General features: G+C 38.7%; 3 protein-coding genes and 1 pseudogene across 7 annotated transcripts; 1 reads left to right on the top strand and 3 right to left on the bottom strand.

Annotated features, from left to right (window-relative positions):
* Positions 1 to 21,735: 21,735 nt before the first annotated feature.
* On the bottom strand, positions 21,736 to 22,929 carry C8H11orf97 (chromosome 8 C11orf97 homolog). Its single transcript, XM_073808300.1, has 3 exons — positions 22,906 to 22,929; positions 22,495 to 22,697; positions 21,736 to 21,949 (listed from the first exon to the last, which is right to left on the bottom strand). Exons 2-3 carry the CDS (start codon positions 22,634 to 22,636, stop codon positions 21,828 to 21,830), a joined length of 264 nt encoding a protein of 87 aa, XP_073664401.1. The 5' UTR covers positions 22,637 to 22,697; positions 22,906 to 22,929; the 3' UTR covers positions 21,736 to 21,827.
* A 5,506-nt stretch (positions 22,930 to 28,435) lies between these two features.
* ANKRD49 (ankyrin repeat domain 49) lies at positions 28,436 to 34,298 on the bottom strand. 2 transcript variants are annotated; one of them, XM_004319918.4, is made up of 3 exons: positions 34,161 to 34,298; positions 31,330 to 31,684; positions 28,436 to 29,946 (listed from the first exon to the last, which is right to left on the bottom strand). In XM_004319918.4, exons 2-3 carry the CDS (start codon positions 31,585 to 31,587, stop codon positions 29,485 to 29,487), a joined length of 720 nt encoding a protein of 239 aa, XP_004319966.1. In that variant the 5' UTR covers positions 31,588 to 31,684; positions 34,161 to 34,298; the 3' UTR covers positions 28,436 to 29,484. The 2 variants fall into 2 exon arrangements, with proteins under 2 accessions (XP_004319966.1, XP_019779324.1); XM_019923765.3 differs by lacking the exon at positions 34,161 to 34,298 and adding an exon at positions 33,559 to 34,118.
* Positions 34,299 to 34,331: 33 nt separating this feature from the next.
* On the top strand, positions 34,332 to 99,110 carry MRE11 (MRE11 homolog, double strand break repair nuclease). Of its 4 annotated transcripts, XM_019923763.3 has the most exons (20): positions 34,332 to 34,444; positions 35,176 to 35,293; positions 37,773 to 37,905; positions 42,838 to 42,998; positions 49,750 to 49,837; positions 51,158 to 51,299; positions 53,938 to 54,052; positions 58,029 to 58,214; positions 58,702 to 58,873; positions 60,485 to 60,565; positions 63,755 to 63,881; positions 66,453 to 66,553; positions 67,762 to 67,935; positions 73,661 to 73,717; positions 81,203 to 81,422; positions 82,337 to 82,420; positions 89,879 to 89,937; positions 91,776 to 91,843; positions 96,138 to 96,216; positions 98,334 to 99,110. In XM_019923763.3, the coding sequence occupies exons 2-20, from the start codon at positions 35,274 to 35,276 to the stop codon at positions 98,388 to 98,390; spliced, it is 2,124 nt and encodes a 707-aa protein (XP_019779322.1). In that variant the 5' UTR covers positions 34,332 to 34,444; positions 35,176 to 35,273; the 3' UTR covers positions 98,391 to 99,110. The 4 variants fall into 4 exon arrangements, with proteins under 4 accessions (XP_019779322.1, XP_019779323.1, XP_073664402.1 ...); XM_019923764.3 differs by lacking the exon at positions 60,485 to 60,565; XM_073808301.1 differs by lacking the exons at positions 49,750 to 49,837; positions 51,158 to 51,299 and having other exon boundaries at positions 42,838 to 42,994.
* A 9,927-nt stretch (positions 99,111 to 109,037) lies between these two features.
* On the bottom strand, positions 109,038 to 109,971 carry LOC101325703 (nucleoside diphosphate kinase 6 pseudogene; annotated as a pseudogene).
* Between the last annotated feature and the right edge of the window lie 10,876 nt (positions 109,972 to 120,847).

Consider the following 120,847-nt stretch of genomic DNA (forward strand, 5'->3'; position numbering starts at 1 on the left):
ATTGCCCTATTCATTCCTTGATAGAAAAAGAAAACTAACACCAGCTTTTAAGGTCATTTCTTTTTATCTAAGTGCAAAAATGTACTGCCCCTAAAAGATATTGTTATGAATAGTCAATATGAGAATTTATTACGTTTATTTTAGGGTTTTACTCGTATGCACTCAAGTTCTTCCTGTATTCTTACTTGACTGAACAGGTAGTGCAAGAATTTTGGATGTTCAGGAAAAGGTACATTGTGAAATTCTGGTTAAAGTCAGAAATATTCGCACCATATTTAAAATATTTATAGGGCTTACTTCTGCATTCTTCTTGTTAAACTACTCTTTCCTAAAATAGAGTTTATTTGCAGTCACATGTAGAAGTTATGGAATACAAGACTTACACAAAAGAAAATTATTTTGACATTGCAATAAACATGTTAATATCACACAGTGCAATGCCTGGCACATACGAGGTGTTTAATAAGTGTTTGTTAAATAAATGATAGATGAGTGAATCAATGAACACCACTGTTAATTTTACTTTTCATGAGGCACTTATGAAACAGTTCACTTTCTTCATTCATGGAGAGTATGCAAAAGATTTTGGACTAAAAAGTAATGACTAAGATAAATAATATAGCACAAGTGTAGGGTGAAAATGGTAAGTATCATACTGGCCTCCCCAAATCCTCTTCAGGTTCACCAGCATTATCTCTGCACCTCACCTGAAGTCTACTTGGGTCCTCAGTCAAATGAGTTAGCTCAAATTCCATACGGCACTGCAGGAACTACGTCTATCCTGGAAGCACCACTGGACTCTGCAAAAAAAGGGAACTTCTTTGAGTGAGCTCACTGTTCAAAGACTTAATTTCCAGGATCATCTAAGACAGGAGGGGAATAACAGCCCCTCTTGAGGTCAGAGAAGAGAAATTAGATGCGAATAAAAGCCGTAGATGCTGCCTGACCACCATTCACACATTCTCACCGTTTGTCACTGGAAATCTGCTGTGCCTCTTTCGTTCCCTTGAAACTCTCAAGGGCCCATTTCCCTGTCCACAGTTTGAGAAAGAACTTTGGGGATTGTTGTTAGAAGATGTTGATATGATGACCCCAGGATTGGCTGTGTTCCTTTAAAAGGTAAAATACTGCAGTTTTTCTTTATTTGGATTTATTATGACGACTCCTTTGTCATTATCAGCTTGCAGAGCTATTTTTCAAGTGTATTCCAGGAAATACAGGACAGAGAATTGTTCTGTATTGACATTTGAAGGGCTCCATTAGGGTCAAACCTTGTTTGGGCTTAAAAACTTGCAAAGGCTGTAACTTCATGTAGTAACACTTATTGGATGTCAATTATGTGCCAGACACATGAGGTATATTTGAACAAACAGACAAAAATTTCTTCCCTTGTGGGACATGTAGCTATCACACTCAACCCACCCACGTAAATTATAGCTTTAGAGAAATTCCAGATCTGAAGAATCCAAAGGTAGACTTCAGAAGCTGTGATGTGTTAGGCCTTTAGTAACCCTGCCTATTTGCTTCTTGAGGCAACATTTCCTTGATTGCCTTGTCACTCTGTCATTTGTCACTTCTGAACTGATCAAGTGTCATTATCAGAGTGGAAAGGTCTTTCAGACACCTATCTTTGCAACTTTCTCATATCCATTTATAAATAGTTAAGCAAGGTTTGTTCATATTATCAAAGACGTTTTTGAAGTTAAAGCGAAGCAATGTTTTTTTGAGGGGTGGGGTGTACACCTGGGTCTCTCCACCCAAAAGTTTCCACTCTAACCCCTTTAGTTATAGAGACCTGGAATTATGAACCGGAAGGAAGCTATTTAGCCCACACACGTGCTCCAAGCAGGTATTATAACTAAGCCAGATAAAACTAAAGGCAGTTGTACCACTAAGGATTCTTTTTGTTGCCATTACAGTGACTTACTAGAGACAGCTTTATGATGACTGTTTCTTTTTTTTTTTGGCCACACCGTGCAGCATGCAGTATCTTAGTTCCCTGACCAGGGATCAAACCCGTGCCCCCTGCAGTGGAAGTGCAGAGTCTTAACCACTGGACTGCCAGGGAAGTCCCAGCTTTAGACCAAAAAATAAAAGGGTAGGGTTGGGGACAAAATTTACTGTCATGTAAGAAGTGGGTCTCATAGAGACCCACCTGTTTTTTTTTTAATAGTTGAAGAGTTTTATTAAAAATAGTAAGAAAAAAAAGCTAATGTAATTAAGTTAAAGAGTCATTAGGCAGAAATTTCCTTAAATGATGAGAGACTTAACCCTTCCATGAGTCCAAAGGCCCCTCCACCGAGGAACAGTCTCCAGTGATGCCCTACATGTCCACTGGTTCCCAGGCTCTCATCTGACCAACTCACTGGTAGGTAAGGCCTTGGTGTCCTGCACCCAAGGCTAGTCTGTGACGGAGAGCTCCCTTGAACAAAATTTACTATCTTGTGAGAAGGGGTTCTTACAAAGCCCAGGAGGAGGACTACAGGGCAGAGAAAGCTGGCAGAATGCTACATCTGCTTCTTTCCCTCCGCCCTGCCACCCCTATCAGCTTTCTGTGTTTCTCCAGTTCACTGGGCAGAATATAGTTCTCCCTAACTCCATAGTTCTCCAACAGCAGAGCCTGACAAGCAGATTTTGAATCTCAGTTTTAAGTCTTTGGCAGCAAAAATCTGACTGGACTACCTTGGGCCTGGTGTCCCTCTAGTGAAATTAGCTATGGTCTGGCACTGGGTCCAGAGCAGTGGTGGTCAGTAGGTGGTTTGGGGCAGGGAGTGGGCATACTAGTTCTCAGAGAAATGAACACCTTTGTGAGCTGAACAGTTCTGGAGAGGTGTCTGTCTCTTGTGTTTGTTCTGATTTTGAACAGATGACCGAGGAAGGAACTTTCTCAGTCTTTCTATTATTTCCATAAACAAATGCTCCCTTATGTCTAAAATAAATACCTGCAAACAACTTATTATGAAAAACTATAAACACAAAAGTAGAAAGAAAAGGGTGATGAACCCCCAATTCCCTTTATCAAGATTCAGCGATTATTAAGATTGCCCACTTACGTGCCACCTAACCATTTTTCTTTTATTTCTATGTTTTCAAATAAATCCCATATATCATCTTTCATTCCTTCATGATTAAGTATGTCACCTGCAAAGTCTACTTACCAAAAGAGCTGAACCTGAATCCAATCAAGCCACAGGTAACTTCACACCAGGCGGCACTTGGTGTCCAATTGTTGCACTTGTGTGATGTTAAGATTGATCACAGGTTCTTGTGGTGCCCAGCCTTCTCTCCCAATGAGGAATCTCCCATCAACATTTGTCTAGGGCTTCCCTGGTGGCGCAGTGGTTAAGAATCCACCTGCCAATGCAGGACACACAGGTTTGAGCCCTGGTCCGGGAAGATCCCACATGCCGTGGAGCAACTAAGCCCATGTGCCACAACTACTGAGCCTGTGCTCTAGAGACTGCGAGCCAACTCAATGAGAAGCCAGCACGCCGCAACTACAGAAAAGCCCGCACGTAGCAACAAAGACCCAGCACAGCCAAAAATAAAAACAAATAAATTAAAAAAGACGAAAAAACCACATTCGTCCAATGGCTTCACCCATTGATGAGCAGAGTCAGTTAATGTTTTGGGGATTATAAAATGGTAGCTTCACTAATCTATCATTCTTTCCACACTTATTAACTGAAATTCTGTAAAGAGGACTTCCCTTAATCTACCAGGGCTATTTGGTACCTAAATTACCAAATTGTTCAGAAAAGGTAGGATAATAGATAATTCTTTCTTTTCAGTTGCTGCCTTTGTAAGTAAGAATTAATGCCTTTGCAATCTCGATTGGTGTTTAGTGAAGCTGGGTTTGTTTTTGTTGTCGCTGTTTGCCTTATTCTCTCTCATTTAAAAAATATCCTTATGAACTCATGGCTTTTTATATATTCAGTGAGTGCCAATTTTTTTATGCTAAAATTTCCCCATCTTTGGCCAGAGGATTCGTGGTAGCTCCTAAGTCCTTTGGATATGACCTATTAATTTTGGAAACTTCCCTGTTTTCCGTACGAGATGTTCCAAATTCATCCTGGAGATTTCCTGCCTCAGATCTGGAATCAGACATTCCTCCAAGAAGCCATGACTTCTTTTTTAATCTAAGTGATTTTTTTTTTCTTTGGGGCTACGTGGGCCTCTCACCGTTGCGTCCTCTCCCCTTGCGGAGCACAGGCTCCGGACGCGCAGGCTCAGCGGCCGTGGCTCACGGGCCCAGCCACTCCGCGGCATGTGGGATCCTCCCGGACCGGGACACGAACCCGTGTCCCCTGCAACGCCAAGCGGACTCTCAACCACTGCGCCACCAGGGAAGCCCAATCTAAGTGTTCTTAAAAATCAACTTTATTGAGGTACTAGGGGTTAGGATTTCCATATAAGAATTTTGGGGAGACATAATTCAACCTATATTCAACATGGGGAATTTTTTAAAATGTTATGAACAATATGAATTGTTTAACTTACCAGGTTTTCCTTTCAATATTGGCTACCAGAATCAAACTTGATAAACTTTAAATTAGAATTTAAATGAAAGAATATAGTGAAGTAAAGATCAGGATCAGGGGGAAAAGACACAGCTTAACGATCTAGGCACACTTACAATAGAAGGACCACAAATCTCATTGTTAAAGAATCTGAAGCCGTAAATCTTTTTACGCGCAGGCTCAGCGGCCATGGCTCACGGGCCCAGCCACTCCGCGGCATGTGGGATCTTCCCGGACCGGGGCACGAACCCGTGTCCCCTGCATCGGCAGGCGGACTCTCAACCACTGCGCCACTAGGGAAGCCCCGAAACCACGATTTTTCATAGTTAAATTTATCATTTTTATTGTTTCTGACTTTCATATCATACTTAGAAAATCATACTTCTCCACCCCAATATTTTCTTTAAAATCTGCCCATATTGTCTTGTTACTTTTATTGTTTTATTTTATTTATTTTTAAATTGAAGTATAGTTGATTTACAATGTTTCAGTTGTACAGCAAAGTGATTCAGTTATACAGATATGTGTATATATATGTATGTATGTATATATATATATATATATATATATATATATATATATATACACACACACACACATATATATGTATTCTTTTTCAGGTTCTTCGGAAGCTACTATTTTGACTTCTGTCTCTATAGGTTAGTTTTACCTGTTTTTCAAAATCTGTACATGGATTCCTCCAGTATGTTCTCTTTTGTGCCTGGCTTCTTTTTGTCATCATAATGACTGTGAGAGTCACTGGTTTCATATGGTTTATTCTTTTTTGTTTTCTTGTATCTTTCCACTGTATAAATATATTACAATTTATCTAGTCTCCTGTTGATAGACATTTGGGTTGTTTCCATTTTTAGGCTATTTTGAATAAAGCCGTCATAAACATTTTTTCACTGTCCTTTTAAGTGGCCTCATCTATTGTACAGGCACCATAAAAAAATATGGGTTTGTATTTAAGAGATATCATTACCATTTACCATCAAAAGGGTATCTAAAAAGAAAGAAAACAAAGCTAAAAGTAACTGAGACATGGCAAGAAATAAAATATATAAAATTACCTTGGTGCAGTCAGGGAAGATTATTTCATAGCATTTATTGTGTTTGTCTCATATATACAGCACATATTTACTATATAAAAATTTTTTTAATATAGAAAATATAAAGAAGAAGATAAAGAAAATATTGCTCCTCCCCCAACTCCATCCCCAGATAACCACTGTTAGTATTTGGGTATTTAACGCATATACAGTATAATATAGTTTATATACATATGTAGTTTATATATATTGTGTATTGGGCAGAAGTAGAGTGGAAATGAGGAAGGAAATCCTTGAGCACGTGTTTGTAAAGTAACCCTGAAAGCCCAAGTGCAAACAGGGCATCGTTTCTAATGGGTGAATAAAAGTCAATACTCCCCAGCCACTGCTCCTTTTGTGTGGCATCCTAATATACATGCAGAAAGGTTGATTGTAAGAATCTGGGGGAGGTTAAGCGTTTAGATTCGTAAGCATTGTAAATGTTTTACCCCATTTTCAGGTAGTTTGGGGTGTTATATTTCTTGACTAATTGAAGATGTAATCTCTCCAATTTTAGCCACTGGCTCACAACACTGTTTTTTAAGTAGCCAATGATGAGAGAGTTCCATTAACATGGTGATGGCTGGAACTGGCTTACATGTAGGATCTCTTAATGTGTATTAACTAAATGGAAGTTTTTGTATTAAATCTGGAAAAGTTTGGATTTTGACTCAAGAGATTATTGACTGTTTCACAGTGTAAATATTTTTAAGTAGGGAAGAGATATACCCAGTCAACAAATTTTTGTTGAGCTGACTTGATTTATTTCATTAAATCTGAGAAATCAACTTGAGAACCACGAATTGGAGGAAGTTTTCAGATGAGCTTAAGAGAGGAAGGAGAATGAAACGTGTATAACCAGAATACTAGGAAAAAGAACTTTTTAAGTGGGCGAGGGGGTGTAATTAAATCACAACAGTTATGTATAAAATGAAAAATCTGAAAAATCCAAAGGTCCAAAACATAGAGTAATAAATGCAAAAATAAATAGTGCAAACATATAAACATTTTTAATATAATTATTCAGTTATATTTTAATGAGTGGGAAATTATATGTTGTGTTACATATACCATACAATGTGATTCAAATATTTCCTATGCATGTAAAGTAAAACATGCATACGAAAAAAGAATAAAAATATATCAGCATGTTATCAGTGGTTATTTCTGGGAATTGAATTACAGATGGGTTTTTTTCCTTTATTTTTCTTTATTTGCCAATTTTTCTATACAGTACCTATGTTACTTTTGACAATTGGGGGGAAAGGAAGGTTAGGGGTTTTTTCTCCTTTTTAACCTCTTTTTACCCCAGTAGTATTATAGTATTTTTAAAATGGCCCCCTCCCTTTAAAATCTCTTCATAAATTTCCTGGCTCCTTACTATTTAGTGGACAAATTCTAGAGAAAGGATGAGCTCTACCAAGGCTAGCATTAAAATGGTTGTCTCGGGCTTCCCTGGTGGCGCAGTGGTTGAGAGTCCGCCTGCTGATGCAGGGGACACGGGTTCGTGCCCCGGTCCGGGAAGATCCCACATGCCGCAGAGCGGCTGGGCCCGTGAGCCATGGCCGCTGAGCCTGCGCGTCCAGAGCCTGTGCTCCGCAACGGGAGAGGCCACGACAGTGAGAGGCCTGCATACCGCAAAAAAAAAAAAAAAAAAATGGTTGTGTCTGAGTCAGAGACTTTTCATCTCTGCCATTCATTTACTAACCTTTACTATACCTGTAATTTTTTTTAATGGATGACCATAATTATATTACAGTGAAAGGTTAACATCTATAAAGTTTTCCTTGAAGTAGACTCAATAAACATGCCTTTGTTTTATCATATTTGACATACTTAATAAAATAAGCTGAAATAGAAGCCCAGTGTATCCTACCTGTGACAACTAAAAATATTTTCCTCCATTGTTTTCAGGTGCTTAGCAAACTTTACCAATAGTCTTTCATTGCTTTGGATTAATTTATAGATAGGAATTAATACCAATAATAGGAATTACAGGCTAATATAAATGTTTTTAAATACATCTAAACCATGAAACAAGCGTGGGTTTCTTCTGTTTTTTCAGACCTCAGGAGAAAGAGGTTTCTTCTCAATGGAAAAATTGTTCATCTTATCCTAGAGTAAAGAAATGAGTGAACAAACAAGTTTTTACTTTGGGGAAATGCTTTTTAATTCCAACCCCGTTTTCATCTAAAATTGCTTTAATTTTCTTAACAGTGCTTCATTTGGTAGAGCAGAATATAAAAGCCATACCCCTGTGATTCAAGTAACTGGAGAAACCTCGGTCTTCTAGACCCTCATTACTCAGAGTATAGTGTCTGAACGTGCAGAATCAGCATCACCAGGGAGCTGGTTAGAAATGCAAAATCTCAAATCCCAGCCCAGATCGACTGTATCAGAAACTGCTTTTTGATCAGATACCTATGTGATTTGTAGTCACATTAAAGCCTGAGAAGTGCTGGGCTGGACAACTTTATTATTATTATTTTGTTGTTGTTACATGCCACAGAATAAGAAGAAAATGATCAAAGTAAATGACTCAATCTTGTTAGTATGATGAAAGCAGGAGAGGCTTCCTAGTCTCTAACCAAAAACTGTTTTAGAATTTAGAACTACAATTAGATGATCATGATTCTAAATTTAAATTTTAAATGACGTGTATTAAATGTTGGAGGAGTTACAACTACAATGATCGTGTTGTTCATGAGAAAAAGGAAAAAAAGCACAAGTGAATAGGAAAAAGATGACAGTGAGGATTGCCCAAATTATCTACCTAAAGTACACTTTATAGGAGAGGTTTCTGGAAATATTGTATTCCAAGGAAAACCTCTCTTTGAAAGCATCAGTGTGTATATAAGATATGCACAACTTTTCATGACTCACACACTAAAGTCAATGGGTTCCCTTGCTTTTCCTTCTATTGTTTACATTGTTTCATTTAGCATTTCAAAGAGGGAAAACCATATACTTTGTGGAGGGGGAGACGTGTGGGGTAGCAGCAAGAAGGTTCCGAACATACAGGAGGCATTCAACATGTATGTATTTCCTGTTCCATCATTCGCGCGGTCATTCTTGTGACTGATAGTGATTGAGCACCTACCGTGCCAGGTACCGTGCTAAGTGCCAGACAAACAGTGGTGAGTGAAAGAGACATGGGTCCTGCCTTCATTGGGTTTCTGACAGTGTTTGAATTAATACCGACCAACTTTTGAGAGTTATCTGTGGGTTTTGTTCATCTGTGCTATTGCTGTCTTGCGTCTAACTTTCCTAATTGATAATGAGAAATATCTAATTCTCAGTTATCAGCTAATCCTTATGGATTCATCAGTTGTGATTTGTATAGCAGATAGTAGCAGTTTAAATGCCAAAATGCAGCTGGTAACTTACAGAGATGAAGCTAAAACATACAACAATGTCAGTTACATACTATAACATGACCACTGTAAGGGCTTGATGCGGGCTGGAGATAGAGGGCTGAGGGCCGCTAGGAAGGTCGTGTGGATGAGTATCAATGAGCGGGAGCTGTGAATAAGTTTCTCCTAAACCGTATGGGTGAAAGTAATGTAATTATGGTCAAAATCAAACATGTATTTTTTATTACATGCCCCCAATTGATAAATCGGGTAATCTGTTGCACTTCTGTGTCTTCAAATGAAGGTAACTTGTTCTTCAAACCAGTCTTATATTACAGCATTTAGAAAATCATCTCTAAAATAAATTGCTTTGTGAGTTTTCTTGGAATGATGTATTTGCCCACTAGAGTTGGGACCTGACAAATTGGGTGGAAAGCTGAAATAAACAGCCCCCACTGGGCAAGTGTCCCAGACTTGGGTGGAACAACCATTACTTCAGGTCACATCTCTGTGGATTTTGCATGTAGTTGACTCCCAGGTTCCTAACCCTGAATTCCCATGGCCCTGACATTTGTGCCTGTTTAACCACTACTATTCCACCCTTGTTTTCTGATGAGCAAATTCTCTGCCATGATGGCCCAAAGGTTGAAGCATAGTCTTGGAGTCAGATGGAAACAGGTCTGTAGTTCTGGCCTCACTACCCCCTAGACATAGTATCTTGGGTAATGTAATGTCTCCAAGCCTCAGTTTTCTCATGTGAAAAATGAAGATTGAAACTCTCATCTCATGTGACCCTGTGGATTACATAACTATAAAAGACTGCCATGCCTGGCACATGATAAATGGTGGCTACTACTTTATTATTAAACCCAGGTCTCTATTACTGGTTCCCTTTTGCTACACGAATCCCCTTAAGTAACAAGTTTTTTGTTTGTTTATTTTTTCACCTTGTGTCCCAGTCTTTAGTGGCTGTATTTTCCTCCTATTGAATCCATATTCTGGAGGCTTCCTCCCCGGGGACCCCCCTCTTTTGTGGCACTTGGGCTGAGCCCTCACGCCATTCCAGATTCACCAGACAGCCCAGTTCCTGTGTACCGTTGGCTCACAGAGTTGGTGGTGCCTCATGACTTCTACTCACTAGCTGAGCGACTTGGGTAAATTATTCAAACCTTTTTGTGCCTCAGTTTCCTCATCTGTGAAATGAACTGTACTTGTTTCATGTGATTGTTGAAAAGATTTAATATATAATTATATATGAAGAATCTAGAATATGAAGTGCTATATAGCATTTGCCAGTATGACTCATATCTTGGTTAAGAGGACCCAAGCTTGGCACTTACCCACTTCTTTCCTCTCAGCCCAGGGTTCCCTCCCAATTGTAGAGCTGTTTTCAGGACTTATAGACCCAGTTGTATGTCCGTACACTACCTGGACACTGCTTGTGCTTCCATGTCAGAACCCCTGCCTTCTCCACATCCTGCCACAAATATCGCTGGCAGACATCGGCTGGGACAGTGAGGAATGAGTAATAGCTTTTCCCCAAACATAATGTCTGTGAGGAACAGTCTACTGGGGCCAGCCTTGGTGGCCTCCTACCTAAAATAGGGTAAAACTAATGGAACCTAGCAAAGCAGTTGCCTTATTCTTCCTGAATTCCCTCGTCTCCCTTTCCTTATTTCCACTAGTAAACGCAGATCATCTGTCTAGAAGACAGGACAGTGCAAGATTCCTTCCCACTGAGCCTGTGTGCTGGAAGGTCTTCTGTGGATAAAAAGGAAAGGAAAGAGTCAGGAGTATAACTCAAGAGTGTGAACTTCTATTGTATCCGTGGGGTAAATTGGTTACTTAAACTATTACTATTTAGGTTCCACAATGAGGCAATGTAGCTAAACTACAAGTAACCTGAGAGAAGCAAATCAAAAGAAGATTGGCTTTTGACTGAGAGCTGTAACTAAAGCATATCCCACTGGTTTATAAACCGCTCAGTATCCTCCATGCTTGGGGTGGAAGTCAAGGGTATCCAGGTCTTACTTCATAGCCCTCCGTGCCTCGAATAGTACTTGGCTTGTGGCAGTAAACTGTTTCTGCTCGGCAGTCCTGGCTTCAAGCCTCCCACAGGGAGATTCCTTTCAATGCTCCAAATCCCTTCCAGGGCCACTGTCAATATTTTCAAAAGCAAGATAATGATTATTAGCTCCTTCTCTTTTCAGCACAAAATGTTCGTAAAGTATTTACTTGGTGACTATTTTCTTTAGCCATTTGGGTGGAGGTTTATTTGGTTTGATTGATTAAACCACCCAAGGTCTTTAGCCTTTGTTTAATCTGTAATTCTAGCTCATTTATTGAATTATTCCCTATGCAATTTAACCTCTACAGTGTTATTAATTTAACCTGCCCCTAAAGAAATAGATGAAAAGTCAATTAAGAAATACAAATAGCAAGATGCAGAGAAATCAGGAATAAATAATCATTAATATATGGACTTCATCAGGCAATCTTATCTGATTCTGCTTTAACTCCTAGAAGCACAAATATTTCCAAAGATAACATAGCCCAAAGTTACCAGAGTAATTCATCCAATAGATCCAATAATCTTCTAAACTAGAGGTTGTTTAATCTCCTCCTTGAAAGAAACAGTAAACTCATTGGAAAACAGCATAACAAAATATTTGTAACGTGATGTCTATGCACTGTACGAGGCAAATTATAGTCCTAACTCCTGATACCATCAATAAGTATTGGTTTAGTAATGATTTGCACTGGGCTTTTCTCCATATCCTAAAATCACATGTTTAGATTCTGGGAATCAGTTAACAAGCATTTAGTGAAAATCTACTGTGTAGAAAACTGTGACCCAAGTCAAACAAAGAAGTGAATTCAGGTAAATGCCATAAGTTGTTTTTCCCATTTCTGAAGCTGCAAATGTCAATGCCCAATATTCTCCACAGATCCAAGTCTGCCCACTGGCATACACACTGACATGATCCCTCCCTAAAGGAGTCTGTACCATGCAATGGGTAGGGGCACAGCCTTTGAGTTCAGAGGAGATCTGGGTTTCAGTCTCTGCTCTACCACCTACCAATTCTATGACTTTGGGCAAGTTATTTAATCCACGATGTCTCAGTTCCCTCATGGGGATGACAATAATATCTACCTTGAAGGATTATTATAGCATTTGGATGAAATGAAATGCTTTGTACTCAATAAATAGTAGCTTTTTTTTTTTTTACAGGGACGATGATTTTCCTGTACAAGCATGGACTCAGATTCTATTTCCAGAGGCACAGTCACTGAGCTGACTCACCAGGCTGAATGTCAGTCCTTTCCCCTCCTTCCTGGCTCCTGAACGGAGCGGCTGGAGCTATCTGTCAAGATTCGTTTCCTCCCTCTTCTTCAAAGACCTTCAAGGAAGACTCCAAGACTCCTTCTGCCAAGACCTTACAAAGTTCAAGCTTTTCCTTATATCTAACCCAAATCTTCCCTTACTGATCAAGCCAGTTTCCTTTCCTGCCCCGTCTAGAGATAGAAAAGGGTAACAAACTCTCAGATGTAGGAGTCCACGAACACTTATTCAATACCCCCCGTGACACCCTGTGAGAAACCAAGAAAATAGATTTAGCTTTGTTCCGCATTGTGGGAAGGTCTGATAAATGGAAAATGGTTAAAAATCCAGAGGTAGAACTCTGTAGAAAACCCACATCAAATTAAGTAGAATTGTACTAGTCTAATCCAGTTGGCTCTTTCAGATGCAATCACATTTATGGCTTAATAGAGAAAATACCTGAAATGTAAATGCATATGCCTAGAAATGCATGGGAAAAAAACCCTCAAAGCAAAATGTTGTTATACGTTAAGTGTTTACTGTACTTGGGGATAGAGGGTGCTGGGAAAAGTAGCATGACTTTGCTTTGATAGGATATTTGGATGAAGACATTACGGAAAGTGATATATTCAACTGGAGGAAAAGAGGACCAAAAAGAAGTGTGAATATCCTTTGAAGCAGAGGCTTCTTTAAAGGGAAATTCAACTCTCTCAGCTCTGGGCAAATGCTTTCCAGGAGGAGGAAAGAAGACAAAGGGGGGGTGTGCAGAAAGGGGCCAGAGAGACCTCAATGTTGGCGGCCTAACCTGAAAAGGAAAAGGGCAGTAGGCATAAGAGAGACGCTAAGAGAAAGGAATCAAATCCTTTCTTTTTTTTTTTTTTTAAAAAAATTTATTTATTTATTTATGGCTGTGTTGGCTCTTCATTTCTGTGCGAGGCTTTCTCCAGTTGCGGCAAGTGGGGGCCACTCCACTCCAGACACACAGGCTCAGTAATTATGGCTCACGGGGCCAGTTGCTCCACGGTATGTGGGATCTTCCCAGACCAGGGCCCGAACCCGTGTCCCCTGCATCGGCAGGCAGACTCTCAACCACTGCGCCACCAGGGAAGCCCTCAAATCCTTTTTTGAAGCTCGGAATCTTAGAGATTCTTCTTCTCTCTCCTCTTCTCATGCCCCCAAACCTCTTCTACTCAAACACCTTTTTAGATGTGTCTTTATCCTGAATTTTAAAGTTACAAAACCAAGTCTTTACGCTGAAAATTTTAGCCAATGGGATCTGACCTGGTCTATCAGAAGGTCGCCCTTTAAAAATATTTTTGTTTCCCCAGCTGTCTCAGGACTGTGAATAAGGAACATGGGAGCTTGAAAAGCCAGTTTAGAAACATATTGTCTATGCTTCCTTTGTATAAACATGGTCAGAGGAAGAAAATTTTAAGTAATTAAAATTTATGTTTGGTGACTTCTAAGCTCAGTAATTATCTTTTTTGGGGGAATTATCTTGACATGTCTTTGGTGTCTAGCAAGTTCCTTGTATATTGTAGGTACAAAAACATTTTTGTTGAATGAATTAATGAATAGCAAAAATATCGACACTTGCTGGGAAATATTTCACATTTCTTAAATTTGTACTAAACATAATAAACAAACCAGACTCAACATTAAGTGTGCATGCATTCAGGCACATACAGACACAAATGAATGCATCTGAGAGTACACTCTTGAAATTCATTGGGAAAGGAAACGTATAAGAGAACACTAGTGAGCTTCATTAATCAAATTTTTCATGACTACTATAAACTCTGCAGGTTTTAGCCTGAAAAATACAAAAGCCCTTGCAATTTGAAAACATTAAAGTAGTACATTAATGTATTTCCACATGGTCCTCTATAGAAAATTTTCCAAATGTAGAAATAGCTTTAAAATAAATGGCAAAATGAATGCAATAGTCCCATAATGCATGTCTCATAAACCTACCTCTTCTTTTTAAAAAAGTCGTAAGGAGGGGGAAATCTTCAGGGAACCACTAAGAATGTATGAATTGTGAGGTTAGCTAAATTCTTACTTATCCAGAAGGCTCCACAGGTGGCCCAGATTCCATTTACACCTGGCAGCAGATCTGATCAGAAAATTGCATTTTTTCCTTTCATCATTTCAGGATGATGAGACCCTGTAGATCCAGGCCCCTGTGCTTGGGGCAGGAATGTGTAAAGCCTCTGAAACCTCTTCTACCTCAAGTTTGAACTTAAACCTGGGGAAGATCGTGACAACTTTGTTGTTACTGAAGAGAATACTACTTGCTACCAGTACAGTTTCAAATCTTTTTTCCTCTAAGAAAACATAATCTTATATTTTAAAGTATATCCCAATGGCTAAGAGCAAAGACATCAGCTTCTGATGAGCCTACATTCAAGTATCAGTTATTCCACTGTGTGACAACAGGCAAGTCGTTGTACCTCCCCCAAGCCTCAGCTTCCAGAGCTGCAAAATGGGAATAATAATGACAGGGACAGAGTACAGGGACAAAGTAGGTGATTAAATAGTTAATCCCACGAAGGGATCATAAGTAAAAAAAAATGTATGGGAGACCCCTCTAAGTTAAATGATCACGCAAGAAAGCAGGCTTGCTTAACAACAAAACCAAGTGGGCTTGCTTAGCTCCAAAACCATGCAACAGAAGCATTAGACGTGTCCCCAAACAATAAAACAGTGGTGGAATGAGACCCACATCCTGTCCAGTGAGGTCAGTAAGTTAATGATTCCTAGGACATGCTTCTCTGTGCATACTAAAGACAAAAATACAAGGAAAAGGTGACATTAAACTGAAACCTGAGATGATTTACCATATTTTAGTCTATGTAACTGCCTTTTCACTTATTTCCATTGCTGCACGATAGTCCCTGTTTGACCATGTAGGGACAAGAAAACTCCTGCCCAATGTGGAGGAGGAACTGACGATGGAAGCTTGATGTCTACCCTCCCCACTTTTCCTTTGATTATAAAACTGCAGCCCACTAAGTTCTTGGCGTGCCACCCCTCTTGCCCACCCACTTGTAAATCTCACAAGTGTCCTATACTAATAAACTCTTTCCTTGCCTGTCACTCTGTCTCTCACTGAATTCTTTCTGCACGGAGACAGAAGCTCTACCAAGCTCTATGCTCTACTAAGTCCCAAAACACATTCTGCAGTTTCAATAAGAGCACGGGGTTGTTGCAAAGATTGAAAGAGGTAATTTGTAAAAACTTTCATGTCCAGGAGACACACTGTGAATGATGGCCAATATAATAAGTAAATAAATAAAATTATTAATGATTACCTCCATCATCATCATCATCATCATCATTAGAGAGACTCCCTTCACCCACCTACCCCTCCCCTTCTCACTGAACCCATATAGCTCTACGTCAGGAGCCTGGAAGGACTCAAAAACCCATAGAAGGGAAGGCTTAGAGGCCTGGCAGTCCATTTTTCTTGTTGTCACTGATGCCATTCCCCAGACCCAAGTATGGGGCGCACAGTAACAATCACCTGGGACATGTTGGCCATTGCAAGGTCTTCACAGCTCTTATTAACTGTTGTCATACACGACCACAAGAACAGGTGGGAGAGCTCAATCACCTGAGGGTCCCTCACTGAACGGCTTTTTCCTGAGTCCCTTCTTGCTACCCAAATAACAATATTCTAAAATAAATGTAATGTTCACTGTTAAACATCCTTAAAACCTAACTTCTGGATCTTTTGACATTTGGTTGATATTGTTCAACCCAGAGAGAAGAAACTTTCGACCTTTTACCAATTTCATTCAACCAAAGGAGAAGAAAAAGGACAGAAATAACTTAAGTCCACTGCTCTGGGGTACTTCCATTATTGTCATCATTAGCTCCATCGGAAGTAAAACATGCTATCTTTTAAGTTGCTTAACTTCAGAACAAATGCCCCTCAATAGACGGTACGATTGAAACCAGGAGATTGAATTTGACCTTCAAGATCACTGCATTTGACCTTCAAGAAAAAGGTCATTTGCAATCCGGAAAAGAACAATTTCCCTGCACTCATGGAAGCAAAAGCCTATTTGGGATGGGTGAAGGAGCAAACGATAAGTAAAGAAGTGAAGACAATGAATGGGTCAAGCATACTTCCTCCTAACATCTGGGAATAGCTACTATATAAGTCATACAAGCCCCTCAGAGTTTTATGCAGAATTATGGGTGTATGTGACAAGGTGTGTTTTCCAGCAAGAGAGGCCATAGCTTTCTTCTGATATTTAAAAGACTGTGTCACTGAAAACCTCCTTCTAGAAGGTCCAGTGGCTGACCCGAGCTGCCAGCCCCTGGGCTAGGCTGGAAGAGTGTGGCACTCTCCTTGGGTGCTAGTTTCCTATTCTGGCCAAGGACGTGGGGATTCCAGCCATTAAAAGAAAGAGAAGAAGAAAATGAAAAGAAAAAATAGAGTAGGTTTTTGTTTTTCATCAATAGAGCCCTTTAAGACTTAACCTTACAGAATCAATCCTCAGCTCTGAAAGATTTTTCTAGGCTAAAATAGCACCTCCGTGCGACCTCTGGTGGATGTTATTAAAAATGCAGCCCCCCATGCCCCCCAAGCATTCTCCATTTTATATGAAGAATATTTGAAAACACTGCTTAGAAAAATGAATTTTTATAAGCCGAATGATTTTTCCTAATCATTTAGACAGTGTCATAATCAAATGTATCCATTAAGAATAATACAACATCCAGCTAGTGTATAAATCAGCTTTTATGTAATCTCTGAAAACAATGAAGGTGACCCAAAATATAATAGTATTAACTTAAATTTTTTTTTTAATCACCAGTGAAGTAGTATATGTAGATTGTGGTTCAGAGAAGTAATTTAGTAGGTTATTTTGCATCCATCCATAAAGTTCAAACGCTAAGACTTTAAACTTTCCTTCAAGACACTATATGATCATATGTATATGTATAACTGATTCACTTTGTTATAAAGCAGAAACTAACACACCATTGTAAAGCAATTATATTCTAATAAAGATGTAAAAAAAAAAAGGCACTATATGAACAGAATGAGCCGTTTTGTTGGTCTCTCTTTCCGTGAGAATGGGTGACACAAGAAGCCCTAAAAGGTGTTTCTATGCTGGTTTTAAAACATAAAGCGGGAAAACATTTTTTAAAAAAGAAAAAAAAGACTTATTATAAAGCTATAGTAACAAAGACAATGTGGCACTGGTATTGAGATCAATAAATAGATCAAGAAGACCAAATGAAGAGTGAAGAAATATGAAAAAAAAAAAGTGGGAAAATACACCATGGAGTCTGAAAAGATGTACCTCTGGGCCTGCAGCATCTTCTCTAAGGAATCCTTAGTGAATTGGGGTCCCACCAGACTGTTGTACAACAGTCCTCCTCAGAAAATGTCAACTTCTCTGAGTATAGGAATTGTGCCTTACAGTTCTTTTATATCTTCAAGCAACTGCTGGTACCCAAGAGGGTTGCAGTAAAAACCTGATGGTTTGAAAAGCATGAAATATGCACCTAGCAATCAGAGAAGGAACTATAAAAATGAGGGGCTCCAGCAGTTTCAAAATAACATCTATGAGGGATTCTTGAGAGCACATCTTTTTTCAAATGAACCATCAGTGCAAGCTATCAACGCCCAGGCCATGTAACTCATATACCATGTGTATGTGGGATAAAATCCTTGGCTGCTTTGACCAATTTAAATGACTTCGATTCTTCTGGGTCAGTGATTTGCAAAGTGGGGTCCCTGGACCAGCATCTTCAACGTCTCCCGGGAACCTGGTAGAAATGCAAATTCTTGGACCCCACCCCAGACTTTTTTTTTCTCTTTTTAAAAATTTATTTATTTATGTTTGGCTGCATTGGGTCTTTGCTGCTGCGCGCAGGTGAGAGAGGGCTACTCTTCATTGTGGTGCGCAGGCTTCCCATGGCAGTGGCTTCTCTTGCGGAGCACGGGCTCTAGGCGTGTGGGCTTCAGTAGTTGTGGCACGCGGGCTCAGTAGTTGTGGCTCACGGGCTCTAGAGCGCAGGCTCAGTAGTTGTGGCGCACGGGCTTAGTTGCTCCGTGGTATGTGGGATCTTCCCGGACCAGGGATTGAACCCGTGTCCCCTGCATTGGCAGGTGGACTCTCAACCACTGCACCACCAGGGAAGTCCCTCGTCATCTTTTAAAGAATAAACCTGAATTGTAGTAGTGAGCCACTAATGGACATAGGACTTTTTCCTGTCCTCTAAACCTGCCCCCACAAGACAACACTGCTATAGTTGAGGATGGATTATTTGTTCTGAGTACTTTAGCTACATTTCTTCTGCTCACCCCGGGGAGCGCTGCATCATTTGAGCCCTTCCATCTCTCTAATCTGTCCTGTCAGCTTCTCTCTCTTGCTCTCTGAGCTCCAGCCACATGGCCCTTCTGTCCATCCCCACATGGAAGCCTTTGAACATTCTATTTTCTCTGCCTGAACTGCCTGTCTCCTAATTTTTTTTCCCCGGGTAACTTCTACCTGAATTTCAGGTCTATGCTGAAATGTCAGTTCTTTAAGGAAACCTTCCTTGGCTCCACAATCTTGAAACGCCCCTGGTTACTTTTTCTCATAGTACTCTCCTCTTTTCTTTCATTTGATTTATTGCAATGTGTGTGCAGCCTCATTTCCTTTATACACAATTATTTGTGTAACTATTAGTTTACCATATGTCTCCCTTACCAGGCCATAAATACCATAAGAGCAGGGATGTTGTCTGTTCAGTTCATTCGAGTCCTAGAACAGAGTTTGACATAATAATGGATGCTCAAAAAATGTGTGTTCAAGTGGAACTAAGCATTGTTCAATTAGTGAAAGATTCTTCTATAGGCATGTCTGCGCACACAGCCTTGTGAACAACAGGGAACCAGTATTTCTAGTCCTAGTGCCCAAAAGCCCAATCCAAGGAGCCATGGAAAACCTAACTAACCAACACAAAGATATGGCAGGTGTCATCTTTTCCTGACTAACCGATAGGGAACACAAGTAAATAAATTTGACTTGTGTGCAGACTGACCCAAATAGGGCAAAAGACCTGCTGCGTATGGCTGTGGGGCTGGTTCATTCCTGGTCATGAGACCCAAACACACCCTCAGACATGAACAAGGCAGAGTTAGATACTTCCTGCATCTTGTTTCCCCTAAATTAGGAGTCATATGAATAAGAGATGAATGAGGGTCAGAATTACTCTAGCTTAACTTTGGTTTACACTTTTTTGGTTAAATCATGATCTTCAGGCAGAAAAAGGGTTTAAGAAATGTGGCTAAGAAAGAAGAAAAGGCTGTAATAGTTCAGAAGAGAGGAAGAGATCACTTGCTCTAAGTTCAAGTCTCTTGACAAATTTCAGCCCTTCTGTTATGAGAATTTACAGAGGAAATCACCAAAGGTTTTGAGGAACTACGAAAAATGAGACAGTAGTAAAGAGCTAGTATAGGCAAATATTCCCTGCTCCAAGAAAGACAGAAAGAAAGAAAGAAAGCAAACAAGCTGGCTAATAACAATTGCTACAATTTATCGAATGCTACCATGCCCTAGGCATCTTACATATATTATCTCTCTTCCTGACAATCAACCTATGGGCAGGTATAATTATTCCTATTTTATAAACGAAAAAGTAACTTCCAGAAATCATAAAAATTAAAAGCATGCCTACCTAACTCTCTCAAATCAAGTTACTGAACTAGACAGATTAGGGAGACGCTGTAGCCACAGCGTAGTACGTGCATTTCAGCAAGGCATTTGATAAAGTGCATTTCTCTTTGGCAGAGAGTGCCCATGCCAAAGATGCTGACTGACAGATCAGGGGCTTCTAGAGACTCTACTTGGAACTGTTGGGATCACCATTTAATTTGTTAATTTGAATATAGGAACTTTCAGCAAACTCACCAAATGTGAGAATGGCACAAACCTGGTGAATGGTTTATGTGCTGAATGGCAAACTCAGGACTCAAAGGGCCTTCTACATCTAGAATGAAGTGCTAAAATTCATAGGACGGTATTGTTGGGGATACATATAATGACCTGTATTTAGGACCAAACAAAGGAATTGCATAAGCATAGGACAGAAAAGGCCTGGGTCAAATGTTTTCAGTTGGACAGGGGGGGAAAGAGAAACTAAGGATGTCATAGACTGCTTTTGTTATGTGTGTTAATAATATAATGTGTCTGTCTAAACAGCTCATGTAATTTTAGATCCACCTAATAGAAGTATAATTTTCAGATCAAGGGAGGTTATAGTCCCACCACATACACTAACCTGATTGTACTGGATTCAGTGATTTAATAAAATGGAGAATACTGGGATAGTTCAGCCAGTGTGGTGAAAGCACTACAAATTATTTTAAAGGTAACACTGAGAAAAGAAAAAAAGAAAGGTAACACGGAGTCTATGAAAGATTTGGTGGGTGCTCAAATAGCCACCACTATATAATTCAAAAATGTTTCGGTGGGAAAACACCACATTTTATCTGTGTATATTTGGGAGCAGATGTGTGATTAGGGGGTAGAAGCTGTACAGAGACTGGGGACCTTTCCAAAAACTAGAGATTGAAGACCTTTCAAAAAAAAAATTGAAAATTGAATGGATACTTTGTGCAGGTGTAAATATTCTGTCTCTATTTCAGCTGAGGCCAGGAACTCAGGAAGGCTGAGGCAGGAACTCTTTATATGCCCCCCACCCTGACTTTGTGAGCTCCTGAAAGTCTGGAGACCAGCCTTAATTCATTACTCATTTCCCAGCAACCAGCCCAATGCCTGACATGCAAAAAGGACTCCACAGCTGTCAAATTGGTGAGTGAATGGTTAAGTCCACCTTTTACTCCTACAGTCACAGGGAATACAGAACCTTTCAATTATAGCACCTTTAACAGGAAAATTCCCAGGTAGACAGAATTTTAAGTCGGCGTAAGGAATTACTTAAGTATACTGAATACTTATATACAGTGAATTTAGCTGCTCTAGACAAGGTCTCTGCGTGCTGTTGACAAGAACAGGAACGAGGTATCATAATCAGGCACATTGTGGCTGATGCTGAGGGAAGAGGTCCTTTTACCAGGTGGCAACAGTTCTGTGGCTCCTCGGGGGGTCTCCGTCTCCCAGGAGGAGGGTGCGTGGTCGCTCGAGGAGCGGAAGCTGAGCGGCTTCAGAACAACCCTCGCTCCTCTGTTGTCCTGGCACAGAGGGAGCCACGGTGCTCTAGAGAGGCAATCAGGGAGGTGCTGCAAAAGGGCTGGGAACGCTTGCCTTCCTCTTTGGCCTATTATTTTCATCTTCATCATTCCTTACCACCTACTGAAGACATGTGGGGCACAAAGGGCTGTGAAATATCTGTAAATTTATGGAAGAGCACTTGGACCTAGCGTGGACTCAACCATGTTGGCTGTGACTGTGAACCAGAACTGCTTTTACTTATTTGAATGTTGTTTGTGTGTTTGGCAGGGCAGGGAGGAGACAACAGCAGTGTGTTAAAACGTGGCCCATAATTGTGAGATTCTAAAAGGATCAGGTAATCATAATTTATGAACTGATAATCCCAGAGATGGGGGTTTAAGTGTTTGAAGGATTTCTCCAGCACTGAGTGACGGTAGGCAAGTCACTTCCTTTCCTCTAGTGTAGACCTCAGTTTCCTGGTCTGTAAAATGAAGGAATTGACAAAAATGATCTGCATATTTCCGTGTGTGTATATAATTTATGTATTTAAAATATAAACTTCATAGTTTTATTATGTGTAAAATTTAAATGTATATATTACATTTTACACATTTTTATAATTTAAACATATTTTTAAATATATTTAAAACTTAAATATATATTATATTTTACACATTTTTATAATTAAGATATATTTTATAATTTAATATTTTTAATATCATATGTATGTATATATACACACACACAATTTTTTTCAATACCTTCCAGGCCAATGCCACTACCAATTAAGTTGGAGGATACCTGGACTCAGGTAGCCTTTTATGAAGGAGGGCTTGGGGAAATGGACCAGATGCCTTCGGCCACAAAACCATCACCCCTGCCTTTGCCAAAACAGCAGCTCCGCCCCCTCCCTCCAAAACCTTTGCGGCTTCAGCTAGTCTTAGTGCGGTTTGCCCCAGTTCACCTTTCACCGCTTCTCCTCGCCCACGTACCTCCCGCGGGGTCCGAGGCTGAAAGAGAACTCACACTGCTTCCGGGACTCCTGGGGGCCGCGGCCTCCGGTCTCCCCGCGCGCCCCGCATCCCAGGCCTGCGGGCGGCAGAGGCTGCTCGCCGTCGCGGCCCGCCTCGGGCATCGCCACCGCGGTCACCGCCTCCTCCCCCCTCATGCCGCGGGGGTCTTCTTCGCGGCGCGCGGCCGGCTGGCCTTCTCTGCTCCGCCGCAGGCTGCTGGAGAACGCGAGGCGTCTCCGGTTGCCATGGTGACTGTGGATCCTCCCCGCCCCCAGCCGCCCCCAGCCGCCCCCAGCCGCCCCCAGCCGCCCCCAGCCGCCCCCAGCCGCCCCCAGCCGCCCCCAGCCGCCCCCAGTGGGCTTGTGCAGGTGACCCGCGCGCCCAGGAAGGCGCTGGAGTTGGGGAGCTGCAATTACTTACTGACCAAAGCAAAGGACTTTCTTTCCATTTATCTCTCGTTTGTTTGTGACACCAGTTTCGCAAGAGGGGGTTTACTATTCCTTGGTAGGGAAACTGAGATTAAGAAAAGCAGAGGATATTGTCCGAGGTTACACAACTAGAAGTGCCACAGCCGGAATCCGAATTCCGAAAAGTTTGGCCCCAAAGGCTAAAGAATAAATCACCACCTGGAACAAGTAGGGGCGGGAGGAGGGACTGGACAGTGAGTTCAAGGAAAGGTCTCTGGTTTCACGCAGTGCTTTGCTTGTCGTGTCCCGCTCCCTGCTACACTCACATGATCGAATAAATCAATGTTGAGGATTCCCAACTTTTGGATTGTAAGTTGTTGCTGTTGTTATTATTAATAAACAACTCCTGTAGTGTCTAAGCACTTTTGTATTCACAATCTATTTGAATCCATATAAAAACTAATTTTACACATGAGAAAATCAAACTCAGAAAAGTTTAATTTGAATAGCAAATGGGAAAATCTAGGGCTTTATTTGGAGCAAGAGGTTGCTTTTCTTTTGTTTTTGCAGTCTCTTTTTTTGTATAACACTTTGGCCTTATACCATGGATGCAATATCTTATCTGTCTAAGGATATTAATGATACACTTCATTTCCAATGTTACTGTCTTCTTGTATAATTGTTGCTTCCCCCAAGTTACCAGTTCTGGTTTGTTTTGTTCTCTTAGTAGCTTTCCTCTACCTTCAGGTGATCTTTGACTGTTTTGCCCTATCTCGTAGTGGACATATGACTCTGTGCACACAGGTGGGCTTATCAACTGGGGGTTTCACTGATGGGTGATCTGTCTCGGCTGTTCAGTTGGGGAAGCCCTCATGTTGGTATTTTAAGGTCTTATCTCGTGAACTGCTCTGATTCTCCATGGAGTGACTCCTCCGGTCTCCCTGCTGGAGGGAATCAGTCTGGTACCAGCACCCTGGGAAGTGAGGGGGAGAGGAGAACTGAAGGCTTAATATGTAGAATGTAAGTATTCATGAAATTCCTGTTTCAGTATGGTGGTTCTGCCTTCAACTGTGCTTTGTACCTTCCATCCAGAGAGCCTGTTTGACTTCCTTCAGTGAATTACCTCCAATCTTCTGCTGGAGTGGAGGGGGGGGGGGTCATCCATCTAGCTGCTAAGAATGGGGGATCTGAAGGTATAACTGCTTTATTTTTATTGTGATAAAATGTACATAAAATTTACTCTTTTAACCATTTTTAAGTATACAATTCAGTGACATTAAGTACATTCATAGTGTTGTACAGCCATCACCACTATCCATTTCCAGAATTTTTTCATTATTCCAAACAGAAATTGTACCCATTAAACAATAATTCTCAATTTCCCCCTCTCTCTGCCCTCTGGTAACCTCTGTTCTATCTTCTGTCTCTGTGAATTTGACTACTTTAGTACTTAATATAAGTGGAATCATACAATCTTTTCCTTTTGTGTCTGGGTTATTTCATTTAGCATAATGTTTTTAAAGTTCATCCATGTTGTAGCATGAATCAGAATTGCATTCCTTTTTTAAGATTGAATAATATTCCATTGTATGTACATACAGCATTGTGTATATCTGTTCATCTGTTGATGGACGTTTGGGTTGTTTCCACCTTTAGGCAGTTGCAAGTAATGCTGCAATGAACACTGGTGTACAAGTATCAGTTTTGAGTTCCTGCTTTCAGTTCTTTTGAGTATATACCTAGAAATGGAATTACTGGATCATATGGTAGTTCTGTGTTTAATTTTGTGGGGAACCATTAAACTTTTTCAAGTGGCTGCACCACTTTACATTCCCACCAGCAATGCACAAAGGTTCCAATTTCTCTATATCCTTGTCAACACTTGTTACTTTCCTTTTTAAAAATATAACAGCTAGCTATCCTAATGAATGTGAAGTGGTATCTCTTCGTGATTTTGCTTTGCATTTTCCTACTGACTAGTGATTTGAGTATCTTTTCATGTGTTTACGGGTTGTTTGTATATCTTCTTTGGAGAAATGTTTATTCAAGTATTTTATCCATTTTTGAATTGGGTTTTTTGTTGAGTTTTAAGAGTTCTTTGTATATTCTGGATATTAATCCCTTATCAGATATATGATTTATAAATATTTGCTCCCATTTAATGAGTTGCCTTTTCACTTTGTTGATAGTGTCCTTTGATTTTAAAAAAGTTTTAATTTTGATGTAGTCCCATTTATCTATATTTTTCCTTTAATGAGGTGTTTTTTGTGACATATCCAAGAAATCATTGCCAGATCTAATATCATGAAGATTTTTTCCATTTGTTTTCTTCTAAAAGTTTTATAGTTTTAACTCTTACATTTAAGTATTTGATCATTTTAATTTTTGTATTAACATTATAGTGTGATGTAGGAGTCCAACTTCATTCTTTTGCACGTGGATACCCAGTTTTCCCAGAACCATTTATTGAAAAAGGCTATTTTTTCCTCCATTGAATTTTCTTGACACTATTGTCAAAAGTATTCAGTGCTCCATAAATGTGAGGGTTTATTTCTGGATTCAAAATTCTGTTCCATTGATATATATGTTTATCCTTATGCCAGTACCACAAGCTTTCTAGTAAGTTTTGAAATAAAAAAGTGTGAGTTCTCCAACTTTGTTTTTTTTTTTTTCGAGATTGTTTGGCGCTTCTGGCTTCTTTGCATTTCCATATGAATTTTAGGATCAGCTTGTCAATTTTTGTGAAGCAGCTAGCTGGAATTTTGATAGAATTGCATTGAATCTATAGATCAATGTGGGGGGTAGTGCCATCTTAACAATAATAAGTGTTTTGATCCATGAAAATGGGATGTCATTCTGTTTATTTTGTGCTTCTTTAGTTTCTTTCAACAATCTTTTATAGTTCGCAGAGCAAAAGTTTTGTACTTCTTTTGTTAAGTTTATTCCAAAGTACGTTTTTTCTTGTCAATGCTATTATAAATGAAATTGTTTTCTTAATTTAATTTTCAGTTTGCTCATTGATACTATATAAAACTAAAGTTGATTTTTGTATATTGATCTGGTATCCTGGAGCATTGCTGAACTCATTTATTAGTTCTTATAGTTTTTTCCCAGTGGATTCCTTATGATTTCTCATATACAAGATCATATCACCTGCATATAGAGATACTTTTAGTTCTTTTCCAATCTGGATGTCTTTTCTTTTCTTTTCTTGCCTAATTGCCCTGACTAGAATCTGCAGTAAAATGTTTAATAGAAGTGGTGAGAGCAGACATCCTTGTCTTCTTATTATTTTTTTTTTAAAATGTGACCTGTTTTATTTACTAGGGGAGCATTTGAAACTTTGAAAGAGAACATCCATTTTTTTAAAATTAATTTTTATTGGAGTATTGTTGCTTTACAATGTTGTGTTAGCCTCCACTGCACAACAAAATAAATCAGCCATACACATAGAGATATCCCCTCCCTTTTGGACTTCCCTCCCATTTAGGTTACCACAGAGAATTAGGTAGAGTCCCCTGTGCTATACAGTACGTTCCCATCAGTTGTCTATTTTGTACATAGTATCAATACACAGTATATGTGTCAATCCCAGTCTCCCAATTCCTCCCACTCCACCGCTTTCCCCCTTGGTATCCATACATTTGTCCTCTATGTCTGTATTTCTATTTCTGCTTCGCAAATAAGATCATCTACACCATTTTTCTAGATTCCACGTATATGTGTTATTATACAATATTTGCTTTTCTCTTTCTGACTTACTTCACTCTGTATGACACTCTCTAGGTCCATCCACCTCTCTACAAATGACCCAATTTCATTCCTTTTCATGGCTGAGTAATATCCCATTGTATATATGTACCACAGCTCCTTTATCCATTCCTCTGTTGGTGGATCCTTGTCTTATTCTTAACCTTAGAGTGAAAGCACTCAGTCTTTCACCACTAAGTATGATGTTAAGTTTTGGGGTTTTTTTAGATGTCCTTTATCAGGCTGAGGAACTTCCTTTCTATTCCTAGTCTGTTGAGAGTTTTTATCATGAAGTTTAGCTGTAACTCTTTGCTTTGTTATTTTAGTGGTTGCATTAGTGTTTATGGTATACAACTTTAACTTTTCATGGGCTACCTTCAAGAGATATTATACCACTTTAGGCATATTTTAAGAGCATTCCAAGGACTTCCCTGGTGGCACAGTGGTTAAGAATCTGCCTGCCAATGCAGGGGACACGGGTACGATCCCTGGTCCCAGAAGATCCCATGTGCCGTGGAGCAACTAAGCCCATGTGCCACAACTACTGAGCCTGCACACCACAACTACTGAAGCCTGCATGCCTAGAGCCCGTGCTCCACAACAAGAGAAGCCACTGCAGTGAGAAGCCTATGCACTGCAATGAAGAGCAGTCCCCGCTCACCGCAACTAGAGAAAGCCCTCACGCAGCAACAAAGACTCAATGCAGCCAAAAAAAGAAATTCCATTTCTCTCCTTCCAGCCATTATATAACTGTTGACATATATTTTACTTTTAGATATGTTATAAACTCTGTAAAAATTGTTAATATTTTTCTTTAAACAGTCAATTATCTTTTAAAGATAATTTTCCAAATCTGTATCATAATATTTACTTGTAAAATTAATGAGACCATTTAACGTACTTTGACAATCACAAACATTTGCAATTATCTTTTCTATATGACTAATAGTTTTTTTAAACCATCTTAACCATTTTAAAGTGTTGAGTATATTTACATTGCTGTGTAATGGATCTCTAGAACTTTTCATCTTGCAAAACAGAAACTCTATACCCATGGAACACCAGCTCCCTATTTCTCCCTTCCCCCAGACCCTGGCAACAACCATTCTGCTTTCTGTTTCTATGAATTTGAATATTTATTTATTTTTATTATTATTTTTTAATAAATTTATTTATTTTTGGCTGTGTTGGGTCTTCACTGCTGCACACGAGCTTTCTGTAGTTGTGGCGAGCGGGGGCTACTCTTCGTTGCAGTGCATGGGCTTCCCGTTGCAGTGGCTTCTCTTGTTATGGAGCATGGGCTCTAGGCGCGTGGGCTTCAGTAGTTGTGGCACATGGGCTCAGTAGTTGTGGCTCACAGGCTCTAGAGTGCAGGCTCAGTAGTTGTGGTGCACGGGCTTAGTTGCTCCGTGGTATGTGGGATCTTCCCCGGACCAGGGCTTGAACCCGTGTCCCCTGCATTGGCAGGCGGATTCTTAAACCACTGCGCCACCAGGGAAGTCCCTATGAATTTAAATATTTTAGATGTCTCATATGAGTGGACTCATACATAATTTGTCTTTTTGTGATTGGCTTATTTTATTTAGCATAATGTTCTCAAGGTTAATTCCTGTTGTAGCATGTGGTAGGATTTCCTTCTTTTTTAAGGCTTAATAATATTCAATTTTCTGTATATACTACATTTTCTCTATTCATTCATCTGTCAGTGGGCTTTTGGGTTGCTTCCATCTCTTAGCTGGAATGAATAAACATGTTATGGATCCAAGGAAGATACACAGGTAAAAAAAGAATTCATGCTTTTTTTTTGGTTGTTCAAAACTTTTATTTTTTTTTGGAATATTTATATTTATGCTTTTGTCACTATCCACAATGTGGCTTTTAAAAAAGGCCTGAGCCACTTTGCGGTTCTCACCCCAATATAATCATCATCCCCTCATTCTTAGAATTCCTTTTCCCTGTCACTTTGTCTTTGTGTGGCTTGTATAAAATGAGGACCCTGGAAAAGAACACCTCCTGTGAACTTGAGAGTCTAGATGAGCAGTGCCCAGCTCAGTAGGACCAGGGAGGTAAAACTAGCTGGAGAGCAGATAGATACGTTATGATTTGAACCAAGGTATAGTTGTGCGCATGTCTGAAGGGTCGTGCTGACTCACCAGCAGCATAAGGAATATGCAGGTTGACCAGGGTGAGGTAGGATGGTCCACAGGATTGTGTGGATTGTGGGAGGGGGCAGTATATAAAATTCGTGGATTAAACACCTAGCTACTTCCTGAAAATGGCCTAGGTTCTAGAAAACAAAGATCTAGGTGTCTTGATTTTTTTTTAATTTACGGAGATTCAAGACACTAATATGTTCATTCTTACGGTTTACAATGAAAGCAAATGGCTATGGTGATGCAGAGAAGACAGCTGAACTGCACCAGTATATTAAGAGTTTTAAATGAAATTCTGAGTTACCTGACCTTATAAAAATACACATTAATATACTAAATACTGCACAAAGATCTAGGATGGGGGAATATTTAAAAATACATTTCTCTTGGATCAGCACCAAAAATATCATTAGTTTTCTGTACAGCTTGTGACAAGTTTTTCAGTATAGGTAAGTTAAAATGATTTGATAAAAATCACAAACACCACGGAAATCATTAAAGATATATCCAATCAACTTCCAAATACATTTTGACATCAAGGTCAGGCAATTCACTTGGAAGGATATTATCGTGATATTACCACTGAATTACTGTCCTAAGACTTTTGATGTCAACTTTGTATGATGGGGACATTTCACATCTCACACAAAGGAGGCACTGGGACTTAGAAACTTAAGAAAATTATTAGAACCATTAAGACTGAGGTGAAGAATTTGTGCAGCCTTCCACAATTTCAAAGAGGTAGTGATACATGCTTGTCCTCCTGGCGATGTCAAATGCAGTTTCCTCCAGGTTGTTCTTCAGACCTGCTTTGATGTAGCGGTTCATCAGGAGGAGTTCAAGGGTATCTTTGCTGTCTCTGTTCCCAGCAGCTAGATGTAAGGGGGTCAAGAGGCCTTTTGTCTGGGCGTTGATATCTGCATCATGCTGCAGTAAGAAAGAAGCCACTCTGGTGTTATTCCACTTACAGGCACTGTGCAGGGGTGTCCAGCCATCCACAGTCACCGCGTGAACATCTGCCCTGTGTGCAATCAACTCCCGGACCACGTCTAAGTGTCCGCTGTAGGCTGCTCGATGGAGCGGGGTGTACCCATCTTCATCTCGAGTGTTCACGTGGGTGGCCTTTTCTGAAAGCAGTCTTCGCACTGTGGTCAGCTGAGAAGAAAATAGATCTTTTACAATCCCAACTTGAAATGAAACAATAAGCAAAGAAAATTAAACCATCTAGTGTTCGATTTAATTAAGTTAAATAAAAACTTCTTTGTTAGCAGATGACTGTAAAATAAAAAATACGATTTTTTTGGGGGGGGGTGGGGAACTGATTTAACAATGAACAAGTCAGTGTTAACTATAAACTGTTGATTCTAAGAGCATGATTCTCTGAATACCAAACCATACATTTATTCCTGGTCCAATGAAGGCTTATTGTATAAAAGCTATAGTCCTAGATGAATAATACAGGCTAGAATTGTATTATTATTTTATATTTCATCTGCGAAGAAAACATAGTAATGGAACAGACTGATCTTTCTGTAGTAGGATTACCACACCAATATACATACTGTATAAAACTTTAAAAAATACCTACTGTATAGCACAGGGAACTCTACTCAATATTCTGTGATAACCTAAATGAGAAAAGAATCTAAAAAAGAATATATGTGTAACTGAATCACTCTGCTGTACATCTGAAACCAACACAACGTTGTAAATCAACTACACTCCAATTAAAAAAAAAACTTCTTTTAACAGTAGAATACAATGGTAACAAGGAAGTCGAGATTAAGGAGCGCAATTCCTTCTAACTAAAACAACCTCAGATACATGTTTTCAGGAAGTGATTTTCAGTTTGGTCTGAGGACCTCTGGTGGGATGCAGTCTGCTCTTGGCTTAAAAAGTTATCCAAAAATATAAGACCATTTATTAGTTTATTAACACAGACATGGGGGAACTTAGTAAAACAAGATACAAACGGCTAAGTGGGAAGAACAGACTTTGGCTGTTAAGCAGGGTCATCCTACTTGGACGATTCTGGGCAAATTAATGTTCCTGAATCTCAACTTCTTAATCTGTAAAAGGGAAGAATATGACGTATCTTATAGGGATATATGACGATTAAATCAATAACGTAGTAAGGCACATGGTATAGTTGGTATTTAATAAATGTTAATTCCCATCCTCTCTTTACTAAATACTTGTCTTTAGGATGACCCTAATGACTTAATATAAATGATTTAAAGATACAGATGATTGCTTGCTCTCTTTATAATTATTCTTAAAGCTCCCCAAAATACCCATGTGACACTTTGTAGCTTACTATGTGTTTTCACATACATTGCCTCTGTATAAAACCCCGTATGAAAGAGGCAGGTATTATGGTGGCCATTTTTACAGATAAGAAAATAGAGGTTCAGAAACAGTAGGCTTTGCCCAAAGTTACAGACTAAAGCAAGATTCAGTACAGGTCTTCTGGCTTCCAATCTAATACGTTTCCTACTAAATTAAGGTTTCCTCTTTAACTGTTCTTTTTATTTTTACCCGATTTTTTTCAGCAGCCCAAAGAAGCAATTTGCTTGGATCTTTTTCCATTTTTTTTTCTTGCAATTGATACCACTCTTCAGTTTTTTCATCTTGCTCTTCATCTTCATCAGAATTCCCTACCCAGAGACTTTGGGTGCCAGTGGGAATAAGGTGTCCGTGTGTTTCTAATAATTCAAGTTGGTTAAAGTGTTCAGAAAAGTCCAAGGAGTTCTCTGGGTCTGGTTTTCCATCATCATTTACTTTCTCTTTTTCCATTTTTACTACTATTCTAAATACAAAGCATTTCAAATGCCAGAGTATAAATAATCTTTCCAGAGATGAATTATGTCTGCTTTATTTTATTCATCAAGATCTGAAACACAAACACAAAAATTAGGAGCAAAATGGTTATTGAGGCTTTATCAATAGCATAGATAAGTCTTGCAAATATACACAAATAAACCCTGTCTAAACTTTTTTGGTGTTTATTAATACCCTTCACATTCATTAAATATTGGAACTGATAGATTTCAGTTATCTTTATTTTTAATATTGTTTTTCTACTAAGTCAGTGGTTATAACACTATTTTGAATCTATTGGTTCACATACTACATTGTATTATGCTAACAGTGATTAATGCTTGAAGCTTTTAAATTATAACTAATAAAGATAACCACATTCACGATTTTTATAGACTAGACACACAGAAGTTATAAAGCAGGAGCAAAAATTTTTAGTTCCTAAAAAATTACTTCCAAGAATCAGAGATTCTTAGAGATGGAATAGCCCCCAAAGGACATGTGTCCCAATCTCTCATCAATGCAGATATCTTTATCATGACATCTGTAATAATCAACCTACTTCTACTTTAACAATTTCAGGCTTAGGAAAATTCACTGCTTTAAAAAGTAGTCCTATTCATTGACAGATAACTATAGTTCTTAGTTGGGTTCTTGTTTTGAAACCGAACTTTGGTTGTCATTTACTCCTTCATTCAACAAAGATGAATAGAATGCCTGGTATGTGCCAGTCTCTGGGTACTGGGATTCAATAATGAACAAGATCCACGTCTTAACCTCAAGAAGCTTCCTGTCTCGTCAGGGAGATTGGCAAAGACAGTGTTTAAGTGCTATAATAAGACCATATCTAGATATGATGAATATACAGGAAGGTCATAATTAACCCAGTCCTCAGGGAGTAGAGAAGGCTTCCTGAAGGAAATGATATTTATTCTGCTAGGCTGCCATAACAATTTATAAACCAATATCAGCTTAAAGAGTTATGCAGCAGATTAAACTTTAACCAATTAAACAAAATGAGAATAATAGATATTTAAAAAATATTTCTCAGCTTCCCAACTATATTTGTCGAAATCTTATCAGTCTTTCATGACTCTTCTCAGATGTTGCGTCCTTCATTGTCTTTCTTGAGCCTCCAAATTACATCTCTCTCTAGTTTCTACTTTTTTTTTGTGCTACATACTGTTTTATTTCACCACTAATTTTGTTCTTGTTTTAGTCTCTTAAAAGACTGTAAGCTTAAGGATAGGGACTATATTTAACTTACATTTATGTCCCACTTATATAAAGCAAACATTAAGAAATATTTGTAGAATTAAACAGAATTAAAGCCCTATCACTTGATTTTGCTTGGAATGGATTCCGAGAAATTTGAGAGTTAGTCGTGTACCCCTAAGATACTGATTTCTTTCTACCTAATTTTCACGAGCTTTAATTGATACAATCCTAATGCATCAGTAGATTTTATTACTACTGCCAAGTGCATTAAAGTCAAGTTTAAATTTATCACGCATGACCAGTACCTTCTCTGGACCTGTTACTTTGTTGCACAATGAAAGGACTGTACTAAAGGATTTCCAAAGACTGTCCAACTTTACAGAGTCAATCGAGAGACCCTATCAGAAAGGCTGTATGTTCTAATATTTTCACTTTCCTCAAACTATTCTCTGAACCTTGCAATACAAAAGTGATCACAAATCTACTCATTAAACACTTTATTAAATACCTTACTGTATAGTTCACTTGTCATTTGTATCAACCACAGTAACATTATAGCACAGATCTTATACCCCCCTTTCCTTTTCATAAAAACTTTCTATAATTTAAATTTACTGTTCCAGGTACAATAAATTACATATAAAAATTTCTTAATGGATTTAATTTAAAAAGTCAACCCCAGGTGCATCTCCCTGATTCAGGGCTTAAAAAGCCGATCAAGATACCTACTTGATGATACTCCACCAAGAAGAACTAGGGTATGTTTTTTAAAGATCACATTCCATAAGAGATCTAAACTATGTTAACTCTTAACAATTCAGTGACAGGTGGGGCCGTAAACCCCATTTTACAAGTGAAGGCGCTGAGGTTCTGATAGATTAATACAACTTTCAATAGAACTAAAAGCCCAAATTTTCTAATTCAAAAGTTTCACATTGTTTTTTAATGTACTCTATTTTACTGCTGTCAGCACAAAGCAATGCAGATGTGCTGAACCCGAGATCCAGGCAGACAATAAGGGGACGCAGGGAAAGTCTTGTAAACTGGAGTCCGAATGCTCAATCTCTGGGGAGTGGAGGTGAGGGAGAAGACCACCAGTCCCGGCCCTCCAGCACAGGCTGGTCACTTCACAGGCCCAGGAGTCGCGTCTGCGGCCTTCCGAACTTCTACGAGCGAAGAAGCCGCTCCAGCCCTACTTAGGACCCACGACACGGCCCGATTTGCAGGGCTCGTCAGGGGTCGACAGGGGACCCGCCCCTTTGGGCCCAGGAGTTCTTAGGTGGCGCCAGGCGACCAGGAAGCGTGGCCCCGGACGAGAAAGACCTACCCACCTTAGAGAGGGGAAAATCGCCGCCGGAAAGCTCGCTTCCGGGGTTCGTCCCCCGGGCTACTCAGGATTGGCTCCTGTATGAGGGCGGGTCCTCGCTGCAACTTTTCCTGCTACCTTACGGCAGTCGGCAGCCAATGAGAGGAGTTGAAGCGCCTACGTCATTTATGAGGTATCGCGAGAGAAGGAGGTGCTTTTTCTCTCCCGCTTAATTCAGGTTTATGGCCAAGCTGCTTCTCAGGCGGTGCTGTTGCTTTTCTTCTCAAGAATCTCCCTCCTTCTTACCGGGTAAAAGACAGCCTCGGGTTCCAGGGTGGGGCTTTGGAGAGTCCAGATGTGGGGTAGTTTAGGAGTCGCTTTCTGTATCTGCAGGATCGCGAGCGGAAGCCCAGAGAGGATTGACTCTGGGCCGGGTAGGCTCGGGAGGAGCCTGGGAGGTTTCCGCGTTCTGGTTTCTGAGGGTTCGGTGGTGCGGGGCTGCTGAGGCTTAGAATCCCCACCGAACCAGGAATCCGGACGTGGGAGGGGTCGTTCCGCGGTGGCAGCCGCTCCTCCCAAAAGATCCTGGCCATTTTCCTTAAACCACGTGTTTCTGCTTATTTACACTAGCTTTAAACGTGGACCCCCTATCTTTTCAAAACAAGCCCATTCCTTAAAAAAAAAATTTGTGTTTAAGCAGGAAATACGGGGTCGCCTCATGCTCCAGAGTAGCCCATGCATGCAACTTAAACATTTCTGCACATCCAGAGTTCGTGTGCTAAACCAGAACTATTGGGTGTGACCCTTTTTGCCCATTCATTTAACAAGCATTAGCTTCCCATGGGGCATAGAAAGGGAAACAGGAGAGGAGCGTAATCATAATGGTGTAAGTAGAGTGTCACTGGAGATATGTTTTTCTGTTTTGTTTTGTAAGCTCTGAAAATAAAAGTATAGTAGGTGCTTAATTGAAAATGAGACACTTCCAAAATTGCCAGTCTGCTTTTTAAAAATGTGTTTTAAATAATATAATTTTGTTTTAGAATTTGGAATCGAGTGAGTTTTCTGACGTGTTTGAGCACAGGACCCAGGGGTACTTCGAGAGAGAAGTGGTCCTGGAGGAGCTGGACTGATCATAGAAATGAGTCCTGCAGATGCTCTGTAAGCACCTGTCTTCCGAAGTCGTCTTTGTTGCTTTGGGTTTCTACAGTCTATCAACTATGATCACCATAAAAGAAAACTTATTTAATAAATTATGAGTAAATAAAGACCTTGCCTCTGAATACAAGTGTTAGTCATCAAAATGAATATTTGGAATGGTTAACATTTCATGCTATATGTTTATTAACTAAAGATAATATGCAGCTATAGATTGGGGTTTTGCAGTAGGTTGGCATATTGCTATATAAGTTTATGTTCTTATGTTTTGTCTTAAACTATTGAAGCTATAAATATGCTTGAACTAAGTCTTACTAGCTAATGCAAGTCTTTTTTTTTTCTTAATTTAGTTTTGGCTGCGTTGGGTCTTCATTGTTGCGGCGGGCTTTCTCTACCTGCGGCGAGCGGGGTTGCGGTGTGCAGGCTTCTCATTGCGGTGGCTTCTCTTGTTGCAGAGCTCGGGGCTCTAGGCGCACGGGCTTAGTTGCTCCGCAGCATGTGGGACCTTCCCGGACCAGGGATCAAACCCGTGTTCCCTGCATTGGCAGGGGGATTCTTAATCACTGAGCCACCAGGGAGGTCCTACTGCAAGTCTTTTAAAGCAGATTTTTAAAGAAGTAAATTGCTTTAGTACTGAGTAAATTGCAAATGAATCTGACTAAAATGAAAATAAATAAAAGGACTAGAAAAAGTTATGTGGAAAAAGCTTCAAACTTGGAATATTTCACCCTTGTTTTAATTTCTTTTTATCTATCTGTCTGTCTATCTGTCTATCTATCTATCTAATCTATCTAGGCTGCACTGGGTCTTCGTGGCAGCGCGCCGGGTCTTCCTTGCAGTGCACGGGCTTCTCTAGTTGCGGGCTCTAGAGCGCGTGGGTTTAGTAGTTCCGGTATGCGGGCTTAGTTGCGGCATGTGAGGTCTTAGTTCCCCAACCAGGGATTGAAGCCGGGCCCCCTGCATTGGAAGCGTAGAGTCTTAACGACTGGACTACCAGAGAAGTCCCCTTAATTTCTTAATTAGCATTGTGTAACCTTGGACAAGTTAGCAAGCCTCTAAACTTTGTCTCCATTTCTTCATTTGTATAATTGGATTACAAATGACTCTCAGGGCTTCCCTGGTGGTGGCGCAGTGGTTAGGAATCCGCCTGCCAATGCAAGGGACACGGGTTCGAGCCCTGGTTGGGGAAGATCCCACATGCCACCGAGCAACTAAGCCCGTGCGCCACAACTACTGAGCCTGTGCTCTAGAGCCCGTGAGCCACAACTCCTGAGTGCACGTGCCACAACTACTGAAGCCCACGCGCCCGTGCACCGCAACAAAGAGTAGTCCCTGCTCTCCGCAACTAGAGAAAGCTGGCGCACAGCAACGAAGACCCAACGTAGCCAAAAAAAAAAAAAAGACTCTCAGATTAATTCTCATATTTAAGTGAGAGACCTCAAGGGAAAATACCTTACAAATTGCTATGGAAGTCTGGGTAGTAATGTGATCCGAAAGTATTCTGACTTACCTGTATGTATATAGCAATCAGAACTGTTCATATCATTTTGAAGTTTATGAAGAGAAATCTTTTCTGGAAAATTCTCTTATGTATAAAGATTTGAATTTTGGAGATATATATATAAATTTTTTTGAAGTTCGTATGGTTTAGTGAAAACAGCCTGAGTGTTAATAACGGGTTTTAGTTCCATTTCTACCATTTTGTTTCATGATAAATCAGTTAATTTCTCTGTATATAGCTTTCTAGTTTTTCAGAGATAACAATACTTAACCTGTTTACGTGTGGGAGTTGAGATGAGATCAGGGATACCAAAATATTTTAAAGACAATTAAAAGTTATATTAAGTTTAAGAGAGAATTAATAACTATCACATTACTGCTTCACATGAAAGTACTTTTGAATACTACCAAATTTAAATGGCATTGTAAATTAGTTTTGTTACTTGGCTAAAGTCATTAGTGAAAAACTAACTTTGTATGGAGAGCAAACCTCTTCAGGGGCCTGGATGTAAGTTACTAGTTTATTAGGATAAAAATCTACTTATAAAGTAAGGAGAAGGGCTTTTAAAATTAACCAGTTAATTCTAATTTTCCTGGGAAAATGCAAAGTAGATAAATAGCAAGTTTAGATACTGAGATCAAATCCTCTTGGATTTTTGCTGTAGAACAGAGCAGGAAAACAACCAAGCTTTCAAATTCAGGTTACATATCAGTTTATGAAACTGGTTGTAATGAGGTTATACATTTCTAAAGCAGTTACAGAACCTTTTAAAAATGTGTGTACATTTGTTCTGCTTTGTATTAGTGGTAAGAAAACTGTGACATTAATGGTCTGTTGAATGCTTCAAATTTTTGGACCTCGTTTAGGGCTAGAAAAATGATTTTACGTCATAACTGCTATTATTTTATAGATTTAGGTTTCAGTTTGCTTGAACATCCTTTTAATGAATTATATTGACATGTTTCTTCTTTTTAAATACAGCGATGATGAAAATACATTTAAAATCTTAGTTGCAACAGATATTCATCTGGGATTTATGGAAAAAGATGCCGTCAGAGGAAATGATACGTTTGTAACACTTGATGAAATTTTAAGACTTGCCCAGGAAAATGATGTGAGTTTAGTTTGCATTTTTGCGATTTCTACCAAGTTCCCTTACTCAACTTGCTCTTTTTTTTTTTTTTTTTTTTTGCGGTACGCGGGCCTCTCACTGCTGTGGCCTCTCCCGTTGCGGAGCACAGGCTCAGCGGCCATGGCTCACGGGCCCAGCCGCTCCGCGGCATGTGGGATCCTCCCGTACCGGGGCACGAACGCGTGTGCCCTGCATCGGCAGGCAGACTCTCAACCACTGCGCCACCAGGGAAGCCCCACTCAACTTGCTCTTTTTCCTTTTAAAGATAGAGGTTTGTTTTATAGGCCCATGTCTTCACACTGCCTGCTTAAATATCTGTATACTGAAAGCCCAAAGCAGAATTTGTGTGCTTTATTCCCTGAATTCAAGTAGGAGCTACTTTTGTAAATAGTCTGTAAAAATTTACAAATATTTACCGTGTTTACTGAGTGCAGTATCCTGTGGCAGTTTCTATTTGAAATGTAAAGATGACTGTCATAGTTTCTGCTTTCAAAGAACATGCAGCAAGCAAGTCAGTATGTGAGATACGATAAATGTCAAAGATGCTCAGATGCAAGAGCCGTAAGAGTATAAACAGCATTTCCTGGGAGTTTGGAGGTAGAAGAGATCACATTTAGATGAGGATAGCAAGATGAGGTGAATGAAGTGGCATTTAACTTGGGCTTAGAAGGATGGTAGGCTTTTAATGAGTGAAGAGCAAAGAGAGTGTACACCTCCCGTGAAGCAGTAGGAAGGGCACAAAGGCGAGATGATTGGTCCATTAGGGGTACAGCAGCTGTTTGGCTCACTGGTAGGTCGCGAGTTAGAAAGCGCGCTGAAAGACTAGAAATGTGGTTTGAGCTGCATCAAGAGCTTCAAATACCAGATTGAGGAGTTTGTACCCCATTTAACAGAAAGTCTTCTGCCAACAGAGTACAGCATGAAGGCAAGATAAGTTGGAGGCTTTTTAAAAGTGGCGCCATGGGATGGAAAAGAGGAAATGAATGCAGGAGATAAAGAGAGGATTTGGATACTTTGATTGGTTAGTCAGTCGTAGGGGGTGGGGATGAGGGAGAAGGGGATGACGGTGACTCTGGAGTGTATTATGTTTGGGTGGATGGTGGTACCAATAATAGAAGTAGGTTTTAAATAAGGAAGATTTCTTCCTTATTTTCATACTTCCTTATAACATCCTTCCTAATGTGGGAAGGTGATGAATTCTGATTGAGACCATTTGAGTTGGAGATTCCAATAGGACATTCAAGGAAACATTCCAGCAGACAGTTGAAATGTCCATCTCGAGCCCAAAAGACAGCTGGGGAATAAACATAAATTCTGGGGACTTGCAAACTTCAACCTTGACTTTTCCTCAGAGTTCTCTTCAGTTTTTCTGCAAGTCCTTTGGTTCTTATTCCCAAATGGATACAAGTGGAACCTCTCTACTATTTTCTACCTTCATGTCTGTAAACTTAGTCCAAAACTTGTCATATTTTGCTGGACTGCAGTAGCTCCCCTTAGGTTTTTTTACTTCCATTCTTTCCTACAGTATTCAGCATAGCAGCCAAAGTGAACTTCCAAAAACCATGTCAGATCATGTCACTCTGCTGCTTATAATCTAAGTGGCCTTCCACTGAATCTAGAATAAAAATTAAACTACAAGGTTCAGTGTGATCTGGCCCCTGCCAGGAGACTTCATCTCCTTCCACTCTGCCTGGTTGGTTTGTGCTTCATCCATACAGAGATGTTTGTTCTACTCTGGTACCTCTGCATGTGTGGTTCTCTTCCTGCTCAGAGCACCTTGATCTTGCCAGGGTTGACTTCTCAGTTCTCAATTCAAGTTTTACCTTTTTTGGGGAGGTCTTACCTGATGTCTCAACACTCTTATCACATTACTCATTTATTTTTTTTATAGCACCATCTGAAATAATTTATTGAATTATTTACGTATGTATTATCTTCTCCACTAGAAGGTGAACTCCATGAGAATGAAAAATCTTTTTTGTTTGCTCATGTGTATCCTAGTACCTAGAAAGGATCTGGCAAGCAGTAGGTACTCTTTTTTTTTTTTTTTTTTTGCGGTACGCGGGCCTCTCACTGTTGCGGCCTCTCCCGTAGCGGAGCACAGGCTCCGGACGCGCAGGCTCAGCGGCCATGGTTCACGGGCCCAGCCGCTCCGCGGCATGTGGGATCATCACGGACCGGGGCACGAACCCGTGTCCCCTGCATTGACAGGCGGACTCTCCACCACTGAGCCACCAGGGCAGCCCAGTAAGCACTCTTATAAATGTGTCTCCTTTTACCCTGAGGGCAGAGAAATTTGGAGTCAAAGAATGTCTGTTTCCTGCCAGAGAATCCTCTGTCCTTTCTTTTCCAACTCTTAGGTGCTGAAGTATTTCTTTCCCTGAGCAGGAGCTTTTTTTTTTCTTCTTTACCTTGTCCTTTCCTTCCCTTGCATTTCCTCCTGTTTCCCCTCCCTGCATCCTTTAATCTTAACTGCCCCCTCCCACCTACAGCCCCATACTGGTACTTCCAAATGCATGTTTACTTCCCCCCATCATTTGTGTTTATTATTTCTTCTTATTGAAATCTAAGTTCTTCCGGATTTTTAAGTCCTCTATTTTGTGGGTCTGTGCCATCTAACCAGCCTTATTTCTACTCTCTAGTTCTTTGGAATCTTTTTTTTTTTTTTTAACTTTTATGTTGAAACAATATCAATCTTACATAAACATTACAAGAATAGTACAAATAATTCCTTACCCTTCACCGAGATTTTCCTACACTTTACTACATTTGATTTATCCTCTCTCTTCATAAACACACACACACACTTTTTCTGAACCATTTGAGAGTAAATTACATATGTAACCACAGTGCACTTATCAAAACCGGGGAGTTATGTTGATTCAGTACGATCATGTAATTCTAAGATGCCAGTTGTCTCGACAAAGTCTGTCATAGCAGTTTGGGGGCAGGTCAGTGGTGTCCAGTTGCCAATCCAGGATTACATTTTGCATTTAGTTGTCACGTCTCTTTAGTCTCTTGTAATCTGGGATGTTTCCTCTGTCTGCCTTGTCTTTCATGAACCTGACATTTTTGAAGAGTCCAGGGTAGTTACTTTTGCAGAATATTCCTCAGTTGGAGATGTCTGACGTTTCCTCATGAGTAGATTCACTTTGGGCAGAAATACCAGAGAAGCAAGTTGTGTTCTCAGTGATCCCTGGAGTCACAAACCAGTTTTTAAAAACATTAAAAAAATTTTTTTGTTGTTTGTGGTAAAATACACATACCATAAAACTTACCATCCTAACCATTTTTAAGGGTACAGTTGAGTAGTGTTAAGCACATTTGCATGGTTGAGTGACCAACCGCCAGAACTCTTCTCGTCTGGTAAAAGTGAAACTATATCATTGAAACAACTATTTCTCTTTCCCCTCCCCTGTAAAAATGTTTGTTTGCTTTGTTGTTTTTTCTATGCCTTGGATTATGATCATTTTCTCCCTTTACTCAAATCATGTTTAGTTTTGAAGACCTGGCTTAAATCCCACATTTTTATTGAAGTCTCTCTGACTGTTGTCAGGGCAGAAATCTTTTCCTTATTTCCTTCTAAGTTCCCTGGCTGGTCTAATAATTAAGTTGACGTAAGACAGATTAACAGGGTAAAAATAAATTTCATATGTATGGGAGCCCCACAAAAGTATGAGACTCCTCAGCAGTGAAGTAATTGAGGCTTATCTGCCATCCTGAGCTAAGGAGAAGGGGAAAGGAGTCTGGGGCTTTAAAGGGGAGGAAGGCAATGCACAGGAAGATGAGACGAGCACATGTTTGGTAAAAAGGTGTTTGCCATGCCATGCGATGTCTTTCTGATATCAGAAATTGTCTCTGGTAATAGCTCTCTTCCTGGTACATGCCCCCATCCAGATTCTTTTAGGCAGTTTAGAGAGAGGTAAAAAAGCTTTTCCTGACTCTGCTGGGTCTTAATTGCCTTCAGCTCAAAACAGTCCACATTGCCACAGTGGGTCCATTTTGTGGTGACATATCCTGCTGCCCTCACTACTGTAGCCCATGACGATCTGTATTGCTGGGTTCTTTTGTATAATTAAGAACTTAATCAACTTTCTTTAAGTAGATTGTACACTTTTGAAAGTGTGTTGGACTTTCTTTCTGTGTGATTTCCCTTCTCTCTGGTTGTTCCTGAATGTTCTTCCTCGAAATCTCATTTATCCTTCATGGTGCAACTCAGATGCCACCATGTTAGCCCATTCTTCCCAGACGTTGTCCTCAGGTGAATTTCCTCCTCTCAGTTGGAATGAATTGTAATGTCATCTCTACTCCTGGTTTGTTTATATATCTGTTCTAGTGCGTGTCAGAGTCTGACTTACGTTTAGATGCTTAGCAGTTTGTCTCTCCCGTTAGATTTTGAACATACTTAGGACAGGGATCGTATTTTATTTATCACACTCAGTATAGGGTATGGCACGCTGTCTGTATTTAATGAGGGCAAGGACATGATATATTTTGTAGATTGCTATTTCCTTAGCTGCCAGTGCCTGTAGGGACTCTAAATAATTGTTGAATGAATCAAGTGAATAATTTGGATTGAATCTGCTATCCCTTCCATAGGTTTTATTAAAGTGCTAAGTTTATGTTTGATTTGGATAACTTTAAAAAAAGAAGTATGATCACTTTGGGTAGTGTGAATTAGAAACTTGGTGTAGTAATCTGAAGATGGCCTTTTTGAAGGTGGTCTAGGAACCTAAGCTGAAGTCATATTAATAACCAGATTGAAAGGCCCTTTAACTAAACAAAATATGAAGCTTTAAATCTCCACACATAATTGTATCTTTTACAAGATTTTTTTTCTATCTCTTTGCGCTATAGTTTTAAAAATTTTATCTATAAAGCATACTAATTTTCATACTATTTTCTGTTGATTAGGTGGATTTCATTTTGTTAGGGGGTGATCTTTTTCATGAAAATAAACCCTCAAGAAAAACAATACATAACTGCCTCGAGTTATTAAGAAAATATTGCATGGGGGATCGTCCTGTACAGTTTGAAATTATCAGCGATCAGTCAGTCAACTTCGGTTTTAGTAAGTAAGTATATTTAAATGCTTAAATGAATGTTTCCTTATGATATTTAATATTACATGTATGTATAATATAATATTTTCTGTATAAGACACATGAACATGGTAATAATTGGCCATTTTACCTTCACTATAAGCTATTTCCTTGGTAAATGTAGTTCTTTGAATTTTCTGTACATTGTTGTATTAAATTCTATTTCCCTAATTAATAGTGAGATGAGTAACTTTCAAATTTTTTTTGTACATTTGGTATCTCTTCTGTTCATATCCTTTGTCCATTTTAAAAATTGGGATATTTTTGTCTTTTCCTGTTGAATTTGCAGGAGTTATTTCTAGATATTAAGCCTTTGCTAGGCATGTATTTTTTCTCAATCAGTGGATTGAGACTTTGTTTACAGGGCCTTTTGATGACAGAAATATTTAATTTTGATGTTCATAGTCAAACACGTTATTTTTTTTCTTTAATATTTGTGCTTTGGGGACTTATTTACAATATCCACCTAGAACCCCATGTCATAAAGGTACTCTGTTTTTTCTTAAACATTGTACAGGATACCACATTGCATTTAGTTGAAATGGTCTCAAAATCTCCTTTCGCCTATGCCAGACTTTTCCAGGCAGACACTGACACTTTTGAAGTGTACTGGTCAGATATTTTGTAGAATGTCTCTCAACTTGGGTTCTTCTCATGATTAGACTAGGGTTATTGGTTTGGGGGAAAGAATACTCTTTATAGGTGAAGTGCCCTTCTCAGTATGTAAGGAGTACATGCTATCAACATGGCCTGCACTGGTGAGGTTAACCTTGGTCACTTGGTTAAGATGGTGTCTTACAGGTTTCTCCACTGTCAAGTTACTATTTTTCCCTTTCCATATACTGTTTGTTAGAAGAGAGTAGCTAAGTCCAGCCCACACTGAAGAGAGGGTGTTACGTTTCACTTCCTGGAGAGAGCAAAGAGTATCAAAGAATTTATGGGCGTGTTAAAACCACTACAGTAATTAGTAAATATTTTAGGGGAGGCTATGCAACTATTCTGTTTCTCTTTAAAGTTTGTCCAATCATTTTAGCATTCGTCAGTGGCTCTTGCCTACAGCAGTTTTAACTGTGGTGTCCTAATGGTGATTTTCTAAACATTTCCCACATACTTTCCGCATTTATTAATTGGAATAGTTCTGTAAAGATTTGTCCCTTGTCCCCCATTTGTTTATTTATTCAGTCGTCTACATCAACAGGAATTTATTCAATTGTTTATATAAGTATGAACTCATTTTTTTTCCTTTGGATTGTAATTTAATACTATTATAATCTATTTTGTTGCTCAAATAAATTGTTCCAGCTTTAGCCTTCGGGCACTCTTTCAGACCACCTCTTGGGTCCTTTCAACATGGCGTCATCTTTTCTCCCCCCTTTTTGGCTCTGTAAGATGCTCCAGGCTAATTTTGTATTTTCTTTTCCCTAGCTTTTTAGACTCATCCATTTCTTCAAGGAGTCTTGGTTCCTTTTGGAAGCTAGAATCTGGATGCTAGGCATGCACATGGCTATTGTCTTGTCACTGCTTCTAGGCTCTCTCAGTGCACAGAGCTTAAATACACACACACACACACACACACACACACACACACACACGTATACATGGAAATATGGAAAAAAAATATATATATATAAAGTAACCCCTGAAAACAGACATAGCTATATTTATTTCTTACCTATTTGTATATATATATTTTAAAAATGAGTTTATATTGGGAGGTAAATTTTTGGGGATTTTTTTATGTAAGAAAATGGCTATTTTTAACTTCGGATTGATAATTTGGCTGAGTATAGAATTGGATTTTAAAAGATTCTTGTAATTTTTAACATATGTCCTTGTTTTTAAGAATTCTGATCAGTCTTTACCCGTCTTCTATTCAAATCTAAAACTTTATTATTTTTAAACTGCTTCACCCACCCCATAGATGTGTTTACCTATTTCTTTACTTACTATTGCTGTTTCTTATGTTTCATTCCTTTTGTCTAGATTCAGTTTCCTTTCCGAAGTACAGTTTTTAGTAGTTTTTCACTGCCTGTCAGTAAACTTTTATTTTTTGGTGCTTTTGAGGAGTCTTGCTATCATTTTAGTTGCTGGAAAAGCAGTATAACATAGTGCTTAAAAGCATGGATTCTGATATAAGACTGTCTGAGGTCAAATCCTGGATCTGCCCTACCTTAGTTTCATTATTATAAGATGGGAAAAGAATAGTGCTAATCTTACAGAAATGTTGTTAGGAATAGTTGAGTTAATAAGAAAATTGCTTAGAATAGTAGCTGGCATAAAGAAAACACTCAGGTAACAATTAAGTTTTTCTCATTGCCCTTAGCATTTTGCAGTCTTACTGTGACATATTTAGTTGTGGATTTAGTTCTATTTATACTGTTTGGGCTACATGCGTTTCAAACTAAGAATTTTTTTTGCAGCAATTTTGGAAAATTCTTATCCAGTATGTTTTCTGTTTCCTATTCTTTTTCTTCCTGAAAATTATTTATATTTTACCCACTTTTTAATATTCCCTATAACTTTATCTCTTTGTACTATATTTTGGATAATTTTCCCTCTGGTTTACTAGTTCATGTAAAAAATAGACCAAAAAAAAAAAAAAAGATAGGGGAACTCTGAGAAAAGAAGACTACTAAGTAGTGACTAGCTCAATTCAATCCCTATCAAAATTCCAATGGCATTTTTCACAAAAATAGAACAACCAACAGGTACATGAAAAGGTGCTCAACATCACTAATCATCAGGGAAATGCATATCAAAACCACAATGAGATATCAACTCACACCTGTTAGGATGTCTGTCATCAAAAAGATAAGGGAGAACAAGTGTTGGAGAGGGTGTGGAGAAAAGGGAACCCTTGTGCACTGTTGGCGGGAATGTAAATTTGTGCAGCCACTATGGAGAACACTGTGGAGGTTCCCCCCCAAATTAAAGATAGAATTATTACGTGATCCAGCAATCCTACCTCTGGGTGTATATCCAAAGGAAGTGAAAGTGGGATCTCAAAGAGATAATCTGCACTCCCACATTCATTGCAGCATTATTCACAGTGGCCAAGATATGGCAACAACAGAAGTGTCCATCAGTGGAAGAAGGGATAAAGTTGTGATATATGTGTGTGTGTGTGTGTGTGTGTGTGCGCAGATATCTGCACACACACACAGCCGTGTATATATATATATATTCAGCCATGAGAAAGGACATCCTTTCATTTGCGACAACATGGATGGACCTTGAGGGCTTTATGCTAAGTAAAATAAGTCAGACAAAGAGACAAATACTGTGTGATATCACTTATACAGTATATGGAATCTGAAAAAGCTGAACTCATATAAATGGAGACTAGAATGGTGGTTACCAGGAGCAGGGAGTTGGGGGAAAGGGGAGATGTTGATCAAAAAAATATATAATTTTCAGTTTAAAAATGAATAAGTTCTCAGGATCTAATGTACAGCATAGTGGTTATAGTTAGTAATATTGTATTTTATACTTGAAAGTTTCTAAGAGAGTAGATCTTAAATATTCTCATTACGAAAAAGAAATGGCAGTTACGTGACATGATGCAGCTGTTAAGCTAGGTGTGTGTGAAGCTTAAAGTGGTGAGTAAGCTATAGTGGTTATCATTTTGCAAAATATGAGTGTATCAAATCAACACATTGTATACCTTAAAGTTATACAATGTTACATGTCAATTATATCACAATAAAGCTGGAAAAAAGAAAGTATATTATAATGCTACAATAATTTAAAAAGCGGTGTGACTCATGAATTGATAGGCAGATAAGTGGAAGAGTATAGAAATTCCAGAAATAGCCACAATACATGTGGGAATTTAGTATTTGATAAAGGTGGTATCTCATATCTCCACAAAAAATATAGCTTATTCAATAAAAGAACTAGAAGAAACTGTTAGACATTTTAAAAAAAGATCTGGATGTGAAAAAGACTTTTCTAAGTGTTAACACAAACCCAGAATCCATAAAAAAAAAGATGGATATGTTTGTCCTTGTAAAAGTAAATTTCTGCATGGCAAGAGCCTCCCAAAGCGAAGTCAAAAGTCTGGGTTCAACCCCAGGAAGAATATTTGCAACTCATGGCAAATTACGGTCTAATTTTCCCAATAGTTAATAGTTAAGTAGTTCTTTCAAGTCAATTAAAAAAAAAATCCATGACTTAATAAAAAATAGGTAAAGAATATGGACATAGTTCATAGAAAAGGAAATAAAGTAGCATTTTAACATATTAAAAGAATATGAAAGATGCAAAATGAAGTATACTGATATATTTTTCTCCTATAAGATTGATATAGATCAGTAATTCTCAGTCCTGGGTGCACATTATCATTACCTAAGAATCTTAAAAAATACTGATGCCCAGTCTCCAGGTCATTTAATCTCTCTGAGAGTGTCTTGGACATTGGTGGATCTTCAAAGATTCCTAGAAAATTCTAACATGCAGCTAGGGTTTAGAACCACTGGCATAGATTGAAAAAGCTTGATAATGTATTGGGTTGGCCAAAAAATGCCTTCGGTTTTTAAGTAAAAATAAAAGACACATTTTTCATTTTCACCAAGAACTTTATTGAACAATGTGTTCACCCTTTTGTTCCACTACCTTCTGCCATTTTTCAGGCAACTTCATAATTCCATCTTCCCAAAACTTTATCTTTTTGAGCAAAGAACTGTTCCAGGTGCCTTTTGCAGTCTCCAGGGAATTGAAATTTTTTCCATTAAGAGAATTTTGTAAAGATCTAAGTAAATAGAAATCCAAATGTGCAATGTCTGGTGAATATGGCAGATGAATCAGAACTTCCAGCCAAGCTGTAACAGTTTTTGCCTGGTCATCAAAGCAACATGCAATCTTGTGTTATCCTGATGGAAGAGTATGCGTTTTCTCTTGACTAATTCTGGATGCTTTTCGTCCAGTGCTGCTTTCAGTTGGTCCAGTTGGGAGTAGTACTTGTTGGAATTAATCGTTTGGTTTTCCAGAAGGAGCTCATAATAGAGGACTCCCTTCCAATCCCACCATACACACAACATCACCTTTGGATGAAGACCGGCCTTTGGTTTGGTTGGTGGTGGTTCATTTCGCTTGCCCCACAATTTCTTCCCTACCACATTATTGTACATATCCACTTGTCATTGCCCGTCACAATTTGTTTTAAAAATGGAACTTTTCATTACATTTAAGTAGAGAATCACATGCGGAAATACAGTCAAGAAGGTTTTTTTCGCTTAACTTACGTGGAACCCAAACATCAAAGCGATGAACATAACCAAGCTGGTGCAAATGATTTTCAATGCTTGTTTTGGATATTTTGAGTATGTCGGCTATCTCCCACGTGGTATAACGTTGATTGTTCCCAGTTAATGTCTCTATTTAATCGCTCTCAACTTCAACTGGTCTGCCTGACCAGGGAGCATCGTCCAGTGAGAAATCTCCAGCATGAAACATCTCAAACCACTTTTGACATGTTCGATCAGTCACAGCACCTTCTCCACACACTGCACAAATCTTTTTTTTGCATTTCGGTTGCGTTTTTACCTTTCTTGAAATAATAAAGCATAACATGCCAAAAATGTTGCTTTTTTCCTTCCATCTTCAGTATTAAAATGACTACACAAACCTTCATCAATTTTCATAAGTCTTTTTTTTTAAATGCCCGCTGATATGACAGCTGTCACATACAATCTAACAAAATTGTTTCAAATGGAATTAAAGACAACTGTGCACTACTAGAGCCATCTTAAGGAAAAAACTGAATGAACCTTTTGGCCCACCCAGTATCTTGGTGGAGTAGGGGGAATTAGTCTCATGGATTGCCATTGTACTATGAGTAAATCATACAACCTCTGTGGAGGGAAATTGGCAGTAGTTATCAAATTTACAGATGCACGCGTTCCTTTTGACCTGACAGTTTCCTTCTAGATATTTTCCTATACTCTCGCAAGGGCAACTTTGTACAAGATTACTCACTGTAACAATATTTGTAAAACAAAAGGCTGGAAATAGTCTAAATGTCCATTGATAGGTAACTACTTAAACACATTATAATAATCCATGCAGTGTCCAGCTAAAAAAATCACAAGGAAGCTCTTTATGTACTGATATGGAATGATTTATAAAGTATGTAAAGTGATAAAGGCAGGGGGCAGAAATCTGTATTGTGCTACCATTTGTTTAAGAAGGAAGATGTATTTATTTGCTTTAGAGGTATAAGATATTTTTGCACAGATACACTAGAAATTCCTAATGTTATTTGCCTCTGAGAAGAGAACCTTGGTGACTAGGGGCAACAGTGGGTGGGAAACTTTAAGTCATCCAAGCAGTAAGTGATAGAGCTGGAGTTTTCAATCTAGGTCTTTTGGATTCCAGAGTAGGTGTATTTCCCCTCTCGCTTCTACAAATAAAAACCTTTTATAAAGGCTCTCAAAATTTTGAAAGCCTATTTCCTATTAATCAGATATTCAAATCTCATACAATTCATAAGCATCATATATTTGTATGGTTTTCTTTTAAAGTGTAGTACTTTGAGAACTTTTGAAACTTGAATTAAAATGAACTGCTGCCTAGGATTTTATCTTTTTAAATCTCCAAACTAGTGGTCATTTGCCAGCTTAGATCATCCAGTTTGCCTATAACTGTATTAATTTTTTGGAGGAGGATAACGGGGAAACAGCTTTTGTCTCTTACAGAAACTTTTCTTTCTTTCTTTTCTTTTAAGGTTTCCATGGGTGAACTACGAAGATAGCAATCTCAACATTTCAATTCCTGTGTTTAGTATTCATGGCAATCATGATGATCCTACGGGGGTAATTATTGGGTTCTTAGTTTGTTGAAATTTTAGGAACGATCAGTTTAGTTTGTCTTTGGAAAGCATTCTTTCACTTCTTCCCAGCAATTTGTAGTCAAATTGAGTCAGAAGTTCAAATTGACTTTTTATCATTCATAGAAGCTTTTATACTGCTTTTTTGATAATTTTTAAAAATCTGGAATAATAAATGGCATGTGGCATACACATTTATTTCATAAGTGCCAAGGTTAACAATAAGAACCAGGAGGAGGAATAAACACCTAACATTTGTATAATGCTTTACAGTTTACCAAGGGCTTTTGTATCTCTTATCACATAAATCTCACCTGTAGGAAATGAGGGTTTCATGAACAGTTTTAAATCTAAATTAGAACATCTTATTTTCTGTTTGATATGAAAGTACAGACTGTCCCTAGTTTATGAGGGTTCGACCTTAGATTTTTCAACTCTACAGTGGTGCGAAATGGATATACATTCAGTAGAAGCTGCACTTTGAAGTTTGAATTTTGAATATCTTTTTTGCGCTAACGATACGTGGGAAGATACTTTCCTGTGATGCTGGGCAAAGGCAGCGAGGCACAGCTCCCGATCAGCCACAAGGTCACGAGGGTAAACAGCTGCTACACTTACAGCCATTCTGTACTCATACAGCCATTCTGTTTTTCACTTACAGTACATTATTCAGTATATTACACAAGATACTCCATACTTTATTGTGAAGGTATTTATACCTTTGCCCAACTGTAGGCTAATGTACGTGTTCTGCGCATGTTTAAAGTAAGCTAGGCTAAGCTATCATTTCCGGTAGGTTAGGTGCTTTAACTGCATTTTTGACTTAACGGTATTTTCAGTTCACAATGGATTTATTGGGACCTAAACCCATTGTAAGTCGAGGAAGATCTTTAATAATAGGGCTCCTAAAATAATCTCAAAATACCTTTTTGTTTTATCTGGTCATTAATGTATTATAAATCACTACTTAGCTAGTCTTTTTTTTCTCACCTCTTAAGAGGTCTGCTTAATATGACAAGGCACTGATTTCATGGCTGTTTGTTATTTTTTAGTGGACAAGACATCATAAGTTTTGATGAAATGTTAACTTTGCATTTAGCATGTGATTCCAGTCGCAGTGGGTCACTTGTAATAGAAAAACGATAGCGAATACTTTTACTATTGTAATTTTGTTTTGAGAAGACATTATCCTAATCTAGGTTTTTGTAACTACTATATAAAATATACTTTTAATAAGTAATAATATGATATGCAGATTACTTATTTTTAGATATACATTTATATTATTTGAAAATACTGTCCATAGGCGGACTTACTCTGCGCCCTGGATATTTTAAGTTGTGCTGGATTTGTAAATCACTTTGGACGTTCAATGTCTGTGGAGAAGATAGACATTAGTCCGGTTTTGCTTCAAAAAGGAAGCACAAAAATTGCTCTATATGGCTTAGGTAAGATGGTTTTATTTTACTATTTATGTCAATAAATGTTTAAGCAGCTAGGAAACCAAATTCTGGAGTTAACTTTGCTGCTGTTTGGGGAGAAGTGAGGCAAATCTAATTATTCCTTATGGGTGACTTAAAAAAATGATAGAAGGTTTTGGTAGAAATTTTTTAGTATTTTATAAGCACCAATAGTCCTTGATACTTATTTTTAATAGCAGTTTTGGTGAAAAAATATTTCTCCTTTAGTATCTATTGTTTATTTTTTCTTTCCTTTAGACTCCAATAAAAATCCTGAACATTAGCATTTATCGAGTAATTAGAAAAACTGCATTTTGATATCTTGGAAGTCTTTGAAAGTTCTAAAGTTTCACTGCCCAATACAGTAATCATGTAGATACTGGGCACTTGAAATGTGGCTAGTCTGAATTGAGATATGCTATAAGTATAAAATACACATCAGAGTTCAAAGACTTAGGAAAAAATGTAAAATACCTTTGGTATTTTGGGTTAAATAAAATATCTTAAAATTAATTTCACCTGTTTCTTTTACTTGTTTTAATATGGCTACTAAAAAATTTAAAATTACATATTTAGCCTGTTTTAGTAGCTCACATGATATTTTTATTAGACAGTGCTAATCTAGAGCTATCATTTACAATGCTCAGAAAATTTCCTTTACCAGCTTCACTATCTTCAACTTATTTAGTGTCCAGTAGGTAAAAGCTTGTTTTTGCTAGGCTTTATTCCATATGAATGGAAAACTATTTTTAGAGTGCATTCAAAGGCTATTTTTTGTGTTTTCCTTGGATTAAGTTCAGTTTGATTTGTTTTATGGATGCAATAGTTTTATTGATTTTGTAGTGTATAGAGTATTATAAAAATTATACTTCATGTTAAACCAACCTTAAAGTACCGCAAGAGAAATTGAGAAAAAAATTCACACTGCAGCTTCTACATAGTTTTTATTAGTTTTTGAGTGACTAGTATAATAGAAGCCTTAGAAAAATCTTATTTACTTCTTTTCTCTTTGTGTATGTTTTTTAAAGAATAATTATGATGGATGGTTTATTTAAATACTTTCTCTAGGAAGCTTCTCTAGGAAGCTTATAGTCTTTGCCCAATTTTCATGATTTCGCCAACAAGTAGAAAAGCATCGTGGTTATCTATATTTTAGAGATATGGAAAATGCGATCAAGGAATTATGTCTGATTTTGCAAGTGATAGAGCAGGAAGTGGAATATGCTTTTTTTAAAAACTACTAACAGATATTTTAATCACTGTAACGTTAGGGATCATATCTGCAGAAAATGGTTGATCCTCCTACTTTCAGACTAAGGACAGATCCCATTATGCCTCAGTCACTGCCAGAAGCAAAGTGCTTCAGTCATCCATTTTCTCCCAAACTCTCATCTCATCCTGTTCTGTTTTCCTTAACTGGACTCTGTCTCTACGCTCCACCCACTCCTCTCACCCCAGCTCTGTATACTCTAGAGCTCTTTTTAGTTAGCAAATTCCCTCATTTCATCAGTCTCTGAATGCTGCCTGTACTCTCTAACCCTCAGTGAAACTGAGTGGCCCCTGAGGTTACTGTGTCCCACGTAGTTCTCTCGTAGCCTCTTATGGGCTTTAGGGCAGAAGGGGTGGAGGGCAAGTCACTGTTCTCCTTGCTTCCTACTGACACCTCCTTTCCTGCCTGCAAACACCCTTGAAGCTAATTGCCAACTGGCTAAACTGGCTTCTCCATTCCCTCAATTTTCTTACTTGCCTACCTTCCAATTTTGTCTGTTCTCAGTGCTTCGACACCCAAGTAGATCAACCTTCTAATGCCCTGGATTTTTTTATGTCTTGACTTTTTTGTTCCAGTTATATGTTCTGCATGCCACCATCTATTTCATTGGCCACACTAGGAATTCTTTTTAGAAGCTAGACCTCTTCTAGCTCTTATACTTACGTGGTGTTGACCTTTCTTCCCAGCCCTTCCCTAATCACTCCATAAAGTAGCAACCTTGTCCTCCCAGTGATAATCCCCATCTTAGCATCCTGACTTTTTTCCCTTTTATAATATTTAAAATTGCAATTTTCATGTTTAATTGTTTTTGTTGGTCTCCTTCGCTAGACTAAGGTGATCCTTTAGGGAATAGGAAGAGTTATTTAAAAGTCATTAAATTATTAAAAAGCACAGTATTTTTATTTAAAAGCATAATATACATAAGACGATTATTTTTAAATACATTTTTAATCTCATCCCCTGTAATATCTCTTCCTGTGTATTTTACAACGTATATGTTAAATCAAAAGTACATATATACTTAGAATAAATAAAGGGAGAGTGGAAAACAATATTATTAAAAATTTTAATAAGAATTTGAGCATAGAAAACTCAAATTTTTATTCCACATTTTCCAGATCTTGAAAGTATATATGCTTGACCTGGAAAACATTCTTCAAATGCAACTAACTGCTTAGCAGCTGTCAGGCATGAACCTGGAACATGTTTATTCGTAACTAATGACATCACATTTCGAATATCTCTCTAATAGGAAAGTGAAATACTCAGAGAAGCACATAATTTAGAAGCAAAACATATTCGTTTTTTAAAACCGAGTAAGAAACCACTTTTAAAATAATGTAATATCCATTTCAGGATCCATTCCAGATGAAAGGCTCTATCGAATGTTCGTCAACAAAAAAGTGACAATGTTGAGACCAAAAGAAGATGGGAACTCTTGGTTTAACTTATTTGTGATTCATCAGAACAGGTAAAAGTAGTCTCTGAAAATTTTTGAGTCAAGTATTGAGGTTCCCCAAATCTCTGTTTCCAAGCTTACCTATTTCAGTAAAATGCTCCTGATGCTTTGAAAGTTGTCAGTGCAGGATCAGGCAAGACTTCGATATGCACTGTGTGACTGCATCTTGAAATTGTTTTCAGTATATATTCATACTTACAAAGAATATTTCTAGCATATGGATAAGAAGAACCATAAAATGAATAATCCTAAATTCAGAAAGAAGTGGAACATTACCAGTACCCTACCCCATGGGCCCTTCCCTGATCACACGTTTTTCCTCAAACTCCAGAGGAAGCACTATCTTCAATTTTTATTTCATCTGTCCATAGCTTTTCTTTATTGTTTAATCACATACACATTCATTATGAGTATTTTTTATTTAGTTTTGGTATAACTGGAACACCATACTTTATATTTTGCAGTTGGCTTATTTTCTTCAACATTATGTTACTAAGATTCATCCATTTTGATGCTTAAAAGGGTAATTCATTTTCACTGATGTATACAGTTCAGCTTTCTCTCCTCTTAGTGAGTGTTTTGTGTTATTTCCAGATTTTTGCTTTTTTAAACCTTTTTGTTAGGAACATTCTTAGAGATTTTTCCTGGTACATATATACAAGTGTTTTTCCAGAATATTAAATATAGCTAGATCAACTTTCTTTTGTTAGTAGTTTTAAGAAATTTAATCTGTTGGCAGGGTGTAGGTTTGATTGAAAGGAATAGAGATTTGAAGAAGCAAGATTTATTATGTGATCATTATAGTAAAAAATAGTGTGAGATGGTAACAGTGATGGTAGTGAGAATGATATGTAAGGGACAAAGCTGAGAAGTTAATTAAGGAAGAATCTAAAGGGATTTGGGGCCTGATTATATAATTTATTATTTATTGAACAGATATTTATGGACAGCAGAATACTGTGGTACTTACCCATCACTGGTACTCGGTGAAAGAAAGGCTTTAGGGGGCAGTCTTATGTTGCCTTATGTATATTCTTGAATAAACAGTGTAGTTAAAGGAGGAGCAGTCCAGAGTTTTGATATGTGTGGTCTCCATATAACAAACTGGGAGTTTGTTCCTTCTCTTGCTGAGGGCTTTCCAGTTCTGCTACACTTTGTACTTTCCCAAGGTAGGGATAAGTCAGAAGGAACAATTATCAGCGATTCCAAGCCAGAATGAAAGTTTGGAATGGCAGCATTGGTTAGGGGAATGGGTAGTATAATGTTGGTATGGCTGGTTACTGGTGATGTTAATAATCTTGATCATTCAATTAAGGTGGTGTAGACCAGGTTTCTCTGCTGTAGAGGTCCCATTTTCTACTTTGTAATTAATAAATATTTGGGGAAAAATACATTGAGACTATGTGAACATCCTGTTTCAACGTAAACTTTTGCCCACAAATTTTAGCATCCATTGGTGGATCTTGTTTCCAGCAATTAATACTGTGGTGGTGTTTCTGATTTTTTTTTTTTCCCTCATTCTTTTTATAATTATTAATTGAAATTCTTCTGTTAGGAAAATTTGTCCCTTCTCATTTATGTACTTATTCATTCATTCATTTATTTATGTTACTGTGGACTCAGGGATGTTTATTTAATTCTTTGAGTTATAATCCAATCCTTTAATTTTTTGATGTTGTTTTTGTTGCTCAGGTTGTTTCAACTCTGACCATTGGGAGCTTTTTTACATTGGCTTCTATGTCCTTTCAACATGCCCTCTTCCTTTTTGTTTTTTGAGCATGTCCTTAACCTAGTACCACAAGATGCTCCTGGCTCATCTTGTATTTTTCTCCTCAAGCCCTGGAATCAACCACTTCTCCAAGGAGTCCTAATTGCTTTTATTGGAGAGTGGTATTTTGAAACCCAGATATGGCCACTAAATGTGCTTATTGCTACTGTGGGTCTCTTAGCCCTCATGACTAGAGTTAAAGAAATATATGTATATTCACTAATCCATGCATACATGTCTGTATGTATACATGTGTTAAAAAAACACAAACAAGCACGAGTTCATACTGATTCGAATCCAGCCCTACAGGATTCATTTTTGTCTTTACATATTTGTGACTTCTTTCTCTAACAGTTAGAAACCTTGATTGTATTATCTATGGTATGTTTACTTATTTTTTTCAGTACTGGTTGACATAACAAAGTAATTTCAAAATTGCTGACCCATAGCTCTGTGAGAAACAAATTTGCCAGCTAGGCTACAGTGTTTGTATGTTATTTTAGTCCTTAGCCTTACTATATCTAGTCAAAAACACCACTTTCTAAAGTTACTTTGGTCGGTTCCTTTTCCCTTACCCCTTCATTGTGGTTATAATAGTTTTTTTGTAATTCTGTTAGGTTCATTTGTCATCCTCTGCATTCTTAGGTACTTCTTTTGTTACTGTTTTCAGGGTATTATAAAAAACAGGTTTTCTCATATTAAGTGAGAATTCTTGAGCCTTTTACATTTTACTTTATTTTCCATTTGTTTCTATATGTGGACCATTCTCTTGCAGCAAAAGAAGGTAAACCCTGAGCAATTTTGTCATGCAAAATATTTCCACAAAGATGTTTTGATCAGCTTCTAGGTCACAAATCAGAGTCAGCCCACCAGCATAATCTTCCCTTTACCAGTGCTCCATTAAAGCATAGTTACATCATGTCGTATTTGAGTTATTCTGCATTTCTTCAGTAATTGTGATAGGATCATAACGTTTTTTACATAAAAAATGTTTTTTACATAAATATTCCTAGATACATGAGCTTCTCTGATTTCACTTCCTGCTCTTCCTTGCATTCATTCTGCTTAGCCACGCTGGTCTCCTTGCTGTTCTTGAACTCACTGAATACATTCCCACGTCAGCGCCTCTGCCATCAGCTCATCCCTCTGCCTAGGACTTTCTTCCCATGCACACCTGATCCCTTTTCTAAGTTCTCTGCTCATTTGTCTCCTGTCAGAGATGCCTTCCCTGACCACCCTTTGTATAGTAGCCTCCGTTTTCCATGTAATTTTTCCCTTTATTTTTCTTTATAGCACCTGTCACTACCTGACAAATTATATATGTGTGTGTGTGTGTGTGTGTGCGCGCGTGTGTGTGTGTGTATGCATAAACATATTGTATTATTGCTAATTTCCCCCACAATGAGCAAGGACTTTGTTCATTGCTATGTCTTCAGTATCTAGAAGAGACCTGGGAAACCTGACACATAGTAGACACACAGTAAATATTTGTTCAATGAATGAATGTCAGTTTGCCTTAAGTGAATGCTGGTTGAAGTATTTGAACACTTTTACTTAAATTCTCAGTGATATAAATCAGTATTAGGGAAAACTTTTTTTTTTGGTCTTCTCTCTTTGGGTTTTCACATATCTTTTAATAATAGCAGCTAATCTAGGTATAAAATGAGAGTTTGAAAATCACATATTCATACAATATTTTATTTAATATTGAAAACTCTTATCTCTGTGTAAGACTGACATTCTCATTATTTTTATAGTCAGTAAAAGAAACATATTATTAAAAAAAGGATGGAACATATTTAGAGTTTTGACTTTATTTTACAAAGCTTAGACTAAACTCACTTCCCATTTTCTGTACTCTGGTATACACTCAGACCAATTTATAGGTTTTTACCATTTTTAGAGCTCACGCTTTTCTGACTTTCCCATAGGGGGAATTATTCCTCTCTAAAGCCTTTCGTGATCTGCCTCTTTATGTAGAATCGACTGCTTTCTCCTTTGAGGCTTCTACTTGTCTGTGTCCTGCAAGTTTGTAAACCCTTTGAGGGCAGGAATTAGATACTTTCTTTGCATCCCCAATCCCTTGAAAGTTTCTGGCATATAGAAGGGATGTAATAAATCTTTAGTTAATGGAGAAAGAAAGATCTATACAGACTTATTATGAAGTTTTTCTGTATCTCTGGACATTTATAATATTTATTTTTAAAAATCTTGGCATAGGAGTAAACACGGAAGTACTAACTTCATTCCAGAACAGTTTTTGGATGACTTCATTGATCTTGTTATCTGGGGCCATGAACATGAGTGTAAAATAGCTCCAACCAAAAATGAACAACAGCTCTTTTACGTATCACAACCTGGAAGCTCAGTGGTCACTTCTCTTTCCCCAGGAGAAGCTGTAAAGAAGTGAGTAATTATTATAGTTTTTAAATCAATTTAAGAAAAATTTGCTATGATAGTCTAACCATCTCATAGGCTCAAGGTACTGATGATGCTGTTATTTATATGATAGATTTATTCATAAAGATTGATCATTCAATACAGTCTTACTGTTTGCCCAGATTTTAAGCTGTTTTCAACAGGAGAAGATCCCAATGGTATTAATGATTTTGCTGCTCATTAGGCCAATTCAAGGCTAATGTTTTTATTAATTAAATTTTAAGTTAGAGTGCTGTAGGAAAAATGATGTATGAATGGATTTTATTTTGGGGAAGAAGAATGTTTAAGTTTTTTCCTGTGATACAACTTTAAGATTAAATTACTAAAAATACTTTTGAAGGGTGTGATTTTATAAATAATTTGTAGAAATTTAGAAATATGATAGTTTTGATGTGCATATTTTCCTGAGGAAGTTTGCAATGTGACTATGCTTTCATTCCTCTCCTCATTTCAGACACGTTGGTTTGCTGCGTATTAAAGGAAGGAAGATGAACATGCAGAAAATTCCTCTCCGCACAGTGCGGCAGTTTTTCATGGAGGATGTCGTTCTGGCTAAGCATCCAGACATTTTTAACCCCGATAATCCTAAAGTAACCCAAGCCATACAAAGCTTCTGCTTGGAGAAGGTAATTCTTGTAGATAAAGGTCAGTGAGATCTGCTTTAGTTGAGAGGTTATTTACCTTGAATTAAATACTTCAGTAGAGTAGAGGGAAGTCATTATATTGTTACGTTCTCGTGAAGCCTGTCAGGAACCACTGTTGTTTTATAAATGAGTTCAGTTGTATCAAATTTTTTTCTTTTCTTTTTTTTTTTAATAGGGACTTCCCTGGCAGTCCAGTGGTTAAGACTTTGCCTTCCAGGACAGGGGGAGTGGGTTCGATCCCTGGTCAGGGAGCTGAGATCCCACATACCTGGTGGCCAAAAAACCAAAAACATAGAACAGAAGCGATATTGTAGCAAATTCAATAAAGACTTTAAGGATGGTCCACATCAAAAAACAAAAACAAAAAAAAAAAACTAACATCTTCCAGAGGGAGGAATGTTATAAATAGAAGAAACTTTGTTTAATGAAGCCCCTCTCCCAGATCCTTTCCTCCTTCTCAAAAACATATACGTAATCTTTTCTCTCTTTTTATCCTAATTTGATAATTTGTTCATTTTATTAATGAAAGCAGGCAGTGGCTTTGATTGGAGAATGGCAGCATGTTATGGTAGATGAGGAGAGCCTTAGCCTCTCTAATAATCTCCATTACGCTAATAATCTCTATCACACATCCCTTTCACCCTGAAATCTCCCTCCACATAAAATCTTAAAATGTGTGCTATGCACCTTGTCACTTCAGTGTAAGTCCCATACCTCCCACCATGCAGATTGCCATCCCTGAACCACTGCAGAAATTCTAGAGCCACTATGAAGTTGGGTAAATGCATTTAATAATATGGAACTTGACAGCTTAATAACATTAATTACTGACACTTATTCAGTTCTTACGCTGTGTAGGCTCTTCTGCTTTGCGTTTCATTCTTATAAAAATCATGATAATGATAATTATCACTGATATTCATTGGCGGCGTATATATTCTGAACACTGTTGACAACATTTTGCATTTAATCCACTGAATGATGCTATAGGTAGGTAGAGTCTACCATACACATTTTATAGAAAGAAGAGTTGAACCTTAGATAAAATAACTCACCCAGTGTCACAGCTTACTAGCAACATGTAACTCATATAACTGGAAAGTTTAAGAGTTTGCTGGTTTCAGAATGACTAGATCCAGAAACTCAAATTAAGACTGTAGTTTTCTCTGTTTCTGTGTCTAGTTCTGTGCCACCTAGTCTGATGGTTTCTGTCTTAAGCTTCGCTCTAAGGAAGGCATTTTCACGTGGTGGCCCACAGACTTACATTGTCCTTACAGCTGAAAGAATCCTTTTTTCCCAGTAGTTCCAAATAAACCCCTAGCATTGAGTTTCTCTGGACTGAGGTCATGTACTTGTCCCTGAACCCAATCTCTGAGGCCAGGGAGAAGGAAAATGAATGGATTTGTCTTGGCCTAGTCAGGGAGCCCGGGGTCTCTCAGTCTTGGCACAATTGACATTTTACTGGGTAACATTTTGTTGTGGGAGCTTGTTCTGTGCATGGTAGGATTTTTACAAGTCCTCTCTGACCTCAACCACTAGATGCCAGCCGGTAGTACCTCTTCCCCCTAGACATGACAATATCTTTATTTTGAGATTGAAGAAATGCTTGAAAATGCAGAACGGGAACGTCTGGGAAATTCTCGACAGCCAGAGAAGCCTCTTATACGACTGCGAGTAAGTCCTCTTTAGATAAATTCAACTTTATTGATTTTCAGAGGAGAGTGTTGTACAGTTTACATGGACATTTTGGGAAAAGTACCAAAGAGAGTACGTATACTAAAAAGAGCAGTCATCGTTGGTGGAAAAAATAATAAAGCAGCCAGGATTTGATTTAATCATAGTTTCGTTTTGATAGGTTTGGTTTTTTTTTCTCTTTATTTTTCTCTTTTTCTAAGTAGTCTATTGTATTTGATATGTTGGCTGTGCTCTCTGACTTCGTTTACTGTTCCCTTCTCTCCCTCCCTTCCAGACACTTGGCCTTCTTGTAATTCCTCAGATGCATCAGACATGCTCTCACCTCCTCCAGATCTGCTCAGATGTCACCTCAGTGGGCCCCAGCCTAATTAAGATTGCAACCCCCATACCCTCTCTCCAACACTCCTGATTTCACTTCCCTTCTCTACTTTTTCTTTTCTTTTCTTCCCACAGCACATCCTCCTAACCTACTACACCCAATTTATTTATTTTGGTTATTGTTTGTCCTTCGTTACAAAACTATCCGCTCTGTAGAAGCATGGAACTTTGTGAATCTTCTTAACTAATATATCCAAAGATCCCAGAACAGTTCCTGACACATAACACGTGCTTGATAAATATGTGGAAAGAATTGATAAGTATTTGACAGTATTAGAAAAGTCTTAAGAAATTGAAGTGTTTCCTGTGCCTATAAGCCTGCTTATCTTTTCTATCATGATACATACAAACAAATAACAACAGACTTTTTTTTTTGCCCCTCTGCCTTTCCCTTCTCCTAGCTCCTGCCCTTTCTGATTTTCTTTCAAAAAAATACATTGTCTATATTGCTCATGTAATACTCTCTTCCTCAATCCACTATAATCAAGGCTCTGACCCCACCATCTAAGGTGGAAAAGATGACCTTCAATTGTCAAATCCAGTAGATTTTTGTCATCTTACTGAATCACTCTTCGGCGTTCTCTACTACGAATAATGTTTGTCCCTTCCTATCTTTCAGTTAGCCCTCTGTTCAGTCTAGGCATATGGTCACCTATAGAATGACAACTCCTAAATTTTTTTTTTTTTTTGCGGTACGCGGGCCTCTCACTGTTGTGGCCTCTCCCGTTGCGGAGCACAGGCTCCGGACGCGCAGGCTCAGCGGCCATGGCTCACGGGCCTAGCTGCTCCGTGGCATGTGGGATCTTCCCGGACCGGGGCACGAACCCATGTCCCCTGCATCGGCAGGCGGACTCTCAACCACTGCACCACCAGGGAAGCCCCCAAAAGAAGCCTTTCTTGACTTCCCTTCAGAGTCGTTGCTTCTTCCTTTGTGTCCTCAGTCTACTTTGTACATACTTCTTTTTTTTTTTTTGAGTTTGCCAAGAAAGAGAATGGCTTTATTACATCTCCCTGTCAGAAGATGTAATAAAATGTTACATATACATATATATGTAATAATGTTTTATTACATTTTTTTTTAAAGTTTTTTTTTTTTGGCTGCACTGCACGGTGTACATACTCTTACAGCACCATCACATTCTGCTTGCAATTACTTCTTTACATAGTTTATCTTCCCAGTCAGCTTGTGAATTTCTTCACAGCCAAGCTGCTGTTTTACTTATGGTGGTACCCCTGGCCCTTACCTCTGGCCCTTACCCCTGGCCCTTACCCCTGGCCCTTACCCCTGGCCCTTAAAAGAGTGCCTATACATTGTGGACACTCAGTAAAGTTTGCTTAGTGAACGAGCTTTGCGACTTTTAGGAGCAGAAAATTACAAATAAAACTAGGCTGGAGTACAGTTGTTAAAAATGTCTGAAGAGTTTTGGGGAGGCCCAATAGCTTGAGCATTTGGCATTTTCTGTTTTAGAACATGGCAGCAGCTGTAGAGATGGTCTGGGTAACAGAAACATAGTTGCTTCGGGGGAACCACATAGTTCTCTTTATCAGGGCAGAAGGTCCCATGTTCCTCATCTGTGTCTGCCTGATACCATTAGAACCAACCAGACTTGAATTGAAAATTGGCATTCCTTTTTCTAAACACACTAAATTATTAATTCATTAAGGAAACAAAAGAACAAATATTTTCACGTAAGTAGTATTCCAGAAGTACATTGTGTTGGCTAGAGGACGCTTACTGATTCACTAATGCAGTGAACAAATGTATGTTGAGTACCTTCTTTCTGCATGCTGGTGGGTGGGGAGGAGGGCCACAGTGATGGTAAAGTAGACGAGGGTTACAGGAGGTGGAGGTGTGAGGAGAGACAATAAACAAATAGTGAATACATGAACAAACTCTTAGCTAGTGCTAAGTATGATGAAGAGGGTAAGTGGGGTGGAGGTTAGGAGTAATCTGGAAAGGCTGGTGACGTGGTACAATGCTGATTCCCAGAGCATACTTTGAGAACAGCTAGTTTAGGAGAACAATTATATCTCTTAGAAAGAGAGGTAGTATTTTTCTTTGTAAAGAGCTTGGTACCACCATAGACTTCTTTAGAAAGAGCCTGCCTTGAGAGCAATTATTAGTTCTTTTATAAATAGAAACAGTCGGCCCTCTGTACCTGCACTTCTGCATCCACGGATATGGAGGGCTGGTTGAACTCCGCCATTTTACATAAGGGACTTGAGCATCCACAGATTTTGGTGTTCTTAGGGATCCTGGAACCAATCCCCTGTGAATACCGAGGGATGACTGTACTGTGTTTTGAAGGAAGGTGATCATTTCTCAAAGCTCACAGACTAGCTTCTTTTCTTCCATGGATTTTCCCAGCATTTATTTTTGTCTAGTGTAAAAGCTTATCCCTACATGATAGACCAATTAACAAATGCATCTAGGGCCAGCATTTTGTTTTGGTAGAGAATCTCCTTCTGTTTTAAAAGTTTAAAAAAAATTGTTTAGAAATTTCACATCCTTTTCAGATGATATTCAGATGATTTTATCATGGGGAGATGTAATTTTCTGACATTGTGGAATTCTTACTGTATCTTGATTCCATCAAACAATGTTCTGCCTAAGTGTAAACCTTTGAAGTTTTATTTTCTCAGTAGAATAAATGGTATAACATCATCATGATCTTTAAAATGAATTGTGGAACATTAACATATTAACTTAAAAGTATTACACATAAACATGAATACTGAAATTGGTGATCTGTTTTTTCCTAGCCTTCATAGCTTATTCTGTATTTCCAGGTGGACTATAGTGGAGGCTTTGAACCATTCAGTGTTCTTCGCTTTAGCCAGAAATTTGTGGACCGGGTAGCTAATCCAAAAGATGTTATCCATTTTTTCAGGCGTAGAGAACAAAAGGAAGACACGGGTAAGCTAGTTATCTTTACAAATTAAAAAATGCTCTTATAGGCTTCACATAAATCAATCTCTAGTAAAAGTATAAAACAATAATGGAACATGTTTTATTATGATTCTTTCTAATATCTCAGACAAATAAACTGATAATTGGAATAATTAAACCTCTTCTAAAAATTAGATAGAAATCATTTGTAAACTTGTGGATATCAATAAAGAAATGAAGCCTTTCGTAGTTTTTTTAAAACGTGCTGCTGATTAACAACATACTTTAGAGGTAAAGTGTTTAAATATCTACTATTTACTATACATTATTAATGTTCAGAGAACATACTCTCAAATTTTGCAGGGCTAAATATTTCAGCTTTACAGTGTACAGTGATTTAAGAAGACTCTAGTCTTTTGAAATAAGAGGTGTCCCAGAATGTTAAAAAGATATGTACTTAAGGGCTTAAGTTTGATGTTTCTATTGATCAGATAATTAATTTCCAATTAAAGTTCATAAAAACGAATTGCCCTTATTTTAGCATTTATCAAAAACAGGTCATCTGACTGAAACAGTGCTTCTTCTTAAGAAGTATTGGTCCTTTTAAATACAGAGGCTCATCTCCTTAGAGCTATCGAGTCAGAATTTTCATAGAAAAATATGGCCCTTGTTTACATGTACGCTACCTTGATTTTTATTAACCCCGATTTAATGAGCTTCTGTTTTTCATAGTGAAATTGTGATCACAATGGTATATGCTGTTAATTCAGCCTGAAACAGTCATCTGGCTATTTAAATGGAGCTCATAGAATACTGTTTTAGGGGGGGAAAATCCATATCAGAGAATGGTATTTTTATGCTATGAATTTTAGCTAGTTACTTACTGATGGTGATTTACTTTAATTGTCCATCCTTATCAATTCCTTGAATTTTTGGGGTGTAGCATTTGTGAGAATGTGGAGTATAGAACCTAGTACTTTATGTTACTTAAGTTTCATCCATTGTCAGTTTTGTTCTCATGATCCCTTTTTTGTTTAAACATTAATTGCTGAATGGAAACAGTGACCCTTTTGTATATCTTATCGAAAGCATGAAATTGTTTGTTGTTTTGGCCAGCTCTGCTACTTTAACTACATGTGTGACATCATGCAAATTACTTAATCTCTGATGTTTTGTTTTCTTGTCTACAAAATCAGGATAATAACGGTGCCTGCCTCACAGGATTGTTGTGAGGATTAGATGATATACTGTGTGTAAATGGTCTTAACATTGTGTCTGGCGTAGTAAAATATAGTAATCATATTTATGAAGCAATATTAATTCTCCTGTCTTGAAATTCAAAAAAGATTTCTATTCACTTGTCCTCACCACTTTGTAAGAGGCACACTGAACTTTGTGCCTCTTTACCCCCTAAGCCATTGCATAAACTTTTCCCTCTGCCTAAAATACTTTTTCTTTTTCCTTTTTTGCTTAGTAAGTCTTATTCATTCTGCAAGTCTTTTTTTTTTTACTTTATTTGTTTTTATTTTTGGCTGTGCCAGGTCTTAGTCATGGCACGTGGGGTCTTTGTTGCAGCATGCAGGATCTTCAGTTGCAGCATGCGGACTTCTTAGTTGCAGTGCAAGTCTGGAGTCAAATGATAACTGCGTTTGCTATCTGCATGTTATTTTCAGCGTTCTTTGAGAAGAATTAATTTATTTCTTCTCTGTGTGTCATATTTTCTGTTCTTACCTCTGTTGTAGCACTTACCATCTTGTATTGTAATCATTTGCTATTATGGGCGGCATCCTGTCATTTTATCATTGTGTTTTCCACACCAGGTCACACACGTGCTAGACAGTTAATATTCATTTCCCTGACAAAGGTTATGAGCAGAGCACCTACTGGACCCTAATGCTTTTTGACTTCTTGCCCAGTATTCTTTTTATTCCGTACCTGCTGTTTTTTGAGACAACCATCCTGCCTAGGAATGAAGCAAATGTGCTTTAAACCTACTTCCCATTTGTCTCACAGAATATTAAAAAGGTTTGTGTTTAATGGCCAAGATTTAATTAAATTAATAATTTTTGCTGTTTCATCAAGGACATTCTTATGTGAAACTGGCTTTTTGTTTTGTCTTGTTTTGAACCGTGAGTACAAAGTGATGACTCTCAGTAGAACTCAGAGACACTGCCTTGACTCATCCCAAGGAACCGGCAGTTTTACCCACGACTGCTTTTGTATCATCGGTGCAAATGTCAATACGGTGGAAGAGATAAATAACGTCTTAGTATTATTATGAAAGTACGTTTGACCTTAAGCCCCCTGAACCAGTATGGGGGACTCCCAGAGATCTGTGGACCACTCTGTGAGAATAGCTCCAAGAGACATACTACTTGGAGATTTGGAAAAGAAATACAGACTTTGGGGAAATGACTCTAGATATTAGCAAAAATGACATGTTTTTGCCTCAAAATTTACTGGGTTGAGCAAACTGACAGTTGATAAAGTTTGGCCATACCTCCTTCACTGACAGCAACCTTCAGTGAGTTTGGGCACTTTAACATTAAAAAAGAAACTGCTACTTTTTTTTTTTTTCCATGGACTTCTTTTTTCTAGGAGAAGAGATCAACTTTGGGAAGTTCATCACAAAACCTTCAGAAGTAACAACTCTAAGGGTAGAAGATCTTGTGAAACAGTATTTTCAAACCGCAGAGAAGGTAATTTCTTAGTTACAGTTCTCAGTTTAGATAATGGCTATCTTATAATAACAGATTTTAATTTAAGATATGTGTAATTGATAGTTTAAACAAAATGAATCCTCAGAATGTCTCCATGAAGTAAGCAAGGTGACAGTTACATTCATTTATAGTTATTACGTATCAAGAAAAATAAGTGCTTAATTAATGTCAGTCATTAATATTGTTATTATTGTGTCTATTATTGTCAGTGTTGTTATCCTCTTTCTTTTTATCGCTACTACCTAAGTCTGAATCCAGGATTTAATTTTCTTGCATCTGGATGTAATTTCAGAGTTACTGGATGGTGAAGCTATTCTTATTTTTGTGGGTATATGCCACTTTGAGATCCTCTGGTTGTATTAGCTTCCTACAGCTACTGGAATAAATGTCCACACACTTAGTGGTTTAAAACAACACAGGTTTATTACCTTACAGTTTTGTAGGTCAGAAACCAGACACTGGTCTCACTGGACAAAAACTGAGGTGTTGTCAAGGCTGTGTTCCTTTCTGGAAGCTGTAGGGAAGATTCCATTTCCTCATCTCCTCCAGCTTCTGGAGGTACCCGTGTTTCTTAGCTCCGGGCCCCCTTCTTCCATCTTCAAAGCAAGCAACGCTGGATCTGTCTGGCCGTCATTTCCCCGGATACTTCTCTGTGACTCCCTTCTTCGGCCTCCCTTTCTGTTTTCAAGGATGCTTGTGATTGCACTGGGCCCACCTGGATAGTCCCTGATAATCTCCCAGTTTTGTAGCAGCTGGTTAGCAACCTTAATTCCATCTGTAACCTTAATTCTCCTTTGCCATGTAACATATTCACAGGTCCCAGAGATTAGGATGTGGACACCTTTAGGGGCCATTTTTCTGCCTACCACACTGGTTAACCTGCTCTCTTAGTCATCAGCTGCTATTTCTGGACTCTGTGTCCCAGCCTCTCAGGCCTCTGCATTTTCACAAGTCCTGTACTCTACCCCTGTTTCTTGTTTTTACTTTGCTTTTTCTGGCCCTTAATATTTATCAGTAGGCTTCATTACCGTCCATTGATTTATTTTGCTTTGCTGTGTTTTCCCTCCAATAACTAGATGACTTTTCTGTCTTTTTCTCTGGTAAAATTATTCTGTAATTTTCCTTTCTTATACAGAATTGTTTTGTAAGGAAGATGCTGCATCCAGTGATTTATATGTCTCTTACAGAACGTGCAGCTCTCACTTCTAACAGAAAGGGGAATGGGTGAAGCAGTACAAGAATTTGTGGACAAGGAAGAAAAAGATGCCATAGAGGAATTAGTGAAATATCAGTTGGAAAAAACACAGCGGTTTCTTAAAGAACGTCATACTGATGCCCTAGAAGATAAAATCGATGAAGAGGTGAGTAACTAATTTGGGGTGGAAAATCTATTATTTAGATAGTCTCTCCTTAAGAGTAGCTCTAAGTTTCTTTCTGGTAAATCACTAACTTCACTGATTTGTTTAGTTTCCTCATCTATAAAATTGAGATCATAAAGTGAGGATTAAATTAGAAAATGTCTAATAAGTGTGTAGAACACAGTCTCAAATATGATTGATACCCAGTGAATGTTAGTTTTGTTGCCCATAGCTAGTATCTTCTCTTGAAGATCATGAAAGTGCTTTAAAATGAACCCCATAGGGTGAAAATGTCTGCTTATCTCAATTTTTTATTAAGTTTTGATTGAGATTTTGAATTCCATCTAGGAAATGCAGTCCCTCTGAGCATAAAAGCAGAGGAAAAGCTCTTTAGATTTGACTACATAAAATTTTTAAATGTTTGCATGTCAAATTGTCAAAGAACAAAATGAGAAGGTATCGACATGGAGAAAATATTTGTATGTGGGCAGAACAAAAGGTTAATATTCTTACTACATTAAAGGGCTCTTATGAATCTTAAGAAGAATATTAAACATTTCAATAGAATAATGAACAGAGGACCTGAATAGGTGGTTCACAAAAGAAATATAAATGGCTAATAGGCATATGAAACTGGTATTTAACCTAGGATAATCAAAGAAACTCAAATTAAATGTATTTTTTATCTATCAAAGTGGCAACAATTTGAGAAAGATACTTAGTACTCTGCTGGTAGGAGTATCAGAGTTTGAACAGCTGCAGTGAAAAGCATTTTTGCCTTCTTAAGCATGTCAAGAAGCTTAAGATTTGTCCTTTAACTCAGCCCTGGGAGATTTTCCTAAGACAATAATGAGAGAGAGATTTAGAATGGGGAGTAATTTATGTCAGTGTTATCTGCAGTGGGGAAAAGTTGGAGATGTTTTGGTAAAATAAATGTTGGCACATACACAGTATGGAATACTATGCAGCTATTAAAAATTACACTTTTGAAGAACATGCAAAAGTATTTTCAGTGTTAAGTGGGAAAAGAATTCCAAAGTGGTAAAACTATACACAATGTGATCCCAGTTATTTTTATTTTATATGTGAGTGGGTGCGTGTATGCAAAGAATGGAAGAAGATATTCCAAACATTATCAGTGGTTATGTTCAGGTAGTGGGATTATAGGGGATCATTTCCAGTATTTTCCAAATTCCCTCTGAGCAGAAGAACACAATGTTGTGTTTAAAACTCATTCCCTTTTACTTTTGTGCTTTTAGTCATTTAACATGATTCTTTTAAAGCCTTATGGTGTCAACTAATGTACAACCAGTAATATTAAATGCCAGGTACTTTGACAGGGAAGGCAGATAATCCACACTCTAAAACTCCTTACTCTGTGGCTCTGGATGTGTTAGGTTCATAAATTCTTAGCATGGGTGGATTTGTCAGTCAAGTGCCGTAAATATAACATGACCATACCCCCTAAATGTAAAATGCAAAACTGCAAAACTCCTGGGAGATAACATAGGAGAAAACCTAGATGACCTTGTATATGGTGATGACTTTTTAGATTCAACATCAAAAGCACGATTCATGAAACAAGTAATTGATAAACTAGACTACATTGAAATTAAAAACTTTTGCTCTGCAAAAAATAACGTGAAGAGAATGAGAAGACACGCCACAGACTGGGAGAAGATAGTTGCAAAAGACAAATTTGATGAGGGATTATTATCTGAAATATACAAAAACTCTTAAAATTCAACAATAAGAAAATTTAATAATCCAATTAAAAAATGGGCAAAAGACCTCACCAGACCAAGGAAGGTAGTCAGTTGGCAACTAAGCATATGAAAAGATGTTCGACATCTTATGTCATTAGGGAAATGCAAATTAAAGCAAGGAGATATGCCACTACACACCTGTCAGAACGGCCAAATTCCAGAACACCGACAACACCACATGCTGGTGAGGATGTGCTGCGGCAGGAACTCTTAGATTGCGAGTGGGAATGCAAAACGGTGCAGTCACTTTGAAAGGCAGTTTGTCAGTTTCTTATAAAAGTAAACATACTCTTCCCATACTCTCCAGCAGTCGTGCTCCTAGGTATCTACCCGAAGGAGTTGAAAACTTATGTCTAAACAAAAACCTGCACATGATATTTATAGCAGCTTTATTCATAATTGCCAAAACTTGGAAGCAACAAAGATGTACTTCAGTAGGTAAGTGAATAAACTGTGAAACATCTAGACAAGGGAATATTATTCTGTGCTAAAAAGAAATGACCTATCAAGCCATTAAAAGACATGGAGGAACCTTAAGTGACTATTACCAACTGAAAGAAGCCAATCTGAAAAAGTAACTTAATGTATGATTCCTGCTATGTAACATTCTAGAAAAAGTAAAACTATGGACATAGTACAAAAATCACTGGTTGTCAGTGGTTGGGCAGGGATGGGATAAGGGGATGAAAAGGTGGATTCACAGAGGATTTTTAGAACAGTAAAACTACTCTGTATCAAACTGTAATGGTGGGTTATACATGTATACATGTCATTATACATTTGTCCAAACTCATAGAATGTACACCACCAAGAGTGAACCTTAAGGAGTTTAGGTGATATGGAGTATGGAGTGTCAGTATCGGTTCATCGGTTATAACAACTGTACAGTTCTGGTGGGGGATGTTGATATTAATAGGGGAGGCTGTGCATGTATGGGACAGGGCTATGTGGGAAATCTCTGTGCCTTCCTTTTAATTCTGCTGTGAACCCAAGCTGCTCTAAAAAAGTAAATAAATAAAACAAACAAACCCTCCTTCCCACCCTCCACTCCCCAAAATGATCATCCACACCTGGAGTGACATCATGACTTTTGAGAGAGAGAGAGAGTGTGTGTGGGGGTGTGGGGGTTGTGTGTGTGTAGCATGGTGGCTAAGAGTATGGACTATAGACCAGATGACCTTACTCGCTATGGAACTGTCAGTGAAGTATTTAACCTCTCTGTGCCTCAGTTTCCTCATCTATGAAATGGGGATAATAGAACCTCATTCAAGGTTGTTGTGAGGATTAAAAGAATACATGTAAGCCCTCAGTACACTGACACATAATGCCTGCTCGGTATTTTTACTCTGATGCTCATTTCTCTTCTGTGAATGACTCAGTGCTTTTGATATATCACATGCTACCTCAAGTACTGTTACATGCTGTGCCGTCTTTTAAAAAAATATTATTCCTGTATTCTTCCCCTTCTACTGAATCTTAACAAACATGCTGCTGTTTCTTTCAACGAAACTCTGGAGCCTAGATCCTATTTCCCTTTCGCTGTTATTCTATTTCTTTTTTCCTCTTTTATAGCAGAATTGCTTCACAGAGTTTTCTGTATTTGCTGCCCAGATTCTTCGCCTTCATTTTTCTCTTAAATCCATCTATTCAGGGGTTTCGACCCCCTCTTTCCAGTGAATTTACTCTTGTCAAAGCACCAGTGACCTCCGGTGCTAAATCCATTGTCCATTCTCCATCTTAAATCTCACTTGACCTCTTCTTAAAACCTTTTTTCCATTGGCTTTTAGGGCTCCACACTCTTCTGGTTTTCTTCCCAGCTCATTGTCTGTGTATTCTCAGTCTCTGTTGATTCCTCTCACCTCTCCAGCCTCTTAAGTTGGAGTCTCCATATCTCAGTCCTTGGACCCCTTCTTCATCTACATATTCCTTTTGTATTCTCACCCAGCTTCCTGACTTTAAATACTGTCATCTGGTGATGACTTTTCAAAAGTCTAGCCCAAACATCTCCTCTCAACTCAAGACTTATGTAGCCAACAACCTGCTAGACCTTCCACTCGGATGTTTAATAGACCTCTCCAACTTCCAACATTCCCAGTCTGAATTGCTGAACCTTAGCCCCTGCTCTACCTGTAGGGTTCTAGTGGAAGCACTATTCTTTCATTTGCTCAAGCGGTAAACCTTGAAGTTATCTTTGACTCCTCTTTTTCTGTCACCAATATCCTGTCTGGAAATCCTTTAACTCTACCTTCAGAATATATACAGAATGTGACTATTTCTCACCACCTTCATCTCTATCAGTGGTCCAAGGCCTGGCCATTTCTCACCTAGATTACTCCTGTTGCCTCCAAACTGGTCTCCTTGTTTCTGCCTGTGCTTTTCCTCCACACTCTGTTCTGTCCTCAGCTCAGCTGAGCTGTTGGTGATCCTAACATAGTTTAGATGAAGTCACTCCTGCCTAAAAACAAAAGTCCTTACAGTTGCTCCCAAGACCTAACTCAATGTGGTTTCTGTTACTTCTTCATCCTCATGTCTGCTCCAGCCCAGCGACCTCCTTGCTGTTTCTTAAACATACCATGCTTCTGCCCCAGTGCCTTTGCATATATTCTTTCCTTTGACTGGAATGATTTTCCCCAGTTATTTTCAAGGTTCATTCCCTACCTTTTAAAATCTTTGCTACCTTCTTGCTTTGCTGCTTTCTCCGTGAGGCCTTTGATGATCATCCTGTAGCCTCTGTCCGCACTCTCTGTCCCTCTTCCTGCATTACTTTTCTCTGAGCACTTAACACCTTTTGCAAAGATTTCACAGGTTCACATATTTGAAAGGACTCATAAGACTCCACTGAACATACTCACTTAAAGTTTTTATTTAAAGGCAACTGATAACGGTACAGCAAGAGGAGTATAGGCAGGCAGTAGGGATCTGAGAGATACCAGGCGTCTGTTTCTCATGTCCTTATATGCACACAGCAAACCTGGGACAGAACACCAAGATCTGTGCAGAAGTTTCCAGGGAGTCTTTTACGCCTCTCTGGTCGCATAATCAAACCACGCTGTCTAACTGCTCATGCAGGTTGAAATCCATCAGTAAATAATTTGGCCCTGGGAATGCCAGAGGCCCCTCAGAGGTAAGGGTGGAGCTTTCTCAGTCTAGCTGTAAATTAACTTCATCCTATACACTTTCTAAAATACAACATAACTTTTTATTTTGTTTCTTATTTTGTAACACACACACACACGCACACACTGATTGTAAGCTCCATGGAGGGCAGAGTTCTTGACCATTTTGTTCATTATTGTATTCTCAGTTCCTGCAATAGCACCTGGCACATAGCTTGGCTCAGGAAATATGTGCCGAGTAAATTATTAAATAAATGGAGTTTATTTTTAGCTATATAACTATATTATAAGACCTTTGTGAGCAGGAACCAGTAAAAAAGGAAGCTTTGTATCCTTCATGGCACCGGGACCAGGGTTGGCAGACAGCAAACATTTGGTGGTTGGCTGTTAGCAAAATGGATCTCCAGGGGCCCACCCACTTCAGATACCATTTCAGAGAGCCTCCTGGATGACTTGCAGCCAGGTGCCCAAGAATGATTTGAGCAGTGTAATAATTCAAGCCTATTAAAAGAGAGGTTTTTGTTTTTAGCTCTTTTACTGAACTATAACACCCATAGGACATTAGAATTTTCTCCTTTGCAGTCCGACAGGCTGTTTTTCAATGACTTGGAGCATTTGGTCAGCAGGTAATATCATTTTGCTTAGGGCCAGTTTTCCTTAGAGTACATTTCTGAATTTTTAATGTAAGTCACTGGGGGAATATGACTTCTTTAATCTTTTGTGAAACAAAACTATACTTGAATTTCCGAATTTTACGTTGTAATGGAAAACATCAGTTAATCAGTTTTATATTTACATAACAGACATGTTTGTAACATTTTTGTGATTTATTCTGTTATAATCCAGGTACGTCGTTTCAGAGAAAGCAGACAGAAGAACGAAGAAGACGATGAAGTCCGAGAGGTAATTTTTCTGAAAATTCCTTTATTATATGTCAGCTTGTTAAATCAGAATAACTAGTAGGTTTATTTAGAGCAGTCAGTCCACAGGATCTCTTTTGGGTGGGTAGGACTGAGCAGGCGTTGGCTGAGGACCGCTGCCTTTGACTTATTCCAAATCGGCCTACGAGTATTCGGCTTGCTGATATTCTCTTTTTTTTCCCTTTTGCTCTTGTCGAAAACCTACTTAATTGCGCATGTGTGTATGTGGTGGGTGCAGGCATGGAGGGGAGGCGCAGGAATAGTAGCCCGAAGAGCTCTTTTTAATGAAAATAATTCCCAACTGCTATTATAAAATAATATAAAATTTAAACATAGAATTGCCACATGATGTAGTGATTCCACTTCTGAGTATTTACCAAAAAAAATTGAAAGCAGGGACTCGAACATGTATTTGTACACCAGTGTTCATAACATTATTTACAATAGCCCACAGGTAGTAACGATCCAAAGTCTATCAAAAGATGAATGGGTAAACCAGATGTGATACATACATCCATTGGAATATTCTTTAGCCTTAAAAGGAATGAAATTGAAGTATAGAATGGAACATACTATATCATGGATAAACCTTCAAAACATTATACTAAGTGAAGTAAGTCAGACATAAAAGAACAAATACTGTGTGATTCCACTTACATGAGATACCTAGAGTAGTCAAATTCATACAGACAGAAAGTAGAAGAGTGATTATCGGGGTTTGGGGGAGGTGGTTAGGGAATGAAGGGTTATTTAATGGGTATGGAGTTTCGGTTTGGGATTATGAAAAAGTTGTGATGGATGATGGCAGTGGTTGTACAGCAATGTGAATGTACTAATGCCACTGAAATACACACTTAAAAATGGTGAAAATGTCTCACCCCTAGGTTCTTCATGACATTTTTTTTCCCTTAAATTCCATATATATGTGTTAGCATACGGTATTTGTCTTTTTCTTTCTGACTTACTTCACTCTGTATGACAACCTAGGAGTAAGACAGGAATAAAGACATAGACCTACTGGAGAACGGACTTGAGGATATGGGGAGGGGGAAGGGTGAGCTGTGACAGGGCGAGAGAGAGTCATGGACATATACACACTAACAAACGTAAGGTAGATAGCTAGTGGGAAGCAGCCGCATGGCACAGGGATATCGGCTCGGTGCTTTGTGACCGCCTGGAGGGGTGGGATAGGGAGGGTGGGAGGGAGGGAGATGCAAGAGGGAAGAGATATGGGAACATATGTGTATGTATAACTGATTCACTTTGTTATGGGGCAGAAACTAACACACCATTGTAAAGCAATTATACACCAATAAAGATGTTAAAAAAAATGGTTAAAATGGTTAATTTTTATGTTACATATATATTACTACAAAAAAGTACAGTAATACTAGGGTAGTATATTTTTAAATCTCGCAAAAAGTATATGGAAACATTGTCTTGCCATTGGCCCTATGCCTCCACTCATGAGGTAAATTCATAGAAGTAATGTAGTTCAAAGATACCAGTAAAGTCCACAGTCTGTTGTACAGAAAGATGAAGTATTATCTGAGTATAATGTTTGAGATGCTAAAATGAAGATGTAGTATTTAGACAAAGGCAAAGTATGAAATTTGGCAATGATGATAATTCATTCAAAGAAGTAATAATCATAAAAAGGCATGTGTGTTTTAAATTTTGTTAGATTCTGCCAAGTCACTCCAAATATGTTACACCAGTTCCTCTCCCGACCAATAGTATTAGGGAGTGCTTATTTCCCTGCATCCTTCCGGCCATGACATATTACTACATCTTTTGATCTTTACAAATCTAAGTGGTGAGAAATTATTTCTTACTGTTGCTTTTAACTCATACTACTTGTATTACTAGTGAGTCTGAGCAATTTTTATGTTTAATAAGTTATATTTATATGAAACACCTGATCATGTTCTTTGCATAGAATATTTTTTTCTTTTGTCTAGGGCATTGGTCTTTTTCTAATTGGTTTATAAGAGCACTCGTTTCGTTATATAAAAGAAGTATCCACTTGTTCCTGAGAGTTTTTTGTTTGTTTGTTTAAATCCAGAATGGGTAATGAATTAAGAGCTTGTTGGCATCTGTGAAGATAAGCATGCAGGTTTCTTCCTCCTGTGTTCTGTTAATATGGTGAATTATATTATTTTCTATCCTATTATTGACCCAACCTTAGTATCACATTGTGAAGCCCCTGATAATAGGTGTACTGGTCTTTCCATGCGCCCCGGGATTCCTTTTGTTTGCTTTGATATTCATGAGTAGGATACTGTAATTTTCCTTTTGTACATGCAGTCCTTTGTCAGTTTTCAGTACCATGTTATGCTGGCTTTATAAAAACCAGCTGAAAGCTTTCTTTCTTTATGCTCTGTTCCTATTGAAATAGCCATGGAATCATCTGTTCTTTGAAGATTTGGTAGAATTTACCTGTGAAACTTTCTGGTTGTGATCCTTTTCGGGAGTGTAGTTCTTTTAAGAATTTTCTCAAAATGTTGTTAATTAGTCTGTTGAGACTGTCTATCTTTTTTTGATTCAGTTTAGGTCATTTATTTTCCAAATTACTTAGAATTGAGCAAAGTGTTTTATCACAATTCTTTTAATTTTCCTTACATCTTTTTTCCCCTCCATTCTCCTTTCTTTGCTTTAATTTAACAATTCATTTTAAAATTGTTTCATGTGTTCTGGTATGCAGTATTTTTATTATCATTTTCTAGGTATTCTACAATTTTTGTTTTGTTTTGCAGTTTGGAGTCCAGGCTTTTGTCTTATTAATTTCTAATTTTATTGCATTGTGATTAGAAAGTATGATAATATTCTTTTTACTATTTAGGATTGATGTTTTTCTTAGCATCCCATTATATATTGGTTAAAACATTTCATGGGGTCTTGAAAAGAAGTATATTGTTTATTTTCAGAGTACAGAGTTCAACATGTATCAGCTAGATCTACCTTATTATCTAATTTAGGTCTCCTTTTTTCTTTTAAATATATATATTTTTAATTTTATTTTATAAATTTATTTATTTATTTTTGGCTGCATTGGGTCTTCGTTGCTGTGCGCGGGCTTTCTCTAGTTGCAGCGAGCGGGGGCTACTCTTCCTTGTGGTGCACGGGCTTCTCATCGTGGTGGCTTCTCTTGTTGCGGAGCACAGGCTCTAGGAGCATGGGCTTCAGTGGTTGTGGCACGTGGGCTCAGTAGTTGTGGCTCATGGGCTCTAGAGTGCAGGCTCAGTAGTTGTGGTGCACGAGCTTAGTTGCTCTGAGGCATGTGGGATCTTCCCAGACCAGGGCTCAAACCCTTGTCCCCTGCATTGGCAGGCAGATTCTTAACCGCTGTGCCACCAGGGAAGTCCCTGTATATGTATTTTTTAATGTAGAGCTAGTTCTTGTTATTCATGGTAGTTGTGTTCTATAAAGTCACTGTAAACACTGAGTGAACACTGAACTGTTGCTCCTAGGGGAAATATAGGAATAGGTTCCTGCCAGCCACTGGTTACAACATTTTTGTTAACTGATTAATACATAACCCTTTCCATGTGTGTTTCTGTTTTAAGACCTTACTCAATATATATCATTGATTCATTAGCATTGAACTTGTGGCCCATTCAGTGCATGCCTTAATGAAGCATATATCACACATGTGTTTCCTCCATAAGGCACATCACAGCTTCTTGCACTTAAGAACCCTAGACAGCGCTTCAGCACTACACTGGGGGCCGTTTTAAAAGTAAAATCCCCAGCTGAAAGCACAAAATTGTGAACACGGCACTAAACGTACTGTGAAAAGGATACTCGTTTGAAGAAGGCTGAGTGTCGCCTCGTTCGACCTCATCTGGGAAGGTGTGTGTCAGGCGATTCAGAATTTGCACCTCTCTGCACGTGTCCATGAATGACCACAAATGCATCAGGAGTTAGAAATAAATTTTGGCAAGTAGGTGAATTTGCATATACGGAGTCTGAAAATTATGACTGACTGTAATTCATCTGGGACAAGAAAGATGAATTGAAATCTTTTTCAACTATTTTTTCTTTGTATCTTTTTGGTTGTATTCCCTAAAGTTTTGTTCTTTTGGAGTTGTAATGCCATGTTGAGCCGTTCCCGTAGTGACTTAGCTGTTGTTTCACTTCAGCAAGTTCATCAGCGTGAAGCTGTGTTACCTCCACCTCTCCCCACCCGCTGCACTCCTGCTTCTGCCCTGCCTGCTCTGTGCTTATCTCCTCATCTAGCCCTGTCTCTCCATATTTCATGGCACCACACAGAGCTTAGAAAAGCTCTAGATGCCTGTTCTTAGACCCAGAACTAGTCATTCCAAGCAAGAGGGACTGTTGTCATGGCCTCTTGGCACGGGTAGATCAATTTTGGAGCTCTCTACACTGTCTGAAACTCTTCTCAACTTTCTCCCTTAGCTAGGCCAAATATTCACTATACCCATTAGCTCTTTCTCCTAGGTTTTGTGTTTTGTGGGTGGAGCAATTTTCTAATTTTATTCAAAAAGATATTTTTAAAATTTTTGTTCTCCTTGTTACATTTTGATAGGTTTAAAGGAAGAGATCAGGGCAGCATTGCTCTTATTCTGTTTTTAATCAGAAAATCTATATTCATTTCAGAGTTAGGGTATTTCATTAAGTCTCAAACTTGTCTTTTCTAGACAGTTTCTTATCAAATTAAAATTTATTAAGTTAAAATCTTGGCCCTCACGTTTTTATTATTTTCCAGGCGTTCAACTGTTTTGTTCTACCTAATTCTTTTTACTATATATTTGTAAGAGATTATTGCTTATGTTTTTCTGATTACAAAAGTAATATTTTAGAAAACGTACATTGTAGCAAATTTGAAATATTCAATAATAGTGAAGAAAACAAAAAGCACCCTAAAATTTCATCACCCAGAGATAGCAGCTATTTTTGGTGGGTTTTTTTCTTTTCTTTTTTTTTAGTTTCATGAAAAAAGGAATCACTATCTTTTATTTAAATCCATACACCTAAAACAAATATCATATAATATCGCTTATATGTGGAATCTAGAAAAATGGTACAGGTGAACTTATTTGCAAAGCAGAAATAGAGACATAGATGTAGAGAACAAACATATGGACACCAAGGGGGGAAGGGAGGGTGAGATGAATTGGGAGACTAGGATTGACATATATACACTACTGTATATAAAATAGATAACTAATGAAAACCTACTGTATAACACAGGGAGCTCTACTCAATGCTCTTTGGTGACCTAAATGGGAAGGAAATCTAAAACAGAGGGGATATACGTATATGTATAACTGATTCACTTTGCTGTACAGCAGAAACTAACACAACATTGTAAAGCAACTATACTCCAACAAAAATTAATTAAAAAATATAAATCCATACACCTATTCTCAGTCTTCATCTGGGTTAAACTCTCAGCATCTTTTAAAATAAAACTATTTTTCAAAAAAAATTTAAGAAAACAAGTCCATTTACAAGAACATCAAAAAGAGTAAAATACTTAGGAATAAACCCAATAAAAGAAACATAAGACTTGCACAATAAAAATCATAAAATGCTGCTGAAAGTAATTTTTAAAGTCCTAAAAAAAAGTACTAAATAAATGAAATGATATCCCATGTTCATGAATTGGAAGACTTAGTACTGTTTAGATGACAGTAATCCCCAAACCCCATCTGCCTTTTTTTTTTTTTTTTTGGCAGAAATTGACAAACTGATGCTAAAGCAATGGTAATTAAAACAGTGTGGTACTGGGATAAGGCTAGACAAGTAGATCCATGAAACAGAATCAAGAATCCAGAAATAAACTCTGACATTTATGGTTAATTGGTTTTCCAGAAGGGTGCCAAGATAATTCAATGGGGGAAAGAACAGTCTTTTCAACAAATGGTGTAGGGACAACTGGATATCCATATGCAAAAGAGGCTGGATCCCTATATCACACAGTATAAAAAAATTAGCTCAAAATGGATCCAAGAAGGGAAAAAAAAGGATCAAAGACCTAAATATATGCATTAAAACCATAAAACTCTTAGAAGAAAATATAGGAGTGGATCTTTGTGACTCTGGATTAGGCAATGACTTCTTAGATATGACACCAAAAGCTCAAGCAACAAAAGAAAAAATAAACTTGATTCATCAAAACTTAAAAACTTTTGTGCATCAAAGGACACCATCAAAAAGGGAACAGACAACCCAGGAAACGGAGAAAATATCTGCAAATCATATATCTGATAAGAGTTCGATATTCAGAACAAATAGGGAACACTTATAACCCAACAATAAAAAGACAAATAGCCCACTTCAAAAATGGGCAAACTATTTGAATAGACATTTCTCCTAAAAGATACACAAATGAGAAGATGCTTAACATGATTAGCCACGAAGGAAATGCAAACCAAACCCACACTAATACAGCACTTCGTATCCATTTGATCTTTTGTTGGGTCTTCATTGCCGCATGTGGATTTTCTCTAGTTGCATCAAGCAGGCACTACTCTTCACTGTTGTGCGCAGGCTTCTCATTGTGGTGGCTTCTCTTGTTATGGAGAACAGGCTCTAGGTGCCTGGGCTTCAATAGTTGTGGTGAGTGGGCTTCAGTAGTTGTGGTGAGTGGGCTTAGTTGCTCCACAGCATGTGGGATCTTCCAGGGCTTGAACCCATGTCCCCTGCATTTGCAGGCGGAATCTTAACCACTGCGCCACCAGGGAAGTCCACATCCATGTGATCTTGATGCTTGGAACATTCTTTTGGGGTGGCACGGGGTTCATGACACAAGATTATTTTTCTTTCTCTATAGATTCCGTTACTTTAATTGGTTCTTCACTAGAGAAACAAGAATCTCATAATTGGTTCTCATTACTTGCTTGTAAAGCTCCTTCTGCCGTGCCTCTAGATTCCGCCATTCTTCCTCGGAGAAATAAGCGGCCACATCCTTGTAAGTCAGAGGTAACGGAGCTGGCTCGGCCACGGGCCCTTGCGGTCCCACCAGGCCCCGGACGGGGTTACGGCCAAGCCAGGTGTGCCGGCTGCCCGCGGCAGCCTCCAGCTCCCCACCGACCTCCAGTTTTTTTTCTTGTTATTTATCAAGAGCCCATTGTACAAAGTAGCTCAAATGATGACAGTCTCTTACAAATGGCGGTGTTGCGTTAGGGGCGATTGCCAACATTCCTCCCAGTTCTGAAACTTTTGATTCTGTGAAATTTTATGGTTCCTGATACACATTTTCAAAAGGTCTCATTTTACAGGTATCAGTAGTATTGTAAATTGATCTAACAAATCGTAGGCACTGAATTTGATTGATGGGGGAGGGAGCTTCTCCTGTTTTACATGTTTTAGCATGATTAGTGAAAAATAATAGTTTAGACAGTTTGGCAATATGAAATGTCCATCTGAGTGGCTGGATTAATGACTTTTAGGCTGCTTCATTGTCTACTGATGTGTATTTTCCTCTTGTCATCCCTCTTAGGCCATGAGTAGGGCCAGAGCCCTCAGATCTCAGTCAGAGGAAGCTGCTTCCGCCTTTAGTGCTGATGACCTTATGAGTATAGATTTGGCAGAACAGATGGCTGATGACTCTGATGACAGCATCACAGCAGCAGCCAACAAAGGAAGAGGCCGAGGAAGAGGCCAGAGAGGAGGAAGAGGGCAGAATCCAGTGTCAAGAGGAGGATCTCAGAGAGGAAGAGGTTAGCACTGAGTCTTTCTTACACATTCACACTTGGCAGTTGTGTGGGAAATTCAGAATTGTGTTCATATTGGCAGAATTGAGTTACACGGTCCTTTAAAAATTTATTTTTACAATGCATAAAAATGGTCTTTAATGTAGTTCCAACATGTACATTTCACGTATATAAATTCTGAATGGCCACATGCACATATAGTTTGAATAGTTCTTAACACGTTCTTTTTTTAAAGAATTTCATAGTGCTTCTCACACATTGGGAACATTTAATAGACATGTTTACTCTCACATGTACAAAGTAATAGTGAGGCAAACACTTAAGGAAAACGTCTAGCTAATGCCCACTAACAGCAGGAAGAAAACTCCGGATTATAAAAATTATTATTTTTGAAAACTGCCCCTACACAATTTGATTTTTTAAAGCAGTCATTAAATTAATTGCCATCATTGTGTCTAATGTGATACTGTTGTCATTGAATAGGCCAAATAATAGGAGATAGTCATCCAGTGACTTCCTGATGCATTATAGAAATCCATCCCTAGGAATAGTTTTAAATTATTTTTCTATTAAATATTTATCTGTCGGAATTTTAAGCTGTTAAAGTGGGTAGTACTTTAGTTAAAAATCTCCCAGGAGAGAAATCCCCATCTTCTAGTGATAATTGTTTTCATTATCCTTACATTTATAAATTTTTTCCTTACATTGTAATTGGAACAATATGAACCAAGTGCGGCCTAAGAATAGTCTCTGAAAATTGATTGATCAGACTCTAGATGTTTCTTCTTATATATATGTTTGACATTTTACACATAAACTATGTTTTGACATAACTTTATTTAGTGGTGTTTTTTTAAAAAAAACAAAAAAATCCTTAGCCACTGATGGACTGGTATACTGACCGCTCATTATTCTAACAGCAGGCGCTGCTCTGGAGACTTCTACTCGAGGCAGAAGTTCAAAGGCCACTATGTCAACATCTAGAAATATGTCTATTATAGATGGTGAGTATAGACTGCAAAAGATCACCTAGCAGGTACTTATAAATTCCAACACAGGAAGACTCAGGAAAGCCCATGAGTAAACCTTACCGGTTTGTGTTGAATCACAGGATAAATTATGCTGATTTAAAAGACCTTTGCCATTCATGGAGGCTACTGAAGAGGGTGGGCTCTAAAAATTAATTTTTATATCCCACTTTAGACAAATTTGGTTATTTCCCTTTTATAGAGGGATCACTAAGACATGGAAAAGGCAGTTGGTCAGTGTATCAACAATGATTAAGAGAGAAGGAACTGCTCCTTAATGTACTGTAAACTTTCTTTCCTCATGCTGTTTTTGTCCATCTCTACTGTTAGTATAGAGTCATGTGAGCTGCATTTAAGGGAAGTTATAGTTAGGATTCTTTGAATTGATTTTGTGTATGTTGCTGTGGTCTAAAAATTAGCCTCAAACTAAGGGAACCTATTTTTATAAACTATTTTAGTAATAATTTAATATAGAAATTTATAAACTATTTTTAATATTACAGTTTATGAGATCAGAGGAAGTTGTAAGTCAGATCTGTGTTGTAAGTTGTAAGTCAGATTTAAAATATATGTTAAAATAGGTGGTGATATATTTTTCTCCCTACCATTCAGAGTATATCCAGATGTATTTTATTTATATTATCTTATTATTTGAGATTAATTTTTGACAGATTGGAGAGTTGGACTAAATCTCACAAGATGAAATTTATCAAGGGTAAATATAAACTGCATTTATGTCCAAAAGGACAGCTGCTCAGAGAAGTATATGATATTAGTCGGGAACCAAGTAAGAAAGACTTAGGTCACTAAGGTTGTGCAGGTTGATCTAACTGTCCAAATCTAATGGTGCCTTAAGCATTATTAATAGAAGTAATGCTTCTTTACAGCAAGGAAGTTCTCCCTCGTACTAATTGGATGTATCATGCCAAGAATACTGTGCTCATCTTTTGAAACCGTATTTCAAGAAAGATGTCAACTTTATATGATCATTCAGAAGAGAAACCATATAATATAAAAAATTTGATAGAAGGAACTTAGGATATCTAACCTGGGAAAAATTCAAGTCTTTACAGAAATTAAGTTCTGTTATATCAAAGATCGAATAGATTTGATTTGTATAGTTCTAAAGACAGTGGTTTTAAATCTATTTTAAGTTATGGATTCTGAAAGCTATGTCTCCTATCTTTAAATAAGTAGTCATATGCAATTGTACTCCATTTCAAAGGGCTCAGGGACCCCCATGAAGCCTATCTATGGGCTCCAGGTTAAGAACTACCAACCTAATGAGGATAGATGGAAAAGCTAATCACACACAGATTTAAGTTTATTATGTGATAAAGTGGACCTGGGAGGCTTAAGAACAATTTCACCTACTCCCTCTCTTATAGACGAGGGAATTGAGCTAAGTAATTTGCCCTAGGTTGATAAAACCACTAATAGTACTAATAATAGCTAATACTTATGTGACGATTACTGCAGGCCTCTCAACAGCTCAGTGGGATAGGCACTTACTATTTCTCTGTTTTACAGAAAAGGGAACTGAGGCTTTGAAAAGATAGGCAACTTACCCAAGGTCTCACAACTAGTAAATTCTAGAGCTTGAATTGATCCCACATTCTCTGGCCTTCAGAGTGAGTAGGTAACCACTCTACTGTTAGTTTCCAGAGCAAGAGAAGATTAGAGGTTGAGCTACTGGCTCTCAGTAGAGAAGTCTTTGCATTATACGGAATAATCTATCAACAAACATAAAGATGGTGTAAGCTGCCTCAGAAGGAAGTGAGTTGTGACTCCATCAGAGGAAGTTTTCAATATTTTCTGGATGACAGATGACATTGGAGAATGGATAAAAACATCAGCTCTATTAAATGATTCTTAAAGAACCTTCTTATCAAAAGTTCTGCTGCTATGTTTTTATTCAAGGATTATTCAGTACTTGAGTAGGGCCAGCTGAGATCCTTATCTTTTGACTTTAGAAGTATATTGTCTCTGTTGCCTTTAGAAAATGGCATTTAGAAAGATGCTGTGACATTCTTGGAAGGTGTAAGATAAAAGCAGAGAAGGGAAAAGGAAGCGAAAAAAGGCAGCACGGTAAACGATCTGGGATGAGTTTAACGTGTAAAAAGCTTTGTGACTTTGGACAAGTCACTCACTCTCCTAGTTTGCTTACGTGTGCATTGGGAATAATCTTGCCATACTGGATTACTCTGGGGATTAAAAGCAAAAAGCCTTGGAATTCCCTGGTGGTCCAGTGGTTAGGACTCCACCAAGGGCCCGGGTTCAATCCCTGGTTGGGGAACTAAGATCCTGCAGGCCACGCAGTACAGCCAAAAAAAAAGGAAAGCCAAAAGCCTGGCACATAGTAGGCTTTTGTGAAATGTTTATATATATATATATATATATATATGAGCTATTATAAAAAAAGAGAAAACAGAGGGCGTTAGAAAAGGATCATGAGTAAAATATGAACACTTCCATGTTAAACTACCAAAAGTTGGTCAGAGTGCAACACAGAGGTATAGACTTTGTAAATTACCTGCCTTTACCTTAGCCCAAACTGCCTTTTCTCATCATGGCTTTGTTGTTTTATGTGAAACTTTCCTTGACACCAGTGGGCAGAATTAATCACTCAGATTGAGTCTTCAGGTTTCCATTGTTGTCATTAAGAAATCAGCTATTGGGCTTGCCTGGTGGCGCAGTGGTTGAGAGTCCGCCTGCCGATGCAGGGGACACGGGTTCATGCCCCGATCTGGGAAGATCCCACATGCCGCGGAGCGGCTGGGCCCGTGAGCCATGGCCACTGAGCCTGCGCGTCCGGAGCCTGTGCTCCGCAACGGGAGAGGCCACAACAGTGAGAGGCCCGCGTACCGCAAAAAAAAAAAAAGTAGCAATCAGCTCTTAGTTTAGCTTGTTGCTTTATTTGAAGTAGTCTGTTTCTCCTCCGGCTGGCCATCTCTGGTGTTCTGTACTTTCACTATGATGAATCTAGATATGGGATTCTTTTTATCCTGCTTAGGATTTATGGGGTTTCATGAAACTGTGAATTGGTGCCTTTTATCATTTCTAGAAATCCTTTGCTCTTATCTCTTCAGTTATTACCTCTGTGCTATTCTTTTTCTTTCCTTCTAAGACTTCAATTAAATAAATGTATGACCTATTCACTGTGTCCTCCCACTGGAGGAGGAGTACTAACTTCCCAGAGTAGTTATAAGTGTTAAATGAGCTATGCATAACCATTACTGAGCACAGCACTTAGAAAGAATCCAATAAATGACTGCTGCTGTTAGTATTAGTGACAGTGTTTACAATTAACTCATGATAATGGATGTTTCTATAAATCAGTCTAAATTTGTCTTTTATGCAGTTGATTTGGTCCAATGGTTTTGCAGTTTAACTCCAACATTGGCCTTTTTTTGAAGAACGGAACTGACTTTTTAATATGGTCTCTGACAAAATAACCATGGAGTACTAACTATAGTTACTATAAGTTTGGGATGACAGCAACTTTCCCTAACACCATACACAAAAATAAGCTCAAAATGGATTAAAGACCTAAATGTAAGGCCAGAAACTATCAAACTCTTAGAGGAGAACACAGGCAGAACACTCTATGACATAAATCACAACAAGATCCTTTTTGACCCACCTCCTAGAGAAATGGAAATAAAAACAAAAATAAACAAATGGGACCTAATGAAACTTCAAAGCTTTTGCACAGCAAAGGAAACCATAAACAAGACGAAAAGACAACCCTCAGAATGGGAGAAAATATTTGCAAATGAAGCAACTGACAAAGGATTAATCTCCAAATTTTACAAGGAGCTCATGCAGCTCAATATCAAAACAACAAACAACCCAATCCAAAAATGGGCAGAAGACCTAAATAGACATTTCTCCAAAGATGATATACAGATTGCCAACAAACACATGAAAGAATGCTAAACATCATTAATCATTAGAGAAAAGCAAATCAAAACTACAATGAGAGATCATCTCACACCGGTCAGAATGGCCATCATCACAAAATCTAGAAACAAATGCTGGCGAGGGTGTGGAGAAAAGGGAACACTCTTGCACTGCTGGTGGGAATGTAAATTGATACAGCCACTGTGGAGAACAGTATGGAGGTTCCTTAAAAAACTATAAATAGAACTACCATATGACCCAGCAATCCCACTACTGGGCATATACCCTGAGAAAACCATAATTCAAAAAGAGCCATGTACCAAAATGTTCATTGCAGCTCTATTTACAATAGCCCGGAGATGGAAACAACCCAAGTGTCCATCATCGGATGAATGGATAAAGAAGATGTGGCACATATATACAATGGAATATTACCCAGCCATAAAAAGAAACGAAATTGAGCTATTTGTAATGAGGTGGATAGACCTAGAGTCTGTCCTACAGAGTGAAGTAAGTCAGAAAGAGAAAGACAAATACCGTATGCTAACACATATATATGGAATTTAAGAAAAAAAGAAATGTCATGAAGAACCTAGGGGTAAGACAGGAATAAAGACACAGACCTACTAGAGAATGGACTTGAGGATATGGGAAGGGGGAAGGGTAATCTGTGACAAAGCGAGAGAGAGGCATGGACATATATACACTACCAAACGTAAGGTAGATAGCTAGTGGGAAGCAGCCGCATAGCACAGAGAGATCAGCTTTGTGACCGCCTGGAGGGGTGGGATAGGGAGGGTGGGAGGGAGGGAGACGCAAGAGGGAAGAGATACCGGAACATATGTACATGTATAACTGATTCACTTTGTTATAAAGCAGAAACTAACACACCATTGTAAAGCAATTACACTCCAATAAAGATGTAAATAAATAAATAAAAGCAATGAAAAATTTTTTTTAAAAAATGAAGCTTGGTTACAAAAAAAAAAGCAACTTTAAACTATAGCTTCTACGTTCGTATTATAAGTGGAGGAATGAAGAGATAAATAAATGTTCAATCCTATTATAACAAGCTCCATGGAGTGTAGAGATTTGTATAATAGTACTGGAGTTTTATTGGGAAAGGTAGATGTTACACTTATAGCCAGCAGCGGTTGTGAATGAGCGTTATCAGCCCAGACTTTTCCACTGAAGTTTGTCTGCAGAGGATAGTGACTAAGTTAATAAAAGAAGCCTCTGTCTTTGCATTTAATTTATACCATGGTTACCACTGCTGCTACTCCATCCACTATTACTAGCGAAATCATTTGAAGACCTACTACATCTAGGCGCTTGCCAAAACAAATTACATTAACCACCTCTTTTTATCCTGTCAACAATTTTCAGCATCAAGTATTATTAACACTGTTTTATAGGTGGGGAAACCGAGACTTGAAGAAGCCAAGGAACTTGGCCACTGTCACCCAGCTAGTGAGTCCACATGGCTCTAACTCTAAAACCAGAGCTTTTAACCCCCAATACAGTATGTATTGCCTTCCCAACAGAACCGAGTGCTTAATTTTCTGATAATGTTAATTTATCACACAAATATTTATTGGGGATAAAAAGAAAGGAAGGCTCTTGTTTCTTCCAGGAGCCCAGAGTTTGAGGGGTCAATTAGTGAATAACGATTGAGCAGAAATAGTTTTTGAAAGAGTCACGATTGCTGGCCTTTGCATTCAGTTGCCCTCTCCAGCCTTTTGAGTAGAGTAGGATGTGAGGCTAGTGATTGAGTAGGGTGGGTAAGAACTCTGCTTCTGCCTTTCCTTTCTCTCAGGTAGACATCCTAAGATTGGGGATAGAACCTGGAATAGGAAAAATGAGTAAATCATAAATTTGGGCTAGGTGGAAAGATTCCTGAGTTTTCTGACTAGGAGAATTTTGGACTGTGTAGGGTTCTTTGAGCATTTGACTTCTTCAAGTCCTCTGTCTTTTTGTCTCCTCTTGCTCTGTTGTTTAGTTTGGGGGTTATCTTGGGGGAAACCTTTTTTTTGTATTAGGAAACTGGTAAGGCGTAGGAGAAAATTAAACCTCTAATTGGCTCTTTAAATTTTATTCTAGGTTTGTAATAATCTGCACTTAATTCCAGTGGGGGGGTGTGTGTGGGTGGGGGGGTGTGTGTGGGAGGGGGGGTGGTTACCCACACCACCAAGCAGTCCTCAGACACCTGCTGGGTGTCCTGCAAGTCAACTCAATTCTGACACTACCTGCCTAGAGACAGCATCAGATCCCACAGGGGAAGGACTCAGTTCCAGAAGACTGTCCCCCTCTACTTCAGATGCCAGTCACAAGTCCAGGTTGTTATCTGTACTTCTGACTAATAGGCTATCAATCAGAGGTCCCCATGACTCCCTCCTTGGATTCAGTTAACTTGCTAGAGTGGCTCACAGAACTCAGGAAACTAGTTTACTCACTAGATTACTGGTTTATTACAAAAGATATGAAAGGATATGAATCAATAGCCAGATGAAGAGATGTATAGGGCGAAGCCCAGAACAGAGGAGCTTCTGTCCTCATCGAGTTTGGGGTCCAAGCATGGTGGCACGTGGAAGCATCTTGATTCACCACCTGGAAGCTCTCTGAACCCCCTTCCTTTTGGGTTTCTATGGAGGCCCCGCTACGTAGGAATGATTGATTAAATCATTGGCTGTTGGTGAATGATTCAACCTCTAGCTCCTCTTCCCTCCCCAGAAATCGGGGATGGGACTGAAAGTTCGAACCCTCTATTCCTGGTTGGTTCCCCTGGTAACCAGCCTCCCTCCTCAGTTGTGGTCCCAAAGTTACCTCATTAACATAACAAAAAGAACCTTGATGGCTCTCATTGCTTTAGGAAATTAGGGTTTTAGGGGCTCTGTGCCAGAAATGTGGATGAAGACCAAATGTATATTTCTTACTGTGAAATCAAAATATTATAGTTTTGGTCTCAGGAAAAATAAAAATGAACTAAATTTCATGTTTCTAACCAAGTTTACAGAGCTGAAAATGTAAGGATTCATAGGAAGGTTATCATGGAATGAAAGATAGGCTGTTTTCTAGCATTCCCTCTGGACTATTTCTTAGGTACTGAATATTTCTAACAAAGTAGAGGAGAATAAGGAAGCACTTACTGGAACCATGTGGCTCCCACAGGGAAAGAGATTGCCAACTATAAGAGAAGGCAGACCTGAGGAGGGTTACTTTCACTGTATTTGGAGTTCAGTCCATTAGGTGATCAGATTTTATCCTTCAGGTATTTTTCTATAAAATATTTTTAGTGTAGGTGTATTTATGAACACTGCTTACTACTTTGAGTAAACCGGGAAATCATATGAGACTGGTAGTTAGACATATAATTCCATCTCCCGATTTTAAAGCATATTAAGTGGTTTTATAATCAGTCATCATGGATTTTTTGCAGGTAGGACTTAGGAAACCTTCAGCTAAAGAAGTGTGCAAATTTTTCTAAGCTTTTTTAAGAATAACATAATGGATGTTTCATCTTTTTCATTATAGCCTTTAAAGCTGCAAGACAGCAGCCCTCCCAAAATGTTGCTACTAAGAATTATTCAGAGGTAAGAAAAAAAGTTTTCTAATTGTGTACCAATTGATGTTTCCTACATTATGATTGTCAGTTCTTTGGTCTGCAAAGTAAATAAAAGAAGAAAAAATGTGGAACATTAAAACTGCAGAGAACTTTACTGATTATCTAGACTGAGGGCTTCTAGGGTTTCTGCGAGGGAGGAGGGTTTCTCTTTTTCTTTCTTTAATAATGCATCGCATGACTGGACACCCATAAATGTATGTACCCAGTAATATTTTTAAGGATAATAACGTTGAACCAAAAGAGTCCATGCACGGAAAAACTATGATTGAAGATGGGCGTTCAGTGCGTAGAGAGGTCTTATTTATTGCTGGCTTCCTTTTGTTACTTATACTCATAATACTCTGGCTTGTGTCTTAATGGCTGAAGCCAGACTCAAGACAAGCTACAAGGTCTGAGTCTACGGACCTCTGTGTTCAGCTCTAGATTTAACATGAAACTTCTGCTCTTCCTTTGGATTCCAAGAAGAGTCCAGAATGGGCTTGATTCTCCTGTTACCTCTCTTTCAAAACACATGTGTCTTACTTCCCAGGCACCCTCCCTGGCCTCTACCTACTAGATGCCTGGGGTGTCCCCCCTAGTTATGATAATCAAAATGTCTCCTGACATGTCCAGATGTTTCTGGGATGGGAAGGGGAGTTAAGAATCACACCTAGTTGAGAATCGTTGCTCTATATCATACTGCCCCAGAGCATTTTCTTAAATTTCACTCCTTCTTGATCTCTTGAGTATGTGACACAATTGACCACCTCCTCTTCCAGAAAACTTCTTCTCTGTTTTTTTGTTTTTTCCTCTCATTATTATACAATTATATATGGGTATACTGGTGCTAACTTTTATCCTGGGTTCCATTTCATTATTCCTATTCAACTATTGCCTGTTATCGCTTCAGGATCATATCTGAAAACAAAATTATCATCATGTCCACAAGGTAGCTTCCCTTCTAGATTTTTCTTTTATAATGCAAGAACATGAGTTCAGAAAGAGCAAGTCATGGTAACTTTTTCTTTCATGTTTTTGATTGAGGTGACATAGTGGTAGATCAGGGGAATGCTGAAGGCATTTGATCCCTTCAAGGCACTTAAGACAATCTCCTGATAGTTTCATGGACAAAATGCAGAGATATTGGCTGGATTCATAGCCATTTAGACAACTTCATTTAATGGTCTTTGATTAACAGTTCAATGTCTGCCTTGGGTAGGGGTGGGTCTCAAGTGCTGCTTTTTTCACTATTTTGTCTTTGGCTTTATCAGTTGGATGAAGACATGGCAAATGTGTGTATTAAGTGTCAAGATAACACAAAATGTAGAGGAGTAGGTAGTAATTTGGATGATAGTATCAAGAATGACAAATATCTTTCATGGGGCTTAAAAGCAGCAAGTGGTATTTAACAGGGATAAATGTAACAGAAAAACAAGTCCGGTACTTCCCACACAGTCTTATACCTCATTTAAAATTGGAGATGAAGCACCGATGGCCTAGAACCCAAGAAAATCACAGGGCACTGTCCGCACATGACCCAGTGTGAGTCATTCACCAATCTGAGTGCATGTTCCTTTAGGTACCCAGGCTGCCGTGGTAGCAGGAGAGAAGTGAGCTCACACATGCTGTATAAAAAAAACCATTTGTAAATGAAGAGTGACATTAGTGGGGAGGTTAGGCAGAGCTTTAGTTTTCATGGTTATTGCTTACATGGTATCTGCCTCCTTTTTTGTAAAAATATATCTTTTTTTGACATTAGTTAATGCATTTTTATTCAGATTTTCCATTCCCACAAAGACTGTTTGCTGTTTTGTTTCTCCCCCTTAGGTGATTGTGGTAGGTGAGTCAGATACGGAAGAAGACATTTTTCCTACGACTTCCAAAGCTGATCAAAGGTTGGTGCAGTGACTTCCTGCAAAAAGGAACATCTGAAAAAATTAAAAATTATCCAGAATTCAACATATACATTTCTCTATGCTACGGAAGTCTGATTTTTAAAAAAATTTTATTTATGTATGTATGTATGTATGGCTGTGTCGGGTCTTCATTCCTGCACACAGGCTTTGTCTAGCTGCTGCGAACGGGGGCTACTCTTCATTGCGGTGTGCGGGCTTCTCATTGCAGTGGCTTTTCTTATTACGGAGCACGGGCTCTAGGCGTGCAGGCTTCTGTAGTTGTGGCTCGCAGGCTCAGTAGTTGTGGCACACGGGCTTAGTTGCTCTGTGGCATGTGGGATCTTCCCAGACCAGGGTTCAAACCCATGTCCCCTGCATTGGCAGGCAGGTCTTAACCATTGCGCCACCAGGGAAGCCCTGGAAGTCTAACAGGTTTATTTTCAGCTAGTCACATATGTACAAAAGTGAAAAATAGACCAAGGGGTAGTCGTGGAGTCAGTGCAGCATTATTACAAGTATTTTCACTGAAAATTTGAATAACTTGTCATTCATTTCCTTTTGCCTTTATTACCCAGTGATTTTCTTGCTGGAGTGCTATGTCCTCTCCAATTAACAGAAAATAGCTTTGTATTTTGTTAATGTTCTGTTTCGGCTTTCAGCACTTCCTGTGTGTCAGGTACCATTCTGAGCCTTTGCCTATGAATTAGCTTATTTGCTGGTCACAGTCACTCCAGGAGGTAAATGTACTTATAACTCTATTTTCCCCCTTTTACCTTTGAAGAAAGTGAGGCGTGGTAGTCTACGTAACTTACCTAAGGGCACACAGCCAGTCACGGAGCCAAGCATTCTGCTCCAGGACTCATCTCTGCTGTTGCTGCTGCTTCTTCTTTTCTTTTTTTTTTAACTTTTATTGAAGTATAGTTGATTTACAATGTTGTGTTAATCTCTGCTGTACAGCAAAGTGAATCAGTTGTACATATACATATTCTTTTCCATTATGGTTTGTCACAGGATACTGAATATGGTTCCCTATGCTATGAAGTAGGACCTTGTTGTTGATCCATCCTGTGTATCAGTATAATAATTTGCATCTGCTAACCCCAAACTCCCACTCCATCCCTCCCCCTCCTGCCTCCCCCTTGGCAGCTGCAAATCTGTCCTCTATGTCTGTGAGTCTGTTTCTGTTTTGTAGATAAGTTCATTTGTGTCGTATTTTAGATTCCACATGTAAGTGATATCATGTGATATTTGTCTTTCTCTTTCTGACTTACTTCGCTTAGTATGATCATGTCTAGGCCCATCCTCTGCTGTTGCTTCTTCGCATAATAGATTAAGCTCTCAGACCTCTGTGCACGTAATAAGAATCATTTAATTGACGAGAGGAGATTTAGAAACGAACATTTTGGCGAGAAATCTGAAATCAGCCTTGGCAGGTTTGTGTTCCTGATGACAGCAACTGGGTGACGCAATTTATGCTGTCTTTGAAGAATTGTTTAGTAATGGCATGGTGTGTATAGGTATTTCACTCATGATTTAAAGTATTTAAGCTCTACCACTTACTGAGTGTGGACCTTGTGCAAGTTCTTTTGACTTCTGTGCCTCAGTGTCCTCATTTGTAAGATGAAGATAATAATATTTACCTCAAAGTGTTGTTATGAGGCTTTAAAGTGAGTTAATATTTGTGAAGTGCTAAGTACAGCACTTAACACATAGTAACACCTCTAGAAGGGCTTATTGAAGAAATAACAGGCTAGGGAAATAGAACAAGAATAATGGAAAGAATGGTAAGCAGTAAAAGCACTAATATTCTGGTAGTTGACTTTAAAAAGGAAAGAACTTCCAGCTGTAAAACTCCTTTCTGCTGGATGGGCAGTGGAAATCCACCCACTTTCCCCTGGAAAAACTGCACCAAACTCTACATGGTTGTACTGGGGACAAAAGGACCCTTCCAGATTTGATAGAGCTGGTGGCAACCTTCCCCTCCCCGCCGACCTTAAAGCAGTGAGCAAGAGAAGACCTGGCCCCATCAGGCCAGGTAGAGGAGGAGAGATGGAGGGGATTCTATTAAACCTTGCAGCGGGGGGAGCCAACATTTTGGGGGCACCTTTTATGTAGGCCAGTTTAACATGTTCTCTTATGCTTGTGATGCTGCTACAACTGACATAATTGGCTGAACATCTCTAGGTAGGAATTCTGACTTGTGCCTCCAAATTATATCTGTACAAAAACGGAGAAGACTTACAGCTCCTGGCACTCAATGTAATACCCCCTGTCTGCCTTATTTTTGAGCAATCCACAGGAAACTAATCCAATTAAACATTTTTTGACATCCAGGACAAGAGTCCATTTATTTGACCCAGTAGTCAAAACTGTATAACTATTCTTCCCTTCCTGCCACTGCTCTCTGAGGATAGGGGACCTCTCATAGACTGGATCTGTAGGTGTGTGAGGTCCTCTGGTGCAGAATTGGGGGCTCCTGCTATGATCAAATGAGCCAGCATCTGGTGTAGAATGCCTGGCTTGTTTCTGGACACCACTGGTTATTTGTCAGGGGAGACATCAGCAAGCAGAGTCAGGCCTCAGTGGCTGCTTCTTCCCATAACCCCCCTCTTTCCCCAGCTCTCACAGCAACAATGCCTCACCTGCTGTGGCTAGCCTTGGCACTGTGGCTTCATGCTTTTGATCTGCTTCTTCCTGTCACAGATGATGGAAACAAGTCAACAATGATCAGTTCCTGCTTAGGTCAAGTACAGAGAGTTGGGGACTTCCCAGGTAGATTGGTTGATAAATTCCTTGATCCTCTACCTCCAAAGCTATGTTGCTCTTCAAGTTTGCTCGGCAAATCCTCCTGTCCTTTACTTTTGTGCCTAAGAGCCTGTGGATTTTTCTGTTTCCTTCTGATGCATAGACCTCTTGACTCTCAACAATTTGTCCAGACAAGCCCTTTAGATATATTTTGTTTGCTATAGTAACATCCCAAAGCATGGTAATAAATTGTTGGCTAAGAGTTCACAGACACTGCTTTTATTTAAGACAGGAGCCGGCAGACTTTTTTCTTAAAGGGCCAGGGAGTGAATATTTTAGGCTTTGCGGGCCAAGAGGCAAAACTGGGGGTATTATGTAGGTGCTTATATAACCATTTAAATATACCCATTTCAAAATGTGAAGACCATTCTTAGCTCACAGGCTGTAAGGAACAGGTAGGCTGGATTTGGTGTGCTAGCCAAGTTTGCTGGCCCCTGTCCTAAGATGACTTAAAATTTTTGTTAGTAAAAATACATAGGAATATGAGTTCCATCACTACACGTTAAGCTTCATAAAAGTAGATTCCTGATTATCTTGCTTACTGATGTTTCCCAGGGCCTATCATAGTACCTGGGGTCAAGCACTAAGTAAATATTTGTTATTCGGACTGGACACAAATAATATTAACAGTGAGGCAACCCTAGAAAGCGGTGAGCCTTTCCTAAGATCCTTTTATCCTGCTATAGAAACGTAACTGAGATTTGATTTAAAATATTTCAGTATTGCCGTAGTTTTCAGGAGTAGAGGGTGGTAGTAGGTACATGTTAATATATGCTAAGAACTATGATGTCAGCAAACATCTGTGGCGTGCTTCACGTGTATCAGGCACTGAGCAAAGTGTTTAAGTATATAAACACATTTAATCTTTAAAAAATTCTTATCAGGCTTCCCTGGTGGCGCAGTGGTTGAGAATCTGCCTGCTAACACAGGGGACACGGGTTTGAGCCCTGGTCTGGGGGGATCCCACATGCCGTGGAGCAACTAGGCCCGTGAGCCACAACTACTGAGCCTGCGCGTCTGGAGCTTGTGCTCCGCAACAAGAGAGGCCGCGATAGTGAGAGGCCTGCGCACCGCGATGAAGAGTGGCCCCCGCTTGCCACAACTGGAGAAAGCCCTCGCACGGAAACGAAGACCCAACACAGCAAAAATAAAAATAAATTAATTAATAAACTCCTACCCCCAACATCTAAAAAAAAGATTAAAAAAAAAAATTCTTATCATCCTCGTTTTACAGGTGAGGAAATTGTGGCACAGGGAGGCTAAGCTGCTTGAAGCCATGTAGCTCCTAAATGGCAGAACTGGAATTCGGACCCTGACATCAGAGTCCTTTTCATTGCCACTAAGCTTCTACTGCCTCTAATGTAGCTCGAAGGGAATGTGTTAGTTATTTTTATTCATGGCTGCTACTAAAATGAAAAACTTAGCTCGAAAGCCTTCTGTGATGAATTCTTTGGTTCATTTTCTCTGTTTTTCTCACATTTTGCCTCAGGTGGTTGAGCACTTCATCATCGAGCAAACACACGTCCCGGAGCAAAATCACTAAAGGGGTTGATTTTGAATCAGATGAGGTAATAACGTAATACGTTAAGTCTTAAATAATTCTTAAATGTTTATAAAATCTGAATAGGGACTGCTAAGCTAGTTGCCGAAAATTATTTCTAAAAATAGTTTCATTGATCACCTTCCTTTGAACCATAGTTAATATTGAGTCAATGAGTGGTCTCTGTTGAGTGCTCATCGATGGAAATACCTCAGATGTGAAAGGCCTGCAGATCCTTAACATATAATATCACTCAGCTCTTCTTTAACTTGCCCAGTTAACAGTAGGATCAGAATAGTTTTTTCAGCTTCTGTTGTTTATGTTTGGAGAAATGGTGATGATATCGTGAAAGCCTTTAATGTTACTCTACAATAGAATGTTTATTAACTGTTCACTGTATGCTCCACACATTTCCTGTATATTTAAGGTGGTACATGGTGGTGTTTTTCAGTTGTGGTAGAAACACATAACATAAAACTTACCATCTTAACCAGTTTTAAGTGTACAGTTAGTTCACTAATATTAAGTATATTCACACTGTTGTGCAACAGTCTCCAGAACCTTTACATGTTCCCAAACCAAAAATCTATACCCATTGAACCACATCTCCTCATTTTCCCCTCTCCTCAGCCCCTGGCAAGGGGCTCTTCTACTTTGTGCATTATGATTTTGACTACTCTGATACTTCATATAAGTGGAATTATACAGCATTTGTCTTTCTGTGCCTGGCTTATTTCACTGAGCATAGTGTCCTCCAGGTTCATCCCTGTCGTACCACATGACTCACACCTTTGGTTTTGAGCTTCACCTGCTGCCGTCGTGTTCTCTGTGTCCCAGCTGTGGTTTTGAAACAGCTTGAAGAGAAGACGCCCCAGAACTCAGTCTGCAAAGAAAAATGGCACCATGAGCTCAGTCTGCCTATTAAATACTAGCATGTTGCCTCCAGGAGAGAAGTGGGCAGTTGTTGACCCGTTGGTTAATTCCAAAGCATCTAGATACACATGTGGTTATATGTTACTTACAGAAATTCATATAGTTCATGTTAGCTACAAAGGAGAACTATTAGAAAATTCTCTACTATAGTTTGGATTTATCTCTGGTTTATTAATGAGTTCTGCCTTTTATGGTAGCAGAAAATGAATCAATAAGTGAGAGCGAATTTGTGTTTCTCAAGGCATCCATATCTCACTAGAGATAGCTAATTTAGCGAACACTGGAACATGTTAATATCACCAGCAGAGCCTAACACCAAATAATTATCCCTTTTTATTAATGTCTTGAAGGAAACATAAACCAAAACTTTACAAATTTGCTTTCTCTTTTGAATAGTTATAGAATGTATATCATTGATTTTATGTTAACCTCATCAAATTATGTATTTGGGGCTTATCGAAGGTTTAGTTTTCATTCTCTCTAATTAAATTCTTAGTTAACATCTGATATTCCTGCCTGTTCTTACTATGCATATAATCTACGTCCCAGCAGCATGGGAAGTCTTTGAAACTAAATAGTTCCTCTATTTATTTTTCCAAAAAAAGTATTTGCAAGATTGCTTTCCTAGGTTGTTTCTTGTACCAGTCTGAGAGTAGCTGTCATTTTCTAGCATTAAATGGATAATGGAAATAAAAATTACAGCTATTTCTGAATTAGGTCATGTGGCTTCATTATTTTTTTGGCTCTGAATTTCCAGAGCATCAGATATACCAGTTATAAAATGTAAGTGAAAAAAAAAAAAACCTATTTAAAAACCTAATAGAAATGACTTGAAGAGTTTTTTTTTTTTTTTTGTCTTGCCCATGCCTTATTTGCTTTTATTAAGGTGAATAATTGAGAGAAATATATATGATATATATTGTGGGCTTATATATATACACACATATAGAGCAGGATAAATTTTTATTTTTAATGCTTGCTAAGAATTTAGTTGTTTTCATTGTTTTAACAATGAAATAGCTACTAAGGAAGGGAGGACGAGAAAAAAATTGACAAACTATTCATATTTATAAAGGAAATAGAAAAATGAAAGTCTACCCCATGTGAAAGGAGAAAATGGCTCTTACTGGTATTGTTTTGCCCATAAGAGCTCTGTCTTGTTTCAGTGAAGCGTGGAACAGTCACTAATTGTACATTTGGATGTCATTCCAGGATGACGATGATGATCCTTTTATGAACCTTAGTTCTGTAAGAAGAAACAGAAGATAATATATTTAATGGCAGTTTGAAGTTTTCAAGATTCAGGAAAAATCGAAACGTTGCAAACTACGAGTTTACCAGTTGAAGATTTTTTGAGTATTGCTGTTAACTGAAGAATTTGAATGATTCTTACTTAACAGAGAAACTAATGTATAAAAATTTATGTTTTTGAATATCATTTCCTGAACATGACTTCATTATTTGAGAAACTTCCCAGCTCAAGGGCATATAGAATAGCATTGGTTTTGCTTATTTTTTAATCTGGTTGTTAACATTACCTGTTCTATAAATGCTCCATAAAACTTAGAATGTTGTTTTTCTGACATACATCAGTATATGTCTTACCGAGTGAGAGCTTTGCTTAAATACAGTCTTGAGTAAGGACTAAAATAAATCTACCATTGTATGTTTCTGCTTTATAATCAAAGACTGTGTCAGTATTTTAAGGTTATTATATTTAGCCAAAGTTGAGGAAAAGAGCTTATAGAATCTAGTCCTTTTTATAATTTTCGTAATTTCTAGACATCCTGGACTTCCTGCAGGTAAAACAATTTATATGAAACGGTGCCTAAGCTCACTGTCTGTTACTCAGTATATGTTCTTTTTCTAATGCTTGTGATAGTATCAGCCAGAAACTTTGAATGATTACATATACCCTATACTTTGAATAATTAGATATAAGTTTGTATCAAAAAATAAAGTCTGTCAGAATTATTGTTTTTTGTTCCAGTTGTAGCAAAGATTCCAGAGGATTATGTTCCCATTGAATGGTGGTAATTTTCTCCATTATTTTCTATTATTAATGGTTCCCTTTCTCTCTCTCTCTCTCTCTCTCTCTCTCTCTCTCGCTCTCTCTCTCTCTCACTCGCACTCTCTCTCTCTCTCTCTCTCTCTCACCTGTTTCTAGGAGGAAAGGGTTAAAATAATTTAACCATATCTTCTTAGAAGCTACTGAAGAGTTTTGTTTTGTTTTTTTTTTTTAGATAGAGTGGTCACTTGAACCTTACGGTTATATTAGATAAACATATTGAAATATAACTTCTGTGGAATATCGATGCCAAGGTTTCTCATTAATATATATAATTTTTTTCTCATTAATATTTTATCTTAACATTGAGCATGGGCAATTCCAAAATCTTAGAGAAGCAGCTCCTGTTACATTTTCTTACGTGTATTCGGGGGACCTAAGAATTTGACCTCTTCAGATTTAAGTTCAATAATCCCATTCTCCTTTCTAAGTCTCTGTTTAAAGACTCCCTGAGAGTATTCCTTCTTTTCATCTAACAGTGCAGCTATATATTCAAGACTCCTTAAGGAAGTTATAGATCTTGGTGGTACAACAGCCTGACATTTCTTTATATGTAGAAACAAATGCTAGACTGAGTGATATTCCTGATTATTGGCATATTCATACCTAGAATGTGTCAAACTGTGAAAGACAGCATTTGCTTAGTGACTGCCTCTATATCATAGCCCTTTTAATGGGTCTAAGTCAAGAATTGCGATGTAGCCTTAGTTTCTTTAAAAATGTTTTCTGTGCCTCACTTGAGCATAAGGATTATTTTAGCGGTTGCATTAACTCAGCAGAAGGCCTTGTCCTGTGAAAGATTCTCAGACACATCTGCTCCCGTCTTTAATATTCCCAGTATTTGAATGAAGCAAAGATGAAATCATGAGTAAGAGTTGCTCTCCATGGTGGGATGGAAGCTGGTTTGGGTGGCTGTCTGGGAAGACTCAGCCAATGGCTCTTCTCACCTGCCAGTGAGATGTCACCTGCTGGGGCGAGGGTCATAGTGAGGGAGATGGTCACTAATGCATCCTGACAGGTTCCTGAGAAAAAAAGAGTAAGGCTTTCTCCCTTCCTACAAACTGCTCTACGGTATGAAAGAGGTACTAAATGTGATTCTGTTAGCTCCTAGGAGAAGTGATTCCATGGCAGTGAGAGAGGGTGAAACTCTCAGCCAATTCAGGTCATTTTGTGAATAGCGTGTGTCACCTCCTGGAAATACAGTAAATAGGAAAGAAAAACCTTTTTGATGAATATTGCTGCCTAGTTAAATATGCCACATATCCTTGATATTCTGTATTGATGCAGTGAAGTCTAGGGTTTTTTGGACAGTTCTCAGACATGTTGGGATAGGTGTGTAGCGGTGATTTCCAGATGACTGCAGAGCCCCTACAGTTCCTCGAGGCTGAGACAGGGCCTCAGTGAAAACATTCTGAGGGAAAAAATCCTTCCATCGTTTACCAAAGAATATCCCTCTTTCTGACATTTTGTTGTGTATCAAAAATACAATAGTGCATTTACAATTCTAGGAAATAAAACTGGTACTTAGAAAATTCAAGCGTTTAGGCATACGACTTTCAATTTGGGTACAAATTGGACATTTTTTCCCTCAACTTTTAAAATTATGACCTGCAATAACAGAAAAGTCATGTGCTTTAACAAATAATGATAAAGTGAGCCTCATGGCATTCTCTATACAGGTCAGGAAATAGAACTTGACCAATGCCTCAGAAGCCCACCAGTGTTCTCTCCTGGAAACGCGTCTTGACTCCTGCAATTCAGAAGTTCTTACTTTTGCCACAAGGTGGTGCTTCCAAATCTAAACTTAAGTCAGTGTAGTTTTGCAGTAAATTTGGAACCTGTGCATACTAAACTATGCAGTAAAACCGAAGTTAGCTTTCTAATTTTATGTGTAAATTGCTTGACATATTTCACCTGGCTCAGCCTGGTGAAATTGCCAGGAAATTGCCCGTAAAATTGATAAATTTTATATGTAAAGGGTCAAGAAGAAAACGTTTTATGTTTTAATAAACAAAGAGGAAAAACTCTTTATTAGAAAAATGGAATAAAGTCTCCCATTGTAAAAGTTTTCTGTTGAAATGTACTATATTTAAAAATAACGGGACTTCCCTGGTGGCACAATGGTTAAGAATACACCTGCCCATGAAGGGGACATGGGTTCGATCCCTGGTCTGCGAAGATCCCACATACTGCGGAGCAACTAAGCCCGTGTGCCACAACTACTGAGCCCATGTGCCCATGTGCCCTGAAGCCCACAGTGCCTAGAGCCTGTGCTCCGCAACAAGAGAAGCCACTGCAGTGAGAAGCCCTCGCACCACAGCAAAGAGTAGCCCCCGCTCCACACAACTAGAGAAAGCCCACGCACAGCAACGAAGACCCAACATGGCCAAAAATTAATTAATTAATTAAATTTAATAAAAATAACCATCCCCCAATGTAATCTGATGTCCTCTTTTGTATCTCATACATTTAATTCACAGTATTTTGTGGCTTTTTAAAGCTAACTACCATTAAGGTTATTATAAAAGATTTTATAGAATGAAGAGTTGGTTTTTTGAGTCCAAAGAGCTTCCATATTTTGAATGAAAAATGTCCACATTTCATCATTTGCTTATCTCATTTTCTTTTAATAGTCTGAACTTAATGTTTAATAGCTAGGTCTGAAAATACTAGTGATTTAGCTTAGCCTCTTAAGAAGTCAGTTCACGTAGCTTGCTATTGCCATGCCTGACAACTAGATCTGATTTTAGCTGTTTAAATCGTAAAGGAAATGCATATTTATTCTTCAAAATTCACACATTGAAATTTTATCAAAACGTGTGTATTTCCCTATAATCCTCTCCCCCAGACACGACCTCTCAACAATGATGTATATATTTCTCCAGTTACTTTCGGCATGACTACTAACAAAAATTGTTGAATTAGAACCCAAAATTGTATAGTCAAATATTTTAGTCTTTGTATCAAGGTATATGTTCACCTTAATACTTTTCCTGACATCCTGATTTTTCCATATCTTCTTCATCAAACTCTTAATTAAACCATCATTGCCTGTTTTAAGAGGTAATTGTACTGCTTTCTGATGTGTAATTTAAATGTTATCACTCAATAATAATTAGGGTCAAATAAAAGAATATTTAATCTGTGTGCCTTGATGTCGTAAGTGGTAAAGTGAGATTCAAAGGGCTCTTGGCTGGTGATTGCACATAATAGTTGATTAAATGAAAGAAGCACAATGGATATTAGGCTGGTTGGCCCAGGCCACACTCTTCTGCCTGTCAGAGCCACTAGGCAGTGCTGATGATTCATGTACCGCTACTTAACACTAGTGCTTGAGTACCCTTGATCACAGTGCCTGTTTAATTTCAAGAGTTTCATGTTCATTTTGTTTAATAATCAGTATTTTCTCCACTGTAAGCTTATAAAACTAACTTCAGCCTACCTATGATTGCATTTGAACTGATTGCGGGGTGTATCTGGACTTTGCGCAAATGCTAGAGGCAAAAAGCCATTGCGTAATGGAATAAGAGGTGCAATTGCACATCTGTTGGTTTTTTGTGGGTTTTTTTTTTTTTGTCTATTGGTCTTAATAGTCCGGAAATAGGACTTGTGAAATGACATCTATCCATTCATTGTAGACATATCTGAAAATGCCCAGTGGTTGATCATCCCAGTCTTCATTTCCGAGCTTTTTAGTAGTACCTTAAAACCAGGTCATGTTTTTTAAACTTTTAATTTTGAAATAATAACAAATTTATGGAAAATGTGTAAGAATAATAGAGTACTTTTTACCTTTTACGCAGATTCACCAGTTTTTAACATTTCATCACTCTGTGTATGTCCCACACATATATATTCATATACAAGCATGAACATGCACACTTACATACTTTTTGTCAGTCTTTTGAGAGTAGGTTGCAAGGGGTAATGTTCCTTTACCCCTTATTATTTTCTTCAGTGTATATTCATGTGTCCTCAAATCTTACTCCCTTCCCTGTTGCCCCATCCCTTTCTCCTCTTTCTGCTCTATCCATTGTAGGTAAACAGTTTCATTCTTGTTTATCCTTTCTGCATTTCTTTTTGCTAAAAGTGGATATGTGTATTTTTAATTTCCCCATTTTTCTTATATAAAAATTTGTATGCTATATACTCACTCTGAACAATATATCCTAGAAATTATTCCCTACGATTTTATAAAGGTCTTTTCTGTTTTTCATAGCTACACAGTCCTCCATTGAATTTAAATACCATGGTTTATTCTATCATTCGCCTACATATGGGTATTTAAGTAGTTCCAATATTTACAATATATAAATAATGCTGCAATATTAACCTTATTAGTATTTTCCTATTTTTGGAAGTTTATCTTCAGAGTAAATTCCTAGAAGGTGGGATTGCTGGGTAAAAGGGTGAATGCATATGTAGTTTTGCTAAATACTGCCAAATTCCCTCCAGAGAGTTTGCCTCATTTTGTATTTCTGCCAACAGTGTGTAAGACTGCCTATTTCTCCATATCCTCACCATCAGAATATATTGTCAAGCTTTTGATTTTTTGCCAGTCTAGTGGATAATTATCTCCATGTAGTTTTAGTTTTCATTTCTGTTATGAATGAAGTTGAACTTGTAAATGTATATGTAAGGGCCATTTTTGGTGCATTGCTTGTTCGTGTATTTTGTCCATTTTTCTAGGATTTTTAGTTCCTTCCCCCCAAATTAATTCTTTAAAGACTTTTATATTAAGGATATTGGCCCTTTGTCTATAATGTATTGCAAAATTTGTTTTTTTGCTTTCCTTTTGTGCTCTTATAGTTTCATTTCTTTCACATTTACATCTCTGATCCATTTAGAGTTTACTCTTGTGTAAAGTTGTGAGAAATGGATTTAATTTTATCTTTTACAAATGACTATCCAGTTGTCTGTGCATCATTTATTAAAGCGGCCTCTTTGCCCCAGCAATGTGCTAGATTTTCATATGTAGTGTGGTCTATTTCTGGACTTTCTATTCCATTCCATTAGTCTGTCTCTTCATGCACTGATAGCACAAAGTTTAAATATGAAGGCTGTGTAGTATGGTATAATGTCTGATAGGGCTAATCACCCCTCATAGCTTTTCATTTTCAATGTTTTCTTAGCTATTCTTTTATGTTTGTTTTTCCAAATGAATTTAACTATCAATTTTGTAGCTTCAGCAACAAAAAAATTTTTTGGCTCTTTTTTGGAGGAATTGCATTAAGTTTATAAATTAGGAAGAACTGACATCTTGTATGGATGTCAAGTCTATTTTATATATTTCAGAAATGTTCTAAATGTTCTTCATAGAGGTTTTGAACACTTCTAAAATTTAATCTTAAGTATTTTGTCTTTTGTGCTGCTATTGTGATTATAGTTCTTCTCTTCCATTATATCTTTTTTTAAAAATTTTATTTATTTTATTTATTTTTGGCTGCATTGAGTCCTCATTGCTGTGCGCGGGCTTTCTCTAATTGCAGTGAGCGGGGGCTACTCTTCTTTGCGGTGGCTTCTCTTGTTGCGGAGCATGGGCTCTAGGCACGCGTGTTTCAGTAGTTGTGGCATGCAGGCTCAGTAGTTGTGGCTTGTGGACTCTAGAATGCGGTTTCAGTAGTTGTGGTGCATGGGCTTAGTTGCTCCACAGCATGTGGAATCTTCCCCGAACAGGGCTTGAAACTGTGTCCCCTGCATTGACAGGAGGATTCTTAACCAGGGAAGCCCTTCCATTATATCTTATAACTCGTTATTTTTATATATGAAAGCTATTCATTTTTGCATGATAATTTTATATCCTGCTAACTTGCTGAATTCTATCGTTAAAATTTGTTTTATCTTTGATGCGCTAGGATTTTCCAGGTGTAATTTTATGTGACTCACCAATAAAGATATTTTTGCTTCTTGTTTCAATTCTTATGCCTCTAATTTTTTCTCTTATCTAAGTGCATTGGCCTCCACCTCCATGTTAATATATCAAAAAAACTGGCAAACTGCAGACAGGGAATGTAAAGTTTTTTCTATACACTTTGGTGGAATGTTACCGAAGTTAAAAAACTGTAACTAAAAATAGCTCGGAAAATTCTTCTCCAGGCAAATTTTATAAATTTACCAAATAATAACTTCATTCAAGTGGAATTATACGATGTGTACCTTATTGTGTATGACTTCTTTCTCACAGTGTGATGTCTGAGATCATTCATGTTACAGCATGACTCTGTACTTTTTCATTGCTTATAGCGGATTCCACTCTCACCAGTCCATATCCTTGCAAAATTTTTGGTATTTTCAGCCTTTTTAATTTTAGTCATACTGATGGATATGTAATAGTATCTTCTTGTGGTTTTATTTTCATTTCTCTGATGACTGATGATGTTAAGGAATATTTCATATTTTTTGTGCAAATTTTGATGTCATCTTTTGGGATATATGTATTCAAATATTTTGCCCATTTTTGAATGGGTTGTCTGCCTTTTTCTTACCGATTTCTGGGAGATATATTTTATACAATTCCTTTGTTGAGTATATGTATTGCAAAATCTTCTCCAGTGGCTTACCTTTTTGTTCTGTAAATGATGTGTTGTTGAACAGAAGTTTTTAATTTCAACAAAGGTCAATTTGTCAATGATTAATGTTTCTGTGTCCTGTTTGAGAAAACCATGCTCTATCCTAAGATCATAAAGAGATTCTTCTGTGTTATGTCCCAGAAGCTTATCTGATTTGCCTTTCACATTTAACTCTACAGTCCAGCTGGGAGTTGATTTTTATGTGTGGTCTGAGATAGGAATCATGTTTCATTCTATTCCACATGGAGATGCACTGGCCTCAGCACCGTTTGTTGAAATGACAGTCCTTTACCCCTGCTCCGCAGAGCTATCTTAGTCATTAATTAACAGACCATATATATACAGATCAATTTCTGAAATCTTTATTCTGTTCCATTGCTCTATTTGGAATTAATTGCTATAGTTTTATAATGAGTTTGTTTTTGTTTTGTTTTTTTTGCGGTACGCGGACCTCTCACTGTTGTGGCCTCTCCCGTTGCAGAGCACAGGTTCCAGACGCGCAGGCTCAGCGGCCATGGCTCACGGGCCCAGCCGCTCCGCGGCATGTGGGATCTTCCTGGACCGGAGCACGAACCCGTGTCCCCTGCATCGGCAGGCGGACTCTCAACCACTGCGCCACCAGGGAAGCCCATGAGTTTTATAATAAGAACAAGTCTTCCATCTTTGTTTTTTTTCCCCAAGGTTTTCTTGGTAATTCTTGGCTCTAAAAATTTTCAAGTAAATTTTGTAATTATATATACTGCTTGTGAGCTAATATAAGGTCTTAACAAAAATACCTGTGTGGTTTCAGTTTGGTTAAAATTTTTTTTTATTGAAGTATAGTTGATTTACAGTGTTGTGTTAATTTCTGCTGTACAGCAAAGTGATTCAGCTATGTATGTGTATGTGTGTGTGTATATATATATATATATACTTTTTTAATATAAATTTATTTATTTATTTATTTTTGGCTGTGTTGGGTCTTTGTTGCTGTGCGTGGGCTTTCTCTAGTTGCAGCAAGTGAGGGCTACTCTTCATTGCGGTGCGTGGGCTTCTCATTATGGTGGCTTCTCTCGTTGCGGAGCACGGGCTCTAGGCACGGAGGTTTCAGTAGTTGTGGCATGCAGGCTCAGTAGTTGTGGCTCGCGGGCTTAGTTGCTCCAAGGCATGAGGGATCTTCCTGGACCAGGGCTCGAACCCGTGTCCCCTGCATTGGCAGGTGGATTCTTAACCACTGTGCCACCAGGGAAGTCTCTACATTCTTTTTTAATATTTTTTTCCATTATGGTTTATCTCAGGATATTGAATATAGTTCCCTGTGCTATATAGTTGGTTATAATTCTTAACTGTTGTTAATTGCAGTTGATTTAATTTAAACCTTGATCTTATTCCCAGGCTTGACTAGATATTTCCTTTGATAGTCAAAGAAACCGATTTTTGTTGCCAAAGCTAAAGTTTGCTGACTGAGATTAGGAAAATATCCTGTTCTTGCTGGTATCTTCCTGTTTCCTACCTGAAATGTTATCAACCTCATTGACCTGGCCTAATGTTCCTTTGCCCATTGGTGGCATAGCCCAGCCAAGAGAGGGTAATAATGTTTCTTATGCCCCCACCTCACCCACCTTCTTTTCCTCCAACTTGTTTAAAGCATGTGCTGTTTTTCCCTCCTCTCCTGAAACGCTTCCTACATTTACAAAACAGTCAATCCTGGCTTTCTTCCAGTTCTGATCTTCACTACCCAAACCCCTCTGCCACTCTGCCCACTAGTTTCCTTCCATCTTCATTTCCACCTCCTAATACGCATCTCCTTATATTCTGCAGGGGTCCCTTCTCCTCATCAGATGCAGCAGGTGCTACGAAGGGAATGAGGAAAGGAGGAAAATGAGGCAGAGAACTGTTTATTGAGTTGCTCTTCCATGCCTGGCCCAGGTATATATACACATTGTCATTATTTAATTCTCATAACACTACATAGTAGGCATTATTACCCTTTTTTAAATAGCTTAAGATCACACAGCTAATAAATGTAGGGCTGAGATTTAAATCTAATTCTATCTGAATCCAAATCTCGTTCTTTCCACATGACCACACTGCCTCCCATGAACTGAGGCATGTCCTGACTTGCTGCTTAAAACAGTCTCAAATCCTAATGCATCTTTGAACAGAGACTATACAGAAAAGAAAGGCAAAGTCCAAAGTAGAATTTGAGCTAGATCTCAAGTTGGTGGCTGGCCCAGACGGGGCGAACACCCAGAGGAGAGCTTTCCCTTGGAGAGAGACATTTCAGGTGGTTACAGGGATTCATATTAAACAATGAGCAGTAAATATGGGTGACTCACTGACCAAGTTCTTATGAATATTGAAAAGTAAATGGTTTCCAGTTGGTCCAGATAAAATCTGTAATAGATGATAGACAGATAGACAGAGAATGGGTGACCACTGGGATTCTCGGGGTTGATTCAGTTAGGTCTAATGTGTCCATCAACTAAAAACTTGTTTAACAGTAATTTCCCACAGGAAGTTTTTCTATTTTGGGTTTTTTTCTCCAAATCATATTTATTATTTTTTCTCTGATTATTTAAAAGAAACTATAGGAAAACTAAAAAGTACTAAACAACACAATGAAAAAAATATATATATATAATTAATATAGTAAATGTATATGTATTTGTGAATATAGCTGCTTTGTTTCTTTAAGATAAATTCTTAGACGTGAACTTTTTGGACGTAAAGTGTGGGTCATATTTTAAACACTTGGTAAAAACCTACAAATTCCCTTCTTGAATGGCCAGAGGACATAACTTTTAAAATGACAGACTGGAAATGCAAATAGCTAATAAGCCCAGGACTTTATTAGTAATTAAATTAACTTAAGGGACATATCATTTTTAACTATTGAAATAGAAGCTTTTCATTCATGCGATTTTTTTTTTTTTTTTGACTTCAGGACAGGTTTAATTACTCCAGTTAAGGATAGAGAGATAGCACCTAGAGTAGTGCTCCCAGCCTTGAGGTTTCAGTAGAACACTGACTTTCATTAAGGAAAATAGACCAAATATTGCTAATACAGAGCCACTGCGTTTTTCAGGCACGTCAATTAGGAAAGCTCCTCCTTGAAAATGGATGAATAGTTCTCAGAAAAAAGAGAAGCCATTGTTCCTCTGAACCACCCATGGACATTCCAGAGAAGAGGCAGATAGAGAGTTAGATTCTAGAAGAGACGGCAGCAAGGAGCTAGGCCCTTACGCAGGTGGCGGTGGCCAGCAGAGAGGGTGCAATGAGCCCCAGGCCTCCCTGGTCCTAGGAGAACGCTCTGGACCAGAGGTCTGCGAGAAGAGGCCGGGTAATGCCACCAGTCTTCACAGACAGACAGGCCTCCTCTGGACTGTAGCGCAGCTAAGGCTCCTCTTCCTCATACCAGCACTGTTCACTGAAATCAAGGGAAAAGGCTGCAATCTCTCTAGTGGCTGAAACCACGGTCTGAGCCATGGGTTGTGTTACAGGTGTTGGTGAGGCCAAAACTCCCACGAATTGAATCTGGGGCCACGTGGCATGCTCAAAACACTCGGGTGGGTCCCATCCCTCTGGGTCCTCCAGATCTGGATGGCATCCTTGTGGGAGAATTTAGGCTCAGACTGGCCCACTGGCCATGAACTCCACCAGCTGCTGAGAGAAGAAATGCCCTCCACGTTCTTGGTACAACTTCTGGCAATCTTCCTTTCTCCACAGAAATTCTCTCATTCGTACAGTGAGGAACTTGTTGCTCTGAATCTGCTGATGAACAGCCTCCAGAATCAGTGGGTGAACAACTGCAGGCTTGATCGGGGGCAGAGTGAGGTGGAGAGCATGACGGCTCCGCAAGATCGAGGTCATCTGTCTCCTGCCATCAGAGAGCCTGATAAGAGACCCATCAGGGCTGCACTCCCCACCCTTCCTACTCTGGAGCCCTCATTCATTCGATATTGAGTGCCAGCGATGCATCGGACACTGAGCAAAGGCAAAAAACAAAAACAAACAAAAAGCAAAAAAAACCCAAATAAAAACAACCCACCATAGACATGACCTCATGGGACATTTAGTCTAAAATACATATACCATTTATTGAATTCTGTTTGCCAGGACTGTGCTAAGCACTTTATAAACATTACATCTGATCACCACAAAAGTCTGTGGTAGTTATTGTTACCGACTGAATGAGGAAACAGATGTTCAGAGACTGACTCACATGTCACATGGCTACACAGGCTGAAGATTGAATCTCAACCTTGACTGACTCCAAAGAGCTCACCATCAGCTTCTGGATGAAGAGGATTCTTTCAGAATGCATTTCAAAAAATCAGTTCAGGGCTTCCTTGGTGGCGCAGTGGTTGAGAGTCCGCCTGCCGATGCAGGGGACATGAGTTTGTGCCCCGGTCCAGGAAGATCCCACATACCACGGAGCGGCTGGGTCCATGAGCCAAGGCCGCTGAGCCTGCACGTCCGGAGCCTGTGCTCCACAGCGGGAGAGGCCACAACAGTGAGAGGCCCGTGTACCGCAAAAAAAAAAAAAAAAAAATCAATTCAATGACTGGGTGTTGGTTAGGGTGCAGGGAAGTGGTGTTCTCATGTTGCTCATGGGAGTATAAATGGATATATCTTTCCTGCAAAGCAATCTGGCAAGATTATCATAAGCCTTAAAGAGTTTTCATCTTTACCTGAAATTCCATTTTTTGCATTCTACCCCAAGGAGAGAATCAGAAATGTGATCAAAGATTTATGTACAGACATACCTCAGAAACATTGCAGATTCAGCTCCAGACCACTGCAATAAAACTAATATAATAAAGTGAGTCACATGAATTTTTTTGTTTTCCCAGTGCACGTAAAAGTTATGTTTACACTATACTGTGATCTATTAAGTGTGCAATAGCATTATGTCTAAAAAAGAGTACATTCCTTCATTTTAAAATACTTTATTGTTAAAATATGCTAACCATCATCGGCACCTTCAGCAAGTCATTAATCTTTTTTCTGGTGGAGGGTCTTGCCTCGATGTTGAAGGCTGCTGACTGATCAGGTGGTGGTTGCAGAAGGGTGGGGTGACTGTGGTAATTTCTTAAAATAAGACGACAGTGAATTTTGCCCCATCAATTGACTCTTCCTTTCAGGAACAATTTCTTTTTAGCATGCAGTACTGTTTGATAGCATTTAGCCCACATAGAAGTTCTTTCAAAATTAGAGTCAACCTTTTCAAACCCTGATGCTGCTTTATCAGTTAAGCTGATTTAATATTCTAAATCCTTTGTTGTCATTTCAACAATCTTTCCAGCATCCTCACCGGAAGTAGATTCCATCTCAAAACACTTTCTTTGCTCACCCATAGGAAGCAGCTCCTCATCCGTTAAAGTTGTATCATGAGATTGCAGCAGTTCAGTCACATCTTCAGGCTCCACTTCTAGTTGTCTTGCTGTTTCCAACACATCTGTGGTTACATCTGCCACCGAAGTCCTGAATCCCTCAAAGTCATCCGTGAAGGTTGGAAACAACTTCTTCCAAACTCCTGTTAATGTTGATATTTTGGCTTCTTCCCATGCATCATGAATGTTCTCAATGGCATCTAGGATGGTGTATCCTTTCCAGAAGGTTTTCAACTGACTTTGCCCAGATCCATCAGAGGAATCACTATCTATGCCAACTGTAGTTTTACAAAATGTGTTTCTTAAGTAATAAGACTTGAAAGTCGAAATTACTCCTTGATCCATGGGCTGCAGAACGGATGTTGTGTTAGCAGCATGAAAACAACACTTATCTCTTTGTACATCTTCGTCAGAGCTCTTGAGTGGCCAGTGTGCATTGTCAATAAGCAGTAATCTTTTTTTCTAAGCAGTAGGTCTCAACAGTAGGCTTAAAACATTCAGTAAACCATGTTGTAAACAAATGTGCTGTCATCCAGGCCTTGTTCTCCCATTTCTAGAGTACAGGCAGAGTAGATTTAGCATAATTCTTAAGGGCTCTAGGATTTTTGGAATGGTAAATGAGCACTGGCTTCGCCTTCAAGTCACCAGCTGCATTAGCGCCTAACAGAGAGTCAGCCTGTCCTTTGAAGCTTTAAAGCCAGGCATTGACTTCTCCTCTCTAGCTATGAAAGCCCTAGATGGCATCTTCTTCCAATATTAGGCTGTTTCATCTCCATTGAAAATCTGCTATTTAGTGGAGCCGCCTTCAGTAATTATCCCAGCTAGATATTCTGGATAACTTGCTGCTGCTTCTACATCAGCACTTGCTGCTTCACCTTGTACTTTTATATTATGGAGATGACTTCTTTCCTTAAACCTCATGAACCAATCTCTGCTATCAAACTTTTCTTCTACAGCTTCCTCACATCTCTCAGCCTTCAGAGAATGGAAAAGAGTTAGGCCTTGCTCTGGATTAGGCTTTGGCTTAAGAGAATGTGGGAATTGGTTTGATCTTCTATCCAGACCACTAAAACATTCTCCATATCAGCAATAGGCTGTTTCTCTTATCATCTGTGTGTTCACTGGAGTAGCACTTTTAATTTCCTTCAAGAACTTTTCCTTTGCAGTCACCACCTAGCTAACAGTTTGGTGCAGGAGGCCTAGCTTTCAGCCTATCTTGGCTTTCAACATGCCTCCCTCACTAAGCTTAATTATTTCTAGCTTTTAATTTAAAGAAAGACGTGTGACTCTTCCCTGCACTTGAACACTTAGAGGCCACTTCAGGGTTATTAATTGGCCTAATTTCAATATTGTTGTATCTCAGGGAATAGGGAGGCCTGAGGAGAGGCAGAGAGATGGGGAATGGCTGGTTGGTGGAGCAGTCAGAACATGCATATTTATCAATAAAGTTTGCCATCCTATGTGGGCATGGTTTGAAGCACCCCAAAACAATGACAATAGTAACATCAAAGATCACTGATCACAGATCACCATAACAAGTGTAATAACAATGAAAAAGTTTGAAATGTTGTGAGAGTTACCAAAATGTAACACAGAGATAGAAAGTGAACAAATGCTATTGGAAAAACGGCACCGATAGACTTGCTTGACACAGCATTGCTACAAACCTTCAGTTTGTAAAAAACACAGTATCTGCAAAGTGCAATAAATGAAATGCAATAAAATGAGGTATGCTTGTATAACAGCTTGAATATTTGATAATAAAAAATGAGTGTATATATATATATATATAAAATATACTCTAACAATACATATTATTATAAGTTATAATAATATATGTAAATATATAGAGAGTATATATATACAATTATATATTATTTAATGTATCAAATTAAATGACATAATGATATAATGTCTGGAATTTGCTCCAAAATAATCTGGACCAGGGGAGGAGAAATAGATTGAAGCTGGGTGATGGATACATTTAAGTTTATTATATCATATTTCTATATAAAAAGGCTTAAGATGTTTATAATGAAAGATGATTCCATCAAGCATTATTTATTACAGTGAAAAATATGCCATGAGACAAAATATACAGCCGTTAAAAGGGATGTTCTTGAGAAAAATTTAGTAACATGGAAAATGCTCTCAGAATGATGTAATCAGGGCACAAAACTGATAAAATTTCATTTCAACTATGTAAAAAATGTAAAGGAAACGCACCAAAATGTTAATAGCAGGATTATGGTGATTTTTATTTTCTTATTTATGTTCTTTTGTATTATTTTACGAATACCATTTATACTCAGAAAAAAAAAAAGTAATGTACTGAAGAAAAAAGTCAATCTTTACTTTTAACAGGTCCCTTACTATTGTCACTGTCAGAGATGGGTCACTGGTCTGAGTAGCCATCTGAGCCCATGTGACCTGGGTGGTAGTTTTTGGTTACATGTAAAGGAGCTTGTTGGAGAGGAAATAAAACAGCTGGCTTTGTCATTTATACCCTATGTTTCTGCAGGACACAGCCAGTTGTGTTTATGAGAGATATTTCCATTGTCAAGGAGTGACGCTCAAATTAACAGCTCTGCTTAGTTCTATAAGTGTTTTGGAATTTTTTGTCTTTAGAAACATTCCATTGATGTTTTCATATATACATTCATTAAGTATTTAGTAAGAGCCTGCTCTGTGCCAGGCACCATGCTAGGTTTGGTTTAAAATATGAAAAGAGCAGAGTGCCCGCACTGAAGGAAGTTCAGTCTAATAGGAGAAACTGGTGGAGACAGTTATATCGTATAGAAAAGGCTGAGGTAGAGGTAAGCTCAGGACGAACCGTCAAACCCAGAAGTCACTTGCTGCTAAGATCTTTCACTTAGCAATTAAACTTTTGGTGTAGTATAAATGGTATGGTCTTTTTCATCACACAGTTTAGATTAGATATTATTACTCTGCCCTTAATTTCAGGCTTTTATGATATTCCTAATGTGACTTTTTTAAATAGTCTGACTGGTTGGCCAGGATCTGACCTTTACATTCCAATCTTACATGTTTACTCCACTGCAAATAGTACTTTTTTCCTCAGAGAAGTATGATCATCATATTTCAAACAGCACAACCTTCCTTGGTTCCCTTGCCTGCAAGCTGAATTTTTGACTGTAATTTGTCTTTATTATAGCATGAACTTTATAAAATAGAAGTCAGGGTAAAATTAATATGAGAAAAGGTGGCCTTTTTTATTCTGGCACTCAAAACCAATGGCTTCAATTTGTAATTCAAAAAAAAAAAAAAAACTCTTACGGAAGCATTTTTCAAAAGAGTATAAGATCAGCGAAAGCTATTGCTTATATCCTGCGAAAATGAGTTGCAGATCTGGTGATGCTTTCTAGAAATAGCATTAACAAAATTTTTATTTAGTATTGCTATAAAAAAAAAACCCCACTAATCATCATTCCTCCCTCTATAAAATGCAATATTAATCAAATGGCTTAAATATCATGCTTAATTATCCTCTTTCACTTTCTGAGGATCTGATTTGAAACAAAGCACACAGCAGAAACTAAAGAGAAGGAGGAAAAAATCGCTCAAGAGCAATTAAGAGCATAGAATTAGAGCTGGTGCTAAGAAATATGACTCAACCCGTAGGATTACAGAAAATCTCCTTGTAACATTAGTTCCATGGCTCTACCCATAGAACTATATTTTCTTCTCTTTGCCTCCTCAGAGATTGACTGAAGAAATCATTTTAAGTGGTTAACCAGCAATGGAACCAGAAAATACAGTTATTTTCTCAGAAGGCAGATTTTACATTGAGTTTAGAGGATGCAGTTTGTATAATTTTAAATGATTAAAATGTAGATATGTCCCTGGACCCTACTAGATAGAAAAAGGAGTATTCAGAAAAATTAAGATTTGCATCCTGGGTTGTCTAATTCCATGTTCAAAGCCTCTGTCACAGTCCTGGCCATTTCCCCTGTCTGGGTACTGGGCTAGGCTCTAGGAGGTAAGAAGATAAGAACAAGATCAATCTTAGCCTGGAAGAGCTGACAGTTTATTTGGAAAGACAGATAAATTGCAAACTGACTACCACAAGGGAAAGGTAACCTCAGAGAACAGCTCACATGGTATGGGAGCAGTTTTATTTATTTATTTATTTTTTCAATCAGATTTTTGCTAGTTTTTTTTTTTTTTTTGTCACTGAAATCATTAAAACAATTTTTTAAACATCTTTATTGGAGTATAATTGCTTTACAATGGTGTGTTAGTTTCTGCTCTATAACAAAGTGAATCAGCTATACACATACATATATCCCCTTATCTCCTCCCTCTTGTGTCTCCCTCCCACCCTCCCTATCCCACCCCTCTAGGTGGTCACAAAGCACCGAGCTGATCTCCCTGTGCTATGCTGCTGCTTCCCACCAGCCATCTATTTTGCATTTGGTAGTGTATATATGTCCATGCCACTCTCTCACTTTGTCCCAGCTTACCCTTCCCCCTCCCCTTAAATGAGAGATTTGGGGGCACTGACTCTGCTTGTTCTGGGATTGTGGCCGCCAAGGGTGTCTGAGAATATTCACAGGAGAGACAGCAATTGAGCTGGGTCTTGAAGAAGGAAGAGGAGCCTTTCTGGCCTGGGGGTGGGAGAGGGGATGAGTCTAGACAGAGAAATAACAGCATCTTCAAATAGATAGCACCATAAAATTGCTGGGCTGTGACAAGACCCCAAGATTCTAACCCTAGCAAACGGGTGAACAAGAAAAGGGGCTAATGTAAGAAAATGAGGGAAGAGTGGGATATGGTGAGTTTAGTTTGTAGCTGGTTGAATTTTAAGTATTCCAGGTGGAAATGTCCAACCGACAGTTGAATATATAACGTTGATCTGGAGCGTTCAAAGAGGTAGTAAGTAGAGGTACAATTTGGAGTGATTGGTGAGTGATGATGGTTCAACCAGTAGAGACGGCTGAGATCACCCAGGGGAACATTTAATTCAAGAGGAGGAGATAGTGAAGGATGGCACCCTAGATCACCAACACTAACGAGCAGGCCTGTGGGGGTTACAACAAATGCTACTATTTATCTACATCATGGGTTAAATGGGCTGTTATGAGTTGGTCCAATACCCATGCCACCATTTATAAAGATTCCTATGTAAAAGTGCAGAGTGAGTTCAAGCAACTTACAAATAAATTGGACCACAACCTGTAAGTTGCTTGTGTGTACTTCCTTTTACTTATCCTAAATATACCATTTTACCCCATGGCTCCGGTGTCCTGGAACTTGGAAAGGAGTTCCAGCCAACCATTTCCTGGAAACTAATGACCTGCCCACATGCTTTATGTCTGTATTCCATTTGACACTATCTTCAGCCATAGCTTATATTTTAGCCCTACTTGGTTCATTTGTAGCTCAAGAAAGATGACATCCAACTTTTGCCATTAAAACAAACTCCATGTGACTGTCATGTACTGGCAATGGTGCTACGGGCCCTTTCTTTCCCTCTGCCACTGTGATTGTCACCAGAGAAGGACTGTGGGAGTGGCGACTTTTTAAATCAAGTAGGGCTTTTCAGGAAACAATATTGGTGTTCAGTGAGCAATTGCTTGTGGTGCCAGGAATCTTGGTGTGGTGAGACTCTCAGAAACACCTTTCTAAGACCTCTGTGTGATACTGTTATTCTATAATTCTTTGTCTAGTTTTTATTAAAAATACTCGTGAAATGATCTGCTTTTTTAATTTTTTGTTTCAAGTCCATTTGAAAGAGTTAAACACTAAACTCTGCTCTCTGGTTTCTTTAACATGTATGACTATTATTAGGGACAGAAATATAATTACTATTTGGCACTGAAGGGGTTCAGAATGAGCATCCCTGAGATATGCCACTTTGGCTTATGGACTAGTTTGAACTGAAGTCAATTCAGGCCCCAAAGATTCAGGAAGAGCTGTTGCTGTTACTGTTGTTTTACCTCCCCCTTAACTGCCTAAAAGAATTTAGATGGAGGGTCTGGTCCAGGAAGAGAATTATCACCAGAGATAACTACAGAGAGTGTGGGCTACACGTGGAAACCTGGGGGAATCCAGCAGGACCTATCTGTTCAAAATCCTCTCTGTTCCACTCTCTCTGCACGGCGTGGCAAACATTTGTTTACCAGACATTGGCTTTTCCCATTTTCCTGTGAATTGCCTTCCTTCCCTTTGAAGCCACAGACCCCTACTGCCTTCTTCTTAGTTCAGAATATGGCATCTCAGCCTCAACTGCCTGACTTTCAGGGAGACTCTCACTGTCTGTTGGGATCCCATACGTATGTAATTAAATTTGTTTTTCTTTTGTTAATCTGCCTTTTGTTAATTTAGTTACTAGGCCAGCCAAAAGCACCTAAATGGGTAGAAGAAAATTCTTTCTCCCCAACAGCACATACTGACTATACACAGTGTCTTTGGTTCTGTTCAGAAGGCACAAAAGAAGAGCTGCTTCATTCTGGAAGCTCTGTGTCTTCCCAAATCTCTTTAGTTACTGCAGTAGTAATGCTACAGAACTGAGGAAGCCTCTGAGGGAGGAACTTCTCTTAATAAATTAGTCTTCATGTGAGGGGGTGAGGGGTGAGAGATGTTCTTTCATTAAGCACTAGGCTGTTCCAGGAGTTCAGGGTAAGTCGAGGATGGTGGTGCTTGGCTGGAAACTCAGGAGGCCCAGGCCTGGCTGAGCAGAGAGCCAAATGCCTGGAGAAGAAGAAGAAGATTCTAGAATTTATACCTACCCTTGTATATTGTGAGTGCCCCTGACCCCTTCAGGGCATACCAGTCCAACTTCCACCTCCAATCTGAGGGCCTTCTCTGGCCTCTGGAGCCCCCTTCAGCTACCTACTTGGCAAGCAGGAAGTGAAGGAGAATTGCCACATCCCTGGGAGCAGCGTTCAACCAGTGATTGACAGGAGGTGGTATGTAGATACCCCAGCTCCCTCACCTGGCTTGGACAGCTGACGTGTATGCTTCATACTGGCTTTCCCAGCAGGATTAAGCTCAGTGGCCCACAGTGGTAGCTGGTCTGACAGTACGTTCTTTGTCAGCCACCTTCCCTTCCTTGTCTCACTTTTCCTCTTGCCCCACTCATGTTTGCTTTCACTTCCCCAATAATCCCTTGCACTGGAAACTTTGGCTCAGGATTTACTTCTGTGGAAAGGTGAGAACTAAAATATGTCACCTTGTCTTTCAGGTGGCACAAATGCCCTCACACCTACAAGGTGGGCATGGTGAGCAGGAAATCAACGTGAAGGCATGAGGTGCTCCGGATTAGTGTGATGTCCAGAGCCCCAAGCAGGGTACTTAGACGACAGAGCTTGGAAGGACGCTGCTTACCCTGGGTTTCTTTCTCTGCGCTTGATGCTGAGTAGCCCTCTTCTGCCCATACATTCTTTCTCAACACTGGGATTAATTCAACTAACGAGGGTTCCGTTTTCTAAATCACCATCACATTCCAGACTTGCTTCCCTGAGATGCTGCCAAGTCATCCTGATGGAGCATCCTGTCCACCCAATGTCTTGAGTTACATGTTCACGGGCAGTATCTTGGTTTCTTTCCTGTAGCTAAATATCTATTATTTCATGCGCCTGGCACCCTTGTCCCTTCTCCTAGGATCAGTCACATAATCCTCTATTCCAACCACATGATTCTGTGAGACCCACCAGGTCCAGCAGTAGAATCGAAGGACTGCTCTCCCAGACACAGCTGTTTAACAAAGGAATGTAAGGTGATGAACTGGAGACAAGAGTGGACGTCTTTGAACTTCTGATAATGGAGAAAGGTAGGCTAAAAGCTCTGGGAGGGGCTGAGGTCCAAGGAGGATCTTGGGTGTTTTTCAGTGTTTGACTTCGAACACACCGAGAACTTGGCAATCATCCCTGCTTCCTCCCTCCAATCTCTGTCACCCTGCTCCTCCCGTTGTCGACACCTGGATCCAAGTCTCCCCTCTGTTCCTGGATCACTTGAACAGCCTTCAAACCTCCTGCCTCAAGCCCCAGCACCTCTATTCTCCCGTTGCTAGACTGTTCTTTCTAAAATGCAGAGCTGATCTTCTCAGTCTCTACTTATAGCCCTTCTGTGAATTCCTGTTGCTCTCTGGAAATCATTCAAATCTTGATGAGGATTTCAAAACGGATGAGACACTTCTTGTTTGGGTCCCTGTCTACCTCCCCAGCCCTCTCTCTCCACTCAACTCTTTGAACAAAAAAACATGTGTTGCCTGCCATTTCCACAAACAAAGACTGTTGCCCGCCATCAAGCCATCTGCCACTGCAGTGCACCTTGAGGAGAATTCAGGATGGAGAAAAACAGGACACTGGCCCTAGATAGTTAAGATGTATGTCAAAGGAATGATTTCAATGAGCCCAGACTCTTGCATCTTCCCATACATAGAAAAACACTAAATTCATTAACTTGAGATGTGTGGTTTTTTTTATTAGCAGTCATCTTTTGGTGTTTGTTTGTTTTTATTTTAACAAAAACTTCTCTATATTGTGGATCCTCCCTTACCTCTCTGGAACAGTTCCTCAGAGCGATCTGAGAGGTATCTCCTGGGCTACAATCTTCAGTGTGGTCCCTGAATAAAACATAACTGGCAACTTCTAGGGTGTACGTTTTTCTTCAGTTGACAGCTCTTTCCACTCCTGTAGTTGTCGAATGAGCTGTACTCACATTCATCTCGGTAACTTTGCATGTGCCATGATTCCCTCCTTATGGAATTCGCCATCTTCTTCCCTCTGCCTCCTCCTCTGGGACCTAATATCTCTTGCTGGTCCCTTAGGACTGAGCTGAAGTGTCACTTTCTCTGGGAAGACTTCCCTGATTCCCTCTCACCTAGATAAGTGCACCTGGTACTTTAGTATGGTGACACTTATCAAACCATTTTCTAATTGCTTATTGACCTGTGTCCCTGGAGCTCAACGGGGTATAGAAGCTGATGTCTAACTTTCCTGGAAAATTTCCAAAGTGAAAGGTGGCTAGGCTTCCCCTCAAGGCCCAGTGAGAAAAGAGGACTTTGGTGGGAGGGGTCTGTTCTCAAGGGTTTAGGTGGGACAAAGGTGCAGGATTTCTCCTGAACCAAGTACCTCAGAAGGTACCTGGGCTTGAGTCATTTGATGGAGTCCCAGCCTAAGGGCACTGCTCAGCAGGGTGTGATGACAAGAAAGAGTCTACGTGGGGTTTGCCAATAGGACGGGTGAGGGGGCAGTTATAAGCAGTCGACCAGTTACTGTATATAGCACCTGAGAGTAAAGTGGTGGGAGATCCCTACCCAGGTCTCTGAAAACCTCACTTACAGGAAAAAGGAAAACTTTCCACCAAGGCCAGAAAAGTTAAATAACTTGCTCAGGATTTCACAGCGAGGATGTGATAAAACTGGAATTTGACTCTGATTCCATGGGATCTGGTGAGACGGATGGCAGGCCAGGGGTGACTGGGAGAGACATCACAGTGGGGAGTGAAAGAACAGGTCAGCAAGATATCAAGATTTCCTGGAGGAGCAGGTGGGGAACAGAAAACAACATGGGTATCATCCCTTACAGATACAGCTTGAAAAACTCCCAGGGCAGAAAACTCAGGTACCCAGGAAGTGGGCACAGAGCTACTGATCTCCTTTGATTCCTGGATCACGTCAGGAGAACTGCTTTGAAGTGTTTCCTTGAAACACTAAGCCCCCACCCCACCCCACCCCCCGCAACACAC

The sequence above is a fragment of the Tursiops truncatus genome, chromosome 8 (assembly GCF_011762595.2).
Source record: "Tursiops truncatus isolate mTurTru1 chromosome 8, mTurTru1.mat.Y, whole genome shotgun sequence".
Classification (NCBI taxonomy): Eukaryota; Metazoa; Chordata; class Mammalia; order Artiodactyla; family Delphinidae; genus Tursiops; species Tursiops truncatus.

Bases quoted from the DNA above. Each gene is read 5' to 3' on its own strand.
- MRE11 (XM_019923763.3), top strand. From the start codon at position 35,274: ATGAGTCCTGCAGATGCTCT. The intron at 91,844-96,137 runs GTTGGTGCAGTG...ATTTTGCCTCAG, and splicing joins ACTTCCAAAGCTGATCAAAG to GTGGTTGAGCACTTCATCAT. The intron at 96,217-98,333 runs GTAATAACGTAA...ATGTCATTCCAG, and splicing joins TTGATTTTGAATCAGATGAG to GATGACGATGATGATCCTTT.
- ANKRD49 (XM_004319918.4), bottom strand. From the start codon at position 31,587: ATGGAAAAAGAGAAAGTAAATGATGATGGAAAACCAGACCCAGAGAAC. The intron at 29,947-31,329 runs GTAAAAATAAAA...TTTTCTTCTCAG, and splicing joins GGGCTGCTGAAAAAAATCGG to CTGACCACAGTGCGAAGACT.
- C8H11orf97 (XM_073808300.1), bottom strand. From the start codon at position 22,636: ATGAGGGGGGAGGAGGCGGTGACCGCGGTGGCGATGCCCGAGGCGGGC. The intron at 21,950-22,494 runs GTGAGTTCTCTT...TTCATTTTACAG, and splicing joins CCAGGAGTCCCGGAAGCAGT to ACCAGGAAACTGAGGTCTAC.